Here is a 130,352-nt window from a genome sequence, read left to right on the forward strand (position 1 = left end):
GCTCAGTTCCCCGTAGTTTCTCACAGAGCGTGCGTGCACAACACGAAAAAGCTAGTGCATCGCAACATGTTTTCCTTTTCCTCTGAACCTAACGTGGTGATAGCGTTAACAGGCTTTTACATATTTTGATTCCATTAAGGTATTTTTACATAAATCTTGAATATATTTTTTCCAGACCCTGAAAATGGATACATCAAACACGGAGCCAGGCTCTGGAAGGTCATTGACAACACGCATGCGCCAAGGAATGCAGATCACATGGTTGGAAATTGAGGGGTCCAGATCTAGAAGCCCCGTTGTCCGCCATAATAATCCACCGACGTACGATCGTAGCAGCCACGATAAATAAAAGGTTTTAATAAAATGTTATGAAGATGGTAGAACGGTAAATGAATCAGCTTCAATCGCCAGTATTAAAAACAATAGGGCAAAGTCAATTATTTACCCGTCTAAGAAGAATGGTTGTGTGTTGATAGGGAAAAAAACACGGAGGTAAGAGAAGTAGTAAGTTAAATGCCTCGATATTAAACAAAATTTAGCAAATAATTGAAGAAGATCCGTGCGTAACTTTAAAAGGAATTCGTGACAAGATTTTCAAATCCACCCCTAACCGGTTTGGCTCAGTGGATAGAGCGTCGGCCTGTGGACTCAGGGGTCCCGGGTTCGATTCCGGTCAAGGGCCTGTACCTCGGTTGCGGGCACATCCCCAGTGGGGGGTGTGCAGGAGGCAGCTGATCGATGTTTCTCTCTCATCGATGTTTCTAACTCTCTCCCTCTCCCTTCCTCTCTGTAAAATTCAATAAAAATATATTTAAAAAAAAAGATTTTAAAATCTCAACAACTCTGTGTCTTAAGCAAGCATCCCCGAGAGCCAGGAAGACAGCTAGGCCTCGAGGGAGACGGAGGCGGGGCCTAGAGATGGTGTGGGGCGGGGCTTGAGCGAGCGCGGGAGGCGGAGTCGAAGGTCGGCGCAGGGGCGGGCCTGGGCGCGTGCACGTGAGGGGCGTGGCCTAGGGTGGGGGGGCGTAGACTGAGCGCACGAGCGGGGAAGGCGGGGTCCAGGGACCCAGTCGAGGGGCGGGGCCTGTGGGGCCTCCCCGCGCGAGACAGGAAAAGGGGCGGGGCCTGTGGGACGGAGCGGAGAAAGGAGCCGGTAGGGACCCGCCCACCGCGCGTGGAACGGGTCAGCTTGGCTGGAGTTTCTTTTTTTTCTTCTTTATGATTAAGGTATTACCTATGTGTCCTTATCCCCCCATTGTCCCCCCCTCGTTGGCTGGAGTTTCTTGGGCGAGCTCAGGCCATTGGGGTCGCAGCTCCCGGACCAAGGCGGGACCACCGTGGGCGCCCGCTGGACCGGGTCGGTAGCCGGGTCGGCCGTGGGCTCCACACCCGTCGCGGACCCTGCCCCGCCGTCCGGCCGGCCCTGCGGCAGCCACCAGCGGCCAGTCCCAGACGGCGCGCCTCGGCTTCCCCAGCAGTAACTGCCGCTCCTCCCGATTCAGGCTGCGGAGCCTCTCCCCTCGTACTTCCCACCCTCCCCAGTGGGGTCTCGCCCGAGCACCCTGAGGCCACCGCGCCCGGATCAGCTCCCCAGGACCCGCCCCGCGGATGCAGACCCGGCGAGAACTACATTTCCCAGGATGCTGCGCGGTTCCGGAGTCCACTTCACGGCAGCGCCCGTGCGCCCGGAGAGGACTCCAAGTCCCCGAATGCCACGGGAGCACCCCGGGCCCCGCCCCCACGCCTGGCTCTGGCGCGCGGCTGGACACAGCCAGCGCCGGAAGTAGCCATCTGGCAGCCGGGCAGGTGGCGTGGAGTGGGTGCAGGTGAGACCCCTAGAATACCGATGCGGGGGGGGCGAGGAGACGTCGCGAGCCGGGCCTGGGCCCTGAGCGCTCCCTGACTGACGGGAGCCTGAGGGGTGCTGGGACCCCGGGGGCGTGGATGGGACCCGAGGGCGCTGGCGGGTATCCCGGGCGCGAGAGGGTCCTGGGGACGTGGAGGGGGGCTAGCTGCCAGGTGCCTGGGGAAGGGGCCGGGGAAGGGCCTGGGGGCGTGGGAGGGAACCCGCGGGCTCTAGGGGGCTCTGGGCGTAAGGAGGGATCCGAGGGAGCGGTTTGGGGGGGGGCCTGGACGCGTGGGGCCTCCCCACAGGCCTGCTGCTGGACTGCCTGTGCGGTCGGGAGCAGCGGGTGTCTGGGCAGGGCCCCTCCTGTCGGGGCTGGACAGGGGGCCCTGCAGCGGGGTCAGGCCTTCCGGTAGGGACTCAAGCCGATTTCCAGGCCCCAAGATAGGGTACTCGAGGGTGGTGGTGCCCCGAGGCCTGGGACAGGTGGAACGTGGGACCGGCTGTCTTGGCTGGGAGGGGAGGAGGGATGACTCGAGCCAGCTGGGTCTCTCCCCTCCCTGGGGGCAGCATCCTGGGCCAGCCCTTGGACAGTTGTGGGGTCCAGTGCCAAGGCAGTGCCCCTAAAAGCAGCACCTCAGGAGCCTAGGGCTCTGCTGGATAGAAACACGATGGCCTCACCCTCACACCCTTGGACTGTACAGGTGCAGCGGCCATGGGGGAGCCCCAGGGGTCCACGCGGATCCTAGTGACAGGGGGCTCTGGGCTGGTGGGCAGAGCCATCCAGAAGGTGGTAGCAGACGGGGCCAGGTTGCCAGGAGAGGACTGGGTGTTCGTCTCCTCCAAGGACGCCGATCTCACGTGAGTGGGCCCATCCCTGGAGCACCACCCCCCCAGGCCCTCTCCCGACAGAGCTCTGGGCCAGGCCCAACCCCGAGCCCGGTGGCCTGGAGTCTGCACCCTCCCTGCCAGGTGGCTGGCGTGGCCTGGGTGTGCACAGCTCTGCTCCAGGCAAACATCCTCCCACACCCTCCTAGCAGCAGGGCCTGAACCGGCCACTTGTCTTGGGGCAGCCCATCCCGCTATGGGCCCTGCCCAGCCCGTCTCCAGTTCCGTAACCCCAGGGGCTAGTCCCCTCGGCCTTCCGGGGACGCTGACAGCCGGCTGTCCCCAGGGATGCCGCGCAGACGCGAGCCCTGTTCGAGAAGGTCCGGCCCACGCACGTCATCCATCTTGCTGCCATGGTGGGGGGCCTGTTCCGGAATATTAAATACAACCTGGACTTCTGGGTGAGTGAGGGCCCCAGTGAGCACGGGAGCCGGGAGCCGGCTTCTGGGAACTTCCTGGCTGGCTTCCCACACTCAGTGCTAGGAAGGCCCCATGGTCAGGGCTTGGCACAGCTGTGAGCGGAGGGGCATGCAGGTGGGTCTGGGGGCACTTGGCCTAATAGAACAAGCCGTGGAGCTGCCCAGTAGGCGGGGGAGCTGAAAGACACACAACTGGTTCCTGCCACTTGAGCTTCCAGATGCTGCTGCTCCCGGGACCTCTCTGGTCCAGCTGCACGGAGCCCGGCCCGCCGGGTGCAGCTCTGTGTTCTGGGCTCCGGTCTGTGGCATGTGCTCTCGGGGGGATGGGGGCGTGCTGTAAGGGGCTGGAGGAGAATGGGGCGCTGTCGGCTGCGCCTGAGTGTTGGCCTCACCATCCCTGGGCAGTTGGCCTTGGCGCGGTTCAGCCCTGCACCCGGCACTGGGACGGCAGAAGCTCAGGCCAGATTCTGCCCAGGGGCCCCTGTCGGCCAGGGCCCTCCTTCCAGTCACCTCCTTCTCTGCAGCCTAGCCACCCTCTCTCCCTTCTCCCGAGGCCAGTTCTCATGCCGGGTCACTTCGTGTCCAATTTCCAGAGGGCAGGGGGGGCTCTGGGAGGGTGAGGACGGCGGTTTCCCTGCTCCTGGGCAGGAGAGCGGGGTGAGCGCCTCTGGGACGGGTGAGCTGGGCCACTGAGCTCCTTCTGCCCCTGCCCTGAGCAGCCCCGTAGCTGGGGCCCAGTCCTGAGCTGAGGGGTGGGGTCCCCTCCTCCAGGCCCCAGGAATGCAGGCCTAGCCCCTCCTTCAGCCCTGGGAGTGGGACCGCCAGCTCAGGATGTCACAGACTGAGGGGCAGGGCAGTTAGGACCAGCGGCTCAGGCACTGGGCCTGTTGGAGGAGCCAGGGTGGTCCCCACTTCTGTCCCTGGAAGAGCAGGTAGGGGTTGGGGTCCTGCCTGGAGAGGCCTGAACCTGCCCCCCCACCCCCAGAGGAAAAATGTGCACATCAATGACAACGTCCTGCACTCGGCCTTCGAGGTGGGAGCACGCAAGGTGGTCTCCTGCCTGTCCACCTGCATCTTCCCTGACAAGACCACCTACCCTATCGATGAGACCATGGTGAGACCGCTGGCGGGCCTGGGTGGGGGGGGGGGCGGGGCGGGCCCTGGAAGCAGCTGTCTCCTTAACCCCCCCCCCCGCCCCCCCCAGATCCACAACGGGCCCCCGCACAGCAGCAATTTTGGCTACTCCTACGCCAAGCGGATGATCGACGTGCAGAACAGGTCCTGGCACCGCCCAGCTGGGCCCACCAGGAACCGGGGAGCGGGCCCGCGGGTGGGGGCCCAGTGGGTCACCTGTGGGGCTCCCAGGCCTCTCCTCCTCTGCTGGCCTCTGGTTATTCCATCTCTGGGGGGCCAGGGCGGGGTGGGGGGGGCAGGGGGGGGCGGTGCGGGCGGTGGAGAGCGGGGCCGGAGGGCATGCTGTGCTCTGCAGGGCCTACTTCCAGCAGCACGGCTGCACCTTCACCGCCGTCATCCCCACCAACGTCTTCGGGCCCCACGACAACTTCAACATCGAGGACGGCCACGTGCTGCCCGGCCTGATCCACAAGGTGCACCTGGCTAAGAGTGAGTGCCTGCTGCCCAGCGAGGCCGGCCGCCCTCCCGATGTGCCCCTGGCCCCTGGGGCTCGGCTGGGGGAGGCGTGTGGTGACTGGCACGGCCTCTGACACGCCCCTCCCCGAATTTGCAGGCAGGGGCTCGGCCCTGACGGTGTGGGGCACAGGGAAGCCCCGGAGGCAGTTCATCTACTCACTGGTTCGTGCTGGAGGGCACCCAGCTGTCCCCAGAGCACGGCTCCAGGCCGGCCTCGCTGGCTGCGGGGGGGGGGGGGGGGGGTGGGGGAGCCTGGGGCGGGGGAGGGCCTGGCTGACACCTGGAGGAGCAGCCACTGGTCCTCGCTGAGCCCCATGGGGTTTGCTGGGTGCAGCTCTGAGCTCAGCGGGAGAGAGGACTGGACCCGCTGGGGATGAGCTGGCCAAGGACTGCCCAAAGGGAGGGATCCCGGTCTCAGCAGGGCTGCTTGGAGGAGGTGACTGGGCCCCATGTGGCCATGACTTGTGGCCTTTGACCCTGCCTGGCTGACTAGGACCTGGCCCGGCTCTTCCTCTGGGTCCTGCGGGAGTACAGTGAGGTGGAGCCCATCATCCTGTCAGGTGGGCACCTGCAGCGGCGGCACAGCCTGGGGGCGGGGGGCGGGGGGCGGGGGACCAGGCAGCGGAGGCTGACCTGGCCTGGGCCCGCGCTCCCTGCAGTGGGCGAGGAGGATGAAGTCTCCATCCAGGAGGCTGCCGAGGCCGTGGTGGAGGCCATGGACTTCCACGGGGAGGTCACCGTATCCTTGGCTCCGGGCGCCTCCCTCTCGGGCCGGGGGTGGGGGGTCTGATACTCGGATGGGGCTCAGCCTGGGAGCTGGAGGACAGAGCCTCCCGGAAAGGCGGGGGAGGTTCAAGGGCAAGCTGGGGTGGGGCTGCCCCTTCTGCTATGGCCTTGACCAGGCTCCCAGTTTGATACAACCAAGTCGGACGGGCAGTTTAAGAAGACGGCCAGTAACGGCAAGCTGCGGGCCTACCTGCCCGACTTCCGGTTCACGCCCTTCAAGCAGGGTGAGCCCCTGCCCCTCACGGCCCTCCGCCCCCGTCCCTCAAGACCTCCTGGCCTCTACTTCCTGCCTCTGGGCGGCCACTGCCCTGCCCTAGGCCTCAGCTTCCTACTCCAGCCAGGGGTGGACGCCTGGCAGGTTTGGTCTTCAAACCCTCATCAGGCAGCAGGAAACGGGGCTGACTACCCTCTGAGCCTGGGGACCCAGCGACCCTGCCTCCCTTGGTGGTCCGTGCAGCCCTGCCCTCACCTGCCGCCCCTCGCCTGCCCCTGCAGCTGTGAAGGAGACCTGTGCCTGGTTCAGTGACAACTACGAGCAGGCGCGGAAGTGAGCGTGGTGGTGGGCCGGCGCCACTGCCCCCAGACCCCGTGGCTGCTCAGCTGGCAGAGCCCAGTGGCAACACCCTCACACCCTGCCAGGAGTCAAGGCACTGCCCACATTCCACCCCCTCCGCCAGGGAGGCCCCAGGCAGCTGTCCAGTGGGGTCACCGTTCCCGTCGTTCCTCAGGGAGACCGAGGCCTGGCCAGGCCCCGCACCTTGCTCCTCAGGTCCAGTGCCCAGGTCCTGCGTGTCCACTTCTGATCTTGTCTTCCTGGGAGCCAATAAAGTGCATTTCTCAGGCCCGGCCCCGGCCACTCTGTGCCAGCTGTCCCCCATCCCAGGCACTGCCTGCTCGAGCCCGGCCAGCCCCGGGACCCGCCGCCCCTACTGACTGCCCAGCCCCTGAGAGGTGCTGGGCCACGGCAGCCACCTGCGCCTGGGGCGGCTGAGGAGGTGGAGACGTGGAGAGGCCGGTGTGTGGGCAGGAAGCAGGCAGGCCACGGGGTGAGACAGGCTGGGCGTTCCCTGCTAGACCCCTGGCCGCGAGCAGGCCTGGTGACCTGAGCTCCCAAGGGCTTCGGGACAGAGGCTGGGACTGGATTTGGACAGGCCGAGGGGAGGATGGTGACTGGGTGGCTCAGCCTCCCTCCCCCCTCAGGCGGCAGCGTGGGTGATGGCGCCCCACTTATTCCATGAACAGTAACAGGTGTCACCGAGGGGCCCTGGTGGGCAGGGAGGTGAGTGCATGGGTCTCCCGTTCTCAATAGGAGCTGGGCAAAGTTCAGACAGATCCCCCGGCCAGCCAGTTGGCACTGGGTGTGGGCCCTGGAGCACCCAGCTCCAAAGCTGGTTGCTGGACTGCCTCGCCCAGGACCCAGGCACCTTCCCTGGCCTGGGCCCGCCTCCTCTCAGGGCCCTCTGCCACCTCCACCCAGCTTTCCTCTGGCCCAGGGGTGCTGCTGCGTCCATTCCTTCGTCTATGACGCGGTATTGCCGTCTCAGCGCCAGGCACCAAGCCCGCCTCTCTCCCCAGGCCCCACTGACTTCCCACTGTATTGTCGTCACCCAGACAAGCCCAGGCATGGACCCCACGGGCCTCCCCACGGCTGGCCCTGGAGCCCCTCCAATGTCAGTGCCTCCCCGTGGTCTCAGTTGTGGTGGTCCTTCCCTCCGGGCGCCCACCCTGCCGTGGGGGATGGTCGCGGTTGCGTTCCGTTTGCTTGTCTGGAAACACTGGGAGCTCCAGGACCCTCCAGTGTAACCTCGGCACCAGGCCTTTGGGAAGGAAGGCTCTCTCTCCGTGTGGGGATTCGGGGCGGGGGTGGCGCCTGGGATCCGCCAGGGAACAGTGGGAAGGAGGCCAGCACCAGCAGAGGCCTGGGCACGCCTGGCAGGACGCAGGCAGTTGTGCCCTGAGCGCCCCTGCCTGCCCTGTGTGTGTGTACATAGAGGAGGGTCCTCATCAGGGTCAGCCGCATCCCGACCAGAGCGGGCCACGCTGCAGGGGCAATGCTGAGTGAGTCAGACTGGGTGACAGCAAAACCCACACCAACTGCAATCGCACAGCTTCAGCCTTACTTTTCCACGCCAAACGTGACACGCACTGCCACCACTCCTGGGGCCCCAGCTCTCCTGCCTCCCCGCTGCCCAGCGACCATCCATCAGCGGCTCCGGGCTCCGCAGCGTCCCCACGAGGGACACCACCGGGCACGCTCCAGGGCACCGACCTCGGGACAGGTCGGGGGAGACGCCCCTTTCCGACCCTTCCCCTTTGAATGGGGCTTCTCCAGCCGCCCTTCGGGAAACCAGGACCTGCTCGGCACACACCCGCCGGGTTGGGCCCCGGCTCGCCGCCGCACTCCTGCCGGGACCCGGGCTCCCGCCAGCCGCGCTCCACGCGCGACGACTCCGGGGGCCGAGCTGGCGTCCCGCCCACGCCATGCCCACCGGCTGTCTGACGCCAAACTCCGACCAATGAGCAGGAAGGGGCGGGACCCGCTGCTCCGCGAGCTGTAGAGCGCAGAGCCCGACGGGAGGGGGCGGAGCGTGCGGTCCCGAGAGCCAATGACAAGGAAGGGGCGGGGCGGCGTAGCCATTGGCGGGACGGGGGCGGGGCGGGGCGTGGCCTGGGGCGCCGGGTCAGTGTGATGGCGGCGGTAGCGGCTGCGAAACCGACCTCTCGGCGCGTGGGCTTCGTGGGCGCGGGCCGCATGGCGGAGGCCATCGCGCAGGGCCTCATCCGAGCAGGTGGGAGGCCGCGGGGCGCGCGGGGAAGTCCGACGCCGGGCCGGTGTGGGAGGAACGGGCCTGCCTGGCCGAGCTCACCTGCCCAGGGGGATGAATCCCGCCGAACCTCCGGGCGGAGCCTGGCAGCCAGGGGCCTGCACGCTGGGGTCCCAGGGCGGAGCGGGGGCGGGCGCCTGGGCCGGGGTCCCAGGGCGGGGCGGGGGCGGGCGCCTGGGCCGGGGTCTCAGGGCGGATCCGGTGCGGGCGGCGTGGGCCCAGGCGAAGCACGGACCTGCCCTCGGATCTCGCCTTCCCGCTGAGAACAGCCAGAGTCGCTGTCCGCACAGTAGCCACCAGCCCGTGGCCAGAGACTGTGGCTGGGCCGGACTGAAAAGTGCTGAGTGCAGCGGGTTGGGAAGGTTTGGCCCAAACAAAGGGAAAGGAGCGTGTCTTAGTGAATCCTGTGTTGGAAGGTGCTCTTTGGGGTTAAGTAAGAGACAGTACACTGACTTCACCGCGACCGTCCTCCCGGCGTCACGTGACAACGAGATCACGTGGTTCCACATGTGGAGCGAGTGTCCTCTCCTTGGGCTCAGAGTCTGGGCTCTCCCGCCGGCGCCCTGGCCTCGGTCGGGTTGCTTAGTCTCTCTGAGCCCCGATCCTTTTTCCTGTTTGTGCGCCAGCTTCCCTCCCGTGACCCCTACAGGACCTCTCCACCTCTGCACTAAGGACACTGGGGGCCAGGTATCCCCTGCGGAGAAACTGGTTTGCTGCAAGGGACGAGAAAGCTGTCTTACCCCTGCTTCGCAGTCAGAAGCCTTTTCCCGGGGAGAACGGGCTGGCGTTCTGCCTTTAGCCATAGCCACACACCAAAGGCCAGAGGGGTCCAAACCAGGCGCACAGTTCACTGCGAGTCGCAGGTGTTGTACCTTAAAGACCATCCGTGCCACCTGCCTCCCAGGGCCGCTGCGTTCCGTGCTGAGCACAGTGGACATAACAGCCACGATGCATCAGTTGTGGGCTCAGGTTTGGGGTGCACTCCTGCCGTCCGTTAGACATGACGGAAACCTGGCTTCCCTGGGCCGTGCTCCACAAACAGGTGGTTTCTGTCAAACAAACAGCCTCTGCGTGGAGGTCCCAGCACAGGTGCACCCTCTCCCAGGGTAGCCCAGCCCCCACTGGGCCTCCCTACCATCATGTCCCCCTCCTCTCCACGCTTCCAGTCCCTGGAGGCAGAGGCCCCTGGGATCTGTGTCCTCACAGGATGTGGCCAGCAGGGCCTCTGGACTCGGCAGCGGGAGAGGCCGGGACTGCCACGTAGAATTCAGTGGACCCGCTTGCCTGGTCCTGGCTGCACGGAGCACCTCTGCTGAGCACGTGGGTGCTTGGAGAGTCTCAGGCAGCCAAGGGCCATCTGCAGGAAGGGCAGGCCAGGCCAGGCCGGCTCCTCCCCTCCTTCTCCCCCCCCCCCCCCCCCCCCCCCCAGTAACACCAGCCCTTCGCCTTTCTCTCAGGGAAAGTGGAAGCCCAGCAGGTGCTGGCCAGTGCCCCGACGGACAGGAACCTCTGTCACTTCCGGGTGAGCCGGGCCCAGCTCTTCTGAACTGAGGCTCCCTCCAGGGACCAGGGGGGCTCGTGGCTCCTGCCCCTCTGATTCACTTCTTGAGGCCGGGGAAGCACGGCCGACGCAGCTCAAGTTCGAGGCGGGCTGGGCGGGGGAAGCGGAGGTCAAAGGCCAGAAGGAAAGTCAAGGTTGTGGAGGGCCATGGCAGAGTAAAGGGCTGTAGGTGTGTGCACGTGTGAGTGTGCGTGTGTGTGAGTATGCCCATGAGTGAGTGTGCACGCGTGTGAGTGTGTGCGTGTGCACATGTGTGCGTGCGTGTCTGTGTTGCGGTGGGCAGGGATGGCCGTGGGCACTCACTGGGGCTGGAGAGCTCGCAGAGGTGCTGGCACAGGGTCTGTGAGGCTCAGGGCTGGGTCCTGGGCGGGAGTGGGTGGTCTGGGTGGGTCCGGGCATTGGGAGGGGGTGGTGCAGGCATTTGCGAAGGGAGAGACCCACGGGGAGCCATGGGAAGGCAGGGGGCCTCCAGCCAGAAGGGCCGGGGTCTGGGTAGGTGCCCACTTACCGTCCTGGTCCCTGTGTTCCCGGTACAGGCTCTGGGCTGCCAGACCACCCACTCCAACCAGGAGGTGCTTCAGAGCTGCTCACTCGTCTTCTTCGCCACCAAGCCCCACGTCTTGCCAGCCGTCCTGGCAGAGGTGGCCCCTGTGGTCACCGCTGAGCACATCCTGGTGTCTGTGGCTGCCGGGGTCTCTCTGAGCTCCCTGGAGGAGGTGAGTGGCCCATGGGGAGGAGGGGCGATGAGGCTGTGAGCCCAGACCAGCTCCAGCCTGGGCTCAGCATGGGTGGGGCAGGTGGCAGCCAGCCTGCCGAATGGCCAGGCGGCTCGGGGGACGGTGAGGGTTCCTTCTGGCGCCACACCAGGGAGGTGGAGGGAGCCTGGCTGAGGCGTGCGCCCGGCTCCCTGACCACAGCCTCTCTCTGGCCAGCTGCTTCCTCCGAACACGCGGGTGCTGCGGGTCTCCCCCAACCTGCCTTGCGTGGTCCAGGAGGGGGCCATGGTGCTGGCCCGGGGCCGCCACGTGGGGAGAGGCGAGGTCGAGCTCCTGCAGACGCTGCTGGAGGCCTGCGGGCAGTGCGAGGAGGTGCCTGAGGCCCAGGTGGACATCCACACGGGCCTCAGTGGCAGTGGCGTGGCCTTTGTGAGTGTTACCTGCCCCCCCCCCGTCCCGTTCCCCCCCCCCCCCCCCCCCCCCCCGCCAGGCCAGCCATCGGCCAAGTCCCTATGGCCACTCCTACCCTCAGGATGGGACGGCGTGCTCCCTGCTGCCCATGAGCTCGGCTCCCCCCCGTCACTGCCCTCCTGGGCCTTTGAGCTGGGCCTCGGCAGACCCGGGCGCAGGCCTCAGCTCTGGGCCCTGCGCTGTGGCCGGTGCCCTGGGCCTGTTCCGGAAGGTCCGAGCCTTTCTCCGCTGGGGCGGTGCCCTGGGCCTGTTCCGGAAGGTCCGAGCCTTTCTCCGCTGGGGGCGGTGCCCAGGGGAGCCTTGGCTTTGACCCCGCCGCCCACAGGTGTGCGTGTTCTCTGAGGCCCTGGCTGAGGGCGCCGTCAAGATGGGCATGCCCAGTGGCCTGGCTCACCGCATCGCCGCCCAGACCCTGCTGGTGAGTGACTGTGGTCCCGGGGACGAGGGAAAGGGGGGCCTGGGTGCCTTCCGGAGCAGAGGGGACGGGTGGCAAAGCTGCACAGTGGGGGGAGGAAGAAGGGGTTCCCATGTCCCCCGTCACTGCCCCTGCTCCTCTCCCCAGGGAACAGCCAAGATGCTGCTGCAGAAGGGGCAGCACCCGGCCCTGCTGCGGACGGACGTGTGCACGCCGGGCGGCACCACCATTCACGGGCTTCACGCCCTGGAGCAGGGCGGGCTGCGGGCAGCCACCATGAGCGCCGTGGAGGCCGCCACCTGCCGGGCCCAGGAGCTCAGCAGGAAGTAGGGTCCCCAGAGCAGCCTGCCCCATGCCCTCTCCCAGCCCTTCTGGAGGACGGGCTCTCTGACCCGCTGGAGCCTCGCGGCTGTGCCCTGCTTCCCACACGGGAACGCGAGGGGCAGGACCGGAGGGATCCCTGAGCGTCCAGCACCTGGCACGGCGTCTCCTGGTGCCGGCCACCACCCAGGGGCCGTGGGCTCCGAGGCCTGAGCACTGGTGGTGCTGGTCAGGGGCCGCGGCCTGCCGCTTGGCAGAGGCAGGAGCAGAGCCCCGGGCACGGGAGCAGCTTGGGGGGTGGGGACATAGGCATCTGCAGGAGACCTGCTCCCTCAGTGAAGCCAGTCTGCCCTGTTAGTGGGGTGGCCTAGGGCCTTGAGGGGGACCTTGGGGCGGGCAGCGTCAGGGTTGGAAGGATGGGCCTTGGCCAGTGGGGACCACACACCTGGCTTCAGCTGGCAGGGCCCTCCCCGAGACCCCGGGCTCCGGGCAAGGGGCAGGTGTCGCTGGCTCTGGTGAGCCCTCTCGGTCACGTGCTGAGGATCCCTGGCCTGACTGCAGGGCCTGGCCCTCCCATGTCCCTGAACAGACGATCAGGCTGGGCACGCGGACGAGGCGAGCTGTGGGGCCTTTGGGGGGGTGCTGCCCCCAAGGCTCACTGAGGCCTCTCTGCACGCCAAGGCCCAGAGGGGGGTGCTCCCCTGGCTTCCACCGTTCCCACTGCCACCGACCAGCGAGGCTTCAGGGAAGGCACCCTACGCAGCAGCCCCCGCGCCTACCTGGTCTGCCACCTGCCATCCAGGCAGCCCCAAGGGCAGTCCCTTCTCCCAGGCCTCCTGCCCCCATTCCTGCCTGCCTTTGGTCTGACCCTGGCCTGCCCCTGTCAGAGGGTCTGCCAGAGTCCATCTCACAGAGGCGGCTTCCTCTGCTGTGAAGGGAACAGAGTCGCTGGCCCGCAGCACGGAGTGGCCGGCCCATACTAGCAGGAGGCGGGAAAGCCGAATCCCAGGGCCTGGCAGCGCATGAGTGACTCACGCCGTCACCCCCAGCACCCAGCCACGCATCGCCTCACAGTCCTGGGGCCCAGGGTGGGCTCGCCCCGCAGCCACTCCCTGGAGGAGGCCCTTGGTGAGCCCAGCCCAGCTGGAGGACACATGGATTCAGGGGGCGGGGTCGCAGCCCGGTCCCTGGCCACCAGGTCCCCACTTGTCCCCCAGCGAACATGGCTTTTCCCAGAAACTGGTGCGTTAATGGTTCCTTTCTTCCGTCTGGTCCCGCTTTATCCCCTTCTGCTTTCTCAGCACATGAGGTGTTTTATTTTTTAAAATATATTTTTTATTGGTTTCAGAGAGTAAGGGAGAGAGGTAGAAACATCAATGCTGAGAATCATTGATTGGCTGCCTCCTGCATGCCCCCGGGCATGTGCCCTGACGGACTCAAACCCTAACCTCCTGGTTCATAGGTCAGCACTCATCCACTGAGCCACAGTGGCTGGCCATATGGGGTCTTGGACCCAAGCACTCGGTCAGAGCTACACAAATAAGACTAGAGCAGGGATGTGTGCGACGTTGACCAGTTCAGCCTTTATTATAAAACCCACTGGGCTCACCTGAGGTGAACTCCGCCTTCAGCGAGGCCAGGGGTGAGCGTGCCCCTCAGAGCCGGCTGCCCACAGCACCCTCGGGGACACGGCACCGGAGCCAGGCCTCACCCGGGGGCACCCTTACCCAGGCCCAAGCTGCCTGGGGCCCTGCTCCCACGTGGGCTCTTCACCGGAGCCGGACCTGCACGTGGGCCAACGGGCGGGGGTCCCCGGGTGGTGGGCTCCCAGCTGGAGGCACTCCCCTTCCTCTCCCACTTCACTCGGTGTTTCATCTGCTGCTGACGTCTGCAGGGCCACTTCCCACGCATGGAGCCCCTGGGCAAGCAGTGCCCCCCCCCCGACTGTTGCAGCCTGGTCTCACCCCAAAAAAACCACGTAGGGGGCTCTCACCGTGACCTGGCCCCGGCTCTGTGTCGTGCAGTCGGTGCCTGTCAGGATTGTGGACGACGGGACGCAGGCTGATGGCTGTCCCCAGCGCCTCCAGCTGCAGGGCCCGTGCAGGGAGCGTGTGATCCTCCAGGCACGTTCCCAGCTTCAGGCAGAGGGATTGGAGCAGCTGCGCCCCGCCCCCGCCCTCCCGCTCAGGCCATCACAAACCCGGGGACAAGGTCATGCCCCTGGGCCCAGCAGATAAACCGTGAGGGGCAGGCTGTGGAGTGAGGCCACACCTAGGGTTCATTTCAGCTTTAGCTGCCAACTCGGGGGTCCCCCACAGGCAGCCTCTGGCAGGGGCCCTATGATGTCACACGGAGCTTAGCCCAGGGAGACGTGACTGAGCCAGGGGCACCAGGATGGGCTCAGGGCAGCCAGAACCACAGGGCCAGGCGCCTGCAGCCTCTGTCCCAAGGCACCCCCCCCCCATGCCTCCGTTTTGGAGGGGACACCCTTACAGGCCTCATGGGGGTGTCCCCTGTCCCGCAGAGCCACAGCCTCCAGACCCCCATCTGACTGGCACTCAAGCTAGCTTCTCAGCCCCAGGTCAGTGTGGACCGGCCTCGCTTTACCTAGGGCCCCCAGACAGGCCGAGCCTCCTCCTGGGGGCAGCCCTGGCTCCCATGCAAACCTGCCACGGCCTCGTGGACGCCGCACCCCCTGCACAGCCCACGGAGGCTGGGAGCCTTGGGGCCTCAGGTGCACCCTTGCCTGCTGCCGTCTGGGCAGTCTGCCTCCCCACACCCAGCGGGCTCCTGGCCCTGGGTCCCTGCCAGCAGGAGCGGCGAGGCTGTGACAGGCAGGCTCCTGGGGCGGGACTGACTGCAGAGGCCCCCTAGCTGGGCAGGCTCCACAGCTGGCAGGGGAGGCCCAGGCTCCCTTCCCTTGCTCCCATTCTCCACACCCTCCCTCAGCTTTCAGATTGGAGGTGTGTGTATTGGGGGGGGGGTCGTCATGGTCTTGAACTTGTGTGAAATCTGCTCGTGGGCGCCCTCTAGCGGCCTCTCCAGGGGCCGCCATTCCACAAACACCCCGTCTGCAGCCTCTGGTCACCAGGATGACAGGGGCAGGGGCAGGGCCAGGACAGGCAGCTCCCGGGAGGGACAGGGCAGCAGGCCCTATGAGAGCTGGGCTGAACGCGGGAAGCTTTTCTCCGCTTTACACCGCCGCCCAGAAGCCCAGGTGCCAGCTGCCAGCAAGGGGAGGCGCCTGAGGACTAAGGCACTGCAGGTGGTTCCGATGGCTGTCAGGAGCCTGTTCCGGCAGGTGGCAGGGTGGCCTTGGGCCCTGGGCCTGGACGAAGTGGGCTGTGGCTGCTGGGAGAGTCCAGCGAGCTTGTCCAGTCATTGGGCGTCTCCAGGGCCCCAATCCAGCCGCATGCCAACCCCACGGAACGAGAGCTGCTCGGAGAATGCATCTTCTCAGGAAAGTTAGAAGTCCGAGTGAACAGACACTCCTGCTGCATCCAGAGCGTTAGGAGGCCTGCGTGCTGGGCACTGTCTCCCAGAGCCCGGAGCGAGGCTGGCCCCAGGCTGGGGACTGACCGCCTCCCCGCCCCCCAGTATCTGTAAAAACGGCCTTAATGCGACAAAAACACACCCAAGCGTCGTGCCTCCCCACTGAGAAGCCACAGGAACCCACAGCACCGCGGCTCAGGGTGGGCAGACGGGCCAGCCCGTTCCTTGTCCAGTCAGTCATGGGGGGAGAGCAGGGGGGGGCGGGGGAGGCTGGGTCCTGGCGGCCAAGTGAGCTGTGCTGACCGGTGCCATGTGTGCAGGAGCCGGTGTGCTTGGGAGGGTCCTGGCTGAGCCTCAGACCTCCCAGCTCCGCCGGCGGGGAGCATGAGCAGGGCCTCTTCCAGCTCCTCCAGGAGACGGGGGACCAGTGGAGCAGGACATCCCTTCACCAAGAGCCCCCCAAGCCTGTGGGGGCTGGGGTCCCTGTAACCCCCAGCCACGGGGTGGCCACTCCGGGGAGGGCAGAGGGGAGCCTTGCCCCCTCCTTCCAGGTGCGACAGGACAAAGGCCCTGGGGCCAAGGGGACTGGCTTGTCACACCCCGTCTCCAGGGGCTGCGGGGGAGGGCCCAATGCCCCCCAGCCTCCTGGCTGTGCTGATCAGGGAGCGCAGCTGCAGCAGGTTCAGGGGCCCCACCTCCCGGAGGTCCTGGCTCTCCAGCCACCGGAGAGCTGTCTCCAGACCCCGAACTGCCTCCCCAGCGGTGGGCATGGCGGCCGCCTCCTCCCCGCCCTCCATGGCAGAGGGTAGGCTGCCCAGGGACAGAGGGGCCACCGGGGCCAGTGCAGGGGGCCGGCCAGGGCCTGCCTCCTCCCGGCAGCCCTCAGGCAGCCCCCCATCGTCGTCTAAGTGGAGCCACTCGGCCACCTCCTCAGGTGCCAGGCGCTTGTAGGCCAGGGCTGCCAGGTGGGTGAGGTCGCTGAGCACCCTGCTGTGCTCGGCCGCCTCGGCCTGCCCAGCCCGCTGCCCGGCGCATTCCCCTGGCTGAGGCTCGAAGGCAGCTCGCAAGCCCAGCAGCCAGCACCGCTCGATGCTGCCGGCCTGCACCAGGTCCCAGGAGAGGCCGGCCAGGTAGAGCATGTCCTTGAGCATGAAGCTGCGAGCGAAGTCCAGCGGGGAGCCCCCGGCGCGGGACACGGCCAGGCGGAGCAGCTCCCGCTTGTACAGCTGCTTGAACGCAGCCACCACGCCCTGCTCCAGCGGCGCGGGGATGTGCGTCCGGCCGCTGTCCTTGGACAGGAACAGCACTCGCACGGCCCCGTCGGGGGTCTGCAGCTCCTCCGGGGGGCCCAGAAGCTCAGACCGGAACCTCCTGGGGGTCTCCTCGCTCTCCTCCAGGGCGGGCACCCTGGCGGCCGGGCTCGGGCAGGGCGGGTGGGCGACCAGCAGCACAGCCCTCTGCTGCAGGCAGCTGCGGCGCAGGTAGCGCCTGACGCCGGGCACGAACTCCTCGAAGAACCAGCCCCGCAGCAGCGGGCGGCTGAGCCAGGCGTCGGGGCTGTAGCGGTAGGAAGCCGGGAACTTGTCCTGGTTGTGGTGCCGCAGGCTGGGCGGGTCTGGCAGCTGCCCGATGACTAGCGGCTTCAGCTTGTGGCTGCCAGTCAGGTTGGCGGCCAGCAGCACGGTCACCCGGTCGCCCCGCCATCGCCGGCCGCAGTCCCCCGCGCCCAGGGGTGCAGCTTGCTCCGGAAGCAGCTTCCAGTAGAGGCCGGTGACGTTGGCGTTGTAGATCTGCTCATCGCCGTAGCCGCCCTCGGCCGGGGGCGGCGGGGCCGGGGCGCGGCCGGGCAGGGGGGCGGCTCCCGGGGGCGGCGGGGTCTCTTGCTTGACCGGCGGGCCGAGTGCGGGTCCGGCGGCGGGCGGCTCGGCCTCGCCGTAGATGCGCTGGCTGGAGATGCCGTGGCGCTTCTGCCAGCGCCAGAACCAGCCGTGGCTGGCCTTGAAGGTGCACTCGGGCCCGTAGATCTGGCGCGCGAAGGCCTCGGCCTGCGCCTGGATGAGCGGCCCCGACAGCGGCACGCCGTGCTGGCGCAGCGCCAGGAACCACGCGTACACGGCGCGGTCGATCTCCTCTTCGTTGGCCAGGCGCATCTTCTTGCGCTGCGTGCCCACCTCGCCGCCCAGCTGCTCCAGGAACCAGCGAAGCTTCGGCTCGTCCTTGAGCCAGCCCCGCAGCGTGCCGCCGGGCACGCCGAAGTCGCGGCACACGCTGGCCTGCCGCTCGCCACCCTTGACGCGCTCGATGGCCTGCAGCTTGTCCTTGATGGAGTAGGCCTTTCGGAAGGCCATCTTCACGGCCACGCGGGGCCGCGCGGCGGGGGCCGGGGCCGGGGCGGGGGCGGGAGGCCGCGGCGTCTGCGCAGGGCGCCCGGGCGGGGCGTGGCGGCCGCGCGGCGGGGCCGGGCCAGCCAGAGGGCCGGTGGGGTACATGGAGGCGGCGGTGGGGGCGCCGCAGCCAGAAGCCCGGCCGGCCGGCCGCGCGGGGCGGGGCGGGGCGCTGGGGGCGGGGCTGACTGCGGCCCTCCCTTTTGTCTCCCTGGCTCAGGGGAGTGCGGGGGGCGGTGCAGGCAAGCTTGCCCCGCCCCCAGCGTCCCTAGGACCCGCCCCCGTGCGTCCCCCCGCCCCGCCCCCCGTGCGTCACGCAGCGCGTGCTGGCCGGTCAGTTCCGCCCCATCGCGACGAGTCCATTGAGCCCACAGCGGAGGGGGGCCGGGTGCGCGGAGGTCCGGTTCCCAGCCGTTTGCTCCGGCTCCTCCGGGGAAGGACACGCTGCGTGGGGGTCTCCCTCTGGCTTCCGTCTCTGCAGCCGCGGGGAGGGTCGCGGGGCGGACCCCGGCGGCGGGGCGGGGCGGGCGCACGAACCGCTTCCCCTGCGTCTTCGGCAGCGTCGCGTGGTCGGCCCCGCGGCCTCATTTCCCGTGCGCGGCCCGGCGGCCCTCTCTCCTCAGCCGTCCCGCGCCCCGAGCTCTCGTCTCTGGTCGCCGCGTCCTTGGCTGGCGTGTGAGTACCGAGGCCCGCGCCGAAGCCGCCGCGCCTGCCGGGAGGCCCCAGGGGCAGGGGACAGGCGGCCCGGGCGGCTCCGCGCCGCCAGGGGCCCGGGCGCCAGTGCCGGCCTGGGGGCGGTGGGCCAAGTGCGGCTCCCGGGCCCGGCGCAGAGAGGCGGGGCCCGCGGGCCACGTGGCCGCCCGGAGCGCGGCGGGGTGCGGGGCGCCGCTTGGGCCCAGCCCGGGTGGGTGGCCGGCGTCCGCCCCGCTGTGGCCGGGCCCGTGGACCTTCCGTCCAGCACGTGTCCACTGAGCCCTCGCCGCGCCGGCCCACCCTCCTAGGAACCGAGGCGGCTCCCGAGAGCGGGAAGGAGTGAGGACGTGACCGCCGAGCGACCGACACACACTGGTCCTCCGAGCGTGACCCGGGTCTTGACCTGGATCAGGAGTCCGGCCGGAGGCGCACCTGACGGCAGTCTTGGAAGCGGCGCCTTGGTTACAAGTGGGCGCTTCCCTGAGGAGGAGCGAGAGGCTCCGGCCGGAGCCGTGGGCGGAGTGGGAGGGGACCCACGGCGGCCACACGTTAGGGGTTCCAGAAGGAAGGCCGCCCTGGCGCAGGGGGGTGGTCCCTGCCTGCGGGGGAGCCGTGGAGGTGGACCCGGGCCTGGCCTGGGGCGGGGAAGAGCGGCTTGGCCAGGGGACTGCGGCGGGAGCAGCTGTGCCGGCCTGGGCTCCCGAGCCAGGACAGGGCTGGCTCCGGTGCGAGCCTGTCCTCCCGAGCCTCCTGCGGACAGAGTGTCCCGAGGAAGTGCCTTCTCAGAGCGCCTGGCACACACTCCGGGGAGCGGGCTGGCGGTGCTGCCTTCCTCCTGGGGAGCGGCGGGGGGAGGGCAGCGTTCAGCACTGGCGGGCAAGCTTGCCTGACTGGTGATTTTGCAAATGGTAACTTGAAGGTGATGTTTGAAAAAGATAAAAAAAAAAAAAATACGTCCAGAGTGTCACGTGCTAGTGCCGGCATTTCGGCGGCTGCAGGCTGGAAACGCGGGCCTGAGCTGGTGTTTTGAGATGACGTGTGAGTTGGCAGTGGGTGGCAGCTTGACATTGATGCAAAGTACAGGCATTGGAGACAGATCCCCAACTCCTCACCACCTCGGAGCCTTTCCCTTTCCCACTCCCAGCTCCCAGCTATGTACGAGGCCTGGACACGCACACACATGTGATGTGTACATAGAAGGGTGGAAGCATGTGTGACTCCTAGAGCTGCCCCAGGGAAGGGCCTGGCTGGTCAGCTGAGACCACACCCCCACCAGCTGTGGTGCTGGAGGCGGGGCCTAGGGTGGGGTAGCATGCAGGCACTGTGAGGCCTGGGGGTGCAGGGCCTCAGGACAGGTTGGCATTTTTCCGTGGGGCCGAACTACCCAGGAGTCGGGTCAGAAAGCTTCTGAGTAGGAGTTGGGTCTGTGGAGCGCCCCCAAAGGAGGAAAAGGGCATCCTGTCTGCCTCCTGTCCACGCAGCTGCCCCACCGCTTGGCTGTTCTAAAACATCAAGGCTTCCTGCCACTGCAGACAGCTCCATCGTGCAGCGCTGGTTCCAGCCGCGCCAGCCAGGGCCCCGTGGAAAGCCGAGCTGCCCACAGATCCCAGCCCCACGCACCTCACACCTGCTCATGCCATTCCCACTTCCCGTGGAAGGGGAAGGGAGGCCTTGACCCCTGGGTGTACAGTGTGGAGCGCCCGTGTGACTACAGTGGGGTGATGTGGGAAAGGGCTTCCAGGGGCAGGGGCAGGGGAGGGGCCCCTCCCTGAAACCTTCCTCACTAGCCCAGCACCTGGGCACAGCTCTGAGGCCACGCCCTCAGCTTCCTGTAGGACCCTCCCGAAGCAGCGTCCTGGGCAGGGGGCTGCTGCCGTGTGATGTGTGCAGCCGAGTGTGTGGGCTCCCCGGACGTCAGGCTGAGAATGTCACCAAGGGGGGGGTCACCTCTAACCAGGACCAGCTGCTGTGTGGGCGCCTTTGCCCCTGGGCCTGGTGGCCAGGCAGGGCGTCCCTCGGGCCCCCCAAACCGTGGGCCTGCAGAACTCGGGCAGCTTGGCGGGGCGGTGCCTCCTTTACGGGGAGGTGTCCGTGTGCCTCATGGGGGAGGGGAGGACCACAGTGGGGGAGTCAGCAGCCAGCGCGGCTCAAGGCCATTCTCGCCCTGGCTGTGGCGCTGGCGAGTGCGGCCGCTGCTGCCTGGTGACCCTCAGGCCAGCACTTCCTGCCCGCAGCCCAGCCCCGCTCCTTCCTGGGAGCTGTAGGTGTGCGTGCTTCTCAAAGGGAAGTGTCGCGCCTCCCAAGTGGCTTTTCTGCCCGGAGACACGGGCGTTTGGTGGGGAGGCCGCATGGAACGCAGGCCATCGGGAGCCGGGTGTCCAGGAAGGAGAGGTGGGCCCTGCATCGCTCAGCTGTCCTGGGGGATCAGGCCGCAGAGCAGGGGCCTGGGACGTCCCTGTGGGCGCTCTGCCCCCCCCACTGGGCCAGGCTCTGGGGTGCTGCTCTTGGCAGGAGTGCCCTCTCCCCAGAGCCACCGGCCACCCTCACCTCAGGCTGGGCAATGGGTGTGGCGCCTGCTGAGGCCTGTGCCCTCCGCAGGCCAGCTGCTCCCCTTGGTCCCGTTCTTGTCAGTGGGCCCCACAGGGCGCCTGGTGTGTCCCTGTCTGGCAGGGACCTGGGCGGCAGAGCGTCTTCTGGAGACGGTGGCGGGTTCTTGGGGCTCTAGCACTGCGGGGAGGTCTCGCTGTCTGTGACGAGGGCCGTGCACAGCTGGCTGACCCAGCTCCTGGGGTGCAGCCCCCGGGCTGGCTGTCCCATCTGGGATGCGCTGACAGCCCTGTCCTGGGCTCAGGGCAGGGAGACTGTCCCCGAAACAGCACTCTGGTGACTAAAACCCGCGGCGTGGGCCTCGTCATCTTGTTCTGCATCCCTCAGCGGCGGGGGCGGGGGCGGGGGCGGGGCTGTGCTGGGCTCCCCTCCAAGCTCCAGGTGGACAGTGGGGCTCAGGCCCCCGCAAAGCAGATGGGGGGGTGCTCAGGTGGTGCCTCCCAGGAACTGCCCGCTCCGGTGTGACGGTGCCTGAGCCGGGAGAGCTGGTCTCCTCCTGGGACGTCGGTGGTGGGTCTCTGGTGCTCATCTCTGCTCCTCCAGCAAACTCGCCGCACGCCGCCTCAGCGAGCAGCTCTGGAAGGGCCCTCAGCCTCTGGGCCGCTGTCTGCCTGCTCTAACCTTGCTGCTTTCTCTCCATGCTGCCCTAGGAGGTCAGAGTGAAAGTAAGTACGCCTGCTCCTGCCCGCGCTCCCGGCACCTGAGCGGGAGCCCCTGTAGCGGCCCGGCCCCTTCATCCTGCTCCGCACCCCCCAGGGCCTCCCTGGCAGAGCCCCGCCCACCTCCGGAGCTGCCCTCGCCTCAGGCCTCGTGCCGAGTTGGGGCGTCCAGAGAACTGGCTTCCCCTCCCCTGAGCTGTGGCCACCAGAGCCCTGAGCACAGCCTGGTCTGGTGTCGGGGGCCCAGGAAGTGTGGAGGCCAGGGTCTGGCAGGGCTTGGGCACTAGGGGCCAGGCATCAGAGAGGTCAGAGGGCACATAAGCCCTGCCTGGTCATCCTGCTGCCCCGTCAGGGACAGGGAGTGATGTCACAATGCCCTGCCTCCTGGGCACAGCTCCTGCCTCCCACCACTGCCTCTGCCGCCAGCCTGGCCTTGGTAAGTGCTGCCGCCAGCCTGGGCAGGGAGGTGCCAGGGGACGGCCCCTACACCTCGCTGGGACCTCGTGAGAGGTCTGTGGCATGTGCCGTTAAAGGCCCCCCAATGTACCCCTGCAGGGGATAAAGGGGGACGCTCCCCAGAGTGCTCGGCAGGTGCGGGGTGTGGTCCACATGTCCATGGGGTAGCTGAGTCCGGTTTCACTTCTGCTGGGTGTTAGGAAGGGCCGTGGGTTCCCGGTGAGGAGGGGAAGGGGGCTCCCGGCTGAGAGGTGGCCCTGCCTCTGGAGACCTTGCCTCCGAGTCTGAGGGCCCTGCCTGGCGCTGTGGGCCACTGGGTCGACGGTTGCTTAGGCTCCACCAGTGCCCACAGGCAGGGACAGGAGGGGTGTCCTGAGGGAGGGCTGCTCAGCCCTGGCAAGCTGGCATTGGGTGCTGGTCAGGAGGCCTGCTCTGCTTTGGGGAGCAGGGACCCCCCGCAGGGCTTTCTGGGCCCGAGCTGCTCCCCGCCAGGCGCTGCGGGGCCCAGACCCCTCTGTTCTTGCCTCAGGTTTCTGGTCTGGTCCACAGAGAGCCAGCCACCTTTCCACAGCACCACGTCTGGCAGCAGAGCGGGGGGGGGAGGGAGGTCGTTGCCATGAGGGCAGCAGACAACGAAGGTCACCTCCATGCAGATGGAGGGGCTCAGAGCCCCCATCCACCTCCCACTGCCCCACTGATGGTGCCCCTTACACCACGATGGGCCTCCGAGACCGCCGTGCTTCCTTCAACACCGGTGCCTCAGGAGGTGGCCGGGCGTGGCGCAGGCACAGGCCGTCCAGTTACAGTTTCAGACCAACAGCGAGTAACTGTCCCGTGTAAGCGAGCCTCCGTGTCTCGTGGGACAGGCTTACTGCGAGGGTGTTCACGCGGGGTCAGATGGGGGAGCGCGCTGGTTCGCCGGCATCCTGTCGGGATTCTAAGAAAAGGTTCCCGAGGTTTGGAAGCGTCTCCTCTAGACCCCTTTGGAGAGCGTGGTGCATGCTGGGTTAGAAAAGTTTTGCAGCTAAAAGAACACAAGTCCTCACACACACACCCGTGTGTTATTCACGTCCTGCTCTACTGAGGTCCCTGCGGGGTTGACCTGGGGTCCTGCCTGGTGCCTGGTGGCCCCCCTTGGGAAGCGTCCACAGGCTCCTCCGGTGCCAGCCAGGCTCTGGGGGCGGGGGGGGGGGCACTGGCAGCGGGCGCTGTGCTCACCGCCTTCTTGTGCTTGCTTTTACTGCTGCGCGAAGATGAGGAGCGGGAAGGCCTCCTGTGCCCTGGAGACCGTCTGGGAGGACAAGCAGAAGCATGGGGAGGCTGAGCGGCCCTTCCAGGAGCACCAGGCCATGCGCGCCCCCGCCGCTGCCCAGCCGCTCCCGGCTCCGGTGCCCGCCGTGAACGGGCCGGGGCCGGAGGACACCGGGGAGGCCGAGGCCGCGGCCGGCAGCAGGGGCAGTCCCCGGAGGAGCCATCCCGGGCGGCAGCCCCTGCAGAAGAGGAAGCGCTCCCCGAAGAGCCGGCTGGGCAGGGCGGACCTGGCCCTCGTGGGCCTCTCGGCCGACCACGTCTGGCTGGAGAAGCCGCTTTTCGACCAGGCGGAGAGCTCCTACCGTCAGAGGCTGGCAGACTTGGCTGCCCAGGCAGCCCGGCCACCGGCGCTGGCCCCCAGGGGTCCTTGCACCCATGGAAGCCAGGTGGCCTGCCACCATGTGACCTGGGGCATCTGGGTCAACAAGTCTGCCTTTGACCAGGCCGAGCGGGCGTTTGTGGAATGGTCTCAGGCTCTGCTGCTGGCCACCGAGGGGAGCAGCGGGCAGGGGGCTCCTGACAGGGGCCAGCGGGCACCGGCCTTGGCCCTGGCCCTCACCCACCAGCCTCGCTCACCAGCCAATGGCCAGCCCCCGCTGGGCAGCCTGCAGGCGCTGGTGCGGGAGGTGTGGCTGGACAAGCCCCGCTACGACGCAGCCGAGAGGGGCTTCTACGAGGCCCTGTTCGACGGCCACCCCCCCGGGAAGGTGCGCCTGCAGGAGCGAGCCAGCCAGGCCGAGAATGCCAAGCGGGCCCGCAGAGACCGGAGGGCCCGCAACGCCACGGGAAGCAAGCGGGCTGAGCTGAGGCGGGCCGAGGGGGGCGTCCCTTCGTCTGCCCTGCCCTACTGGTACTTCCTGCACAAGGATGCGGAGCCGCCCTGGCTCAGCAAGCCCACCTACGACAGTGCGGAGTGCCGCCACCACGCTGCCGAGGCCCTGCGCGTGGCCTGGCGCCTCGAATCCACGGCTCTGGTGCACCGACCCAGTGCCCGCTCTGGCCCATCCATGTCCAGCCTGAGACCCAAGTAGGAGAAACGTGCTGGATGGGTGCCTGGGCTGGGGCCGCGTGCACCCCCTCCCTGTCCCTGCCCCGCGAGCTCTTCCCGAGACCCCTGGACCCGCTCAGTGGGGTGCGGGAGTGGGTTAGGCGGTGCAGCCTCCAGGGTCACGAGGCTCAGGGCTGAGTGCCCCGTGCAGGGTGTTCTTGTCGGGAAACTCCTCGGGAGCATCGGAGGCCCCGGCTCCTGGGCCCACCGGGCCCCACTCGTGGCCAGTCGTTGGTCTGAGTCTGAAGGATGCGCCCGGCAAGGCAGACTTCCGGCCTGGTGGCCCGGGGCCTCCTCCAGGACAGCTCCCTCAGTGCAGCCATGGTCTCTGGAGGGCAGGTCAGGGGTCTGGCCAGGTGGTGCTTGGGGAGCATCCAGTGCCTGGCCAGGAAAGGGGTTCCCAGGCAGGTGGGCAAAGACTGGACGCTAGGGGCCCTGTGGGGCGGGGGCGGGGCCCAGGCCGGGCCAGTGGGACGTGCAGAGGCACCAGGGAAGGTCTCCAAGGAAGGGGTGCCCGCCTGGCCCCCGATTCCCGGTGGGAGCCCCTTTGCTCTGCCCCTCTGAAGGGTTGATCTGATGGGTTGACAGGACTGGCCTCGTGAGGGACAGGCCACGGCCCATCGCGGAGGAGGGGGGCATGGGGCCGAAACCGAGTTCATGGAGCTGGCTTTCCATGGGGGAGACCCACTTCCTCTTGTCAGCAAGAGGGCACTTGAAGACTTGGGTTCCTGGGCACAGAGAACGGGTGGGGTGAGGCGCAAGAGGGCTCTGTCTGGGCAGCTGCCCACCTCGTCGGGCTGGGGGAAGGCAGCAGAGGGGCGTCTGCCCAGGCAGTATGGGTACAGGCGACGACGGGCTGGGCGTGGCTCGGGCCCTAGTGGGTCTAGCGCAGTAGTTCTCAGACTCACTGACCTTGGAACCCCAGGGAGCTTTTGTTTTACCTGTGGGTTCCTCCACACGAGCAGAGGTGCTGCTGGGGTGCGCTGGAAACATGGCGAGCTTGTTGCACGCTGATGGGCATTTTCGTGAGAAACCGTTTTCCTGTGAGAAGATCGCTGAGCAGGCGGCCTCGTTCCACACGTGAGATCTGTAGTGTCTGCTCGGTAGGAGGCAGGGGCATCCCCCTGCCTGTGTTCAGATGTGAGTGTTGTCTGACCCACATCCAGCTCTGCACTGAGTGTGCTTGGGAAAGGGGGCCTCGGCATCCCCAGAAGTTCTTGGCCAGCTGAGAGCCGCTGGTCTGGGACCGTGGCCTGTGCACAGAGGGAGCCGCGTGGCAGTGGGAACAGGTGGTGTGGAGGGGGGTTCCCTGCTCTGCCGTGGGGCCTGGAGGCCTGGTCTCCCAGGCACTGGGCGGCGACCCTGCACCCTTGGCATCTGGGCCGCGAGAAGGGGCCTGTGCAGGCCAGGCTGTCAGCCTCCCTTTCCTCCCAGCAGGAAAATGGCCACAAACTTCCTGGTGCACGAGAAGATCTGGTTCGACAAGTTCAAATACGACGATGCAGAAAGGAAGTTCTACGAGCAGATGAACGGGCCTGTGACTGGCTCCTCGCGCCAGGTGAGGGCTGTGCGTGGGGCGCTGGGAGGCTCTGCCCAAGTGCTGGAGGTGGGGTCTGTGGAGGGTCCGGCTGCTCCTGGGGTGCGGGGTCTGCTCCTCTCAGCACGAGGCCGCTGGGAGCACAGCGCACGCAAGCCTGGGGGCCGAGGCCACGGCGGCAGGGCTCCACCTCGCGCATCTCGCTGCCCCGCTGAGCTTCCGTCCTGCACGTCACTTCCTCTATCTCCACAGGAGGGACGTAGGGTTCCTATTTTTTTTTTGAAATTATAAAAATTTTTAATGAAAGAAAAGACTGGTTCTTTCTGCACTGTCTGCAGGAGAACGGCGCAAGCGTGATCCTCCGGGACATTGCGAGAGCCAGAGAGAACATCCAGAAATCCCTGGCCGGAGTGAGTACCGCGGCCGAGCACCCAGGCTGGCGCTGCCGCCGCCCTCGTGCCACAGCGCATGACTTTCCCCAGAGCCGCTGCGGGCTTTGCCCTTGAAGCAAAGCCAGGGCGAGGCTGCTGCCCAGGCGCGGACTGGGCCCAGACCACAGCAACGCTTCCCCTGCCTCCTCGCTGTGCTGCTCGCCTGCTTGCTGGCGCTCAGCTGGGTCTCCCTCCTTCACTCCCTCTCCCTCAGCCCTCCTTCTGCTTGCTCTGTGCTAAGGGAAGCCTCCTGCCCTCCTGGGCCTTGACCTCCCCAGAGGTCACAGGGTTCACAGGGAGTGGAGTTCAAATCACAGAATGAGCACCATCTTGAGTTTGAGGCCCAGGCAGGGGCCCTGCAACCCAGCTCACTTCCTGGTCCCCAGATGGGACCGTGGCCACCTCTGTCCCTGCCTGGCTGGGAGGTGTGTCCCTAGGAGGCGGCGGACCTACTGGTCCACCTTCCTGGCCAGAGGACCCGGGCCTCTTTCTCCCCTGGGACATGGGAGTGTCCTGGCCCTGAAGGCCAAGCGTCCGCACAGCTGTGCTCCTTTGGAGCCTCCAGGGGGCATCATTTCCGCCTTTTTCAGCTTCTAGAAGCTGCCCACTCCTTGGCCTGTGGCTCCTCGCCAGCAGTTCATGACCTGCTCTTGTCACATCTCCTCTCCCTGCCTCTCTCTCCTGTGGACCTGGGGGGTGACGCTGGGCCCACCTGGATAATCCGGGGTCACCTCCCATCTCCCCTACCTCATCACGTCTGCAAAGTCCCTTTTGCCATATGAGTCACCTGCCTGCACAGCTGGTTCGGGTATACTGGCTGCTGGCCACAGGCTGGGCAGCCCCAGGCAGGTGTCCCCTGGGAAGCGGTGCCACTGCCAGCTGCCCAGCTGGCCCTGCATTGGGCGTGGCCCCTACTTGCCTTGCCTTCTACCTTACCCGGGTGAGCCAGGCAGACACAGGCCCTGGTGGCATGAGGTCTTTGCACCCAGGAGGCTCTTCCTCCTCCCACCCTCAGGCCTGGCTGTGGTGGCCAGCTGCTGGGTCCTGGTCTTTGGGGGACAGCTGTGGTGTGCTGCTGGGGCTTGGGTCACAAAGCACCACGGACCACAGCGTAAGCGTCATTTGATTTTCTCACAGTCTGAAGGCTGGAGTCCAAGACAAAGGTGTGGGCAGGGCTGGTTCCTTCCAAGGCGCACTCTTTGGCCTGCAGATGGCTGTTTCTCCCCTTGTCTGCATCCTCTTGCCTCTGTGTGTCCTATGAGGACACCAGCCAGTGGGCTAGGACCACCCTAACGACCTCAGTGTGACGGAGTCGCCCCGTAGAGGCCCTGCTCCAGAGCTTTGGGTGTGAGTTCATGCTGGGGTGGGGCGGACGGAGTCGGCGGGGCGAGGGCATAGTCTTATGGAGAGGACTGGTGACGTGCAGGGCTGGCACCAGTGACCTGCTGTCTTCCCACCTCTTACGTGTCGTGCAGCAGGGCTCGAGGCGCCAGCCTGCTGCCAGGACCCCGTTCACTTGTTCCCAGCACTAACCCCTGGGAGAGGAGCCTACGGAGCTGGGGCCGGATGAGTGTGATCCAGGCCATCGGAGGTCTTAGAGAGAATGGCGTGGGGGCTACGGCTGGCGGTGGCGTCTGAAACTCGGGTGTGGGCGGTCCAACGGGAGCTGTCCTGCCTGGAGACCTTGAGCCTGTCCTTGGTCTGGGGGTGTAGAGCAGTGGCTTGTCCTATGGCTGCTTGGGTGGGCCTCAGGCCAAGGTCTTTATCCTGATTGGACACTGGAGGAGGGACAGTGGCCCAGGGAAAGGGCCAGGTGCACCGTGTCCCCAAAGCCGTTCCACTCGTGCGTGACTCAGGCTTGAGCTGTGGCACCCTGTGGGTGAGCTCCCTGGGCAGCACTGTGTGGGTCTGACAGGCCAGCGCCCTCCAGCACAGACTTAGTGAGCCAGGCGCCGTGCTGGCTGCTGGGGGGCTGCCCTGTGCTCGTGCAGGCTCCTTCCTGGCCCCCGGGCCCCTCGGCTGCTCTCCCCTCCCGTTTCCACCTCAAGGCCATGCTGCCCAGCCCTCCCGAGACCACAGGCCAGGCTGTCAGTCCTGCTCCTTCCCCCACACCGGGCAGTGGCAGCCATGGCTCTGAGCTTCTGCCCTGGGCCCCCTGCTTCCTGCTTGGTCGCAAAGTCACCCTGGCCCCACAGGCTGCTGCCTCCTCTCCTGGTGGGGCCTGGCAGGTGACCACTCCATCCGGTGTCTCAGGCCTCCTGCCCACCTCGGGGCTGTGCTGCTCAGTGGCTGTGGGGGCCTTGGAGCGGGTTGGGCGCCACGCCCTCACCTCCCCCTGCCTTGCAGAGCTCAGGCCCTGGAGCCTCCAGCGGGCCCAGCGGAGACCACAGTGAGCTCGTCACCCGGATCGCCAGCCTGGAAGTGGAGAACCAGAGCCTGCGAGGAGGTGAGGCGCTGGGCTCGGTGGGGGAGGGGTGGGGCCCAGCTGCTGTGGTCTGACCAGCACCCCCCTCACCCCGCAGTGGTGCAGGACCTGCAGCAGGCCATCGCCAAGCTGGAGGCCCGTCTGGGCGTGCTGGAGAAGAGCTCGCCTGCCCACCGGGCCACAGCCCCGCAGACCCAGGTGAGCGCCACCCCCAGGGCAGAGCCCCCACACCTGGCGCTGCTACAGAGGAGCCGAGGCCGGCCCAGGGGCATGAGGGTGAGAGGCCTGCCAGCCAGGGGCCTGCGTCTCAGCCCCCTCCCCTCCGGCAGCACGTGTCTCCCATGCGCCAAGCAGAGCCGCCCGCCAGGAAGGCGGCGGCCGCGGAGGACGACGAGGACGACGACATCGACCTGTTCGGCAGTGACGAGGAGGACGACAAGGAGGCCGTCCGGCTGCGGGAGGAGCGGCTGCGGCAGTACGCGGAGAAGAAGGCCAAGAAGCCGGCGCTGGTGGCCAAGTCCTCCATCCTCCTGGACGTGAAGCCCGTGAGTGCCCACCTGGGCCCTCCCTGCCCGGGGTCAGGAACCGCGGGCTCAGAGAGAAATGTGGCGGGGGCAGGGGTAAACGGCGCTGCTGTGCGGGCCTCCTGGGAGTCTGTGGGCCCCTGACCCAGCCTCCTCCCTTCCTTCCCCAGTGGGATGACGAGACAGACATGGCCCAGCTGGAGGCATGCGTGCGCTCCGTCCAGCTGGACGGGCTGACCTGGGGGGGCTCCAAGCTGGTGCCCGTGGGCTACGGCATCCGCAAGCTGCAGATCCAGTGCGTGGTGGAGGACGACAAGGTGGGCACCGACCTGCTGGAGGAGGAGATCACCAAGTTCGAGGAGCACGTAAGCGGGCAGGCTCTGGGGGGGGGGGGGCGGGGGCAGGTCCAGGGCCCGGCAGGGCGGCCTTTGGGAGACTGGGCCTCACGTGACCACCGCCCTCCTTTCTCCAGGTGCAGAGTGTCGACATTGCGGCTTTCAACAAGATCTGAGCCCGAGCCCTGGCGGCCCTGCCACCATTAAAGACTGCGATTCCCCGTCTGGCTCCTGTCTGGTCTGGGCTGTGGGCGGGCGTTCGGGGAGCAGCGCTGGCAGGCCCTGGCCTCGTGGTGTCCCTCTTAGGGCCCCGTCTGTCCTACATCAGTCACCCCGGGGGCCATGACCATCACCCCCTCTTGGCCTCTGCACAGCCTTCCTGTGGCTGTGGCCTCACCCTGCCTGCCCTCTGCTCCATCTCTGGCCTGTGTTCACTCACCAAGTGCCATGTCCCGTCCAGGCTGTGGTGCCAGGAAGAAGGCCGGCCCTTCACTCCTCCTGGGGCCCAGGAGGCACCCAGCCCTCCACTCTCCCTCTGCCTCCTTGCCGTTCCTGGCTGAGCTGTCCCTGTGGGAGCAAAGGTGCCCACCTGCAGTGGTCCAGGAGAGACGCCCTAGGGGCTGGCCTGGCCCTCATTCAGCCCTCAGAGGGCACCCCTGCCCCGGCACACTGCCTGGCAGCTCCATTGCTGGAGAATGGCCTGGCACAAGTCCCATGACACTGTCCTGTGGAGTCCTGCCTGCTGCCCCCACCCCCAGCCCCGTCTACCAGCGCGGGTGCCACTGGGTTCCGCCCAGGACTGGCCGGTCCTGCTTGTGCGACACCTGCTCTTGGTATTGGAGACAGGTCTGGGCTGCAGCTACCTCTGGTTGGAGCTGCCCCCTTGGCGGGCCCTGAGGCTCCCTGTGTTACAGGGCTCCTGTGGGGCTCGGTGGAAGCTGTGGTGCCGCTGGGGGTGGGCACCAGGCTGGCTGCTTGATGAGCACAGGACGGGCCACACCAGGAGGAGCTGACGGGAGCCTCTCACCTGCCCCTCCCCAGGCCTGGGTGGCTCCTGGGAGGGGCGGGACAGTTCAGCAGGGGGTGGGGTCACCACTGCCTTTTGTGCCCTCCCACCCGATGCGCAGAGCTGGGGGAGGCAGGAGGGGACCATGCTCACGGGGCTGAGGAGCTGGGCGATCCGGGACGGGGACACATTGCCCACTTCAGCCCGCTCCGGCCTAGAGGACTCCTGTCCTGAGACCGGCAGCCCCGCCCCTCCGTTGCCAGGAAAGGCGGTGGCTTCCCGGGCGTCCTCGCCCTCCGGGAGCCGGTCCACAAAGGCCAAAGGCGTCGTGACGAGCAGGCCTGGGCACCAGCTATTGGGGATGCGGGGTCACGTGGGCCGGCGGGGCGGGGAGTCCAGAGTCCGGGACGGGGCGCGATGGCGGCAGAGCAGGACCCCGAGGGGCGCGCGGCGGCGCGGCCGCTGCTCACCGACCTGTACCAGGTCACCATGGCGCTGGGCTACTGGCGCGCGGGCCGGGCGCGCGACCCCGCCGAGTTCGAGCTCTTCTTCCGCCAGTGCCCGTTCGGCGGCGCCTTCGCGCTGGCCGCGGGGCTGCGCGACTGCGTGCGCTTCCTGCGCGCCTTCCACCTGCGCGACGCAGGTACCACGGCCCTCCTCGCCGCCAGGGACTCCCCCAGACAGGGCCCTCCCACCCGGCAAGCTCGCCCCACACGCGACCGGGTGGGGCACCCCGACAAGCCCTTAACTGCGCCCCAATGAGCCCCTCGGTCGAGGAGACGGTTCCGCCCGGTGAGCCCACCTCGGCCGCGCTCTTGCCCCAGCCCACGCGGGCCTTTGTCCCCCCAGACGTGCAGTTCCTGGCCTCGGTGTTGCCCCCAGACACCGACCCCGCGTTCTTCGAGCACCTCCGGGCCCTTGACTGCTCCGGGGTGACGGTGCGGGCCCTGCCCGAGGGCTCCCTCGCCTTCCCCGGCGTGAGTGCGGGCTGAGCGGGGCGGAGGGTGGGCGCGAGGGAGGCGGGGCGGCGGCCAGCTGACACCCTCCCGGCAGGTGCCGCTGCTGCAGGTGTCGGGGCCGCTGCTGGTGGTGCAGCTGCTGGAGACGCCCCTCCTCTGCCTGGTCAGCTACGCCAGGTGGGCGCCCCACCCCCTACCCCCGGCCGGGGTGACCCAGGAGGACCTGGACTTCCGGGAGGCCGGTCCTTTGGGGTGTGGACGTGGCTGCGTGCGCCCGGGTCCGAGCTCCATGGGTGCATCGCTCGGCCTCCAGGAGGGGGCGGGTTGTGGGGCCTTCGTGAGCCTCACCCTGGTCCCCTGCCCACTCGCTCCCCACAGCCTCATTGCTACCAACGCGGCGCGGCTCCGCCTGATCGCAGGGCCTGAGAAACGGCTGCTAGAAATGGGGTTGCGGCGTGCGCAGGGCCCCGACGGGGGTCTCACGGCCTCCACCTACAGCTACCTGGGGGGTGAGGCCGGGGAAGGGAGGGAAGGGGGGCAGAGGAGGACCCCCAGCCTGAGGCCCCCTCTGAAGTCCCCAGCACTGCCCGATGCCCGCCCTAGGCTTTGACGGCAGCAGCAACATGCTGGCAGGACAGCTGCGGGGCGTGCCGGTGGTGGGAACCCTGGCGCATTCCTTCGTCACTTCCTTTTCTGGCACTGAGGTGCCTCCGGACCCGGTCAGTACCCTTCTCTTCCCCCTGAGCTCCAGAGGGCAGACCCCAAGGCCAGGCCTGCCGGGAGGAGGGGGTCCAGACCTCTGCACAAGGGCAGAAGCCACGCCTGGCCCGTGGAGCCGCCTGGGCAGGTAGCCAGTGTGGCCCCGGGAAGGTGCAGGCAGGTGGCATCGCCCCTGCTCAGACCCTCACCCAGGGGTGAGCTCTGAGCCCCCCTACCCTTCGCTGATCCCTCTCCCTAGATGTTGGCTCCGGCTGCTGGTCAGGGCCCCAGGGTGGACCTGGCCACCCGTGTGGAGCAGTGGCTGGAACGCGTGTGCGCCCACCTGGGGCTGGGGGTGCAGGATCCACACCCCGGGGAGCGGGCGGCCTTTGTGGCCTATGCCCTGGCCTTCCCCCGGGCCTTCCAGGGCCTGCTGGACACCTACAGCGTGAGGAGGTGAGGCCAGGCACCCCCACACACGGGGGGCGGGGGGGGGCCTCGGCGGAGAAGCTGCAGTACCCTGATCTCCTTGTCCGGGCCGCAGAAGCGGACTTCCCAACTTCCTGGCGGTGGCCCTGGCTCTGGGGGAGCTGGGCTACCCGGCTGTGGGCGTGCGGCTGGACAGCGGGGACCTGCTGCAGCAGGCCCAGGAGATCCGGGCGCTGTTCCGGACCGCGGCGGCCCAGTGAGTCCTGGGAGCTGTCTGCTGAGAGACCCCCTCAGGGGTGCAGATATAGGGTGGGGCAAGGAGAGGGAGGGACCCTGCCCCCTGCCCCCTGCCCCCTGCCTTTCCCACAGTGAGGAGATCTGGTCTGGGCCTACCTCCATGGAGACCTGGTGGCTCTGCAGGGTCACAGTGGCCCGTGTGGCTGAGGGCAGATTCTCCCGTGGGAGGGGCGTGACCAGGGAGGGAGGGAGCCCTGGTGAATCAGGAACTTCTGAGCCCCCCATCCCAGGTTCCAGGCACCCTGGCTGGAGTCAGTCCCCATCGCTGTCAGCAACAACATTGATGAGAAGGAGCTGGCCCGGCTGACGCAGCAGGTGGGGCGGGGCGGGGCGGGGCCGGCGGAGGGTGGCTAGGAGGGCCTGGGCCTGCAGAGGGGGCTGAGCCCAGAGCCCCTCCTCTCTCTCCCCTTCCAGGGCAGCGAAGTGGACGTCATTGGCATTGGCACCAGCGTGGTCACCTGCCCCCGCCAGCCTTCCCTGGGCTGCGTCTACAAGGCAGAGACGGGGACTGGGGCCCCGGGGGGCGGGCCGTGGGCATCGTGGGCTGGGGAGGAGGGCCCAGCTCTCTCAACACCCTGTCCCTGCAGCTGGTGTCCGTGGGAGGCCAGCCTCGGATGAAGCTGACCGAGGACCCCGAGAAGCAGACCTTGCCCGGGAGCAAGGCCGCCTTCCGGCTCCTGGGCTCCGATGGTGAGGCCCCACACCTCCTCTGGGTCCCCCTCCACGCCCCAGGACCCCCCATCATTCTTGGTGCCCCCCAAAACCCCGTCACAGGGTCTCCGCTGCTGGACCTGCTGCAACTGGCGGAGGAGCCGGCGCCCCAGGCCGGCCAGGAGCTGAGGGTCTGGCCTCGAGGGGCCCAGGAGGCCTGTACCGTGAGGCCGGCCCACGTGGAGCCACTCCTGCGACTCTGGGTCCAGCGGGGGCAGGTGACTACTCCACCCACCGCTTAGTCTGCACCTGCAGCCCACATCCAGCCCTGACCCCTGACCCTGAGCCCCCTTCTCTTCCCTCAGCTGTGCGAGCCCCTCCCATCTCTGGCCGAATCCAGAGCCTTCGCCCAGCGGTCCCTGAGCCGGCTCAGCCCCGCCCACAGGCGGCTGGAGCTGCCCGCCGGGTACCAGGTGGGTGGAGCCCCCAGCCCTGCGGCTCCCCGTGCGCCCTCCGCCCCAGGGCCGCCCAGCGTCGCCTCCTCTCCTCCTGCAGGTGGCGCTGTCGGAGCAGCTGCGGGCCCTGGTGCGGAGGCTGAGCGCCGGAGCCTCCGGGTGAGAGCCCGGGGAGCTGCCAGAAGTTAACACGAGTCACTCACTGCCCCACAACGTGTCACGTGTCTTTTCTTCTCCCAGGGCCTCGGGCGGGTGCGATCAGAGGAGAGAGGTCATGCTCCCAGGAAGGCCTTGCTGAGGCTGGAGCTAGGCCGGGGGAGCTAGGCCGAGGCCCAGCGTCTGAGCTCTGAGAGCTGGGCCCTGGGGGGCAGAACTGGGGCTGGACAGGGCAGGGCTGCAGGGAGCTGGGGGAGTGGCTGGGGGCTCTGGTGCCCTCCCGGGAGTTGGGGGTATTGCTGGGGGCTTTGGTGCCCTCCCGGGAGTTGGGGGTATTGCTGGGGGCTCTGGTGCCCTCCCGGGAGTTAGGGGTATTGCTGGGGGCTCTGGTGCCCTCCCGGGAGTTGGGGGTATTGCTGGGGGCTCTGGTGCCCTCCCGGGAGTTGGGGGTATTGCTGGGGGCTCTGGTGCCCTCCCGGGAGTTGGGGGTATTGCTGGGGGCTCTGGTGCCCAGCCGGGAATTCCTGTGGGAGGCCTCGCCCTGCTGGAGGCTCAGCAGCAGGAGCCAGGGGTTGGGGATGAGCTGCCAGGTTCCCTGCGTCAGAGCGTGGCCTCGGGCTCCCACACCCGTCTAGGGCCCTGCCCCAGGCTCTGGGTCAGCGGGACCCACGCTTCCCAAGCCAAGGAGAAGCCCAGTGCCTCCACCACGGCTGCCGCCAGCCCCCCACAACTCTGCCTGGGCGCCCTTTGCCCTGGGGGCTCTGGCCTCTGCAGGCAAGCCTGTCGGTCCCACTGGCTTGGCAGCTTGGACTCCAAAGAACGGCTCGGGCCCGGCCGGCGAGACGCAGTGGTCGGTCATCATCCTGTGACCCAGGAGGTCGTGGTTCCATTCCCGGTCGGCGCATGTGCCCGGGTTGCAGGCTCGATGCCTAGTGGGGTGTGAAGGAGGCAGCCGGTCAATGATTCTCTCTCATCATGGATGTTTCTCTCTCTCCCTCTCCCTCTGGAATCAATAAAAGTATAAGAAAAACACAGAGGAACTGCTGGGGGAGGGGGGTCTAGGCTGCAGGACACAGGGAGGCCCCAGCCTCGCCTGCCTGGGCAGCAGTAGGGGGCACGGGCGGGCACGGCGGGCACGGGCGTGGGGCGTGCGGCCCGGGGCGCCTCCTGGAGCGCTTCCGCTGCCAGGTATTTGGCCCAACCAGCTCTCCCGGCTCCGGGGTCACCTGGGCAATGCCCGCCCTGTCGCCGGGTTAAGGTGACAGGGAGAGATGAGACACAAACAGCAGAACCAGGTCACCCCTGCTCGGCTGTGCGCCCACTTCCCAGGAACCTGAGGCCCAGCACTGGGGGAGGGGCACCTCACTGTCCAGGGCCCTGAAGTCACCGCGAGGTGCAGCCGCCGCCTCGTTCGCTCTGCCCCGGGGCTGCGCCCAGCTCAGAGGCGGTGGCCGCCGTCCGTCACCCTGTCCCCGGATGCCCAGCTGGGTCAGAACGCAGTGACTCAGCCTGGACCTGACTCAGCCGGGGCTGGGCCTCCGCGGGGCTGTCCACGCCTGCCGGGTCCCCCTGCCCCGCGGGTTTGAGGTCAGGGTCAAGGGTCCTTCTTGCCCTCCCCTCGCAGATGGACCACCTCCTGGGAATCTCGTCCCTCCCTGGGCCCTGGGGGCAGAGCCAGACCCCACCTGCTCGGGCTTTAGGCCACGCACCCCCCGCGGGCCGGGCCACTGGGTCTGTCCAGGGGCGCCACGCCCGGGGACACCTGTGTGGCTCCCCAACCCCCCACATACTTGGAGCAAAGGCTCACACTCCACCACGCCTCCCGGGCCCCGCCCGCCCAGAGCCTGCTTCTAGGTCAGGCTCGAGCATGACTTCCTGGGAGGACCCTTGGCAGGTGCTGTGGCCGGGCCTGCTGAGGGCTGTGTGACAGCCATGGCTGGGGGGGTGTGGGGCCGGGCCCGGGCCCGGGGAGGCCCTGTGGGGGCCCTCACCCTGACAGCTCTGGCTGAAGGGATCCAGGCCAACCAGGGGCAGCCCACCAGACCCCCTCCCAAGGGCCCTCCGCCCCAACCCGAGCTCGAACCTGAGGCGGAGCCTGGAAGTGTAGCCGCAGCCACCCCCACCGCTGCCCGGGAGCCCCACTCCCCTCCCCATGGGCAGGAGCCAGCCCCCTCCGAGGGGCCCCGTCAGGTGAGTGGGAGGGATGGCCTGGGAGGCAGGGATCTGAAAAGAGGGGCAGCTGGGGGCAGGCATGGGGGCTGCCCTGTCTGGGGAACAAGGGGGCAGGGACTTCATGGGGAAGGAGTGGGTGGGGAGGGAAGGGGGCCTGGGAGAGGCGAGGGGACTTCATACACCCCACCCGCCCGCTCCAGGCCCCCCAGAGCTCCTGGGAGCAGGGGGCCCTCTCTGACCTGGTGCTGTACATGGCGGCCTGCCTGGAGGAGGCGGGGCTCTCAGGGACACAGGCCACGGCGCTCACTCTGTCCTCAGCCCTGGAAGCCCGGGGGCAGCGGCTGGAGGACCAGGTGAGCCCCAACCCTTCCTGCCCCCGAGACTCCTGCCTCGTCCCCTCTGAGGGGGGGTGAGCCCCAACCCTTCCTGCCCCCGAGACCCCTGCCTCGCCCCCTCCGAGGGGGGGTGAGCCCCAACCCTTCCTGCCCCCGAGACTCCTGCCTCGTCCCCTCTGAGGGGGGGTGAGCCCCAACCCTTCCTGCCCCCGAGACCCCTGCCTCGCCCCCTCCGAGGGGGGTTGGAGTGGGCAGAGTGGACGTCCGGGGTCACGGAGGCCCGGTCACTGACCCCCGCCTCTCCACGCCAGGTGCAGGCCCTGGTGCTCGGGCTGCTGGCGCAGGTGCCCAGCCTGGCCGAGGGGAGGCCCCGGCGAGCAGCCTTGCGGGTGCTGAGCTCGCTGGCCCTGGAGCACTCTCACGACGTGGTGGGCGCGCTGCTGCCCTGCTCACTGCCCCCGGACCGGTAACCTCCCGCCCCGCCGCTCGCCAGGGCTGCAGCCCCCTGTCCCGTCCCCACGCAGCTTCCTCCCCTTCCCACTCCTCGTCCTAGGTGGAGTCTGGCCCCCCAGTGGGCAGGTTGTGGAGGGGGCAGACCCTCCTACCCACCCCCCACCTCGGACCTGGACACTGGGTTCCTGGCTTGGGGCCTGGATTTTCTCTCCTGGTTGCCCCTGGGCCCAGCCTGGGGGGTCGGGGGGGTGCTGCAAGGCGGGGTCAGCGGGCTGAGTGCCTTCTGTGCCCAATGCCCCTGGCTCTTTGGTTTAATCGGCTCCAGAGTACGTTGGTTTTTTAAAAAATCCTCACCTGAGGGTATGTTTACAGATGAGAGAGAGAGGGGGAGAGAAACATCAATGTGAAAGAGAAGCATTGATCGGTTGCCTTCCATCTGTACCCCAACCGGGTATGAACCCACAACCTAGGTATGGACCCTGACCCGGAATCGAACCCTCAGCCACTTTACTGGTTACTGCACGGGGTGATGCTCTCACGCCTGCGCCCGCCAGGGCTGTGCGTGTTGGTGGCGCAGGCGTGTCTCTCTCGCTGCGGGACAGGCTTCCCGCTGCTCCGGCCCCCTGCTCCGCGGCCCGCACAGATGCCACTTAGCTTGTTTCTCTGGAATTGGGGTGCATGCGGGGGCGGGGGTGGCTCATCAGCTCCTCGCCTGCTGGCGTCTCAGGGGCCACCCCACCCTGACCTGGTACACCAGCAGGGACCCTGTCTCAGGAGCCCGTGCCCCCAGGGCGGCGGCCGAGCTGTGGCGCAGCCTGAGCCGGAACCAGCGTGTGAACGGGCAGGTGCTGGTGCAGCTGCTGTGGGCGCTGAAGGGCGCGGCGGGACCCCAGCAGGAGGCTCTGGCAGTAGGTGACTCCGGCCGGCACCGCCCGGGGTCCGACCCGCACTTGAGGGGTGGGGCCGGCCAGGCCACAGGGGGGTCTGGGCTGAGGGTCACACGCATCTGGAATGAGCCCGAGCGTCCGAGGCCGCGTCCCCTCCTCCGGCCCGCGGTGGGGCCGAGCCTGAGCGGGCGGCTCGTCCCACAGGCCACGCGCGCCCTCGGGGAGATGCTGTCCGTGTCCGGCTGCGTGGGCGCCACGCGGGGCTTCTACTCGCACCTGCTCCTGGCGCTGGTCACACAGCTGCACGAGCTGGCCCGGGGCCCACGCTCCCCCGACGCCCACAAGGTTTGGGCCGCCTCTGACCGCGGCCCCCCGCACAGCCATGCCAGGTGCGGGCGCGCTGGGGAGGGGAGGGCTGGCCCAGCGCCCTCTGCCCACCCGCCCTCACCGCCCTCTCTCCCGCCCCCGCTCCAGCTGCGCCGTGGAGGCCTTGAAGGCCCTGCTCACGGGGGACGGCGGCCGCATGGTGGTCACGTGCATGGAGCAGGCTGGAGGCTGGAGGCGGCTGGCAGGCGCCCACACCCACCTGGAGGGTGTCCTGCTGCTGACCAGGTGCGAGGCAGGGGGCGGGGCGGGGAGGCGGGAGCACGAGGGTGGTCGGTGGAGGCTCCTCCGGAGGAGCGAGGACCAGTAGAGGGAGAGTTCCCATTGCCGCCCACCAGCGCCATGGTGGCCCACGCGGACCACCACCTGCGGGGCCTCTTCGCGGATCTGCTGCCCCGGCTGCGCAGCGCCGATGACACTCAGCGCCTCACGGCCATGGCCTTCTTCACCGGGGTGAGCCGGGTCCGGCGGGTGGGGAGGAACCCTGGCCTTGGTCGCCTGCACCGGCCCGCGAGCCGCTGACCCCGGGCCCCCGCCCAGCTGTTGCAGAGCTGGCCCACCGCGCGGCTCCTGCGGGAGGAGGCCATCCTGGAGCGGCTGCGCGCCTGGCAGAGCGACCCCGAGCCCACCGTGCGCTGGCTGGGCCTGCTGGGCCTCGGCCACCTGGCGCTGAACCGCGGGAAGGTGAGGCGCGGGCCGGGGCGGGGCGGGGCGGGCCTGGCGGGGATGCGAGCTCCGCCCACGACCCCGGCCTCCGCAGGTGCGGCACCGGCGGGCGCTGCTGCCCGTGCTTCTGGGCGCCCTGGGCGAGGGCGACGCGCGACTCGTGGGCGCCGCGCTGGGCGCACTAGGGAGGGTCCTGCAGCAGCCGCGGGCGCCCGTGCGGCGCCTGAGCACCGAGCTGGGGTCCCGCCTCCCACCGCTGCTGGACGACGTGAGCGCCACCCGGACCCCAGGCTTCCTCCCGGGCCCCGCCCTCCCCGGGCCCCGCCCTCCCCGGGCCCCGCCCTCCCCGGGCCCCGCCCTCCCCGGGCCCCGCCCTCCCCGGGCCCCGCCCTCCCCGGGCCCCGCCCTCCCCGGGCCCCGCCCTCCCCGGGCCGCCTCCGCCCAACAAGGCACAGCCCCCCGGCTCCAGGCCCGCAGACCTCGCCCCCAGACAGCTGACTCCTGAGACCCTCTTCCTCCCGCCCCGCCCTGACAGCGCCCTCCCTCGCAGGCCAGGGACTCGGTCCGCGCCTCGGCGGTCGGGCTCCTCGGGACGCTGGTGCGGCGGGGCCGGGGCGGGCTCCGCGTGGGGCTTCGCGGGCCCCTGCGGAAGCTGGTGCTCAGGAGCCTGGTGCCGCTGCTGCTGCGCCTGCATGACCCCAGCCTGGATGCCGCCGAGGTCAGTCGCCCCTGCAGACTGTCCCACGGCTGCCGGCCCCACCCACCCCACCCAGCCCCACCCACTACCTCTCCCAAGGTGGCAGGTCAGGGCTTCCTCACGGACCTCCGGCGCCGGCCTCCCGGGCTCCCCGTTTCCTGGGGCTCCTGCCCTGGACTTCTCCAACCCTGGTACTGGCCACACCCAAGGCACCTCTGCCACCTTTTGGACCCCTCCTCCCCGCCCTCCCCCGTTCCAGAGCTCCGAGTGGACACTGGTGCGCTGTGACCGGGCCCTGCGCTGGGGCCTGCTGGAGGAGATGGTCACTGTGGCCCACTACGACTGCCCCGAGGCCCTGAGCCGCATCTGCCACCGCCTGGTAGGTGGGGGACAGTGACAGTGATGGGGTGTGGCCAGCTTCCCACGTGGCCCACTCACCCCAAAACGGAGTCTCCCCACCCTCCCAGCCAAGTGGTGGCAGGTCTAAGCCCTCGGGGCCCTGACCCCTTGCCTGGGGACTCCCCAGGAGACGCCAACCAGCCCCGGGGTCACCTCTGCCACCTCTCTCCACGCAGAATTGGCTCTCCTGCCATGAACCCGTATGTCCCCAGGTGCAGTGGTACCCGAGCCACGTGCCCAGCTTCCTGAGCCAGACCCAGGGCTACCTGAGGAGCCCACAGGACCCCCTGCGCCGGGCAGCGGCTGTGCTCATAGGTGAGGCATCCGGGTGTCAGACCGTCCCTGCAGGCGGAGGTCCGGGCGCGGGGCCGGCACTGCCCGCTGGGGCGGGGCCGGCACTCACGGGTTTGCCTTCACCAGGCTTCCTTGTCCATCACAGCAGCCCCAGCCGCTTCAGCCAGGACCTGCTGGACTCCCTGTTCCAGGGTGGGTCCCCCTCGCCAGGGTGTGCGTCCTGGAGAAGTGGTGGTGCTTGGGTAGCGGGGGTGGGCGTGCAGGCGCCAGGGGTCCTGGGGCGCGCGTCGGTTCTGAGAGCCCCCCGCCCCGCCTGAACCCTTCTGTCCCCCCTTCCCCCACGCAGACCTGGGGCAGCTGCAGAGCGACCCCGAGCCGGCCGTGGTCGCCGCGGCGCAAGTATCCTCCCAGCAGGTGGCGCTGCTGGCCCGCGCGCAGGGCAGTGGGCAGGGCCTGCGCTTCCCCCGCCTCCGCCTGCGCCTGCGCCGCGCCCGCCCCGTCCGGCCTCCGCCCGTCTACCCCGACAACCCCTTCCAACGCCGCAGCCTCGCGGGCCGGTGGGGCTGCTCCCGACCCGGCTGAGCCTGACCCCAGGCCCGTCGTCCTCCGGAGCGTCTGGGCATCTGAGTCGGGCGCCCCACCGCTCCGTGGGCAGCCTGGGCCTGGGCCTGGGCCTGGAGGCGGGTGTCACCCCCACCCCCAAACCCACCGCAGCCCCTGCAAGGCCTGCTGCACCCAGACTCCTCGGTACGAGCTCCCCACCGTGACGGCCACGTTCCTCAGAGGGAATCGGTGCTCTGTGCGCGCACCATTCGCCCTCAGCCCCTTGCACCTGTGGGCCCACCTGTCCCTCCGAGGGCCTGGTGCTCTCCCAGCCCCTGGAGTTGCTGGCCCCTGGCCCAGACCACACCTGGCCGCCCACACTGGGCTCTGGTGGAGGACACTGTGAAGCCGAAACAGCCCCGTGAGCTGCTGCCCGCTGGGCTGCCTCTTCCTGGGCCTCGCCTGGCCTCCACGCCCTCCCTGCGGGCCCTGCTGGCCACCCAGTTCCTGCTCCTGGTCACAGCGTCAGACCCCACCGAGCCTCCTCCAGAGGGCGCCACCCACCTCTCCACGGACATCCCAGGCCTGTGGGTTCCGGTGGGGCGCTGGCCTCTGCGCGCCCACCAGACGGAGCCTGCTGGCTGGCACCCAGCGCCCTGCCAGGGTTGAATGAGGGAAGCATGGCGATGGGCAGGGAGGAAGCCACTCTGGCTCTGGGCTGGGCAGGTCCCTCCACCCAGAGTGACCCCCCCCCAAGCCCCTGCCTCAGTGGGGCTGCGACTCTCACAGCCTGGTGGAGGGCTGGGGGCAGTCCCTCCAGGCAGGGACCCCTCAGGAAGGCCTGGGGTCCGCCCGCCCGGACGGAAAGTAAACACACGTGATCAGAGGGGCCCCGTCCGTCTGTCTGAGGCCGGGGTCTGGGCCGTGCGGAGATGGGGCTCAGGAGGGGGGTGTAGATAAGGCCGCGTGTGGGCAGGAGTACGGGCGGGGGGCTTGGGGGCTGCCCAGGGCCGTCTTTTCCCCGGGGCTCAGGCAGCGTCTCGGGCCCAGAAACGCGTCTGCAGCGCTTATTCACTGCTTTCCGAGACCTTGGGCTCCGACGACCCCCTCGCCTGGCTTTGGCCTCTCAAATTGCCCCTCGAGGGTTCCCGGAGGAGGCCCCTGGTCCTGGAGGGACAAATGGGCCGGAGAGGCCTCGAGTCTCTTCTCGGTGTTGTTGTGGGGGTCGAACCCTGGAATCAAAAATAAGACCACCGGAGGCTGCTGATTGATTAAAAAAAGCAGGCAAGGATTTATTGAACCGGCCAGGACGGCCGCGAGGGCACCACACGCAGGTGGAGTCCACACGACCGCGCTGTCCCAGGTGCAGGCAGTCCTTTTAAAGGTCCAAACCACAAAAATTTTCCTTTGTTCTAAATTCTAAATTCTAAAGTCTGGGAACAGCCTGCAGGGGGGTTCCCAGCCCCTGCTGGACATTGGAATGTGGCCCTATCTTGGGAAAGCAGGTTTTTACAGAACAGACCCAAGCGGAGTCAGTAATCTCTAAAGGTTATCTGCAGTTTCTACTCCTGGAGCCACTGAGTCAGTGGGAATCCATCTCCTGTCGTCCTGGTCCACAGGCACAGGAAAATTCCCTCTGTGTCTCCAGGTCTCAGTCTGGAAGCTGAGGTAACCACCCCATTGTCCAAGCAAGCAAGTGCGTACAGAAGCCAGAATAGCAGGGTTAAAGTTCAAACAGCAGTTTTTACCTAAGCATGGTTGCTACCATACTTCAGGTGTGGGGTCGATTTCTAGGGGTTCCTGTCCCTGGGCCTGGCATGTTGGGGGCACTGCCTTCTGTCTTCATGTTAATACCCCTCTTGGGCTTGGAGCCTGGGATTGTGTGGGGTTAATGTCCCAGCCGAACCCAGGGCCCCCTCTTTGGTGAATCCTGAAGCCGCATGACGCCCAGTGCACGCCGGCGAGGGGCCCCTCCCACTGAGGGGAGAAGGGCAGAGGGTGCGCCCCGCTGATGGCAAACTCCCGGCTGACCGGCTACCATCTGTCCTCACGCGGCCACTCCTCCACGCGCTGGCCCGCAGCGCTCTGGGTCCTGTGACCTCAGCAGACGGACCTGGAGGAGGCGCGGTCGGAGGCCAGCGGCTCTGGCTCCGGTCCCTGCCTCCCCAGGGGCCTCAGGCAGCCCCAGGAGTGTAGGGCCTGTGCACTGCTCACCTCATGCGCCCCAGCCCCCTTTGGGGCCCCTCAGGCTGAGGATGGGCCCCCTGCCCGCAGTGGTGTGTCCTCAAGTCCCTGAGGCAGGGGGAGAACTGCTGGTGGAATTGCCCCCCACCCCCACCCCCATCTTCTCGGCCAGCACGCTGGGGAGGGGCCAGGGCTCCAGCCCTGTGTGTGGTCCCTCCCAAGGGGCCAGGTCAGCACGGGGCAGGCTCTCCTCAGCCCAACGGCCCAACGGCGACCGGAGTGAGGCCCCGGGAGATGCCTGCTCTTGGCCCACATCCCTCCCGCTCCTGTGTGAGCAGGTCCCCACCCCGCCCCTCTCCCAGGTCTGAGCCCCTCAGAAACGCGACGACCATCTTCCCTTTGTGTATCACATTTATTGACTCTCTCCAGCCCCCCAGTCCCGTGGGGAGCGGCCTCGGCTGGGCTGGGCTCCATCTCCCAGGCTGGAGCTCTCCCTGCCCAGAGCTGCCTGGGGCAGGCCAGCGGCTAGCAGAGCTGGCTCAGCCTCCGCAGCAGGGCCAGGCAGGCGTAGAGCGCACACGTGGGGCCCTGGGCCTCGGGCCTCCAGCACGCCTGGGGGGCGTCCGCCTGCAGCTCCAGGCCGCATTCCTCCAGCAGGGTCCAGATGGGCTCCTCTGGGCCCCAGCGGCTCCCCAGGAGCCCAGGTGGCAGGGACAGGTCCCTGGGCTCCTGCCACGGGGAGGTCTGCTCCAAAAGGCTCTCCACCTGCCAGGACAGGGTGGGAGGTTGTCCCTGGAGGCCCCAGGCATCACCCCCTCCCAGAGGTACCCAGGCCCCACCCACAGCCTGGCCTCTCCCCCAGCATCTGGGCCTCTCACCAGCCGGAAGGGCTCTGACAGGGCCTTGGCCTCCAGCGCCTCGGCCAGCAGCACGTGCTGGGGTTCGCTCAGCGCTGCGGAGAGACTGGGATAAGAGGGGCTCCGGGAGGCCCTGCAGAGAAGCCCACACCCCTGCCCATCTGCCCCGGCCCCGGGCCCTCACCAGCCAGGGCTCCCAGCAGGTAGGCGATGGGGCCGGCCAGGTCCTCCACCAGCGTCCGGCAGGGGCGCACCAGGCACTCGAGGATGTCGCCCGCGGGACCCTGCAGGGGCTCCGCCCGCCCGCGGCTCAGGCCCTGCTCCAGCTGCGGGCACAGGGGGGCAGGTGAGCCCGCCGGCCAGGGCAGACCCCGCCCCCTGAACCCCCACCCCAGGGGCTGCTCACCGACTCCTCCAGGGTTTCCAGGGCCGGCTTGTCCCGCAGCACCTGCCTCAGGCCCCTCAGCAGCTGCTCGCACAGCGGCCTGGACAGGCCCTCCAGGCCCCGGGCCCAGGCACTCACCTCCGCCTGCAGGCCCGGGAAGTCCTCCGCGGGCGCCTGCCCGTCCTCCTCCAGCCCATCTGTGGGGACAGGGCTGGCACTGCCTGGGCGTCCACAGGGCCGAGAGCCCTGCTCCGGACGGGGAGACCCCCAGGAGGAAGGAGGGGAGCCCACCAGGTGCCCCAGGGCTGGTCAGGAAGGTACTGACCTGACAAGAGCTTGAGGCGCTCGGCTAAGGACCTTATGGAGAAGCGGGGGGACTGTTGCTGGGGCTTGCTGCTTGCTCCACCGCGAAGCAGGTGGCCTGGCCGGGGGGAGCTGGTCAGCACAGGGAGCGGCCCAGGGCAGGGGCGCCGTGTGTGTGTGTGTGTGTGTGTGTGTGTGTGTGTGTGTGTGACATGCCCCCTCAGCAGGCTCCCGGCTGCCCCATGTGGTGCAGGAGGTACCTCAGCAGCCGGGAGCCTGTCCCATGCCCAGGCCGGGCTGGGGGGTCCCGGGGCCTCACCTGTTGGGGGCGGCTCGAAGGTCCTCTTCTTCCTGTCAGGGCTGAAGACGATGTCTGGCGGCCGGGTGGGAGCAGAGGTGGGGGGCAGGTTGGCCGAGGCTCCGGCCTTCCCCTCACCCACTGCGGCTCCCCTCGCAGTCCCTCAGGTGCGCCCCAACCTCCCACACACCCCGGCCCAGAGAGCTGCCCAGCCAGATGCCTGCACCCCCGCAGCCGGCGTGGCTCTTCCCCGGCCTCCCTGCGTCTTCCCCACGGCGTCTGGGCCCAGAAGTCACCCCAAGCCCAGCTCACCCCAGTCCGACCCGGTGATAACCAGCTGGGCCACCTGGAACGCGAGGACGCTGCCCGCGGGGATGGTGACGGTCCTCTTCCGGCTCAGGTGGCCCTGGCCCTGGCCCTGCGGGCAGAGCTGGGCTCAGAGCGGCTGGGTCCTGGGCCGGGAGTGGCCGGGGCCGGATCCGCCCGGCACCAGGGCCCCGCCCTCCCCTGCTCTCCCCCGCCCTCCCCGCCCTCGGCACGTCCCGCGCCCACACCTGGAAGCACGTGGCTCCGGGCAGCGCAAACTGGCCCGAGCCCTCCTGCCTGCGGGTCCGGGTGACCTCCACCTCCTTCTGCGTCTGCAGCACCTCCGTCACCACGAACACGTCGTCCCCGCGACTGCGCAGCTGCTGCAGGACCTTGTGCTCAGGCTGCCGCAGGTGCCTGCGCCGAGGGGGGTGGGCAGGAGGTTAGGGTGCACCTGCTCTGCGCCCCGCCCAGGGACCCGCCTTCCTCCCCACCCGCAGCCTCGGTGCCCACAGGCAGGGATGACGGGCTGGCGGCTGCGGGACCGGGACTTCCGGGGAGGCCCCAGGTCTGGGGGCTCACCTCTCCTGGAGCATGGCCGCCCAGGTGTTGGGGTCCACTCGCAGCGTGCACACGTTCATGGAGGCGCTGGAGCTGCCGGACACGGCGGCCCCGCCCGAGAACCCGCCCTGCCCTGGGCCCGCCGTCAGCTCGACGCGGCCCTGCAGCTGCCCGTCCACCGCGTCTTGGAATTGGAAGGGACCGACGCGCTGGACGTCTGGAACGAGACCGAGCTGAGGCCCTCCGCCCGCCATGCCCACCTGCCCCCTCCGCCCCCGGGCACCGGGACCTTCGTAAAGGAGCGCCTTCTGGGACGCAGAGCCCGAGGCCCAGGCAGGCGGCACGGGGGGGGTGGGGGGGGGGGGGGGGGGGCCTCCGCCCGTCGGTACCTGGCTCGGGGTCATCGGGCTCCAGGATGTCCCTGAGGGACAGGTTGATGCCCCTGTAGCGGGCCCTCCAGAACCAGGAGCTGGGGGGCCTGCGGCCCAGCAGGCAGTAGGGCTGGAAGCTGGTGGAGCTCCGCAGGCTGCCCACGGGGACCAGCTCCCTGCTCTGGTCCAGCTCCTGGACCACGCTCTTCACCACCTGCTCGAAGGCAGACGCCATGCTCCCCGGAGGCGGAGGCCGGCGTGGCCACAGGGCTGGGCGAGAGGAGAGGGGACAGTCGGCGCTCGGGTGCCTCCAAGGACCGGGCGCGGTTTCCTTCCGAAGCCACTTGCACGGTCAGTCCTGGGCGCGCTGACTGGCCGGACCCAGCACAGAGAGGGACCGGGCCCTCCCTGCCGTCCCCTCCATCCCTCTGAGGAGCCAGAGCCCCTCCGGGGACCACCCCCACCCCCCTCAGTGGGACGCCCAGGAAAGCCCTGGACAGCCCTGATGGGGGCAGTCAGCTTCGGGTCACGCAGCCAGGCCGCCATCACTTAGTCCGCCCAACGTGGCTCAGGGCCACCCCGGAGGGAGGGCAGGACAAGGCAGGAGCCTTGGGGTGACCCCAGGCCGATGCTCTGTCTGCTGTAGCCACTGCCTCCCTGGCTGAGGTGTTCAAAGGGTGGGGGGTGGGGGGTGGGGGAGGGGGAGAGGGAGAAACTGAGTCACCTTCTCCAAGATGCGGCTCAGGGGCCAGAACGCCGGCTCCTCTGTGTCCAGAGCCTCATGAGCCCCTTGTCTAAGGCGGAGGCTTCAGGGCTCAGAGACCAAGGCAGACCTGGGCCCAGGCAAGGGCCCCTCCAGGCCCCCTCCCTACCCCCGAAGTCTGGCTGGTGAGGGGCCACTTCCCAGGGGCCCTGGGCTTCCCCAGGTGGGCCTGGGATTGGGGGGAGCCCTTAGAGGGGGCTGGGACCAGGGCATCGCCCCAAGGGCGGGCACCCCCGACCCAGTGTGAGCGAGCAGGGCCACCCGGGTGCCAGGGGGCGCAGCTCACCGTGACCTTGACCTTGGCGCCCAGGTTCCGGGCGCAGGAAGCGAAGTCGCCGGGGCTGGGGTTGGGCGGGCTGTGCTCTGGGGCCGACAAAGCAGCGCTCAGCCGGCCGCGGGCTCAGGACCCAAAAGCGAAACCTGCAGGCGCGGCTGGGACCGCCCGGCGCTGCCGGAAATGACCAGGGGCCTCGCCCCGCCAGCGGAGCTGCCCGGCGGCGGGCTCTTTCCAAATCCCTGGGGCGCGTGGGGGCGCCGAGCAGACATTCCTCCCAAGTACTGTACCCGCGGCCCACAAGCACGTCAGGCCCGGCGAGGGGCGCGCACAGCGCCGGGGCGGAGGTGCGGGTGGGGGTCGGAGCTGGGGAGGGAGCAGGAACCGGTGGCGCGGACGTGCCTCTGGCGGTTCCGCAGCAAGTGAGACAGCGCGCCCGCCCCAGCCAGCCCCTCGGGGTGTGTAGCCCGGAGAGGAACCCGTCACCGCCGCCTGCACACGTGGGTTGATAGCAGCCGGGACGCAGACACCCCGCCCGTCGGCCAGCGCACCCTGGACAGCACGGAGAACTCAAAACACCATCCTCACCCCGGCCGGTGTGGCTCAGTGGGTAGAGCGTCGGCCTGCGGACCGGAGGGTCCCAGGTTCGATTCCGGTCAGGGGCACAGGCCTGGGTTGCGGGCGCCATCCCCAGTGTGGGGCGTGCAGGAGGCAGCCAATCGATTCTCTCTCAACATTGATGTTTCTATCTCTCTCCCTCTCCCTTCCTCTCTGAAATCAATAAAAATATATTAAAACAAAACAAATCCCAAAACCACAACACCGTCCTCAGTGTATGACACAGCGAGTACTGGGGGTGCCCGGGGCCGGGGAGGGGGAGGGGTGCCAGCTGGCAGGGGCGCGGCTTCTTTGGGGCGATGCAATGTTCCAGCCGATTGTGGTGAGGGTTGCACAACCCTGAGGATGCCAACACCAACGCGTGCACGACGGGCACTGGAGTTCTCCTAACGAGGCTGTGGCTGATACAGCGCAGCCAGGTGGCACTCTCCGGCCGGCACAGGCTCCGCGCGCCCTCGCTGCCCCGGGTCGTGGGTCACGTGGAGTCCTGTCCGGTGCCAGGCAGCGGCCCGCAGCCCTCCGCCTGCTCCACACTCGCCTCTCGCCGTCTCACCCACCCTGTAAGGGGCTGGTGACCGGCCAGACGCGCTGGGAATGGGGCCTGGCGGGCAGTGACCTGGGAGGGCAGGGCAGGGCGTTCAGATCCCGGAGACAACCCGAGAGTGCGCTGCAGGGAGCGCGGGGCCGCGCCGCGGGGGAGGGAGAATGGGCTCCGGGAGGGGAGTCGGCCTCCGAGCCCAGCCTGGACGGGACGCGGAGGCCGGACGGCTGAGACCTGGCGGGGGGCAGCGGGCGCCCGGAACCCCCTACGCTTCAAAGGAGCGCCCGGCGGGCCCGCCCTAGACCTGGACTCGGAGGCTAGCGAGGCCGGGAGGTCCCGTTCCGCGGGGACTCGGGGCGGGCGGAGCTGCGGGCCGCGGATTCCAGCGCGGCCTCGCGAGCCTTGGGGAGCCGCCAGGGGCCGCCCCGCCCCGGGAATCCACGCCCCGCAGCCCCTCCCTCCGGAATTCCCTGTGCCCGCCTCCCCCACCCCCGCCCCGCTCCCCTCCGCTTGCGCCCTGGTCGTCCTGCCCGGCTCCCCGGCCGGCGGTGGGGCACGCGGAACCCAGCCCACCCGCTGGGCCTGGGCAGGGGAGGCAGCCCTTGTCCGGCTTCAGGTGGGGGCCTCCGGCTCTGCCCGGCGGCGGAAGTGCTGCTGGCACCCCGGCAGGGGCGCCCACGCTTCGCCCAGAGGAGGGCTTGGGGCAGACGGTCCGGTGCGACTCCCACCACCCTCCGTCGTGGTCCTGAGAGCCTCGTGGGAATGCCCTGCTGAAGGGAACAGCTGGCTGATAACATTTTCTTTTTTTTAAAAAATGTTTTTATAGATTTCAGCATGGATGGGAAAGGGAGACCGAGAGAGAAACATCAGTGATGAGAGGATCCTGGATTGGCTGCCTCCTGCACGCCCCCTGGGGGGTCCACATGAACCCTGACCTCCCGGTTCATAGGTCGGCGCTCGCAGCCACGCCGGCCGGCCGGGCAGTGACCGCATTTCCTTCCGGGAGGATCTCTCCGGGGCTGAGTTACACTTGGCAGCGAGGGCCGATGCGGGATGAGATGCTGGGGTGAAGGACCTACGGGGGCCTCGAGGGCAGTTCTCTCCCAACCACTTGCCCCCCGCTCCGTGCGGGCTACAGGCGAGGGGGGCATCCGTGAGGAGTGGTCCCAGCCTGCCCACCACCTGCCCCCCTGAGAGCCTGGCGGGAGGCGCAGGCTGGGCTGGTAAAGGCGGAAGTACAGAGATGGGGGCAGGCGGAGGCTGGGAAGGGCTGCGCTGCGACTCGCCCCAGTCCCGCGGGGAACGAGAGCCCCTTCACCGGTGACCCCCACGGCCGTCTCCCCCCGCCTCCCGCGCCCCGCAGTGCCGGCTCCCTATCCTTTGCTCTGCGCATGCGTGGCCTGCAGGCGTTGCCAGGGCGACGGTGCGTCCCTGGCGTCCCGGAGGAGGCCGGGCCTGGCTGCAGTGCGCAGTCTCCGAGCCTCTCGCGCTCCGCCCGCCCCGCCCACAGGGAAACGGTCGCGCGGCGATGACGTCGCGGGAGCCTGGCTGGGCGTCGCGGACTCGGGAGATGGAGGAAAAGGAGCTGTTACGGCAGCAGATCCGCCTCCTGCAGGGTGAGTCGGGCCGGGCTGGGGTCGCGCGTCCCTCTCTTCCCCTCACCTCAGGGGGACGTTCTCCGCCCGCCCGCGGTCTCCACAGCCGGGTCGTGCCGGGCCGGGCGGGGCGGGAGGTGGGGACCCGAGGGGCTCCGGGCCTGCGGGGTCAGCCCCCTGCCCGGGGTTCGTCCGACGGATAACGCGAGCCTCTCCGGCGCTGTGGCGGGGGCGGCGGGGCGGTCGCTTAGTAACCGGCGGGAGGCGGCCCCCCATCCCCGCGGGTGGGCGCGTCCTTCGGGTGAGCGCGTCCCCCGCGCTCCCGGCCCCTGACAGTGGGCGGAGGTGCCGGTGGCAAAGCTCGCGAGGGCGAGGGCGGGGCCCGGTTTCCACGCGCCTTCCCTCCGTACTTCACTCACTCCAGACGCAGACGGCCCAGGCCTCAGTTCCCAAACTTTTCAGATTTTAGACCCAGGTCGAGCTTTTTATCCTTAACTCCCCCCCCCCCCCCCCGCCACCTTTAAGGCTGTTTCCACAAAGAAGACTGAAGGACTCGGGACGTGTGTATGGGAGAGTCTGGGTGTGCTGGCCTTTTGTGGGTCACCTCTTGGGCTTCCATCATGCCTGCCCCCAGGCGTCACAGGTCTGGACACGGCTCTTTCTGGGTCTGGGAGAGGGTCGTGCCTGGGGGCTGGGGAGCCGCTGCTCGCTGGGCTGTAACCTCCCCAGCCCTGGGTTGCCTCCTGCACCGGACAGTTGTCCAGGGGCCTCCTTGGAAAGCCGCGTGGTGGTCAGCCCACTGCCCTGGGTTCTCCCCGCTGGTCAGGCCTCGCGTCCCGAGGGGAGGACGGTGTGACATTCTTGTCAAGTGTTGAGTGCCCAGCGCTGTCAGTCACCTCACACCCATTGTCCTGTGTAGCAGGCAGGGAGCTTGTTAAGGGTCTTGCCCCAAACCCCTCTCCACCAGCGGGCAGCCAGAGGGCCTCTGTGGCTGGCGGCCCCTTCTTGCCCAGGCATTGCAGTATAGGCCTTGCTGGTCTTTTCGTACTGAGTGACACTGCTCTTTTTTTTTTTTTGAAAAAAAATATTTTTATTGATTTCAGAGAGGAAGGGAGAGGGAGAGAGAGATTGAGACATCAGTGATGAGAGAGAATCATTGATTGGCCACCTCCTGCACGCCCCCTACTGGGGATCGAGCCCACAACCCAGGCATGTGCCCCTGACCGGAATCGAACCCGGGACCCTTCAGTCCGCAGGCTGACGCTCTATCCACTGAGCCAAACCAGCCAGGGCTTCGAAGGATTGTGGACCCAGAATAATATTCCCAGCAAATAGGGAAGGTGATGCCACAGGGGCGCGTGGTCAGTGTGGGCAACCAGAAGCGGGACTGAAGCAGATCTGAGGGGAAAAGGCTCATGGGAAAGACAGGCCCAAGTGGTTCAGGCTGAAGTGTCAGTGGGTCTCCGCCAAGGAGGGGCTCAGGAGAGAGATGGGGGTCTATGGGGTGTCTCGTCAGCTGATGCCCCTCCCGGGGACTGTTGCTGATGTTGCTCTGAGCCTCCGGGTCAGCCTGCGATTCTGTCTCCTAGGTCTGATTGATGACTACAAGAACCTCCATGGCAATGCCCCTGCCCCAGGCCCCTCCGCCGCTTCCCGCTGGCAGCCGCCCGTCTACAACAGCAGCAGGGCCTTTGGGGCGCGCTACCCTCGTCCGAGCCGGAGGGGCTTCTCCACGAGCCATGGGCCTGCGTGGCGCAAGAAATACTCCCTCGTGAACCGGCCCCCGGGACCCTTGGACCCACCTGGCGACTCCTTGGACCCACCCAGTGACTCCTTAGACCCACCCGGGGACTGTGCGGCGCAGCCCACCCTCGGGGCTGGAGGCAGCCAGGACCCCACCCCCCAGCAGTATGTCCTGGAGCGGCAGGTCCAGCTCAGTGCTGACCAGAGCATGGTCATCAAGATCAAACCTCCGTCCCAGCCCAGCGTGGCTGGTGCTGCGGGTGCCCCCCGGGGTTCCTCGAAGGAATATGAGGACCCTCCTTGGAGCGACCGCAGGCCTCGGGGAGGGGAGGGCGAGCCCTCCGGCGGGCAGCGTCCGCCCTCGAAGCCGGGAAGGGCCACGGGGGCCTACGGCACAGAGGACTGCCGGCTGGTCTGCCAGAAGGAGGCCGGCAAGCCCCGGGTGGTGAGGTCTGTGAGCAGCCTGAGCGACAGCCCCTCGGAGTCCCGGCGCACGGTCAGTGAGAGCGCCATTGCCATCAAGGCCCGCCTCCTGCCTCCCCACGTGCCCCAGCGCAGTGGCGTGGCCCTGGCTGTGAAGGTGAGCTCTCACCCTGTGGCCAGCTGTGCCGCACAGCTCCTTGGAGACAGGAGAGCCGATGCCGGCCACCCGGATCAGCCAACTCACTCTGGCTCCACGGCAGGCCCCACCAGACCAGCGTCCGGACCCAGGCAGGCCCCGGAGGCCTCGCTGCTTGTGTCCTGTCGAACCAACAAGTTCCGGAAAAACAACTACAAGTGGGTGGCTGCTTCGACGAAGAGCCCCCGGGCCCCTCGCAGGGCCCTCAGCCCCAGAGCAGCTGCGGAGAACGTGTGTGCAGCGGAGCGAGCCGAGAAGCTGCAGCCCAGAGCCGACCCGGAGGCCAAAGCCAGGCGGCCGGCCGTGTGCGCCGCGGGGGCTCTCCGCAGCAAGTACAAGTGGAAGGCCTCCAGCCCCTCGGCCTCCTCCTGCTCCTCCTTCCGCTGGCAGGCAGAGGCTGGCAGCAAGGACCATGCCCTCCAGCTCTCTCCAGTCCCTTCTCGGTCCCCCCCTGGGGACAAGCCAGCAGGGGGACCCAGTGGCTTGAAGCCCCTCTTCAGTGAGACCCCAGGGCTCTCGGCTTACAAAGTGAAGAGCCGCACCAAGATCATCAAGAGGCGGGGGAGTGCCACGTACGTGTCCCAGCCGCCACGGGTGCTGTGTGGGCCGTGGGCCGGGCCTGGCACCTCCCTCCGGTGACTCAGCGCCGGTGGGAGGGCCCGCCTGCAGTGATGGGGGCGGGGAGGGGAAGCATCACTTGCCCCTCCTGGTCTCTGCCTGGTTGAGCCTGAGTGAGAGCGGAGCTTTGTTCGTAGGGATGAGGCCGGGCTACTGCTGAGTGCGGGGGTTCAGCAGGGGCAGGGCTTGCCTCAGGCCCCCAGCCAGGCAGGGCAGGTGGAGGCTGGTGCCCGCCCTTCTCCTGTTAGGAGAGGCTGCTGGGCAGCTTCCATTCTGGGCACGGGTCTGTGGGCAGGAGGCTCTGAGCCTGGCCCGGTGCTGGCTAGACACATGCAGGGTTGTAGTGTGTCTGCAGGAGGAGCTGTCCCCACTGGGCGGAAGGCTGCCCCACGGTGGCCACGTGTCCCCTCCCAGCCTCCACAAACCCTTGTGGATTGTGAGGAGGCTCAAAGATGGCACGTGGCCTGGGGTCAGGTGGCTACTGCTGGCCAAGCAGAGGGCCTCCCTCTGCCATCAGACATGGCGCATGCCCCATCCTCCTGTGAGCGCCCCTCTGCAGGTCCTTCCCACCGTCTGACCTTGGCCTTTGCCCTGCCGCCCCTTCTGGATGACCCCATCTTTCCTGGGTGGTGGCGGCCTCTGTGTCAGGATGGACAGGAGGGAGCTGTGGGAATAGCCCCTTCTGTGGAGAGGGCTGGGGATGCTGTGGCAGCTCCTCTGGACACCCCGTCTCCTCTGCCCCGACCCCAGCTCTGCTGGGGGCTCTTGGCCTGCAGAGGGGAGGAGGCAGACTGGGTGGGGGTCAGGGCCACTCTGCTCTGCTCCCCACCTGCCCAGGCTCAGGGATCGATCCTGGGATCCTCCTGCTGTGGCTGGGAGCTGCAGGCCTGGTGCTGCTGAGGTGGGAACACGGAGCTGGCCGGGCGGGAACTCATGGGGCTCCATTGGCTGCCTCCTGGGGCTGATTCCATGGTGCTTCCACGGGGTTGTATCTGAGTGGGCTGGGGGGGTCGTCCTCCGTGGGGGGGGCTGTTGAGAGCTGCCGGCTTTGTCTCCGCAGCCTTCCTGGGGACAAGAGGAGCAGCCCCCCGCCAGCTGCCACCGCCAAGAGCCAGTTCAACCTGCGGAGGAGGCAGGTCCTGCGGGGGAGAAGCGGCCCTGTCCCGAAGAAGACCCCCCCCAAGGGCCTGATGCAGGCCCCCCGGCACCGGCTGTGCTGCCTGCCCCCCGGCCGCGCCCACCTCCCCGGCAGGGAAGGTAGGAGGGCAGGAGGGGCCCTGGGAGGGGCTCTGGGAAGCCTGAGCGGGCCCCACGCTGGCCCAGCTGCATTCCTGTTGGTGGAAGGAGTGGGAAGTGGATGAGAGGGTGGCCGCCCAGCCATCCTGAAGGAGGAGGCGGGGGCTCCCCAGGGCCCCCGTCTGTCTGTTGGCCTGGGAGGGTCGGCTTTGCCCTGTGAGTCACTGGTGGTTAGTGGCCAGCGTGAGGGAGGTCGTGGGACGTGGCCCGGCTGTGAGGTGCTGGCAGCACATGGGGGGACTGCTGGCACGGGCGGGGGCTCGTGGTGGAGGTCTGGGGCCGTGGGGAGTGGGCAAGGGGGAGGCAGGGGTCACTGGATGCCGTCCTGGAGAGCCAGCTCCCTGGGCGCACCTGGTCCTGTGGGTCCCCTTTCCCTCCCCTTGGAGCAGCGGGGAGTGTGTGGTGGGACTTGCCAGGGCCTGGTGGTCAGCAAACTGCGGCTCACAAGCCACATGCGGCTCTTTGGCCTCTTGAGTGTGGCTCTTCCACAAAACACCACGGCCTGGGCGAGTCTATTTTGAAGAAGTGGCGTTAGAAAAGTTTAAGTTTAAAAAATTCGGCTCTCAAGAGAAATTTCAATTGTTGTCCTGTTGATACTTGGCTCTGTTGACTAATGAGTTTGCCGACCGCTGTAGCCAGGCTGACGCCTGTGAAATACGGAGGCAACAGGGTTTGGGGCCGAGCAGGCGTGGCCCCAGACAGTTCGACTTGGGACCTTCGCCCACTGAGCGGTGGAGGCTACCCTCTCCTCAGGGCTGTGTTGTGCCAGGGCCCAGCTGAGGGCTTGGAGAGGCTGGCGGGACCGTGTCTCAGAGCTGAGGGCCTGTGGGGAGCTGCCACTAGGGGGCGGCGTGGGCCCCAGAGGGACGTGAGGTCAGGCTGCAGGGCTGGTTGCCCGCCTGCCCTTGTTCGGCTGCCACGCCCGCCCGTGTGCCATGGCGAGTGTGGACTTGGCCGCAGGGTGAACGAGCAAAGGGAGCCATGGGGGCAGGTGGGGAAGCCCAGCCCCAGCCCCACGGCCTGCCGTGCGGCCAGGTGCCCAGCAGAGGGCGCACTTGCCCCTCTTATCCCTGGGTCCGTCTTTTTTCTGGTAATTGATTGCCTAATTTCCTATTTATGTGAAAGAAAGCAGATATCAAGTAATTTGCAGCAATAACCTGCTAATGCGGGGCCAGTATCGAAACTCCCCTGTTCATTTCAAGTGGCAGATAAAACACGAATACATAATTATCCTCGCAAATTGGATTGTTTTAAATAACCGAAAGGCTGCGGCCGGAGAAGTCCGTCCCATCTCCCTGGAGCTGCTGTTGCGGTGTAATTGCCGCGTTCAATCAATTCCCTGGCATTAGAGATTCCATCACAATCAACATTAAGCTTTATTCATCGTGATGGCTAAGAGCCGCGCCATTTCTCCTCTTTTTCTTAACTGGCAAAATTAATCAGGGAAAAGATTTTAAACATTTACCCGTGCGAAAGAGGTCAGCTCTGCCACTATATTGCTCAGCAGATAAGGGGCTAATAAAAAGAAAATTGAATTACTAATGATCGCCAGGAACAGAGTGTATAAAACCTGGCAATCGCCGGTTCAGGGGAGGGAGAATCATTTTCCTGGGACAAGGTGTGCTCGTTTTTTACTTTGGCGCCTGTTGTCAGCAGTTTAATTTGAGAGCCATGAACAGGAGGAAACAGTTAGGGAATAATGAGCCCGGAGGTGGAGCGTGCTGCAGGATATATGCTGTACACAATTTATTTGGCACAACAGATAATCACTTTAATTGAATTCAAAACTGCATTGTTCAGCAGGCTGGGCGCAGGCGGCTGGGGCCGGGGTGGTGAAGGTTCCCTCCCCTCCTCGCTCCCCTCCTCGCTCCCCGCCCTCCCTGGGGCCTGGCTCTGGGCTCAGAGGGCTCAGTCAGACTTTGCCTGGGTGGGGGGGCCATGGGCCACCACGTGCTAAGGGAGCTGAGGGCCTCGGTCTCCTCTGCGGTCAGCCGGCCTCTTGCCTTCCTCTCTCCCTTTCTCCTGGGCTGTCCCCTGGCAGCTGGGGGACGGGAGCGGGTGCCTGAGGAAGGGCGGAGCGCGCTGCTGACGGCTGCACAGGGCCCGTGTGGGCAGGCGCTGGAGGAGGAAGGAGAGGAGAGCCTTTCGTAGACCTCAACAGCGGTTTCCAATTGAGCACCCGTGTAATTGCGGCAATTAGTACCCAGCCAGGGGTGCTCTCGGCCTCCCAGCCCACTCGTGGGGGCCGACTCTCTCAGCGCAGCGCCCAGGGGTTCAGGGCCAGCTCCCAGGCGCCTCCTCCTCTGGTCTCGCTGGGCCCAGCGCTGTCCCTCGGGCACCCTGATGGCACAGGCTGCACCTGTGCCCTGAGCTTGGCTCCCGAAGGCAGAGCGGGTGCTGCCCAGCTGCCTGCTCTCAGGACGGCCGGAGAGCGGTGTTCCTGCCGCTCCGTGGGGCTGGCAGCCCACCGGCCCCTGGGCCCCGGCTCGGGGCTTCATGGTGACAGAGGCCAAGCGCTCACTGGGGAGGCAGCCCAGGACCTGCTGCCTGGCACTGGGCAGCCCTGTGTGGCCTGCGCAGCCTCAGGGCCTCAGGAGGGTCAGGGGCGGAGCGAGCCGTGCCCTGGGTGCCCACAGAAAGGGCGGTGCTTTCCCAGGGTGCTGTGGGGCGGCCAGGCTGCTGGGTGGGCCAGGGGCTTGGGGCTACTGGCTCTGCACGGTGGGAGCAGAGGAGCCTGGGGGGGAGGCCCAGCAGGGCCAGGGCTGGGCTCCGGGGTGTCCTGTCATCTCCCCGTCCTGCACGCCTCCGGGGGTTTCTCCAGGTGCCTGGGCAGGAGCCCGCAGGCTGGTGCTGGCACTGCCCAGCCCCTCCCATGGCTGTGGCTGCCAGGGCTGGCCCCGGGCTGCTGTGTGCCTGGGCATCTGCAGCCTCACGCTCGCCTGCCCTCCGTTTCCTGCGGCAGCACCGGGAGGGCCGAGAGCCGTGAAGTCGTCCGAGTTAGGGGCTCGGGAGGCAGCGCAGTCCGAGTTTTGCATAAATCACCAGCCCGTTGGAGGCTCCAGTTTTACGTTTCCCGGGGCTGCGCTAAGTATCATTCCCGGAGCTGGGCAAGAATCACGTGTGCGTCCGGAGCGTGTGTGCCCAGAGTCCAGCGATGCCCCGCAGGCTCAGAGCCTCAGGTGGCCGCGACCTCCGCGGAGCTGGGGGCGCCCAAATCCAGAGCCTGGGAAGCAGGGGTGGGTTCTCAGCATGCCTGGAGCTTGCACCAGGGGCCTGGGGCACCCTCCTGGGGGGCAGGGTCCCAGGTAGGGATGGCTCGCTCGGCCTGTTCCTTGTGTCTAATGATGGAGGTGGCGTGCCCAGGGCATCACACCTTGTGTTCTGGCCGAGTCAGGGCTTCTCCCTGCAGCCCCCTCCTCTGGTCTGTCCCACCTGCCCCCAGGGCAGGGCTGGGTGTGGCCAGACCTCCACGTGGATGTGGGTCTTGGTCCCCTGGGGACGGGCCAGTGCCCCTTGGTGTCCCCTGCCCAGCGCAGGGCTGGCGGGCAGGGCTGTGGGAGGAGGCAGCTCGCCGCCCGCAGGACACCCTCTCTTTCTGCCACTTGCCCCTCTGTGCCATCCCTGCCCTGGTAAGCTGGCTGTCAGTGGATGTCACCTGCCCCGGCACTGTGCTGGGCACGTGGGCAATGGGCCAGCCTGGTGAGGCCCCGCCAGCCTGGGGACAGAAGGGCGACGGCAGCACAGAGGTGACGGGTGGCAGAGAGAAGACGGGCCGGCCAGCTGGCCGAGGCAGGGAGGAGGTGCAGGCTGGCAGGGCTTCCCGAGGCCCAGAGGGGCGGACCCTGGGTGCGGGCAGAGGCTCCTGAGCAGGCGCACAGCGAGTTCGAGGTCGGGGCAGGTGTCCACGGAGCGTGACTGAGCTGGGCGGGAGGGCCCCAGATCATCTGGCGCTAACTTCCTGCCCCGCCTCCCACAGGCTGCCAGGCCTCCCAGGACCCCACCTCAGCCCGCTGCGCTCTCTGTAACCTCCCTCTAACGGCCTGGGAGGTGCCCACGTGGACCCAGCCCTGTCGCACCATGAGTGCTGCTGCTGGGCTCTGGGCTCTCGGGAGACGGGGGACGGGGTGGGGGGGGGGGGCGGGGGACAGAGAGCCACGCTGCTGGTTGAGTGACAGCTGTGACGGCTGTGCCAGACCCTGTGCCCAGGCCACCCTCTTCCTGAGGCGGAGATGAGGCTGCGGGCCCCGGGCCTCCCTGTGTGGGCAGCAGCCTGCACCTACGTGTGGGCCTGTGCGCCCTTGGTGGCTTGCTGGGCGCGCCTCTGGGGCTGTGCCGGGCCCCAGGCTCCCTGCCAGTGCGGGCTGGACACAGGGCATTGGCACTAACGGGCCAGTGGGACGGCGGCGGGGTGCTTCTCTGTGTCCCGCGGATCCCTGGTGAGGCAGCAGCCAGGAGGGTGCGGGCGGCCGTCTTCAGCAGGGATCGGGTGCAACGGGTGAGGAGGGGGCAGGGCTGGCCAGCACCTGGGAAAACCCCAGGAGGAGTGCAGGGCGGGCTGCTTCCCAGCAGCCGCGGACGAGCACGGGACACCCCGGGAGCCCGGCCTGGGCCCGCGTCCTCCCGCCTGCGCCCCTCCTCAGCCTCGGGGCGGGAGCTGGGCCGCCTGGGGCTGTGGCAGAGCTGCTGTGTCCCACTGGCCACGAGCAAGTCCTGGGCTCCCTGAGGAAGCGGCCTGGCCTGCTCCGTGTTGGCTGCCGTGTTCGGGGTCTGTCAGGGCTGTGCCTCAGTGTGTCAGCGTGGGATGACCGCTCCTGGGCCAGCCCTGTGCCCGGGGCGCTGCCCAGCGCGCCGCCCGTTGTCACTCTGCAGGCTCTGCCTCCCTGTGAACTCCCGAGCTGCTCTGGGCTCCTGCAGCTCCTCTCATTGTCCTTTCTGAGTCGAGGGATTAGGTGGCGACGGGCTTGGGGGAGCCCCGCCGGCTGTGGAGGCTGGGGCAGGGCCATGGGCGCACGGTGCCCCCCACAGCCCCTGTGAGCGCAGCCAGCAGCCCTGACCCCGAAGCACGGACGGGGCGCTGCGTGAGGCAGGAGCCTGCTGGCCCCGAGCCTGGAGTGAGAAGGGCTGCGGGGTGCCTCCAGAGGCGCGTCGGAGGCGGACGTGAGTGACAGTCCCGGGGGCCCAGCTGCAGGACACCAGCACCGGGACACCTGCCGTCTTAGCTGCTCAGCCCTGGGGTCCCGGGGCCAACAGAGCGTGGGCAAGCTGCCTGCATCCGCTGGGGGGGACCGGCCGTGTGTGCAGACCCTGCTCACTGCCTGTGACGGAGGCTCCGGGGCGCGAGCTGCCTGCGTGGCACTGGGCCCTGCCTCTGGGAGCGGGAGCGCGTGGCGGGGGCGCGCCGCCTCTTGCTGCAGCGTGTCTGCCTGGATCCCCCTCGCTTCCCGCCAGGCTGTCACCTCTGTCTTTGGGGTACGCCTCCTGAGCCTGGGGTGTGCGGGGGCTTCCTGCTCCCACAGAGTGATGGGGAAGAGGAGGGGAACCCACCCCCACAACCTACAGCGACTGTCAGGGAGCAGACCACCCGGTCCATACAGACGGTGAGATCCGGGGGTCGGGGATGGGCGCGGTCCGCGGCTCCTGCTCGGCGATCGCAGGACGAGGCTCGTGCCGCTCGGTGGGTGTGAGAGCAGGGTCTCCATCTCCCGCTAACAGGGCCTGACAGGCCGCGGCGGCGCCTGCGTCCAGGCTGACAGCGTTGTCATCAGACACCAGGTAGTGTGGGACGGCGGCTGACACGTTGTTTGTCATCGCGAGCTGCCTGCCGCCTCAGCCTGCAGTGCTGGCGGGCTCAGGTGACGCGTGGCCTGTCGCTGCCGCTGTGACTTGATCATCGGTAAGTGTTTGTCAGGCTGATGCCGGTCGCATCGGACGACTCGGCTGCAAGAAGGCGGTGCTGAGTGCCTTCCGACTTCTGGGCGGCGGGTGGGCTGGGGAAGCCGCGCAGGCGAGAGGCCCCGGGGCCAAGCAGGCGCCGCCTCATCCTCCCCAGGAGGCGCTGAGGGTCCTGCAGGGCTCTGGGTCCACCCACCCCTCTGGCGGAGCCGTGTGCCCCCTCGCCCGTGGAGCCATGTGCCCCCTCGCCTCTGGGAGCCGTGTGCCCCCTCGCCCGTGGAGCCGTGTGCCCCCTCGCCTCTGGAGCCATGTGCCCCCTCGCCCGTGGAGCCGTGTGCCCCCTCGCCTCTGGAGCCGTGTGCCCCCTCGCCCGTGGAGCCGTGTGCCCCCTCGCCCGTGGAGCCGTGTACCCCCTCACCTCTGGAGCCGTGTGCCCCCTCGCCCGCGGGAGCCGTGTGCCCCCTCGCCGGGGCAGCCCCCAGGCACAGGCCCGAGGCTCTGATTGCAGCAGCGCTTTTCCGCGTTTGAAGTGCCGGGAGCCGTCGGCAAGCTCGGGAAAAGCGGAGTGATTTATTAGACTCATAAAAATTCATGCCTGGATCCCAGTCATCCCGTCTGAAGCTTGTTAGAGCACGGTCCCTGGCAGCTCCCGCCGTGTTAGCGCGGGGGGTGGGGCGCCCACGCCTCCTGCCTTGGCTGCCATGGCGGCCTTGGAGGCTCGTTGAGGAATGGAGGGCCCTGCACGCACAGGAGTGTCTGTCGTGGGCGGGCAGGGCTTTGCTGTCAGCCGGGCTCCGCTCTGGCAGGAGGGAGCGGAGGGCCAAGCCCTGTGGCCTGCATGCTCCGCCCCCGCGGCCGGGCTGGGCCAGGAGCAGGGCACTGTGGGCTGGCGGAGGCAGCAGGACCCCTCTCTGCAGGGGCAGGCGAGGTCTGCGGTGTGTGCCCGGCAGTCTACAGGCGTGGCGTGGCCTCCTTGCTTGCCAGGCTGGGTCCATGGGAGTGGAGCCCCCCGCCCTTCCTGCGACCCGGAGCCTGTCTTCTGGGCCTGGCGGGCAATCCCTCTCCTTCCCTGGGCTCCGTCTCCCCGCTGTGCCCCTGGGAGCGCGTGCCCTGCCCGCTGTCCGTGCGGCGGGCACTGTCGTCTGTGCGGAGGAGACGGAGGGACAGAGGCTCCCACTTCTCCCAGCGAGGATGCTCGGCCAGAGCCGGCCTCCTGTGTCCTCCCCTTCCCCCCGGCCAGAGCCGGCCTCCTGTGCCCTCCCCTTCCCACCGGCCAGAGCCGGCCTGCCCCTGAGCGTCCGCGCCAGCCAGGCTCCCACAACCCTGGCTCCCTGCCTGGCACTGGCAGCAGCTGGCGGGGAGAGCAGCTGCCCCTGTGAGCACCCTGCCCACCCACCAGCCCTTTGCTGAAGCTTTCCCACAAGGTGGGGCTGGGGGGCAGGCAGAGGGACGGTGCAGGCCGAGGGAGAGAGGTGGCCAGGTTGCCCCTCAGCCCCCTGGCAGGACCCTGCTGCCCACCCTAAGCCGAGAGGGCAGGTGCAGGGCCGCATAGCTCCTCACCAGCTCAGTAGAAGCTGGGCCGTTGGTGCCCTCCGCCAGGTCCTGGACCAGATCCCCTTCCAGGTGATTACTCCCAGCAATACGGGTGGGGTGGCATCTGGGTCCCAGCCCTGCATCTGGACACGTCCAGCCTGGCTGAGCCCAGAACTGGAGGGCCTGGGGTGCAGCTGGTGTGAGCCCTAAGGCCCGGGGGCTGACAGCCAGGTCCTAGGGGAATGACCACACGTGTGTGTGCACGCATGCGTGTCTGCACATGTGCCTTGGAGGAGCAGCCAGCACGGCTGCAGAGACAGTGCAGGGTCTTTGGGGTGGCCCGGGGTCAGCAGTGAGGGCACTGGGGTGCGGGGGCCTGAAGCGGCGGGGGCCAAACATGGCGGGGATCTCCCTTTTCCGTGTCCAGCACGGAAAGAGAGATGAACGAACCGGTTCTAAGTGGAGGTGGCCAGGGATTGAGAAATAATAGAAATAAAGAAAACAAGACGCAAAAATAGATTCATGAAGCTGGGAGCTGGGTGGGACGCCATCTTTTCTCTCTGATGGAGAGGCAGCATGACGACGACCCTGAACCACCCAGCAGGTTTATTTTATATCCCCCAAATCCAGGAAGTAACACCAAAACTTAGGATCAAAGGAACTTATTTGCATTCTTAACTAGGCCCTAGCATTACTGGATTTACATATCTAGACCCGCCCCTGCTTACACCTGGGCTGCTATGAAGTCAGAACTGATTAACATGTCCAGCCTCATTGGGGAAGCATGTTCCCAGGGCGTGACTCGGCCTAAGCCAAGTTCAGCTGATGAATAAGGAAATGCCCAGGTGCCTCCCAGGCGGCCCTCTACATCTCACCCTTTCTTTTGTTTTTAAGCTACTTATAATAAAAGTAAAATTTAAACATTAAGAATAAAGCTCTAATATCAACACAATTGCAAACAATGCCAATGCAAAACTAAACTACATGTTATCATTTTCAAAACTTGAATGTCAAGAGCAAATCTCTGGCTATTAAATAATAACAAAACAACAATAAGAGAAATCAGAACTATGGACATGTTAACTAACATTTTTTGCTACTAAATGAAAGAAAGTCTCTCTTGCTGCTGGTATATATTTACTCAGAGTCCTTGGACTTGGCTGCGCAAGACTTTGCATTAGACTGGCAGCTAACAGATGCTAGCATGAGCAGGAACATGGTTGAAGAAGTAGCTTCAACTTCTTGCTTTTCCACAATCTGCTGTGCTTCAGTCATTTTCTTCAGATGACTCCATGTTGGCACCTCAGTCCCTTGTGTAGCTTTCAGTTTTCTTCTTCCTCTGCTTTGCTGTCATCAGGGCAGCTTTCAGTCCTTTTGAGTGAAGGGACACAGGAGCTTCTCTGGGTCCATTGTGGTGACAGACGTAATGCTCTGGCACCCAAATTGGCTGCATTGCTCCTTCTGAAAAGATATAAAACACAACCTCTTCCCCACATTATTACTGAATCTGATAAAACTCTTGTCTGGTTTATGCTTCCTTTCACCTAGCTGACTCAGTGGAGGCTATTGTACAGGAGGCCTGATGCCTTTCACCTGCTTTACAATCCTTTGCATTACAATTAAAAAATTTTTAAAGTATAAAAGGCTTGACTGAGCCTCTTTAGAGGTGACACATAACACCTATCTCCCCCTTTTTGTTTTAATAAATGATTTTAAGAGTACGATTGGCTCTTTCCACAATTGAGTAACATCTATTTTGTCAATTTGATTAGGTTTAAGTCCTCGGGGATTTACCCCCTAAAGTTGGCACAGAGAGGTGGATAACACACTGAGGACATTGCTTCCAATAAAACATGGAAATTGTCCTTCTCTAATAACATTTAAAAGGCTGAAAATTAAATGAAAAGTTTCCTCTGAATTAGTGTGCCCTATAGTAGCTGTTACAATAATTTTTGGTCATACTTACCACATAAGCACTATTACTATAGGTTGATGGGCTCTGTAGCAAAATCTGTTAAGGCACAAATAAGAGCTTGTATTTCTACTGAAATATAAAAAGTTTGAAGGATCTTTGCTCTCCTGCTGCAGTAGATCCAGCCTTTCCAGAACTGGATCCATCTGTAAAAATGGTTAATGCCTGAGGTATAATATTTCTTTTAATGTGGCAGTTAATACCATTCCCTGTGTTAGAAATAAGGGAAGACCCCAAGTCAGGGGTCCTGGTAAAAACACAAAACATCAAACATTGACTTCTATGCAGAAGGGTGTGCACACATGGTCTGTAAGCATGCACACCGACCTTCCTTGTCCTTGGTCAACCTGCAGCAATGCACAGGTGCTGACTGCTAGCATGGCAAGGCATCTTCACTATTTTTATTTCTGGACTATTTCTCCTCTGTTCTTGGGGGCCACTGCTTATTCTGTGGCTGCAGTAGTCCTATCAGGTCTTCTCTGGGATCTGTTGTTGCAGGAATCCATATGGGCTTTGGAGTTTTCTGGAAATATAAACATATTCTCGACCAAAGGTTAATAAAGAATTCTTTTCTATAAATTAGACTTTGATTTTTGCCCAAACAATTTTCCTTTGGTTTATTTGGACACCATGTGAGTTTTTCATGGGTGTCTTGCTGTTTGCATTACAAATAAAAATTAATCTTCAAAGTAAAAAATTTCTAGATGTAATTTACTATCAGGATATTTTTCCTTACAGAATATTACTCCACTATCCCCCCTTATTTTTATTTAATTATTAGGAGGCTTTGGAAGATTTTTATAATGCAGTCTTGATAACTTTAAATTTTAATTTTTTGCACAAAATATGACTGCTTTAGGTTCATTGCATGTTAAGTAATTTTACCATGAAATGAACTATCAATAGAAATTTTGGTTAATACTTTAGGAACAGCTTTTGTACAATTACATTTTCTTGAATATTTACTTATTTTCAATTAGCCAATTTAAATTAATCTGAAAACTTGACTATTTTACTGTCAAATTTAATACTCTAACAACAATCTTAGTTTACTCTGTAAATATTAATGGAAAGGATTATTTTGCATCCTTGAGAAAGCCCTGATCATTCCTGGTGCTAGGATAGATTTAGACATAGGGCAGCTGCTATTGGCCAACTCTCTGTTGCCTGGGTCTCAATCTAAGCTGGGCCAAGTCTCTTGTTATCTGGGTCTCTTCCCGATCTGAGCTGGGCATGGGAAGCGTGAAGCAGCCATGGGGCAGGAGACCTCCCTCAGAAGGGGTGAGTGTTCAAGCCCCTGCAATGTTGGGGGGGTGAGGTTCTGTGCCCCACCTCTCTTGACCCCCAAGTTCTCTCCTGATGGCCCCTCTGCGACTGTGCCTGTCTTAGGTTGTTCCTCCCTTGAGGAATCTTACCCGTCTTTGACTAACCAGCCATCCTCCAGGGCCAAGCAGGGTGATGTGAGGTTCAGTTTTGTCTCCTTGGTAGCCTATGCCCCTATGGCCTCCATGCCCAGCACCTGCCTTGGGATCCCCTCGCCTGCTGGCGGGGCCCCAGCATTGATCACAGATCTTGGGGTACCCAGCTCATGCCATTGTGCAAGAGACAGATCAATGGTACCAGCCACCATGAGGCTTCAACCTCAGTATGAACTGAAAACTCAGGCAACAGCTGTGGGCAATTGGATTGTGAGAAGAGGGTCCTCTTGGCAAAAGGAGCAAGAAGGGCCAATATAGAATGCTCAAATGCTTTCCTAGGGGGCCTTCCACACAGTGGAAGGGATTAAATCCTTTCATGTCCTTATAAATTGCTGCCAAACATTCAAAGAATTACAAGTTTGGGATAATTGTACAATATGCTGTTGTAAAATAACAAAAATTATAATGAAATTGTAAAATATCATGTAAGAATATTCTTTGTTCTGGGCTATGGCAATTCAATCTCAAACTGGCTATCAATTTCTTTTTGTATAGAAAAGGTTTTAACCAGTTAAAGTCTCCTAATAATTTCTAAAAGTCATTTAATCTTTTCTTATCTACACCTTCTGAGGCCTAATGCATTTGTTATCAAATACAATCTCTATAATATTTGAAGGAAACCTCTTTATTTCCTTCCAAAATAATTTTCAGGTTACAGAGAGTTTCATTTAAGAATCTTTGTCTTTCTTTTTATAACAAGCAAGCAGTATGATTACAACTTGAAAGGCAAGCCTCAAGCGACTAGCTAGCTATATTACAAGTACTCTTACAGTAAGGTTGACTACTAATTTACTTTCAGATTTAACATTTTAACAATAATCTTAGTTTACACTGTAAATACTAGTGGAAGAGAATTTAAAATTTTAAATTTCTCCTTTTTATTAAATTCATAATTATATTTTTAAAGTATCCTCTTAGGCTTATTTGCATATACAGAGAGATCATGGGAAGGCTTCAGTAACTTTCTTAGAAGATTTATTTAAATTTCTTACAAAGACATTGGCTTATTTAAAAGAAAGGGGTTGGCCTTTGTTATTTCAAGATGGCAGGCAGTAACCGCGTGGCCAGAGGGGCAGGCACTGGGGACTCTGGGCCAGCTTCCCCTTGGAGAGGGCGGGACACCAAGAGTGCTCTGGGGACCCCATCTGCAGCACAGAGCACCCCTGTGCCTTCCTCCCGCTGCTTCCTGCAAATGGCGGCCCCTGGGGTCCCAGGGTCCTTGTTACCCCCAAATGCAGCACTGGTTTCACCGTCTCCAGGACCATAGGGATCACTGAGCAGACAGCTTAGACGGGACTGACTTTTCAGGAATGCCCTGTTGGACGGGCAGCCCCGAGAGGGCAGCTGGAGCCGAGCAGGGTTTGGGGGCCAAATTCCAGCCCTGCACCTGGGTCAGGCCTTCCAGGAGGCACTGAGGCCCTGACCCCTGGGCTCCTGGGTCCTGGGCTCTGGGGTCCTGTGCTCTGGGCTCTGGGTCCTGGCTCCTGGGCTCTGGCTCCTGGGCTCAGGCTCCTGGGCTCTGGGTCCTGGGTCCTGGCTCCTGGGCTCTGGCTCCTGGGCTCTGGGTCCTGGGTCCTGGGTCTTGGGTCCTGGGCTCTGGCTCCTGGGTCCTGGGCTCTGAGTCCTGGCTCCTGGATCCTGGATCCTGGGTCTTGGGCTCTGGGTCCTGGGTCCTGGGCTCTGAGTCCTGGCTCCTGGATCCTGGATCCTGGATCCTGGATCCTGGGTCTTGGGTCCTGGCTCCTGGCTCCTGGCTCCTGGCTCCTGGGTCCTGTGCTCTGGGTCCTGGGTCCTGGGCTCCGGCCCTGGGAGCAGCACTTGGCCTGCACGGCCGTCCCTGGAGACAGGGTCCTGCTGGCGTGGCTTTTGCTTCGGCTCCAGCCGTGGGCCTGAGGCCCGCCAGTCCGGGCTCTGCACACGGCTTGGATGTGTGTGCATGCTGCTGTTCCTGTTTCTGCACCTTTTTCCAAGACTGCAGCTTAGCCGTTGGGGAGGGCTCTGACCCAGGGCCAGGTGGGCCCCTGCTCCCTGGGCTGCCCTGTGTCCTCGGGGCCGACGACAGCTCACCTCCGCCCACCGGCACCTGAGTGACGGGAGGGAGCGTGGTTTATGGGGCAGAGTTCAGTGTGGCTTCAGACAGGCCGAGCCAGGACGCAGCCTTAGAGCTGCCTGTGGCGGGTGAGGGGGGCAGTGGGAAGACACGGAACCCGGGTCAGGGTGGCTGTTGATAGAAAGCGGATTGGCAGTAACTGGAGAAAGTGGAATCGTACTGGATGGAGGCCACACCGCATGGTCCCCTCCCCTTGGGGACCGGCTTGGCACCCCTCTAGGCGCGGCTTGTCTTCTAGGGCGTCCGACAGGCTCTCCATGCCCGGCTCCCATTGGCATGTGGGGAGCGACCGATGGATGCGGGGAGACTCACTTGTGGCGCTGCCCCACCCCTGACCCCCGCTCAGCGGGTTTGGGAGCAGCCTCCTCTCTTCTGAGCAGTGGCCACGGGCAGCTCTCTGCACGGACGGCAGCTCTCTGCCCGGACGGCAGCTCTCTGCACGGACGGCAGCTCTCTGCACGGACGGCAGCTCTCTGCACGGACGGCAGCTCTCTGCCCGGACGGCAGCTCTCTGCACAGACGGCAGCTCTCTGCACGGACGGCAGCTCTCTGCACAGACGGCAGCTCTGGGTTCCTCTTCTTGCTCGTTGAAGAATTGTGGGATCAGTCATTCCTTTTCTCCCGTTATTTCCCTTGAAGTTCCATAAAAACCTGAACTCCCTCTCAACTCCCGCTCCTCAGGGAGACAGTGAGAGCGGTGACCTCCCTCTGATGGGCTCTGCCGAAGGGGGCGGGGCTGCTTCTCTGTTTCTGCCCAGCGTGCTGGGGGCCCGGGGACCCTGCCACCCCGCTTTGCCACCCCAGGGCTGGTGAGAGGGCAGTGAATGCTGCGGGGCCAAGCCAGACCGCCTGGGCTCTGCCGCCTGCCAGCCTGCCTGACGGTCCCAGCGGCTGCACCGTGCTGGGAGGGCTTCTGGGTGCCCTGCAGGCTCCCCACCGCGCCCACGGCCAGAGCGTGGGAACCAGAGGCCTGCGGCTGGAGCTGTGCAGGAGCGGCCCTGCTGATGGATGGGCTCATACTCCATCCCGATATGATGCCAGCAGTTTTTGTGGTTTGTCTTCCATTGCGGTAGTAAAGTTTTTAATTAGGAAAGCTAATGAGATCGATTAGTCATTAGAAGTGACCTCTGCGCGGCGGGGCGGAGGGCTGTGTGTGCGGGCCTGATAACGCGCGCCCGGCCTCGTCGGCAATAAAGGCGCGAAGGGTTTGATTTGAGTGAAACGTGCCACGGGGATACATCATGCGGAGAAAAAAATTACAGCCCTGGGAGTCTGTAATGAAGGGAATTAAACCAACATCCTATCTAAATAACATGATTATCTACACAGGCCCTCAGCCGGCCGCGGGCGGGAGAGCGCTGCCTGTGGGCTGCGGGGCGGGAGGGGAGGCCTGGGGCCCGCCTGCTTCCGGAGTGGCCAGGCAGGTCCCTGTGTGCCTTCTGGGAGGCCTCGCCTGGCACAGATGCCCCTGGCCTCTGCCCACCAATGGGCTGCCCGGCCGAGCTGCCCGGTGTGGGCGTCTCTGTGGGTAGAGCCCCTCGGAGCCCCTTGGAGCCGAGCCCGAGGCGCTGTGCGGGCCGTGGGGGCAGGGGAGCCAGCCTTCAGGACCGCTGGGCATTAGCTTAGTGACCTGGGCAGTGCAGCGGCAGATGAGACCGTCGGGCACCCAGACGTGCTCCTCGAAGCTGTGGGGACATCGCCAGCATCAAGTGGAAGGGACGCGGGCAAAGCAGGGCCCTGCAGTTGCGTGAGCCTCAGCAGGAAGGAAGCGGGTGTACGGCACCCTGCATGAACACAGACGTGGCCAAGTACACAAACCTGCGTGGGCACCTGGTGCGGTGCCACCTGCACCCCCAGCCTCCCGGACCCGCCTGAGGGACCCTGGGTGCAGCCCGGGCTTGGGGACACGGGCGGTGCTGCCGAGGGCACCAGTCTGTTCCCCACCTCCCTCCCGCAGCATCCTGGGGGCTGTCTCAAGGCCGAGGCCTGTGCCCAGCTCTCCTGGAGCCCAGGCTGCTGGGCTTGTGGGGACACGCACAGCCTCGGGGATCGGGCTGCAATGTCCCTGCCGGCCTCCGCTGACCGCCTGTCTGGGTTTTCTCTGCAGCCTCCAACCTGAACGCCCTGCCGGCCCCGGCCACCAGCAAAGTGATCAAGACTCGATACCGCATCGTTAAGAAGACCCCGGTGTCGCCTTTCAACGCAGCCCCCTTCCCCCTGTCCCTGCCTTCCTGGCGGACTCGGCGGCTCTCCCTGTCCAGGTAGGAGGCCCTGCCTGGGCTCCTGGGCTTGGGGCCGGGCTCAGGGGGCTCAGGGCTGCAGGTGGGCCTGGGGCCGAGGGCACCGAGCTCGCCACTGGTCTCCAGTCTGCGGCTGGGATTGAGCTCATCTTTCTGTTCAGCAGTTTCTGCCCCAGATGCATGGCCCCTGTGTGCCCAGTGCCCGCGACACGCTCGCACACGTGCTCATGCCTCCCGCACTGGCGAGCCATCAGCTGGCCCTGGAGGCTGCGGTGCCCCTCAGGAGGCGCCGGTGGTGAGAGCTGGGCCCTGAGCAGCCCTTTGGGGCCTGTGGCATCTTGTCGACTGGACACTGACTGCTGAGGGCGGGAGGGAGGCCGCAGCCCGCCCCACGCCACCCGCCTCGGCTGAGTGTGGTGTCGGCCCCCTCTGAGACTGCCTGGCTCGGGCTGTGGGCAGAGGGTGCTCCTGCGGCCTCCGCAGATGGGGGCACGCAGCCTGCCCTGGGCCACGGTGCCCACGGCCCTGCGCCCGCACCGCCAGGCCACAGGGAACTTGGCCCTGCGCTGCTGCTCTGGAGGCCAGAGCTGGAAGTGTATTTTAAGTTAATTTTACTGCACTTTTTGTAATATTTTTGTTTTAAATAGATTTATAAGCATCTTGGGGGCTATTTCTACAAATTTATGAAGATAATTTTCACTCTCTCGATAAGGTTAAATTTACACCTGCTATTTCCATATTAATTCACAGTGCTAAGTGGGTCTAATTTTCTTCCGTTCTTCTGTCTGGTGAGCGTGGCCTTTTCCTAATGCAATTTCCCCCTCACTAAATCACTGTGATCGGGAGTCAGGATCGAGCTGAATTAACTTAAATTAATTTACTTAACAAGAGATCATCGTGAATGAGGTTCAGATTTATTGGTTCTTACTCCTGCCTCTCCTCCCGCCATAGGTATTCCGGCCCCACCTGCTGGCCAGGCCCTGCCTCTTTGGGGTGGCCCCGGGGCCTCTCCTCCCAGCCTCTGAGCACCAGGAAGGGTTAGGCTTTGGTCCAGCTGGGGCCTGATGGGGGTGTCACTGAGTAAGTGGCCAGGCCAGTGGGTGAAGGTTACTGGGGGAGGGCGGTGGCCTCGGGCACCCCGCAGTGCTGCCCTGCTCCTCGGCGGAGCTCCAAGCCCAGCGGGTGGAGAGCAGCCTGGCCCCGAGGAGCCCGTGTGCCGTGCCGGCAGGTGTGGGCGCACCGGGTCAGGTGGATGGGGTGGGCCCCGACCGAGGCCAGCTGCTTCCCCCCAGGCTCCCGCCTCAGTCGCCTTGCTGTCTGGATGCCCTGGCTCCGGCAGCCCTGGCGTGGCTCTCAGGCCTCAGTCCCGTCCCTGTGGGAGGAGGCACGGGGAACCCCCCGGAGGGCCGGGTGTTACCTAAGGGCGCGCGTGGGGCTGTGCTCAGTGGGCCTCCCTCCGCCCTGACTGCCTCCCCAGGCCTGTCTGCCCGTCAGCAGGGACCCAGGACACAGCTGAGCGCAGAGCCCCAGGCCTGCAGGGTGGGTGGTGCGGGGTGCTAAGGGCTGAGTGCTGCCAGTGGCTGGGCTTCCTTCGCCAAGGTCACCTGTGTCCTGGCCGGGGCTGCCTGCTCAGCACGGTGGCTGCTCGCCAGCTGCCCAGCCTCTGTCAGGGGCGCGCGCCGGGCTCGGCTCGTTGAGGCAGCAGAAAGGGCCTTCTCCAGGGCCGGTGGCCAGTCTGATGCCCACCTCCCCGCTGCCTCAGCTTCACCGGGGGAGGTCTGCAGCCGACTGGCCGTGGCCGAGTCCTTGACCCCTACCCTTGCCCGCTGCCCTGTGCAGCTGCAGGCTCGAGCTCTCCAGGCAGCCTACGTCCTGGATCCGGGCCCCAAGGACCCCAGACCACTGCTGCTCACAACTGGCCCTGGTGCTTGGGGTCTGCCAGGCCTGGGGCTTGGGGGGTCAGCAGAGGGCACCCCAGGACTGAGGCTCATGAGCGAGGGTTGCATGCTTTCGCTGTAAGATTTGTGAGTTTGCCCGCGTCCTCGCTGGCTCCCAGCAGGTTCATTAATCTGCACGGAGGCTGAAGTGTGACTTATATCCCTAAACCGCCTGTCGCTTTTTTTCTTCCCAAATTCATTTGATGTGAAAGTGCGAAATAAACACGCCTCGCAGAAGCCGCTGCGTCTGAGCTGCTCCTCGGGCTACAAATGGCGCTGTCACGGCACTGCCGTCGCCGGGCGCCGCGCTTTATCTTGTTTCACTTTTGTGTCTGTGCGTGAATCTCGGGACTCTGGGCGGCTTGACGGGTTTGGGCTGCGATTTTGAAGGCTCTGAAATGCTTCTCCAAAGTGACGTCTCATTAAGGAGGAACTCAGCCCAGGGATGGGCAGGTCCCCCCAGGAGCCATGTTCCCGCCCCCGCCCTGCCCCTCCCCGGCATGCACACCGCCTCCTTTGGCAGCCAGCGAGGCCGTGCGCTGCTCCCCCCACGTGGGGTTCGGTGGTTCGGAGCGTGTGGGGCACTCTGGTGCCATCACAAGCCCAGACCAGTGGCTTCCTGACCTGGTGTGTCCGCCTCTCAGGGCACCCCGGTCAGTCCTCTCCCGGCTGCACACGGCCGCCTCCTCGCTGAGCCCCTCCCGTGAGGACCCTAATCCTTCACGGGCCCACTCTCACCCCCTCATCCAACCCTAGTCACCTCCAAGGACCCACCTCCGGATTCCATCACACCCAAACAGGAGTTTGGGGGACACCAATCTGTCCACAGCGGGGGGTGTCCTGCTCGTGCCCAGACCTGTCGTGGTCAGGCCGTGGAGCTGGCTCCCACCGCCCGCTGCCTGCCCTGGAGGCGGTGTGCACGGAGGCCCAGCAGGCTCTCCGGGTCCGTGGAAGTACCAGGCACAGAGGGCGCCCCGACAGAGGAGGCACGTGGCTGGAGGAGCCCAGAAGCTGCAGAAGGCAGAGCAGGGTCAAGTGCAGGGGCCGGCCCAGCCCTGGAGCCTGCTGGAAGCCACACATGGCAGTGCCGGCCACCTCATGGGGACCCTGGCCCAACGCCTGCTCTGGGGCACCCGGCTGCCCAGGGCCCTGCCGAGGCAGACCTCTGTGGCTGGTGGCCGCAGTGGACCCAAGGCTGCCCCTCCCCGCTGTGTAGTGCGTTGTGGGCAGTGCCTGCTGCTGCGGATCGCCCCGTGGCCCCAGGAAGAGCTTCCCAGACCGAGGGCTGCCCTGCGGGGGGCACGAGGCAGAGTCAGGGCTGCGGGGGAGGGGAGGGAGGAGGGCGGTCTGCGCCCTGGGACTCCGGCTCAGGCCTGTCCCTCTCCTGACAGTTTGTGCATTTAACTTTTTGTGGTCACTGTTGTTTTTTTGTTGTTTTTTTAATATATTTTTATTGATTTCAGAGAGGAAGGGAGAGGGAGAGAGAGATAGAAACATCAACGATGAGAGAGAATCATTGATTGGCTGCCTCCTGCACACCCCACACTGGGGATTGAGCCCGTAACCCAGGCATGTGCCCTTGGCCGGAATCGAATCCAGGACCCTTCAGTCCACAGGCTGATGCTCTACTCACTGAGCCAAACCGGCTAGGGCTGGGGTCACTGTTTTGATACACATTTGCATTTCACCGGAGTCACAGACCGGGTACACCTGGTCCCCGCTGCTCCTCACACCCTCTCTCTGTTCGTGCCCGATTTCCGGGGAGAGTGGAGACTTGGTGCCCCTTGACCAGCACTGAGTGTGGTCCCGATCAGGGAGTGCTGCCCCACGGCTCGGGGTCACGGTCACGGTCACGGTCATGCCTCTCCAGCCTCAGCCCTCCTCTGTCTTTCGTGACCTGCTGCTGTGGGGAGCAGAGGCCCAGTGTTTTGTGCAGTGTCTCTGGGCTGTGGATGTGCGGGTGGCCCCTGTGCAGCCGTGTGAGCCTGTGTGAGCCTGACCGCGTGGCCACCTGGCCGCAGGTGTCGCTGCCGGGTGTTTGTGGGCGGTGCATCGGCCCAGCCCCTGCCCCTCCCCAGGCGTCACTGGCCAGTCCGCGTTGTGTCGGTGTCTGTTCACGATGCTGTGACCCCAGGGCCTGGTGTACCCTGCAGGGGGCACGGCGTTCTCCGAGCCCCCGCCTGCCCTCCCCGCTGCACCAGCCACCTCCACAGAGCCTGGCCCCCAGCCGGGTGCTCGTGTCTGCCCCATACACGTCAGTCCTCCGCGTGGACGCTGAAGTTGCTTCCGCGTCGAGTGAGGATGGACGAGGCCGCCGCTGTGTGCACACGGCTTCTCTGCAGTTGCCTGGGACCGAGTGCAGGCCTGCGGGCCGCGAGTGTGGCTTCACGTGGAGCTGCCGCCTCCACGGCCTCGGTGCCTTCTGTCCCGTGGCCGCCGGGTGCTGCTGGCTCTTCAGTGTCGCCTCCTCCACGTGCCGTGGCGGCTCGTCGGGTTTAGTTTGTGTCCCCCGATGACCTGTGCTGTTGCACGTGGCCGCTCTTCTCCTGTGACAGACCTCGGGCCTCTGCCCAGCTTCAAAGTGGCGGTTGGTTTTGTTTCTGGCAGGAGCGAGCTTAACGCGGGAGGCCAGTGCCTCCATCTCCCTGCCGAGGCGGCCTCCTGCTTGGACGAGGCCTTGTTTCCTGGCCAGGAGTCCGCGGGTGGTTGCGCCGGGCTCAGCACCATCAGGGACCTCCCCCAGGTTCTCACTGCCTGGTCTCTGCCACGGTGTCCCCGCACGCTGCACGCCGTGTCCTGGGGACCTGGAGCCCAGAGGGGAGCCTGCCCCAGCCCAGGGCACATTGGTCCCTCACCAGCCCCGCGCCCGGCCTGGTCAGAGCATAGCTTTCTTCCGCCCACGGGGAGTCGGCCAAGAGCACCTGTCCGGGGTCCCCGCCTGTCCCCTCGTGTGGGCGGAACGTGAGGAAACAGGAGGGGAACTTGGAGCAGGAGTTGACCTGAGGGGACAGGGCGGGGTGGCAGCTGGGTCTGAGCTTTGGGGAGTGGCGGGGGCGGGGGGGGGGGTGACCCCAGCGGTGCTGAGGCAGGTCTCCGGGCCGGGTTTTGAGAACCTGTTTTATGGGACCGGCGGGTATGGCTCCCCAAGTGCCGTAAAAGCTAATGTGATGGCCTCGTGCCGTGCTCATTTTTATAATTTTTTATTTTATGGAACAGGACAGGGAACTTAGTGACTTATTACTATTCATTTCGTTTCAATGCAGTAAATATTGATTCAGTTGGGGGTTTTCAATTTAAGCTGCTCGGCGATTATATAAAATATTACTGCCTGTGAGATTATGCTTACCGATCCCTTCGGCTGCTCATTAGGGAAGGCGTGCGCGGCAGCCTCTGCCTCCATCACCCTAATGGATGGGCCTTGCCGCCGTCCTGCACGGGAGGAGCGGCTGCCTGCGGGGGCCTGACAGCCGGGAGGCAGCTCTTCATTTGCAGCCGGTTCAAAGCGCCGGGTGTTTGTTTATTTCTCTGTCTGAGGCGGGCAGGCCTCTCCTGTCACCTGCCCGTGCTCCTCGCAGGGCGTGAGCGGGGGCCGGGGCTCCATGGGGATGTGGGGCCTCAACCCTGCACCCCCTCTGTGGTCTGCGAGGGGAGCCAGCCCTGGGGGCCGGCAGGTGGGCCGGGGGTGTTTCCTGACGGACGAGAAGGTCGTCCCTGTGGTTGGCCCGGAGCAGCTGGTTCTGACCACAGGAGCCTCGGAGGTCCCTTTAGGTTGTCCCCGCCGGACACGCGGGGGTGGCCCTCGGCTGAACCCGGCCCCTGGCCACGCCGTGCCAGCACCGAGGGCCTCGTGTGGCCACGAGGGTGCCCCAGTGTCCCTGGGAATGACGAGCAGATGACGCTGAGAATGCTGCCCCGCCAGGCAGAGATTCAACGTCCTTGTCACCCCGTCGTCCGGTCGCCTCACACAGCCGAGCACCACCTTAAACTCCTCTCCTGGTCTAGAGGCGGGAGGGCAGCGTCCCGGGGCCGTGTCGTGGTGGACGTCCATGTCAACCTCCAGCCTGATCTGCCCCAACTCCTTTCCCCTCTCAGGACGGCCGGGGCCTCTGGAAGGGGGGTGGGCATTGCCCAGGGGCCTGGGACCACGGGCAGAGGGCTCCAACAGCGGGGGCTCTCCCCGGCCCTGGCAGCCTCAGGCGGCCTGGCCACCGCCTCGTCCCAGTGTCACTCAAGGGTGCTCTGGCCCGGAGGCCCCAGGAGGCGTGGCGGCCCCCAAGGAGGCACTGGGCCTGGGCGGTGTCTGTCCCCTGCGTGGCTCTAGTGCCTCCCCTTCCCCTCCCCGCCACTCCCCCTTCCTTCTGTGCCTGCCCCCCTCACCCTGCCGTGTGGCTGTGTCCTCCGAGAGGGGACTCTGGGTCCCCTCTGCAGCTGCAGATACCCCGTGTGGGCCAGGCCAGGCGACCCTGCCTGCCCTTCCTCCGGCCACCCTCAGCTGGTGGGCGGCCCTCCGCCAGTGGGACCGGCCGGCAGAGGGGGGGGGGAGCCGAGCCAGCGGCAGGTGCAGGGTTTATGTTCCTGACTTTCCCGCAGTCAGCAAGGTCCCCGCTGCCGCCCACGCCCCGAGCGCCCCGCCGTGTAATTTGCGGCGAGATGTCTGCAGGGCCGCGTCCACTTCCCCAGTCAGCACTTAATTGGCAAGGCGCTTGATTTAACAGCGTGGGAGCCTCCGCCGGAAAGATGCGTGAATAAATCACAGCCTGACGCCAGAAAATAGATATAATCTCAGCGTTAACTGCATTAATAGTAGCAGGAGCCGAATTAAAAAGGCCATAAAGCACCGGCCGGGGCATAAATGATGGCCAGCCTCGCCCCCTCTGCGCTGCTCATTTGGGGGCGGGGCGCTCTTTTAGCCCCTCCCACCCTCCCGCCAGAGGCCACGCCCACCCCGGCCCCACCAGAGCGGGGGTGTGGGCGGGTGGGGCGGGGTCGCAGGCGGGCGCGGGGCAGCCTGCTCCGCCCTGCTTGGCCCTGGAGGGCTCCCTGAAGAATTGGACACCTTGCACCGCTAGCTTGCACCCGCTCTGTGCCTGCTTGGGGTGGGCCCTGCCCGCAGGTGCCCGCCGGCCGCGTGCCAGCCACAGCAGTGCCGCCTCCCCCTCCCCGTCTGCAGCCTGGGAGACTTCTTGGAGGAGGAGCGTTTGGCTGTCTGTTAGGTAGGCACCACTTGACCACCATGTAGGTCCCATCAGGCTGTTGAAATCACTCGTCATCATTTTTGGGGTTTCCTCCGGCGGGACCCCCCTTCAGGACAGGCGGGGGGGGGGGGGGTGGGGTGGCCCGGCAGCGCCTCCTGCAGGCCGTTGGCATGGTCTCTGGCCCCTCCGTGTGGCCCCCAGCCAGGAGCTTCTGGGCAGCTCCCGTGCTCCCCGGGTCCATCTGTGCGGTGCCGTCTGTCGGGCCAGCGTTTCTGTGCTTCCTGGTCACTGGCCTCCAGCACGGTCCTTGCATGTTTGCATGGGTCACCCTTTATCAGACTTCTTTTTCTTCAGCTTCCGTTTTGCCTTTCAGTTTTGCTTGAGAATTTTTAACAGGATTTTTACTTTTCTGTGGACTTAAGTCTGTCATTCTTTTAAGACAGTATATTGATCTGCTTAGAACAGACGCCCCTCCTCAAGATGATTGAGTTCAGTTGTATTTCTTCCAGTGCTGTGGCTTCAAGTTTCACATTTAAAACTTCCACCTGCTGGGAATGTGCTTGGGGACACGTGTAAGATGAAGCTCCCGCCCTGGCCCGGCTGCCCTCCGTGCTCCTCAGCTGGGCTGCATCCCGACACTCAGGGGTGACTGTCCTAGGGGTCACGGGGAAGGCGGGGGGCACTCCAGGCGGAGGGGCAGGGGCAGAGCAGATGGTGGCCGTGGCTGGGGGCTGGAACCTGGCCAGGGGGCCGAGGGTGAGGGGCACGGCCCAGAGGGAGCTGGAGAAATGGGGTGCAGGCAGCGGGCCCTTTACCTGGAGCCCAGCAAGGGAGGGGCTTGTCCCGGTGGGTCAGGCCAGGTGGCACCTCAGCTGACCCAGAGGTGAGGACAGAGGCCCAGCGACGGCCCCAGCGGGGGAGGGGAGCCTGTCGAAGCAGCTCGAGGCGCCTGCCGCAGACAGCACAATGCCTGGCTTCTCAGGGCCGTGGCCGCCAGGGTTCACGTCTGTGGGCCGGGTCCCCGCATCCTGGGAGTGAGGCTCAGAGCCCGCATGAGGCATCGGGATGGAGGGCGAGGGGGCTGCTGCGTGGACGGGGGTGCAGGCCGCGGGGTGGCAGGTGTCCCCGGGTTTCGGGCTGGGCCCTGGAGGGGAGGGTATGGTACAGGCAGGGCGGGCCTGTGGCACGGACTCCCATGGGGACTGTCTCCCAGGAGCGGTGAGCAGGTGGGGCCTGGGCCTCCAGGTCTTCCCAGGGAACCTTCCCTCCATGGCTTGTCCCCACGCGGAGCCCTGCCAGGGTGCTCCCAGGTGGCGGCTGCCTCAGGAGCTCACATCAGGGCAGGGGACGGTCAGTGCAGGCCAGATGGGGTGGGGACAGAGACAGAGAGTGGAGAGGGAGAGGAGGGGTGATGGAGAGAGTTGGGGGCGAGGGAGCAGAGGAAGGGCCGCAGGCTGAGGGGGTGACACCTGGGCACCGGGTTGAGGACCTGCCCCAGCCCCTCTGCCCCTCGAGCTGAACTCTGCACCCCCTCGTGGGGCCATTAAGGCCCAATGACACCTGGTTTCTGCAGCTAACGTACAAAACACCAATAGATGCGGCTGGAATGGATGTTTAAAGTGTCATTTTATGGAGAATTTTGCTTTCCGTCTTGTTGTTTATGAGGCTCTTACAGGGAGAGCTTGTAATGCCTCCATCGATCGGAACACCAATCGAGTGGCTGGGAGCACACGCAGCAGCCCAGCCCTCGGGACGGAGCGCGCGTGTGATGGACGCAGCGCAGTCCGTGTCGCCACAGCGTGTGGCTGGCAGGGCGCCCGGAGTCACCTCTGCTCCTTACCTGGGAGAGGTAGGGCCTCCCTCAGGAAGGAGCGGCACCTGGGGGGGCCTCCAGGTGACCTGCGGGGCCAGCCCCCAAGGTCACACAGCCCCATGTTGCCCCGGCCTCTGTCCCAAGGTGGCCGGAAAGGGCGGGAGGCGGCCCAGAGAGCCAGGCGGCTGCAGGGGGGCGGCCCCCTCACCTCCAGCGCGGCAGAACCTTCTGTCAGCACCGCCCTGCAGACCACCCGCATGTGGGGGCTCCTGAGGGGAGGCCTGAGCTGCGCTGGCCTGGAGGGGTGTCTAGGAGGGGTGCGGGCTCCCTCTGAGCTCCAGCCACCTCTCTGCCAGGCAGGTGGGCACAAGCTGCACGGGCCCTGAGCTGGGCCTCGGAGCGGGAGGGCGGGGGCCGTCAGCGTTTCTGTGGGAAGCTCGCTAAGCTGCAGCCGTCACGGTGGCGCTGCCTGACCTACTTGGGATTTGCTGTGCGGAGCCGCCTCCGCTTCTGCTGACGGCGCACTCCCCGCGCCTCGCAGAACGCGCTCCATTTCCTGAAACTGCTTCCCCGCTTGTTTTCTCTGCTCCCCCGCCAGCCTGCCCGCCCCTGCCTGGTCACCACCGCCTGGGCCGCCTGGCCACTCACTGCCCCTGCCCCAGCCAAGGGGGGTCGGAGGTCAAATTCCACCCGGGAGCCAGGCTGAGCCCCTGCCAGCAACCGCCCCTGCAGTCCTGGGTCTCCCTGTGTGCGGCCCGGGCCTCAGCCCACCCGCCACCACACTCGTCCCAGGGGCTCCCTGCGGCGAAGCAGCACCTCTGGTCCTGAGGAGGGTGCCAGGCTGCTGGTGGGGTGGTGCGCTGAGCTGCGAGAGGCCTCGGGGACCTCGGGGTTGAAGGAGCAGAGCCTGGTGTCCAGGGCGGGCCTGGCAGAGCGGCCCTCCCGGCGTCTGCCCGAGGTGAGCCCCGCGCACCTGCCCTGGTCCCTGGCTTCTCAGCGCAGCCTCCTGTCTTCCCGGGCCCTGGTGCCTCCTCTGGTCTCTGCCCTGGCATCTCCCACTCCGCTCCCCGGCACGGCCTGGCCCATCCCTGTGCTCACGTGGGCGAGCCCTGGGCCAGCGGGACGCCTCGGCCGGGAACTTCCCCGCTGCTCCCCACGCGGAGGGCACGTGGGCAGCTCTTCTTTTTAAACCTGCTTTTGTGGTGTGTCTTGCTCCCCATTACTGCCCGTTTTCACTTAAAATGTTATCTCCCCCCGCCCGTCCTTCCTGCCCCCGCCCCGGGTGAGGGGAGCCCAGCCCTCACCGGGTGTAGTCAAGGTTATGGTGATAAATCCTGGGCATTGTCACTTCACTCGGAGTAAATTGGCTGGCCGCTTTCGGGCTGAGGGAGAGATAATTTGCTGTAGTATTTCAAATGGATTAGAAATGGATTTGAAGGGGAAGTTCATGCCTCCTATTACAAAGGCGAGAAAGAGGACCCTCTTAAGGCACAGCTCCCTCCCTGGCCTTCATTATCCACGCTTAATACCTTTCCTATTTCCCAGCGTTAATGAAATTTCCTGGCGGCGTGGGCCCACCGGCCGGAGGGAGAAGCCTTTAGATCTGAGGCTGCTGTTGTAGAAAAGGAATTACCAGGCCCTGGGCGAGGGCAGGGGCGTTCGCCGGGTCCTTGGCCCTGCTATTATCTCATTAATTTCACCCTCTCCGCAGCACAGCTCCTTCCCAAAGGCTGTCCTCGCCATCAGGTAACCATTACTGAGGCTGTGACACCCCGGCAGCGAGAGGCCCGCCCCCGCCATCCCAGCCCTAGAGTCAGGGACCCGCGGTGGGGGGGGGAGGGGGAAGGACACAGGTGGTCAGGGCACGGGAGGTGGGCTTTCCCCGAGGCCCTGGCCGGCTCTCGGCAAGTTCTGGGGTGCACCCGCTCCTCGGGGCAGCCTCGTGACACCTGCAGGGACGCCGTTTCCCCAGATCCCGCGGCCTGGGGCTCAGGCGGTGCTGCCCTGAGAAGGTCAGAGCCCCCTGGGGCCCCCAGCGTTGGCGGGTCTGCGGGGAGGGGCTGGCACGGGAGAAGACCCTCCCCTACCAGCCCTGCCCGCTCCCCTCACCCTTTGGCCTGGCCCGAGGTCTCAGGAGAGCCTGGAGGGCTGGCTGCCTCCCCCAGAGGGTGCCCACGCGCCCACCCTCCCTCGCCATCCTCGCCTTTGTGGGGCAGCTGGAGCGCACGGGCGGGCGGCCTGGGCCGTCTCTCGGGCCCCTGGGTGGGGCTGGTCCCTGCATGGCCGGTGCTCGGGACTGGGTTTTAATTAAGGGAAACTGGGTTAAGTGCTCCAGGCGGGCAGCCGCCCGTGCCTCCGCCGGAGCGCGTACTTACTCCGGTGCCCGCCTCTCCCTCCCGAGGGCCTTTGGGGCGAGAATCCCCCCAGCTTGCAGATGGAGAGGGGCGCAGGCTGCATGGCGGGGGTGGCGGCCACGCCCAAGAGCAGGGCTACTGACCCAGCACCTCAGTTCTGGGTGTGTCTACGTGGGTGCCTGGGTGCTCGGACGCCCCCAGGCCTGCCTGCCCCCCCACACTCATCACATCCTCGTTTAGGGGCGCCCTCCCTGGCTCCGGCGGCTAGGAAAGGGCTTCCTGCGGCCCCACGTGGGGTTGGGGTCCATGTGTGAGTTGTGGGGCCTCAGCAGGGCTTGAGCCACACCCTCACCCTCCACCTCCCTGGCTCCCCGCTGGGCCGTGTGGGGCCTCTAGGGGAGAGGCGGCGTGTCCATGACGACAGGCATGCTCCTTTGCCAGGTGGCAGCGGGCGCGGTGGTCATAGCTGATATGGAATTAAGCTCCATTTGCATAAATAAGTTACTGTTGGGATTTGTCCTGAGGGGTGAGCCCCATGCCCTCTGGAGTCAGGAGGCTGGCTGGTCCCACCCTGGACGCCCCGTCCCCTCATCCTGATGGCAGCTGCTCAGGGGACAGCTGGGGGCAGGTCAGCCAGGACGCTGCAGGGCCACCGAGCTGGGAGCCTGTGCCCGATCCCACTGCGGGGGCCATGGTGTCTGCAGGGCGTCTCTGGTGAGGGTGTCAGGCCTCCTCCCAGGGCCCAGGCGGTCCTGACTCGGGGTGTGCATGCTGGAGGGGAGGCTGTCCCCTCCCTGTGACCCCGCAGGGGCTCACATAGCCTGGTTGGTGGGTGGGGACACCACCTCCTGTGCTGTGGGGGGCAGGGCAACAGAGGCCTCCCGCCTGGCGTCTTGATGCTCACTGACTGGCATCTCCCTGTGTCTGCAGGTCCCTGGTGCTCAATCGCCTGCGCCCTGCCCGCGGGGGTGGGAGAGTCCAGCTCGGCTCCCCGCGCTGGCGGGACAGAGGCTACCGCTGTATCGGAGGGGTGCTCTACAGGGTGACGGCCAACAAGCTCGCCAAGACCCCCGGCCGGCCCCGTGCTGAGGGGGCCTGCAGGCCCCTCCTGCGTGCAGGTGAGGCTCCCTGAGGCCCAGCCCGGCCCTCCTCCCACGGTGCTCCTGGGCCCCTTCTGAGTGGGTGCTCCCCCTTCCGAGTGGGTGCTCCCCAGATCCCAGCAGCATTCACCACTCCTCAGTGCCCACAGCGCCTCCTCGCTGCCTGGCGTTGGGCGAGGGGGGAGCAGGCCGGCACTGTCGGGAGGCCCTGCAGCCTCTGTGTCCCCAGGGAAGGCCCTCGGGCAGGCGAGGGCTCTCGCTTGGCTGAGCGTCCCTGATGCCCCGTGTTTGCTCCTGGACAAAGGCATGAGCCAGGTGTGGTGAACAGGGCTGGCGAGGGAGCACCGGGGCCGTGGCCCTGGAATCACATTGGCACCGCCTCCCCCAGAAACAGGCCGAGCAGGAGGGGATGCTTTGGATTTGCTTACTGTACAAATTAACTCGGAAAATGTTTTAGTTTTGGCCCACTTTTACCTTCTGTCAGAAGAAAGGGCAGGATTGCAGGCGGGTGGGGTTGCAGCACCCAGCGGCCCGACCTCAGCACCCAAGGAGAGGGGGGAGATGCCCGAGCCCCAGCCCCTTCCCCGCCCGCCGGTTGCCCAGGGCCTCTGTCTGTGGGGCTTAGGGCGCCCGCGGCCCTCTTCCAGGCAGGCCCCCTGGGCTCCCCAGGGAGACACTCAGGGCCTGGGAGCCTGTCTGTCCGTGGGCCTCAGCGTCACCGTCCCTTTGCTGGGGACAAGCAGGTGCAGGGCGCTGGCCAGGCCTCCCTACGGGCCTCCTCTGAGGCTCAGCCCCGAGGGTGCTGTGCTGGTCAGGATGGCCCCTCCACCAGCAGGTCGGTCGCCTCTAACCCCAGAGCTCAAAGGCCGGTGGCATCCGTAGTCATGGCCCCGGGCTCCACACACAGCGGTGGTATGGTGGAGGGCAAGGTCTCATCCACTGCCTTCCCTCCACGGCCTTCCCCAGAAGCAGAGCCTCCCCGCCTGCCGCTCCGCTCCCCTGCGGCGGGCTCGTCCTGGGTGACGGAGCCACGGCGGGTGGGCTCGTCCTGGGTGACGGAGCCACGGAGGGCGGGCTCGTCCTGGGTGATGGAGCCACGGAGGGCGGGCTCGTCCTGGGTGACGGAGCCACGGAGGGCAGGCCCAGGGCCCCGTTGCAGAGGATGTCTGGTTGGCCCCTGTGGTTGAACCCGCTGGCCCAGCTCCCCGGGGGCCTCCATGGCACTGGCTACTGTCCCCTGACCCCCATGCTGGCCTGGCTGCCAGGACCTGGCTCTGCTCCTGCGTCCTCACCTCACGGGCTGGACGAGCTTACTGGCCTGCAGACAGGATGCCCTTCAGTGGGCATCTCATGGGGCCACATGCCCACCCCCGTCAGCCCCAGGGGTCTGGTGCCACTTACTCAAACCGGGCCTCAGGGACTGCTCCCTGGCCAGACGAGCGCGCCCTGGTCCGGGAATCGGACTCGAGACCTTGGGTGCGTGGGCCAGCGCTCTACCCCGGAGCCACACCGGGCAGGCCCCGCTTGCCTTTCCTTACCCCGTCTCCGCGGTCAGCACGCCTCCTCACAGAGCTGCCGCTGGGCCCTGCGTCCAGCCCTAGGGAGGCCCCAGGTGCCACCTGGGGAGGCAGGCAGAGCCCGTGGGAGGGGCCGGCGCCAGGGCCCGATGGGGGTGCTCCCTTCCCCCCAGTCAGGCCACCTGCCGGGGATAGAGCTGTCACTCTTCTCACAGCGAGCGGCCACACTGCGCTTGCTCCCCAGAATCGGCCCTCCCACCCTCTCCCTACCCCCAGCCTCAGGGGCCTGGGCCACCGTTCCAGGAGGCCCCTCCCCATAGACCTGCCCTGCAGGCTGCGCTGCCACCTGCTGACCAGCCTCGGTGGCCCCTGAGGGGCAGGGCGGGCGGGCTCGGGGCTCCTCACTGGGAGGGGCGAAGGCTCCAGCTGGCGCTGTGCGCTGACCCGCGCCCACTTGGCGGAATAACTTCTCCTTGTGTGCGAGGAGCTTTGGCCTCAGCAGGAAGCAGCAGCCTCCTGCCCTCCCTCGGCCTCTCCTGCCACCGTGCCCTTCTGGGGGTGCAGAGCTCAGAGCCTGTCTTCCTGGGGCAGACCCGCCCCAACCCTGGGACCAGGCACTTCCTTCCTGGGCCCAAGGCGTGCCCTCCACAGGGCCCAGCCCCAGGACCCAGCCCTAGGACCCCTCCCACATGCCCCGGCCTGAGACCTGGGTGCACCGGGTGTGGCTCTGACGGGCCCTTGGCTGGGCCTTGTGCAGTCACGGCCCCAGAGCTGTGGGTCCCTGTGGTGGGGCAGAAGCTCCGTCCCCTGCCAGGGCCACCGTCTCGGCCGGGGCTGCCGGCTGGCCCCAGCCCCGGAGCAGGGCAGCGTGGGCAGGCTCCTCCTGGGCAGGCCTCAGTCTGCATGCCTCTCACCTGTGACCGGTGACCTGTGACCTGTGACATGTGACATGTCGGCTGCACGACAGCTGCTTTGAGGTCACAGAGAGCCTGACTGCGGCCCGAACCCACCCCCTGCCTCCCTCCCTCCCAGACGCCACTCCCTGGGGATCCCCTGTCACCAGAGCCAGGCCAGGGTGTCTGTCAGTCTTCTCCCCAGGGCGCCCTCTGACCCAGAGCCCGGCCCCGGCAGCGGGGGTGGGGCTGTGGTTGCCGCGTCTATTTTGGGAAGATCCTGGGAAGCGCGAGTTCTCTCGAAGGCTCAGCACCTCCTGCTCCCAGGTCGCGGTTTCAGCTGAACTTTTCAGCACCTCTCAGCGCCCCCGGCCCCTCACCAGCTCCTTGATGTGCATTTTTAACACCCAGAGCTTTTGACAGGTGCCTCCTGTGCCTGGCAAAGCGCCCGAGCCCCACACTGGGTCTCTGAGAGCAGAACGGGGAGGGGAGGGAGCCTGCCCCTCCAGAGCCAGCCTGGGCCCCCCTGGGCGTGGCCACGTGACGACAGCACCCCTGGCAGGAGCAGGCTGTGCCACGGCGTCAACCAGCCTGGTGGCACCCGGGCCGCCAGCACCGCACCGGCTACCAGACCGCACTGTCCCCGCCGCTGGCAGGTGCACACACCACGTGCCACGTGGGCCGGCCCCGCAGCCCTCAGGGCGGTGTCCCAGCCCGGAACCGGGCTCCACTGGGGCCTGGGCTGCCCTAAGCCCCTCTGCCCCCCTCCCCCTGCCCCCGCCTCCTGCACCGCCACCAGCCTGGCTGCTGTGCAGAGCACTTCCTCCTGTTGGCGTCCTGCTGTTCAGCCTTGGAGACACCCCTTTACTTTTTTTATTTGTAAACGTTTTTATTGATTTTAGAGAGGAAGGGAGAGAGAGGGACATGGGTGTGAGACAAGGACCCGCTGCTGCCTCCCACATGCCCCCACCGGGATCGGGGCCGTGGGCCCTGACTGGGACTCAAACCGGCAACCTCCAGGTTGAGCCACAGTGGCCAGGGCTCAGACTCCCTTTTAGATGGGAGGAGACTGATGCACAGGGGGTGGGGTGGGGGCGGGGCAGGCAATGGCAGGGTGTCACTCCAGCAGGCGGTGAGGGCCAGGCCTGCAGAGGGCGCCCGAGTGCCCAGGTGGGGCAGGGCAGCGTGTCCTGCAGGCGGGGTGGGGTGGGGGGGGTTGCACAGGCTGAGTGGCAGTCAAAGCTTGCGTAGTGGTCAGAGCTCGGGAGCTGCAGAGGCGGGGCCGTGGAAGGTCACCCGGGAGGGCACCTGCCAGGCCTCCTTCGGGCTCCACGGCAGCCAAGCCAGGAAGCGCAGGGACAACCCTTTGCAGCAGGCGCTTGGTCATCCCTCAGGCCCGCGACTTCCTGTGGTGTCCCTCGCCCCCTGCCCGTCCGTGTCAGCAGCTGCCCGGGAACGGGATCTGGTCTGGGAGGGGTGTGTGTGGAACGGGACGTGGTGGCCTAGGAGGCTCCCGCCCTGCCCTGCCACCTGGGAGGGGACCTTGTGTTCCGGCAGGCGGGGCTCAGTGTTCACAGGACCCCCTGCAGGGCGAGCCCAACCCCCCGCCCCCCCTCACCATGTTCACTTTGTGAGCAGCTGCCCTTTGGGCTGCTGAGGCCTGGGAGCCAGGCCTGCTTGTCGGGGCCCCTCACGGGTGGGCCCCGCTCCCCAGAGCCACGGCCACGTCCCTCTCTGTCTGTATTTCACTCCCTTTAAATACACAAGACCACTGGCTCATGGGAAGCCAGGGGCATGTCCAGAGCCACCTGGTCACATGCCCTGGGCTCTACCCCAGGCAGAGGGGCAGAGGGGCCAGCGACCAGGATGGCCCTGGGGGAGCCGTGTCCCTGTGCCACATGTAGGGGACGGGGGTGGGTGGGGGAGGGAAGGGCAGGGCCTGGGCTGGGGGTGGAGAGCCCGGGGCCTGTGCCCAGCTGTGGAGTGGGCGGAGCCCAGGGTGGGTGTGGCCTGACCTGCCTCTCCCACAGGCCGGCTGGACCCTCCTGGCAGCTGCAGCCGCTCCCTGGCCAGGTACGTCCCGGGGTTGGGGGTGGGGGTGGGGGTGGGGGTGGGGGTGCTGTGCACCTGTCGGTCTCACCCCACGCCCCTGTCCGCAGCCGGGCCGTGCAGCGCAGCCTGGCCATCGTGCGGCAGGCCCGGCAGAGGCGGCGCCGGGCGGGGCAGGAGTACTGCATGTACTACAACCGCTTCGGCAGGTGCAACCGCGGCGAGCACTGCCCCTACATCCACGACCCTGAGAAGGTGGCCGTGTGCACCAGGTGAGCCGGCCTCCGGGCGGCGGGGCGGGTCTGCGAGTCCCTCCGTCTCCCCCGCCCTCAACCCTCTTCCCCGCTCTCCACAGGTTTCTCCGGGGCACGTGCAAGAAGACAGACGGCACCTGCCCCTTCTCCCACCAGGTCTCCAAGGAGAAGGTACGCGCAGCTCAGGCGGGGCGGGGCACCCGGCACGTTCCCGCAGGTCCCCTGGCATCTGCCAGGAGCTGGGCTGTGACCCGAAGGCTCTGCCCTCCATCCCCCAGGCCCCCCCCCCCCCCGGCTCTGCTCAGCTGGCTCTCACCCAGCCCACCTGCGGGTCCTGTGCCAAGCTTCCTGCCAGTGCCCACAGGGGCCCTCGCTGTGAGGGCAGGCCTGCACTGGGCGAGGGGCAGCCGTGGGGCACAGGGTGCTGAGAGGCCAGAGGCTTCCCAGTCACGGGGAACGGGGGGGGGGGGCGGGCAGAGGGGCAGAGGCCCCTGGTCCCAGGCCCCCACCCCATGGGTCGAGGTGAGCGGTCCCCCTCTGCAGGCTCCCCGAGGGGGCAGAGCCAGGGCGGTGTGTGGTCCCAGCGGGTGCGGGAGCTCAGGCTGGGGCAGTGCTGGCCGGGGAGCCCAGGAAGGGGCCGAGAGGGGAGGAGGAAGGGGGGCGGCCAGCGCTGCTGCGGCAACAGCTTTTCCCCTTGAGGAGCTTGGGGAGAATCAGCGTTTTTCCCTAATGGAGCTCCCAGGCTCTGGTGAGCGATTTGGAGACTCACGTCGAGTTTCGGGTTCATTAGCTCCGGCTCCAAAGCCGTGCGCCCCCGGCTGTCTGACGTGGCCACGCAGCGTCTGAGTTAACGTTTCCGTTATTTGTGTGGACGCCGTGGGTGCGAACAAGGTTAATTGAAACGAGAAGGCAGTTTCCTCTGGATAACGGCCTGCTGACAGCGAGGCGGAGCCCGCTCGGCGTGGAGCTGGCTTCATTATCCTTTTTATTAGAGCTAATTTGGGCTCTAGATCAAAAGCCACATTAAGGGGATTGTCTGCAGCCCCCCCTCCGCCGGCCCCTCTCCCCTCTGCGCTGCAGTTAAAAGACAATTAGAAACAGATTCGCACGCACGGAAACGCCTTTGTTTCTCTGCTCTCCCTCCTCAGCCCCCCTCCCGCCTTCCCCAGAAAAGTGGGGAGCCAGTGGGACTGACTGGGGGTGCTGCCCTGCAGGGGGAGACCCTCAGGGCCCTGGGGCTCCCGCAGGACAGCAGGGCGGCTGGGGTCCCAGAGAGGAGTCGCTGGAAAAGTGGCAGCTGCAAAGGTCAGGGTGGGGTCAGAGCCTCCCGCTGGCTCTCAGGCCTCAGTTTCCCCAGTGGGAAGGAGGGGGCTGTGTATCTTCCTGTCCCAGCTGGGCCACCTGCCACGGGCCAGGGTGCTGCCCGGGCCCCTGCCAGGCCTCCACAGGCCGGGCTGCTCCAGGCGGCTCCCTGCCCGCTGAGCCCGCCGTCCACCCTTGCCCAGGAGGGGCCAGGTCTCCAGCCCAGGACACCGAGGCGTCCCTCCCCGTGCAGCACACAGCCTGGGACTGGCAGGTGCTGGCTGGGGCGGCTCCGGAGGCCTCATCTCGGTCCTGAGCCCCTTGCAGGGCCTGCCCGCCTCCTGCCCTGCTGTGGGCCCGCACTGTGTCCCCTCCTCCTGGGCCAGGACCTTGTGGGGCCTCCAGCCACAGTCTGTGCGGCTCATTCCTGGCTGTGGAGCACATGGCAGGACCCTAGAATCAGGGTGTTGACCTGAGAAGTGGGGTGCAGGAGCTGCAGGCCTAGGCCCTCACTGCCGCCCTTCCCTCCCCACAGATGCCCGTGTGCTCCTACTTCCTGAAGGGGATTTGCAGCAACAGTGACTGTCCCTACAGCCATGTCTACGTGTCTCGGAAGGCGGAGGTCTGCACCGACTTCCTCAAAGGCTACTGCCCGCTGGGCGCCAAGGTGAGCCTTCAGGAGCTGGCAGCCCTGTCGTCTCCGTCAGTGAGGCAGTGCCCCTCCCCCTTCCTGTCCCCACGTGAGCCTGAGGGTGGGGGGCTGCTGAACAATGGCCCTGGGCTGGGGCCTGGACGGGTCTCCTCAGTCCCTGGCGCCCGCCTCGGGGGCCTGCAGTCTGGCTGGGCTCTGAGGAAGCGGAGGCACCGGGCAGGGCTGGGCGTTGGCCAGGGAGCACGGTCAGTGCAGGGCTGACCCTTCCTGCCACCAGGCCGAGATGGGGTCCTGACCGGAGTGGACAGGTCACCTTGAGGGACGCCCGGTGCGGGGTTGGGCGGTGGATGATGCTTGTAAAATATCCTGGTTTCTAAGGAAGATGAAGCGTGTTTAAGTCCTGCTGCTCCTAGAGAAGTGCTTACGGAGCCCCTTTCGGCGGCGCTGCGGGGCCCACATGATGGATAGTGGCTCGTAATTATAGATGGGAAAGCGCTGAGCAGGCCGCGGCGGGCGAGCCGGGCCCGGGAGGGTTAACTCGATTCTCTAAATAATATGAGGAGTGCTGAGTGGGCACCTCCCGCCTGGAGTGCCAGCCCCGAATGGGCCCCAGAGAGTTTGTACTATTCCGCTGGACCGAGGGGAATGTTAACCTTGCTTCCTGGAGCCGCGGCTGGTTAAAGAGGCGCGTCCCTTTTCTTGTGAACGATTCAGGCTGCACTGGCCTCGCTGGGCTGGGGCACCGGCCACGGGGCCTGCTGACCTGCACTCAATGGGGGTGCCCTCTCCCCCGGTCACTCAGTGTGATCTCAGCCTCCTGCTTCCTGCGTGTGCGTGTGCGTGTGCGTGTGCGTGTGCGTGTGGCGGGGGAGACTCCGGAAGCCACTCCACCCACTAGTTTCACAGCTGCTGTGTTTGCCCTCTGCGGGCGAAGCCGTCGTCCCGTCCGTGGTTTCTGGTGGCGCTCGCTCAGGGAGAGCTCGGTTGGGTTTGCATCCGTGTGGACTCTGCAGGTTACAACCATCACTGTCCCTGTGTCAGGTTACAACCATCACTGTCCCTGTGTCAGGTTACAACCATCACTGCACCCTGCACCCTCCCGCCTACAGCCTGCACTTTAGGGGCATATGGCCCCGCCTTGCGTTTGGGGCACTGCAGGTGCTTCGGGCTCACCTGGCTCTCCCACTGCAGCCCTGCATCCTCCAACCTGCATCCTCCAACCTGCACCCTCCAGCCCTGCCTTCCAGCCCTGCACCCTCCATCCTGTACCCCCCAGCCTCCACCCTCCAGCCCTGCACCCTGCAGCCCTGCCCCCTCCAGCCCTCCACCCCCAGCCTCCACCCTCCAGCCCTGCATCCTGCAGCCCTGCCCCCTCCAGCCCTGCACCCCCCAGCCCTGCACCCCCCAGCCTCCACCCTCCAGCCCTGCACCCTCCAGCCCTGCACCCCCCAGCCTCCACCCTCCAGCCCTGCACCCTGCAGCCCTGCCCCCTCCAGCCCTGCACTCCCCAGCCTGCACCCTGTAGCCCTGCCCCCTCCAGCCTGCACCCTCCAGCCTGCACCCTGCAGCCCTGCCCCCTCCAACCTGCACCCTCCACCCTCCAGCCCTGCACCCTGCAGCCCTGCCCCCTGCATCCTCCAGCCCTGCTCCCTCCAACCTACACCCTGCACCCTCCAGTCCTGTACCCTCCAACCCTGCACCCTTCAACCTGCACCCTGCCCCCTCCAAACCTGCACCCTCCAACCTGCACATTCCAACCCTGCACCCTCCACCCTCCAGCCCTGCACCCTGCAGCCCTGCCCCCTCCAACCCTGCACCCTGCACCCTCCAGTCCTGCACCCTCCAGCCCTGCTCCCTCCAGCCCTGCACCCTCCAGCCCTGCTCCCTCCAACCTGCACCCTGCACCCTCCAGTCCTGCACCCTCCAACCTGCACCCTCCAACCCTGCACCCTCCAACTTGCACCCTGCACCCTCCAACCTGCACCCTGCACCCTCCAGCCTGTACCCTGCACCCTCCAGCCTGTACCCTGCACCCTCCAACCTGCACCCTGCACCCTCCAGCCTGCACCCTGCACCCTCCAGCTCTGCGCTGGCCGCTCCTCCTGGGCCCTGGCTCCTTTCCTTGTGTTTAAAGCCCTCGGTCTGGGCGCCAGTGTCCCTGCTTCCCAGTGCAGAGTGGGACATACCGTGTACCACGTGTGAGTGACCCCATGGCCCGCAGCACAGAACCTCGAGGTCGCACTGCACTGCCGCCGGCCTCCCCGCTCCGGCCCTCCCTGGACTTCCTTATTTCTCACGCTGCCTGGGGGCTCCCAGCAGTGAGGCCGCCCCTCCTGCCTCACAGACGCTGTCCTCTGGCGGCGTTTGTTCTCTCCCTTCCGATCTCAGGCAGCGTCCCCGTCGGTCACCACCTGGCAGCTTTGCCCTTCGATTGAGATCTTCCTGGTTTCAGGGGCACAGCTCTTCCGTTTTCACCCGGTGGGTCTCTGTTCTAGGATCTGTCCCACCCAGGGCCTCGGCCCCTCATCTTCTGCAGCTGGCGCTCCAGCCCGTGGAGGCAGGCCTGCCCCAGTCTGACCCCACCCCTGCACTCGGGGCCTGTTTTCTTTTCTGTAAAATCGGCTGTGGCAGAGCCCACCACGTGGCGGGGGGGAGCCTCTGCGCAGGCGTGCGGGGAGGGAAGGCCGTGTCCTGTCCGCTGCTCGCTGTCCACCAGCTGGGGCAGGTGTTCTCACACAGTGGGCCCTTCCCCTCTGACCCGGGCTCCCGTGGTCACAAAGCTGCTGCTCTGTGCAGAGGGCGGTTTGCGTACCTTCCAGCTCACCCAGGACGGGAAGGCGCACGCCCGAGTCTAGTCCACGGGCATGGTTGTGCAGCCATCGCCGCATCCGCCACTCCGTCCCGCCGCCTGCCCGCCTCCGTCTCTCCGATGGTCTGTTCCCGGCAGCTCATGGGTTGGACCCTACAACACGCAGTCTGGAGTCGGGCTTCTCTGGTGTAGCGTGTTTGGGGTCATCCTGTTGGTCTCGGGACTGCATTCCTTTTACGGCTGAGCGGTGCTCCTGGCCTCCTGGCCGGGCTGGCCGCGGGCCGTTCCGAGCATCCTCTGTGCACGTTGGTGCCGAGCCTCTGGGTGGACGTGGGGGCAGACGCCTCGCAGTGAAACCGACCGGCCGGAGGTGACTCTTCTCTCAGCTTTTGAGGACCCGCCGCGGCTTTCCTGCGTGACCGCTGCGGACAGCGGACAGCGGGCGGGCCGCTCGCGCTCCCTCGCCAGGCCGTGCCTCCTTTTACAGCCACGAGTGAGGTGGCGATTTGCATCTCCCTGGCGGCCAGCGGTGTGGCATTTCCGCAGGTGCTTACTGGTCACTGGGCGTCCTTGGTGGGGAATGTGGACTCGAGTCCTTGGCCCGTTTTTGAATTGGAAATGAACATGTTCTGGAATCAGTCCCTCATCAGAGACTCGATCTGCGAATCCTTTCTCCCGCTCACTGAGTCCTCTTGTCCTTCCCTGTGGCTCCTCCCCCCCCCCCCCCCCCCCCCGGCCCCGGGGTGTCCTTAGATGCAGTTTGTCTGTTGTTGCTTGTGTTTTGGTGCCAAATCTGAGAAGTTTTTGTCAAATTCAGCCTCATGCAGCTCCCGTCCTGCCGTGTGAGGGTTTGGTCGTTTTCGCCCTGAAGTGTAGGTCTTCGGCCCGTTTCGAGTTGGTTTTTGTCTGTGGTATTAGGGGGCCACCTCGTTTCTTTGCATGTGGGTGTCCAGTTGTCCCAGCACCGTTTGCGAAGACGGTTCTTTCCCGCTGACGGTGGCGCCCTTGTCGGGAGTCCGTTGGCCGTTCGTGTGAGGGCTTATTTAATAAGTTTAGAAATCAGAAACGTCAGTCCTTCAAATATTGTTCTTTTTCCCAAGATTGCTTTGCCTCTTCAGGGATCCTTGAGGTTCCCTCTGGATGTTTTTGGATGAGTTTTCCTATTTCTAAAAAAGCAAAAATAAAAGAAGGCCTTGGGGTTTTGCTGGAGTTGTACTGAGTGCAGGTTCGCCTGGGGGCATCTTCCCGTGGCAGGTCTTCTAGTTCCTCGTGAGGCGTGTTGTCCCTCATCTCTCTCAGCGCTGCTTTGTAGTTTTCAGTGTGCAAGTTTTTTGCCGCCTTGCTCAAGTTTATTTCTAAGTATTATAAACTAGTGGCCTGGTGCACAACATTCGTGCACGGGGCGGGGGAGGGGGGGTGTCCCTCAGCCCTGCACCCTCTCCAATCTGGGACATCCCTCTTACAATCCGGGACCGTGGCTCCTAACCGCTCACCTGCCTGCTTGCCTGATCGCCCCCAAATGCCCCTCCCCGCCGTCCTGCTCGCCCCCAAATGCCCCTCCCCGCCGTCCTGCTCGCCCCCAACTGACCCCCCCTGCCGGCCTGATCGCCCCCAACTGCCACCCCCCCACCGTCCTGCTTGCCCCCAACTCCCCGCCCTGCTGGCCTGTTTGCCCTCATGGTTTTGTCTGGAAGGTCTCCTGGTCTAATTAGTATATTATCCTTTTATTAGTATAGATGAGAGTTTTGAAATTTCCTTTTTACATTGTTTATTGCAAGTGTATAACAACGTAATTATGTGTTGATTTTATATCCTGGAACATGGCTGAATTTATTTACTGATCTAACAATTATTCTGAGGATTCTTCTCTGCCAACAGAGATAATTTCTTTCCTTTTTATTTGGATGCCTGTTATTTTTTTAATCTATTTTTGCCTCATTGCTCTGCCAGAACTTGCAGTACTACGTTGAATAAAAGGGGCAGAAGGGGGCGCCCTTGTCCGCTTCCTCGCCAGAGGGAAGGCTCCCAGCCTGCACCCTGAGTGGGCGAGTGCAGGCTGTTGGAAGGCCTTTGTCGTGTGCAGGTGCTCCCTCTCCAGATTCTAGTTTGTTTGGCGTTTTTATCCTAAAAAGGTGTTGAATCTTGTCCAGTTGTTTGGCCTTAACTGAGATGAGCCTGGAGCCCTCCTTCCCGTTACCAAGGGGACCTCAGTGTTACTGAGTCACAGTGACATCGATTGCTTCCGGACCTTGAGCCTTCCTTGCATTCTGGGAATAACTCCGACTTGGTCGCGCTGAATCCCCCCTGGCATATGGCGGAGGACGTCTGCGTCTGCACACACGGAATGTTAACCGCCGTTTCCTTTTCCTGCGGCATCTTGGTCTCCGTTGGTATCGAGGGAATCAGTCGGGCTTCGCAGATTGCTTGGGCCGTTCAGGGTCGGCAAGCGTTCCTCAGACTCTTCAGAGTTTCGGAGGAATTGGGAGGATGGGTGTTTAATCTTTACACGTTCCGTGGGGCCTTCCTTTGCTCAGAGGTTTTCATGCTGACCCGGCCTCCTCTGTCCACCGGTCTGGTCAGCCTGCTTCTTCTGGAGTCAGGGCTGTGGCTGTGCGCAGCGGGTCCATTTCAGTGGTAAGTTGTCAGGTGCCGTGTGTAGGAGAGTGGAAGTATCCCCTAGTCGCCCCTAGTTACCCCGTGTCTGCAGGGACTGCTGTCCAATGTTCACGCCTGTATTGGAGACGTATGGCTTTTCTCTTTTGTGTCTGTTGTGCTAGAGGTTTGTCCATGCAGGGCCTGCTGGCTCTCGCCCCAGTGTGACGGCTTCTGGTCCCTGGTGGCAGTGAGGCCAGGTGGGGGACAAGAGTGGGCCAGTGCACAGATCTTCTCAGAGTGCAGGAGGGAGGTTCTGCTGGAGAGCGGCGTCCCAGGCCACGGCCACGCATTCTCGGCGTCCCAGGCCACGGCCACGCATGCTCCGGCGCTGGCTGGTCTAAACTCGGTTCTGGGTGGGCTCAGCGGTCTCCGCAGTGGTTCTCCTCCAGGTCCATCTCTGGCGAGTCCCGGCTGCCTGCCACCATGTGAGGGGCAGTTGGGGTGCCCAGGCTCGTAGCATCTGACCTGCCCTGCCCACAGAGCCAGCTGCAGGGAGAGGGGGAGAAAGGGCCCCCTCGGCTGGAGGAGGGCCACGGCAGGGGCCGAAGCTGCGCCCCGAGCACCTGCTCCTCGAGGGTATAATTAGCCGCCCTGACAGGCGTGGTGGATCGGGTGTGCAGCGGCCTGGGCTGACCGGCCACACCCCTCCAGGGAGCGGCTCCCAGGCCTCAAGCCCAGGTCCCACTCATCCCATTCCTCACCCCACCCTGTCTTCCTCCAGGACGGGCAGCTGTGGTCAGGAGGAGGGGTTCACACTCCGGGAACCCCCACCCACCCTGGCAGGACCCCCAGGGCCTCGGTTCCAGCAGGGCGGTGCCCTCGCCCTACGGGTGCTCAGGGCACATGCTAGAGAGGTTGCAGCTGGCGCCCGGCCAGCGCACAGGGAGCCTGGGCCCTGGGCTCCAGCCGAGCAGGAAGGCTGCCCACCCCCGGCGAGGCCTCACCAGCTGTGCCCGTCTTCCCCCAGTGCAAGAAGAAGCACACCCTGCTGTGCCCCGACTTCTCCCGCAGGGGCTCCTGCCCCCGGGGCGCCCAGTGCCAGCTGCTCCACCGCAACCAGAAGCGCCCCGGCCGCCGGGCAGCTGCGCCCCCAGCCCCGGAGCCCAGCAGCGCGCCTCCCAGGAGCAGGGCCTCCGCTGGCCATGGGCCCAGGTGAGGTGGAGGGGGTGCTGTGTGGAAGCTCTGGGGACATTCGGGACCCCTGGGGAGCCCCTACATCCCGCCCAGCTCTTTTGGCTTCAGATCCTAAAAGAAACCTCAGTCTTAAGTGGCCTCCAAGCTGGACAGAGCCAAGGGCATCCCTGGCCCAGATCAGCTAGTGTGGTGCTGCCAGCCCCTGCCCGAGCCCCAGGGAGGAAGGTGGGGGTCCTCAGCCATGACTCCCCCTCCCCAGGGGAGGGCAGGCCCCGTGGTGGGCCTGCTGAGGGTGGGGCCTGTGGCTCACCTGCCCGAGGGTGGGAGCCTTGTGAAGAAGAGGGCAGGCTCAGGCTGGCCTGGAGCCTGGAGGGGGTACCTAGTGGCTGGGGGCTGGGGGCCTGGGGGCGGCGCTGGGAGCCTTCCGCTGGGAGGGGATCTCCAGGTGGTTGGCTGGGGCCTCCAGACCCGCCCTGTGGAGCGGCGCCCTTCACGCTGGTGCTCTCCCTTCTCTCCGCAGGAAGCCCGAGGCCTCCCAGCGCCCTGCGGGGCAGACCCCCAGCTCCCCCGCCTCGGAGGCTGCTGGCCCGGCCTCCCCTCTCCCCTCTGCACAGGGGTCCACTGCAGCTTCAGCCTGCCCCCCGCCATCGAAGGCCCCCTCCTCCCCCTCCCCCTCTTCCCGCTCCCCCTCCTCAGACCGGGAGGAGCCGGAGGAGGCTGCCGCTGCGGGGAAGGGTTCCGGGGGCCTCTCCAAGCTGCCTTCCTTCATCGCCCTGCAGTCCTCGCCCAGCCCAGCCAGCCAGCCCAGGGCCCCGACCACCAGGAGCCGCCCCCCCAAGGACTCAGGTAGGCAGCCTGCCCCAGCCCGGCCGGCACGGCCAGGGGTCTTTCAGTGCCCGGCTCCGACCCACCCATCCGTGTCCAGGTGGCCCACGGCTCTCGGCTCTGAGAGCGCAGCGTGCGCACCTGCCGCCAAGGGGCGGGGCCGAGGTGTGAGCGCAGCGGCCAGGGCTGATTTAATTAGAAAGCACCCATTTCTGTTAATTTGTTCTGGAAGCTCGGCGCACGCTCCTGGAGAGAACAGATGCTCCCTCTCCCCGATGAGCACTTGGGGCTTGGTAAATGGCTCCACTCAGCCTTGTTGAGGAGAGAAAAGAGGATTTTATGGCTGCAAACGACCCTTTCTGTAAACATTTTACAGCTCTCCGCGCGTTTGAGTGACGATAAACCCCACGCAGCTCGGCGGGCTGCAAATTTGCGACCATACGGCCATCATTTTATTGTCATATTTCACGGTCGTAACGTTAATGGAAGATGCTTGCCGCAGCCTCCTCTAGCAGCTCCGCTGAGCACGCTCAAACGCGGACGCGGAGGGGCCCGGCCGCCCGGCTCATCTCAGCCCCCACTTGGGCGAGGAGTGGCCTGGCTCTCCACTGGTGTGGCTCACTGGGGTGCGGAGGGGCCGCTGGGAGCTCTGCCACTTTTATTTTGTAAATCAGGAACCCGGCAGCCAACCCAGAGCCAGAGGAGGCAGGTAGGGGCGCCCCACCAGCCTGCCTTCCCTGCTCCGGGAGGTGGGCGGGGAGGGCCCAGGGCAGGAGGCCGGGCTGCCCGCCCAAGCTGCCACCAGCCAGTGAGGCCAGAGGCCTGCGCCCCGCGGCTGGGCCGACTCTGGGCTTGCGCTCAGCTGAGCAGGTGGCTGGGCCTCAGCCCTGAGGGGGCACACGGGGAGGCCTGCCTGTGGGTGGCTGCGTGGAGGTGTCTGTCCTCGGGCACAGCCTGAGAGGGGCTTCATGGGAAGGGAGAGGCGTGGGCACCCGAGTGTGGACCTCAGCGGGCCCCGTGGACACGACTCTCCACCCTCTGTTGCCTGCTCCTGACCACAGGCTGCCCGTCCCTGCACAGGGACCTCGGCGCCCTGCCCCACCCAGCCAGCTGCTTGTCCACTCCTGGCTTGTCCCGCGAAGGTGCAGCGTGGCCAGGCGTGCCCGGCAGCCTGTCTGGGTGTGCCCCTGGTGTTCCAGCTCCGCCTGCAGACCGCCCGCCGGGGCCAGGCCTGCGCCCCGCTGGACAGCTGGATCCCAGGGTGGCCTGTCCGAAGCCACTGCCCCCGTTTCCAGTGCCCCTGCTGTGCGTGCCCTCTCCGGGGCTCCTGGCGCCTGACCTCTGCCCTTCTCGGAACAGGGAAACCTCTGCACATCAAACCCCGGCTGTGAGAGCCCAGGGTGCCAGCCCACGCCTACCTCCACCCTCGGCGCTGGACAAGAAGGGGGCTACTCCGCCACTGCCCCAGGAGGGCTGCCGCCACGAGACGCCCTGGGGGCCGCAGGGCCATCGCTCCGCCCACCCGGCTCCCAGCCTCCCCCCTCCGCTGGGCCCTGCCTGGCCGGCCCCTCTGCACCCCGCACCTCCCACCTTGGGTCCTCAGTCTCCCACCCAGCTCCCGCCCTCTGTGGTGGGGCAGTGGTGGTCACTGCACCCCAGCCTCACCCAGGACTCCCGCCTGGGCACGGGGCCACCAGCCAGGCTCCCTGGCGGGCATTCACGTTCAGCAATAAAGGTTGTCCCATGTCTGCTTGGCTGCCTGTCTGTCGCCATGCCACAGCTCACGGATGGCCGCTGCCCCCCGGTGCCCTGGGAGCCCCTGGTGGACCTGGAGGCCTGTGATTGAGTCCCCTAGGAGAAGGGGGCGCTGGCTGCAGACTCTGGAGGTACAGAGTCCTCCCCTGTGACCACTGCTCTGTCCTCCCACCTGCCCACCAGGCTCTGGACCTGAACAGGGCCAGGCATGGTAAAGGAGCCTCCTGCCTGTCCCTCATGGCCGCCACCGTGACTCGTGGGGGAAGGCCCAAGGGAGCCAGGGCCATGGCTGCAGCAGGCTGGGCTGGGTCCCGTCGTCGAGGCCCCGGGCAGCTCGAGAGTGGCTGGGCCGGGCCGGGCCAGGGCCTGGCAGGTCGGGCAGCCTGAGGCGGAGGCAGCTGGTGCGGCTCGCACACCTCCCACGCTGCAGGTGTCTCCACAGGGACCGTGGAGCCGGGCTGAGGGTTGGGGCCTCAGCTTGGGGGCCCGGGACGGGGTCTGGTGAGACAGCCGAGGCCGAGGTCCGGGGGGCACCGGCCTTGAGGGTGTTTCCTCGTTCCCTGCAGAGGAGGGGGGCTCCACCCGGTCTGGGAGCCAGCAGCCCCCTTGGTGCCCGCACCACTGCCCCGATGCTCCCTGGCCTGCAGCTCCGCCCGCTGCCTGGAGTTGGGGTTGCTCTGCCTGCCCTCTGGGCCCAGGTAGAAGGGGCAGCCCTGTCCAGAGCTGGGAACGCAGGCCCCTTGGCCCAGCCCATGCTGGGGGGGGGGGGGCGGACCCAGGAGGACCCGGAGCCCCGCCTCCCCCAGGCCCTCTGCGAGGTGGGGTCTCCGCACCAGCCCCGAAGGTGATGGGAACCAAGCGGATGGCGGCTGATCCAGCAGCGCACAGCTGGTCGTTGGTCACTGTCCCTGGTCACGGCCCGGGACCCGCCTCATCCCCTTCCTTCTCCCCACGCCCTGGGACGCCCTTGAGTGTCCTCGAAGGGCGGAGCCTTGACAGTGGGAGGGGCCCGGTAACTTCGGACGGAATGACAGACGGCTGTTGGTTTGGCCTGAGGGAGCCGAGGCCACTCGGACCATCTCTGCCCCCTCCTCAGTAAGGGCAGGGGGTGTGTGCTGCTCCCAGGTGCCAGGTGTGTCCACTGGGCAGCTGACCTGCCTGCTGGACGCCTGCCCCCCCCCACACATGGCCCTGTGACCCATTAGGGGACCTGCTCATCTGGCTCCCGCATGGAAGCCGAGGGGGGATGCCGAGGGTGCCCTGGTTACTCTGGGCTCCTCTTGCCAAGAGGCAGGGCGACGAAGACCCTCGGGGTGAAGGTGCAGGTCACCTCAGCCCAGACTAAAGGGGTGGCGCAGGCCTTTGCCAGGAGCAGGCTTCTCGCCTGGGAAGGGCTGCGCCCCCTGGCTCCCGCCATCCTCCCTGGGCTGTGCCCTCTGGGCTGTCCCTGCGCAACCTCCCCTGAGGGGACAGCCAGGAGCCGGTGCCCCCGCCCCCGCAGGCAGGGCAGGCCTGCAGCAGAGTGGACCACGGGGCTGGGGGCCTGCAGCGGGCAGAGGGGCCCTTGCTGGAGGCGAGGGCCTTGGTGTGGGGAGACCTGGAGCGTGGTTCCTGTCTCGGCTCCAAGCTGGTGTGTCCTTGGGCAGCTGGAGAGGCACGGTGCCCGGGGGGCCATGGGCAGGCAGAGGCGCTGGGCCCGGAGGACAGATGACTCCAGGTGTGGGTCTGGAGGAGGCGTGACTGGGGAGGGGCACTCCCTGCCTCCCCCACCGTGGCTGCTGAGTGCTCACCCCCAGAATGGCGGCGGGCGTACAGCGGGCTCCCAGATGGGCGGGCGCTGGCCCTGTGGCCACTGCCCAGGAGGCAATGCCTGGGGAGGAAGTGCGGTGAGGAGAGGCGTGCAGCTTCCTGTCACAACGTCCACGCAGGTGGCCGCAGGCGACCCCTTGCCCCAGCTCAGGAGCTGCCTCCCAGGGACCCACATGCCCTCCCCCCACCCAGGCCGCTGCGCAGCACAGCCCTTCCTGGCGGAGCTCCTTGCACATCACGTTTCGGGGCGGACCGTGGGGGCCGCTGTCTTGGTGGTAGCTGAGCACGGGCCTCAAGGACCTCGGGGGGCTCTGGTGGGGGCTCAGCTGGTCCCCAAGCCTGCCCTGGCCGCAGCTGCCAGCGTGACCTCTCAGGACAAGGGGAGGCACTTGGGCAGACTTGTGGGGGGGGCACAGAGCCCATCGTGAGGGGGGGGTGGTCCGTGCCCTCAGCTGGAGACCAGGAGCTGAGAGGGGACCCAGGAGGGCCCTGGGGTTGGGCTCCTCCACCCCAGCATCCTCCTGGGCTTGGACCCACCCCTGCCTGGCCCAGCAGCCCGGCGCCAAGGGAGCCCAGTGCCAGCCTCTCCCTGGCGGCCAACAGGCAGGGGAGCTTTAAGGGGCGCCCCAAACCTGGAGTCTAAACACCTGGCCTGGGGGCTCCATCCTGCTCCCCCCCTTCGCTGGGCCATCCCTGGGGGGTCCCCGCCCCCCCTGCTGGGTGTGGGGTGAGTAGGGAAGGCACAGAGGCCCACTAACACGGGGCTGGGCCACCCGTGGTGTATTAGGCGTGGGTTTCAGCCCCAATTGTGGGACATTTTTGTTATAAATTACAGACGTTCGAACCGGAACAAGGAACAAGCCCTGGTAGCTGAATGCCCAGGCACACGGTTGGTCTGCCCGCGTCCTTCCACACTTTTCTTCTTACGCATAAATGCTTGGAGTTAGCATTGCCTTTTTACACAGTCACACGACAGCAGGATAGAGAATGGGGAGGGGTCACTCTGGGTCAGGCCCCATTGACCTGGGGGGCAGGGGCTAGGGCACCCCTGGCTCCACTGCCCTTTCCGCTGTCCCGAGCCCTGGGCCACCGACTGCACCTTCAAACCTCGGTCCCCGTGCCGCCAGGCCCCGCCCCGCGCCCTGCTCCAGACCCCGCCTGGTGGGCAGCCGGGGCCGGGGGTTCCCAATTCCCGAGCCCAGCCCCTCAGCCGCGGGCCCCGCCCTGTCCCTGGAGCACCGGCCCCTCTGTGCCCGCACCCTCTCCCCGAGCACCCCCTCGGCGGTCCCCTCCCCACCTGTCCGCACCCCTGGGTCCCGCCGCCTGGGTAAAACTTGGTTGACTGAGCTCCTGAACCCGCCTGAACCGCGCGCTAAAAATAACCGCGCGCCCCGCGCAGAGCCCTCCGGACCGGGTGTCACGGCGTCGAGAGGCCGGGCGGTCCCCGCACGGCCACGCCAGCCGCGGGACGCAGCCTCCCGCCAGCCGGGCAGTGCCGGGAAGGGGCAGCTGGGTCATGGCCAGCGGGGTGGTGGGGGGACCGAGGCAACAAGGGGCACCTTCTGCTCCCCGAGACTCCCCGGCCGCCCCGTCGCAGAGGCCGCAAACCGGTGCCCACACCCGGCGGCCCTCTGCCTCGCGCCCCCGCGCCCCCTCCCCGCCGGTGCAGTGCCCCGCGGTGGCCACCAGAGGGCCCTACTCCTCCTCCAGCCCGCGGCCCGTCACCACCCTTTCCCACAGCTGTTCCCCGCAGGAGATTGACAGCTGGGATCCGGGTTGCCATGGGGATAGGCAAATGAGGGCGGCGGGTCTGGGACTCCTATTGGCCCGAGGGCGCGCGCCCCTCCCAGGGAGGCGGGCCCGGGCGCCGGGCTCTATAAAAGGGGAGTGCTCGGTGCGGCGCTCGGCCTTGGAGGCGGGGCCGGCCGAGCGCGGGCGGAGCGCGGGGGTGTTCCAGCGGCCCCAGGCGGCGGCCGCCCCGCCAGCCGCCCGGCCACCTGCCCGGGCGCCCGAGTGGGGACGGGAGCGCGGCTGGCCTGCGCCCGCGGTGACCTGGGCGCGCTCGCGGCCCGAGCCGCCCAAGGACCCAGCCGGCGTGTCCCCAGCCGCCGAGGCTGAGTTGACTGCGCGCGAAACTTTTACACACGCGCCTAAGCGCGGCAGCCGGGAGCTGACCGTCCCTGCCGCCCCGCCGGGACCCAGCGCCCGTGGGGATCCGAGGCGGGGAGAGGCCCACGGCCCCCCCCACGCCCTCCTTTGGGGCACGGCCGGGCGGGGCCGGGCCCCGGGCGATGGCCGCGGAGCTGGCGATGGGCGCCGAGCTGCCCAGTAGCCCGCTGGCCATCGAGTACGTCAACGACTTCGACCTGATGAAGTTCGAGGTGAAGAAGGAACCGCCCGAGGCCGAGCGTTTCTGCCACCGCCTGCCTCCCGGCTCCTTGTCCTCGACGCCGCTCAGCACGCCCTGCTCCTCCGTGCCCTCCTCGCCCAGCTTCTGCGCACCCAGCCCGGGCGCCGGGGGCGGCGGCGGCGCAGCGGGCAGCGGCAACGCAGCGCAGGCCGGGGGCGCCCCGGGCGCGGCGAGCGCGGGTCCCGGCGCCGTCGGGGGCGCCTCGGGGAAGCCGGCGCTGGAGGATCTGTACTGGATGAGCGGCTACCAGCACCACCTGAACCCCGAGGCGCTCAGCCTGACGCCCGAGGACGCGGTGGAGGCGCTCATCGGCAGCGGCCAGCACGCCGGGCACCACGGCGCGCACCACCCGGCAGCCGCGGCGGCCTACGAGGCCTTCCGGGGCCAGGGCTTCGCGAGCGGCGGCGGCGGCGGCGCGGGGGACGTGGGCGCCGGCCACCCCCACGGCGCGCACCACGGCGCCCACCACCACGCGGCCCACCACCACCACCACCACCACCACCACCACCACCACGGCGGCGCGGGCCACCACGTGCGCCTGGAGGAGCGCTTCTCCGACGACCAGCTGGTGTCCATGTCGGTGCGCGAGCTGAACCGGCAGCTGCGCGGCGTCAGCAAGGAGGAGGTGATCCGGCTGAAGCAGAAGCGGCGCACCCTCAAGAACCGCGGCTACGCGCAGTCGTGCCGCTTCAAGCGCGTGCAGCAGCGGCACATCCTGGAGAGCGAGAAGTGCCAGCTGCAGGGCCAGGTGGAGCAGCTGCAGCTGGAGGTGGGGCGCCTGGCCAAGGAGCGGGACCTGTACAAGGAGAAGTACGAGAAGCTGGCGGGCCGCGGCGGCTCCGGGGGCGCGGGCGGGCCCGGCTTCCCGCGGGCGTCCTCGCCGCCGCAGGCCGGGCCCGGCGGGGCCAAGGGCGCGCCCGACTTCTTCCTGTGACTCGGGCCGGAGCCCGCGCCGCCGCCGCCGGGAGAGGCTCAGACCCCGCGGGCCGGGACTAGGACGCGAGGCCGCCCGGAGTCAGCGCCGCCGCTGCGGGCCAGTCCCGGGCACCCGTCCAGGTCCGAGGGCGGCAGACCCGGGGCCCTCCCCGCGGCGGCCCCCTCGCCCCGCGCACCGGCCCGGCCGCGGCCCCGCGGGGGCTGCGCAGTGATTTCCAGGAACGGGGCTCGGGGTCGGACTTCCCTGGGGGCCGCACGTGCACGCAGGGCGCGGTCTCCGCCCCGACGCCGCCGTCCGCCGAGGGCCGCGGTCCGGACCGGGGAATCCGCCCTCCTCCGTGTCTCCTTCGCCTCCTGTCCTCGCCCTTTTTTACTCCGTTTGAAGCGGTCTTGTTTTCGACGTATTTATATTTATTCGCTTGGTGATTAGAAAAGGCCCCGAAGAGGCTCGCTCCTGCCCGCCGGGGTCTCCCTTGGACGTCCGCGTTCCCAGCATGTGCCGCCCGCCCGCCCGCCCGCCTGTCCCCCGCCCCGCCCCGCCCCGCCCCGCCCCTGGGAGATGGAGGCCCAGGAGCCCTGGGCTGCACCCAGTCCTGCTGCCCTGGGGAGGGGGGAGGGGGGCTCGGACCCGCGCTGCGCGTTCTCTATGCACCAGGGGAAATGCATCTTATTTAACCTTCAAGAGAAATGAAAGAGAAAAAAGAATGACAGCGTTTCTGGCAGGAAAACCATTTTAAGAGGAGGTTTTGGCCTGAACCTCCTGGCAGGGGGGTGGGTGAAAAGAAGTGTTTAAGTTGTTTCGTTTCGTTTGTGGGGTATTTTTTTAAGCCTGACCTTTTTCGGACGAGCGGGAGGGTGGGGAGGCCCGCGGTCCTGGCTCCAAGTTTGGTTGGGCTGTTGGGTCCCTTCATTCGCTAGGAAACCGCGGAAAGAGGGGAAGCGAACAATAAACCCGCTGAGATCCAGAACGAGTCGCTGGAGCCGCTGGTTTCCTTTCTGTCGTGTCTCCCCGTCAGAAGAAGGGGACCCTGGCCTGCGCCCCGCCTCCGCTCTGGCGAGGAGATGGGGAGCGGCCGCTGGGGCGCCCTTGGCGGTGACCCCACTGCAGTGCCTGGTGTCCTGGTGGCCAGCGCTGTCCCCAGGTCCCCGGGCCCGGCCTCCCTCCATCCCCCACGGGCCCGGCCTCCATCCCCACGGGCCCGGCCTCCATCCCCACGGGCCCGGCCTCCATCCCCACGGGCCAAGGCCCGGCAGCCGGCACGGAGACGGGGTGGCGGCAGCGGGTGACTGACCTCCCTTCACAGCGGAGGGAGCCGGTGACCGCGGCGGGCACCGTGGGGAGAAGGGCTCCGGGCGCTCCCCAGGCCTCCGCGAGCGTCGCCAAAGTTTGTTTTATGGTCTCGGTCGGAGCCGGAGCCGAGGCGGGGCTGCGCTTGGGGATAAACCCAGGTCCCAGGCGGCGCCTCCGCGCGGGCAGGTCCGCCCTGAGCCGCCTGCGGGGAGCCGTGTGCTGGGGGGGGGACCCCGCCGGTCCCAGCACCGCAGGCGGCCGCCGGCTCAGCCCTGGACGCCGCGGCGGGGCACGGGCGCAGCAGGCCCTCCGGCCCCGGTTTGCGTCCTTAGTTTCCACCGTCGCCGCCGCCGGGGTCGGGGGTCGGGGGTCGGAGGTCGGGGCCTTCCTCCTGCAGAGAACGCGGAGTGGGTTTGGGGAGGGAGCTGCAGCGCCTGGGCCCCGCCTGGCTGCGGCTTCACATCCTCCTCGTCCAGTTTATCCTCACGTCCCGCCGCCCCCTTTTCCTCTGCCCCTCCCCCCAGTTCCCCCAGGAGAGACCTGGGGAGGCGGGGAGGCCTCCTCTGGGCGTTGGGGGAACCACGGACTCGTGGCCGGACAGCCAACTGGGACGGCTGGGCCCGCCCAGAGTGCAGAGCGAGCCCGTCTGCTCCCCTGCTGCCAGGTGCCCGCTGAGCCTCCACCGCCTCCCAGGCAGCCCCGGGCCTCCCTCCCCTCCGCCGGCGGCTGGGGCTGGGCTGGGCCGGGGCAGGGGCTTCGTGAGAACTGGAGGCCTGAGAACTCGTGGGACAGGGGACAGGGGCCTCAGGAGTGTGGACAGAGGCGGCACCAAGATGCCCAGCCAGGAGCCCCCTGGGCCCATGGGTCTGGGAGGGAGCTGGCAGGGCAGCGGGGGGAGGGGAGCCTGGGGTAAGCCAGTGGGGCCTGGGGCAGTGGGGGGGCCTGGGGCAGGGCAGCCTGCTCAGCACTAAGGCCCCATCCCGCCCCATCAGTCCTGGCAGGGCTGCCCCTGGCCCTGTGCACTCCCAGGTCCGTCCTGTGAGGGGCTCCAGGGACCTGTGCTGACAGAATCCACACCCACACCCCCGGCACCCCTCCCCCCGCCTCTGGAGGGAATTCCTCTGCGCCCCTGGTCACTATATTCAGGTTGAGGCCCTTCTCTTTTCCTGACCAGCGGAGGGAGGGCCCAGCCTGGACCAGGGAGGCAGACAGTAACCATGCAGGGAGCCGGCATCTGGGCGTGAGGAGGGCTGGGGTTTCACATGGCGGGGAGGGGGGCTGAGACAGAGTAGATGGGGCGCCCTGAGGGCAGCCTGAGGACCTCAAGTTCCCAGGAGCCGCCCCTCTGCAGGTCAGGCCCAGGTGGGTGGGCGGAGAGGGCTCAGGGGTCACATGACCTGGGAGGCGACAGGGCCACATGCACGCACTTGACGCTAGACAGGCATGCACACGCCAGGCTCCCACACACGTGTCCGCAGCACAGCCGCCCACCACCGCCCCAGCCAGGACGGAGGTCGCTCCCACGCCCCCCCACAGCTGTACTCTGTTCCTGGATTCCCAGGGTGGGGGCCAGGCCACCCCACACCAGCCGCCCGCTCCCAGCCCCCAGGCCCGGCACCCTGAGCCCAGGGGCCCCCCTCCCCCAGGCACACAGCACAGTTGGGGGGACTCTGGCCCCGGGTCCTCAGTGCCCCAGCAAAGGCCGATGCCCTTCAGGTCGGAGGGTCCCCTCGTCCCCCAGCCGTCCCCCCAGCCACGCCTCAGTGGGGACCATCAGCCAGCGCTGGGCTGGGGCCCCGTCGGTGCCAGGGCCGCCTGAGCTGGGCCTGTCGGGCTGGGCTGGGCCGAAGGGCACAGGGATCGGGACAGGTTCTGCCCCTCGTTCGGTCCGGCCCCTGAGAACAGGCCCGTGACCTCCACCCGACAGGTCAGGAGTTGGGGGACCCCTTCTCCTGGGCCCCAAGGAAGGTCAAACCACCAGCCTTGGCGTGGCCGTGGGACTCTGGCCGGGCCTGGGGACGGACACAGGGTGGGCGTGGGAGGAAACGGGCTCGAGGGGCCCAGCTGCCTGGCCAGCGGTTCCGGAGGCCCTGCCAGGGTGCGGGGAGGGGGGCCTGGGCCCAGCCCTCAAAGGAGCCCCCGCCCCCGCCCCAGGGTCCAGGAGGGTCCTCCTTCATTCACGGGAACCTACCGTGTGCCAAGGGCCTAGGAGGGGGCACACTGGCCACGCCAGGGACAGAGCTCCCCACGGGGGGCGGGGGGGGTCCCCGAGGTGTGGGAGCTAAGGGGAGGGAGGGGGCCTGGGAGGGGGCTCTGGGGAGGGGCAGGCACAGCGAGAGGGAGGTGGGCAGGGCTGGGCGGGGCCACTGTGGTGCCCTCGGGTGGGGGGTGGGCAGCACCCCTAGGCCCACCCATGAGAGGGTGCAGGCCTGCGCCCCAGAGCACAGGACACTGCCAGCCGACCGCCAGAGGGCTAGGGAGCCTGGGCCGAACCAGGTGATTGCAGGGTGACCTGACCCCACGGCCTGGGCCCCTCCTGACCCCACGGCCTGGGCCCCTCCTGACCCCTGACCCCACAGCCTGGGCCCTTCCTGACCCCGCGGCCTGGTCCCCTCCTGACCCCACGGCCTGGGCGGGCAGTGGGTGGGGTCACCTAGATCACTTTAGGGGGAGTTTTGCTAAAAGAAGAGCAGGTAGCCAGGCCAGCGTGGCTCAGTGGATAGAGTGTCGGTCTGCGGACTGAAGGGTCCGGGGTTCAATCCCCGTCAAGGGCAGATGCCCGGGTTGCAGGCTCCATCCCCAGTGGGGGGCGTAGGAGGCTCTCATCACTGCTGTTTCTCTCTCTTCCTCTGAAATCAATAAAATGTATTTAAAAAAATGAAAATAAAAGCAGAGCAGGTAGAGGGGCCTGGGGGGGGGCGGGATAGCGGGAGGAGCGGACCTGAGGGAGGCTGGACCTGGGGATGCGGGAGAGAAGCCGGGAGGGGGGTCCCTCAGCGGGGTGGGGGGAGGGTGTGCATGAGGTGGGAAGGCAGGAGGGGCAGGGAGAGTGGAGGTGCGGCAGGAGGTGGGAGAGGGTGAGGCCGGGACCACTCCCTCCAGCACACGTGGGCCGGCCCCGCAGCACGCAGCCTGCCACACGCATCACAGGCTCCCGGGTCCCGCGGAGCCGCGATGGCAGGGCTGGGGGCGCAGAGAAGTGGGGGGCAGCCGGTGGCATCCGACCTGACAGGTGGTGAGGTGGGGGGAGGGGCAGGGCCAGCCGGGTGCGCGGGGGGGGGGGGGGGGGGGGGTGGGCCTTGGGGCGCTCCACTCCCCGCCCTATCCTCCCCCTCCCCCACCTCCTCCTCTTCTTCCCCTCCCCCACTTCCTCCCCTCCTCCCCCGCCCCCCACCTCCTGCTCCAGGTGGGGGTCCGCCCTGTGGGAGGAGCAGCGTCTGGGCAGTGATCCCGCCCCAAAGGGCTCCCTGAGCTCCGCTAAGATCCCGCCTGTCCTCCGAGGGCCGGAAGCTGCGGGGGCAGAGGCCACAAGCAGGGTTTTCGGCGGGGGGTGGGGGGGGGGTCGCAGGAGCCCCTCCCCTGCCCCCAGCGGGGCTCACGCCTCGCTCCACCCCACCCCCTGGGGCCGCCCATCATTGGGGAGGTGGGGGGTGGGGACCAACCCCCCTCCCTGAGCCCTGCCCTGGGCACCGCCCCTCCCCGCAGGGCGGCCGCCACCCCAGTCGGCCAGCTCGGGCCCTGGCACTCAGCCGCCAACAGCCCCCTTTGCCCGTCCTCTGCCCCGTGCCCGCTGCGGTGCCCCTGGGCCAGAGCCGCCGGGCCGGGCAGGCCCACTGACCGCTGCGTGCTGGGTCCCCCGTGCCCCCCAGTCTCACACCCCCTCCCGGGGCTGAGGCCGCTCCCGCTCCCACGCTTTCCCTGGGGACCAGCGGCTGGGCCAGCGGGGAGGGGCGTCAGGCCGATACACGGGGTGCCGCTGCCCCCCCTTCGTGTCCCCGTGACGGCGTGGCGGCGGGTAAGCACTTTTCCCTCCTCATTGCCCCGCTGTCCGCTAATTTCGGTTGATGATCATTTCTCTCTGATGGCTGTCTGCGGTGATTAGGCCGCGGAGTGAGGAATTGTGTCCGACTCCAGTGCCCACGGAGGGGGGCACAGGGCCCCGGCCTCTCAGCCCAGGTCGCTCTGCCCGCGGCCTGGCACCCGCCCCAGCCCAGCAGCCGGCAGGGTCCCCCTGGGCTTGTGTCGGGGCGCAGGCCATGGGGTCCCCCCAGCGCCCGGATGGGGCTCACACCCTGGGACGGAGCACCCCACCCCTCCCTCCGGCGGCTCCCGTCTGGGTCTGGCTGGGCCTCTGGTTCCCCAAAGGGCCTGTCCTTGGGGCCCGTCGGCTGCCCTGCCCCGGGCCCAGCGCCGTGGGAACCTCGGCCGCGCGGGTCCGCAGCCCCTCAGACCCGGCAGCGACCACCGGCTCCTGCCGCCCCGCCCGCCCAGCGTGGCCGCTCTTCCCTCTCCCCAGCTTGTCACCCCAGGTCCCGGCAACACCAGCCAGACCCAGCTGGGCAGAGGGCCCGGCGGCCTCCAGCAGTGCCGGCCCGACGGTGCGCCTGAGTGCCAGGCTGAGGAGAGGTCAGAGGTCAGGCCGGGTCTCAGGAGACAAGGAACCCAGAGTCCCTGGGCTCTCTCTGAGGACCCCCGTTCCCTGGGCCTACACCCCGCCCTCCCCAGACACGAGGGCTTCCTTCAGACACACTGGGCACATGTGATTCAAGTCTGTCACCCCCACCATCACCACCATCACCATCACCACCATCACCATCACCTCCACCACCATCACCACCAACACCATCATCACCACCACCAACACCATCACCATCACCATCACCTCCATCACCACCACCACCACCATCACCATCACCATCACCTCCATCACCATCACCTCCATCACCATCACCACCACCACCACCATCACCACCATCACCATCACCTCCATCACCACCACCACCACCATCACCATCACCACCATCAACATCACCACCATCACTACCAACACCATCACCATCACCACCATCACCACCAACACCATCACCATCATCACCACCACCACCATCACCACCATCACCACCACCACCATCACCACCACCAACACCATCACCATCATCACCATCACCTCCATCACCACCATCACCATCATCTCCATCACCATCACCTCCATCACCATCACCACCACCACCACCATCACCACCATCACCATCACCACCATCACCATCAACACCATCACCACCACCACCCCCACCACCATCACCACCACCACCATCACCACCACTACCATCACCACCATCACCACCAACACCATCACCATCATCACCTCCACCACCACCACCACCATCACCACCACCATCATCATCACCACCAACACCATCACCATCATCACCATCACCTCCATCACCACCAACACCATCACCACCACCACCACCACCACCATCACCACCACCACCATCACCACCTCCACCATCACCATCATCAACCTCGTGAATTTCTGAGAAACACAAGTGCCAAATTGGCTAAGTTTGCCCCTGAAGCAGTGAACAGGGAGGTGTCTGGGCTGGGTTTTCCGAGAGGCCTGTGCCCGGCCGCTGGGTGGGGGTCAGGAAGAGCAGGTAGTGAGGTGAACAGCATGACCAGACAGGTGGGGGGGCAGGGGCGTCCCGCACTCCAGGCCCCGTGGGCCTGAGACAGAGGCTGCAGGGAGGAGCCTAGTCCCACACACACAGGCTCCCAGAGAGGAGGGCCGGACAGGGGTGTGGCCTCCAGGGAGGGGTCCAGGCCACCGCCCACCCTGCCTGGAAACCAGCTCAGCCTCCGGGAAGGTGGCCCAGGGGCCTGGCGAGGCGGGCGGAGGGTGAGGGCGCGCCCCAGGACGGAGGGTCTCCTGCTGGCCTCCCTCTCTGTTCATCCCGCACCCCACCAGGGTCTCTTCACATGTCTTTTCTGGTCAATAAACCTCGCCTCCGGGGGGCCTGGGGAGCAGGCTGAGCGCGCTGCCCCACCCCCGCAGACACTCGGCTATAATTAAGCGCGTGCAGCCTAATTAATTGAGTGGTCAGGATGCTAATTAGCGGCTTGATGGAGACTGGAGGAGGGTGAAGGGCAACCTTGGCAGTGAGCACGGCTCTCCTGGGGGCCTGCTCCCTCCGCTCCGGCCCTGCCCTCCCCACTGGGCTGCGGGCTCACCCAGCACCCGCCCCCTCTGGCCTCTGCATCCCCTCCGTCTGTCTCTGCGGCTCCTCCCCTGCACCCCCAGCCCCGGGCCCAGGCCCCGCTGTCCTCTCTGACCGCCTCAGACACGTGGGCTCTGGCCGCTCCGCGCCCCCTTGGCATCGCGGCCCGAAGGCCGCCGTGGGCCGTGGGCCGTGGGCCGTGGGCCGTGGGCCGGTCTGGGGCAGAGCCCACTCCTTCCTGGGGACTCCTGTCCTGAGCCTCCGGCCGGCCCTGGCGTCCTGGCCTTGGCCGAGCGCTCATGCCCCGTTCAGGGTCCTGGCCCACCTGTCACCCCGGGCCCCCCTTCCCCCTCCTCCACCCCACACAGCCACAGGCTGATGGGCACCTGGACACGCGGCCTGCCGGGCCGGAGCCCACGGGTCACGGTGACAGCCCGTTAGGGTGGGACGGCGGTGAGGAGGGAGGAAGGCTGGGGTGGGTCCGTCCCGCCCACAATCCCTGAGCTGCACCCCAGCCAGGCCCCCACCCAGGAGGCAGGCTCTGAGGACCACCTCTTGTTCCCGGAAGGAACCACTGGGCAGGAGAGGAGAGGCCCTCCCGGCCTCAGTTTCCTCATCTGTAAAGTGGGCGCTGATGACCGGGCCGGGAGTCGCCGGATCGGGATCCGGATCTACCTGGGACGCAGGCAGGCGGGCTGGTGCGTGAACTGGACCCAAGAGCCGGCCCAGAGCTCTAGGGCGGCTTTGGGCCCCACGCGGAGGCCAGTGCACCCAGCCCCCCTCCACTGCCTCCCCAGCCACCCGCCCATCCCCCGGGGAGGACGAGATGAGACGCAGGGGGGGGGCTCAGGGATGGGGCCTGGGCGGGGGCGGAGGGACAGGGAGGGGGTGTCAGATGGCGTGGCCCTGGGGGCCCCCCGCCGCCGAGAAAGCAGCTGGAGGGGCCCCGTGTCGTCTGCGCTGGGAGGCAGGCAGGACTCCAGTGCGCCTGCTCCCTTTCTGGTGGGGACGGCGCTGCCTCCCACACGGGTCAGGGGCGCTGGCCCTCGGGTCCCCTGGGGCTGCTCCAGGCCGGCGGGGGGGATGGAGGGTGAGGGTGAGGGTGTGGGTGAGGGTGTGGGTGTGGGTGTGGGTGAGGGTGTGGGTGTGGGTGTGGGTGTGGGTGAGGGTGAGGGTGAGGGTGAGGGTGAGGGTGAGGGTGTGGGTGAGGGTGTGGGTGAGTGTGAGGGTGAGGGTGAGGGTGTGGGTGAGGGTGAGGGTGAGGGTGAGGGTGAGGGTGAGGGTGAGGGTGTGGGTGAGGGTGAGGGTGAGGGTGAGGGTGAGGGTGAGGGTGTGGGTGAGGGTGAGGGTGTGGGTGAGGGTGAGGGTGTGGGTGAGGGTGTGGGTGAGGGTGAGGGTGTGGGTGTGGGTGTGGGTGTGGGTGAGGGTGTGGGTGAGGGTGAGGGTGTGGGTGAGGGTGTGGGTGAGGGTGAGGGTGAGGGTGTGGGTGTGGGTGTGGGTGAGGGTGTGGGTGAGGGTGAGGGTGAGGGTGAGGGTGTGGGTGAGGGTGTGGGTGTGGGTGAGGGTGTGGGTGAGGGTGTGGGTGAGGGTGTGGGTGAGGGTGTGGGTGTGGGTGTGGGTGAGGGTGTGGGTGAGGGTGAGGGTGAAGGTGTGGGTGTGGGTGAGGGTGTGGGTGAGGGTGTGGGTGTGGGTGAGGGTGTGGGTGAGGGTGTGGGTGAGGGTGAGGGTGAGGGTGTGGGTGTGGGTGTGGGTGAGGGTGAGGGTGAGGGTGTGGGTGAGGGTGAGGGTGAGGGTGAGGGTGAGGGTGAGGGTGTGGGTGAGGGTGAGGGTGTGGGTGAGGGTGAGGGTGAGGGTGTGGGTGTGGGTGAGGGTGAGGGTGTGGGTGTGGGTGTGGGTGTGGGTGAGGGTGAGGGTGAGGGTGTGGGTGAGGGTGTGGGTGAGGGTGGGCCCCTGTGGGAGGCTCTAGGGCTGCAGGGGCGGCAGCACCCAACTCTCAGAGGCAGCGGAACGCATGGGTGCTGTGAGCCCTGTGGGGCCCCATGGGCGGGGTGCTGTAGGCCATGGGGGAGGGGGGCCAGGTGCACAGTGGAGACCCAGGCCCCTCCCCCACACCCCTCCCCCCGGGCAGCTGGCGGCCCTGGCTGGGTGCTGTGGGCAAGGGGGAGGGTGGCCCCCTGGCCCTGGAGGAGGGGGGCAGCGTCCCTGGGGGACACCCTTGGGTGGGGCGAGAGCTGAGGGGAGAGGCGGGGTGCTGCTGCTGAGGGTCAGGATTCTCTTCCGAGGGGCGCCCCTCTGCCCGCGGCTGTGATGGGGACACAGCCCGGCCGGGATTGCCCGTCATCTGAGGGGACCCTTGGTACCGCCCTGCAGCCAGGGGTGGGGCTGAGAGGGGCTCTGGGTATGGCCGTCTTTCACTTATTTTTTATTTTTTTTATACATTTTTATTGATTTCAGGGGGGAAGGGGGGGGAGAGAGAGGCATCAATGATGAGAATCATCCACTGGATCAGCCTGCAACCTGGGCATGTGCCCTTGACCAGGAATTGACCCCTGACCTCCTGGTTCTTAGGTCGTCGCTCAACCCGCCAGCCCAGCGTGGCCTCATTTTGAAACCTTGGAGGCCACTGCTCTTTCCTGGAAACAAATTCAGTTCCAGCTGCATCTCCTGTCTCAACGCCCAGCCCATCGAGACCCACAAGAGCCAGTGGGAACGCTGGCCGGGGAGGGGCAGGGGGAGGGGGAGGGGAGAGGAGGGGAGGGGAGAGGAGGGGAAGGGAGGGGGAGGGGGAGGGACCGGGGCTGCAGCCAGGGCCTCTCCCAGCTCCCTGGCCTCCCAGAGGCTCTGGTTGTGTGGGGCCCCCAGTGCCCGCCCGCACCTGGGGGAGTCGAGGGGACCCTCCTGCTGCCCTCGCCCCACCCCGTCCCAGGCCCCAGCAGGTGAAGGTCACACACACCCAGGATCCGCCTGGGGCGGCGGGAGGGGGAAGGGGCGTTGGTCTTGCCAGGGGAGGCGTCCAAGGACAGACGGACAAGGGGACGGAAGGACGGACGCCTGGGGGGTCCGGACCCGGGGGCGCCAGGCAGGTGCTGGGACGGCGGGAGGCCGGGGACCTGCCCAGGGGAGGGACTCGGGCCCGTGGGGGGCGCCGGGGCCTCGGGAGCGGGAGGGGCCGTGGCCCCGGTGACCTCACCCCTCACCTGCCAGGCCCTCGAGGGCACAGGCTCTCCCCGCCCCCACGGCCCTGCACGGAACAGGAGCCCCGGGGTTGGGTTTCAGGCCTCTGGCTCTGCCATGAATAATGCAGCTGCTGAGATTGGAAGGTGACCTCAGCCCGGCAGGGGCTCCCCCAGAGCCCGCCTGCCCATCGGGCACAGGGTTCCCTGCTGCTGTCCCCGCCCGGCCTCTGCTGTGGCGGCAGGGGGGGCGGGGGGCTGGGGGCGGGGGGCGGGGGGCGGGGGGGGGACGGGCAGGGTGTGGGGGGGCAGCCGGGTGGGGGGCAGCCGGGCGGGGGGCAGCCGGGCGGGGGGGTCGGGGGGGGCAGCCGGGTGGGGGGCAGCCGGGCGGGGGGCGCACCTGTGAGAGGCGGCAGCTTCCCTTGCCCAGGTCCCCGGTTGTCCCCGACCACCCAGAGGGGCACTGGCCACCGGGCTCTGCTGACAGGACGGGTCCCCCTTCCGGGCTGTGGTGAAGGGGGGTGCACACCGGCCCGACTTCCCACGCTGAGGACAGAGAGGGTCCCCAAAGCTGGGGCCGGGCCGGTCGCATGGAAAGGAATGGGAGAGACCAGAGCGCCCCGTCCCGCCCGCCCTCCAGGGCTGCGGAATAAGGACATTTTTAAAAATATATATTTTTATTGATTCCAGAGAGGAAGGGAGAGGGAGAGAGAGAAACACCAGTGATGAGAGAGGATCACGGGTCGGCTGCCTCCTGCTCACCCCACACTGGGGACCGAGCCCGCACCCCGGGCCTGTGACCCCCTGAGCCGGGCTGGGGCGAGGCATCTGAGGCGTGTGGAGTCCCCAGGGGGCTGCCTCCGCGTGTCCTCTGAGGAGGTGACCAGCGGCAAAGGGGGACGTGGGTCCAGGACAAGGGGCTCCCCGCAGGCAGGCGGCAGCGGGGACAGACCAGGTGAGGACCCAGAGGAGTGAGTGTGCCCGGGAGAGGGAGGGAGAGGGAGGGAGAGGGAGGGGGCGCCGGCCTGCCCTGGCTGTGGGTGCTCAGCCCCCGCCTGGTGGCCTCCCCACTCCCCGAACCTGCATCAGTCCGTCTGCACTGACCCTCAGCCTCCTCCTCGCTCAGGGGACACGGTGTCGGCACCGGCCACCCTCCAGGAGGCGAGAGGTGAGCAGCCTCGGCTCAGGCCTCTGCACCCCCCGTCCCCCCCCACTCCTGCCCAGGGGGTGGGGCCAGCTCCGTGGGCCCGGAGGCCCTCCCCACCCCCCTCCTCCTGCAGCACTAACCACCTTTGTAACTCACCACAGTGATTCCTGGGGCCCCTGTCACTGCCCCCCACCACCCGGGAGGAGCCGGGGAGCCTGTGGGCTGATATCCCCCCACGACCCTGACCGGGCCTTGCCCAAGGCAGACCCCAGCCTGTGGGCAGTGCCACCCTGCAGTGAGGGAGGGTGCAGCCCGCAAAGGGCCATGGGTGGTGGGTGCAGCGGAGACCCCGCCCCCAGCAGAGGCGGCAGCAAGGTCAGCAGCTGCCGTGGGGGCGCTCGGCTCGGTACAGCCCATCTTGTGAGACAATAAATTTGGCCATTGATCCAGCAAGCAGACGTCGATAAATGATCGGTTAATATAAACATTGTCCTTCCCAAATTAATCCCGGCAGCGGGCCGGCCCAGGGCAAGTGGGAGGTTGAAATATGGGAAGGAGGTGGGCAGGGGCGGGGAGGGGCGGGGAGGGACGGGGAGGGGCGGGGAGGGGAGGGCAGGGGCAGGGAGGGAGGGGAGGGGCGGGGAGGGGCGGGCAGGGACAGGCAGGGAGGGGAGGGGCGGGCAGGGGTGCGGAGGGGCGGGCTGGGGTGCTGGCCCTTCTCTCCCAGGAAGGTGCTCAGAGGCCCGCGCACAGTCAGACTGCAGATCGGCCACCGGATGCCACTTACTCATTTCTCTGTTCCTCCCCCTCCGCCCCCTCCAGGAGATCTCCCATCGGCCTTTAGGGAGGGGAAGGGACGGGCAGAGACAGAGAAACGTCGATGGGAGAGACACAGGGATTGGTTGCCTCCTGCACGAGCCCCAACGGGGCCTGGGATGGAGCCTGCAACCGAGGTGCGTGCCCTGGACCAGAGTCGAACCCGGGACCCTCCCGTCCGCGAGACGATGCTCTGTCCACGGAGCCGCACGTCCCGGGCTCAACACCAAGATCTCCGTGTGTGTGGCCCACGCCAACCGGGAGCTCACCCTGAACTCCAGCCGCGGCCGCACCATCTGACCCGGAGGCTCCGAGGAGGGTCTGTGACCAGGAGCCGCGGGGCCTCCCCACCCCCCAGAGCGACGACCTGAGGCCCAGGAGCCGGGAGTGGCAGGGCCTGGGGTGGTGGGCAGTCCCCCCTGGGTGGCCCCACCTGCCTCCCCACGGCGGGGGGGGGGGGGTGGACACTGCCACCTTTGCAGGAGGCCCCTCCCTCCACGGCCCGGAGCACCCCCTCCTGGCCGGCACCCCACGCTCAGGCCAGGGAGGCCAGGGGCTGCACCCCGTCCCAGCCCCGGGGCCACGCTGGCTGCAATGGACCCCCGGCCCAGCGCCCGCCGGGTCCGCCTCAGGCCCCCTCGCGGGCGGGCTGTGGGGGCATCGCTGACCAGCCCGGCCTGGCTCCCAGGAACATGCTCTGGCTTGGGGAGCTGCTCCCCATCTCCCACAGCGTCCTTCCTGGACACACAGTTCTCTGGGGGGCAAGGGGCCCACGGCGTGGGCTGCCCTCAGAGGCCCCCAACCCAGCCCAGGGGGAGGGGGCTGCAGACGCCAGGGTCCTTGATGGACAGGGACGTGGGCTGTGGCCCCGCCCCCAGCGGGCAGACAGGGAAGCAGCTGTCACCGTCTAATGGGCCGGTGACAAATGGGGGGGGTGCCAGGAGCTTCCGATCTGCCCCCCACCCCCAGCAGGGCCGGGGGCAGGGCAGTTCCGGCAGCAGAACGGGGTCAGCACGGGGTCTGGGACCCACAGGACAGCGCGGTGCCCCCCCCCCCCCGCCCCAGGTCTATGGAGGTTCCGGGGCCTGTGGGGGCGGGGGAGGGGGAGAGGCCTGAGGTGGGCCTGGCTGGCCGCACGAGATGCTGAGCTCAGCGCCTCTGACCAGGGCCTCAGGGACCATTAAACCCTCCCGGCCGCCGCCCGAGACATCCATTTGCTGCCGGACGGTAGTTACCGCTCCGCTCCCTCCCCGCCCCTCCATCAACGGCACCCCTGGGCCCCGGGCCCCTGCCCCCCTGGGCGAGGCCGTCCTCCCAACCACTGCACGCCGCTGGGACCAGCCTGGAGGGACCTCTGACCCGGGGGGCCAGCTCGGCTGTGGTTTGGGGTGGGGGCGATGGGGGTGCAAGGAGGGGTGGCCGAGCTGCTGACCGTCCTGGCCGAGCTGCTGACCAGCCGCAGAAGCACGAGCCCGTGGGTCCCCCTGAGCAGAAGCTCGTGGCCGGAAGGAAGGGGTGCCTGGGCGGGCAGACACCGTGGGAAGCGTGATGGGGTGGCTTCCTTTGGGAAGGGGCGGCTCACCCCACCGCACGGACACGGAGATGGGCCTGCATGTCCCCCGATTTCACCACGAACTCTGCCTGTCCGAGTCCACACAGGCCCACGGCCCACCCCACCCCACCCCACCCCAATCCACGGAGCCTGGACTGAGGGCGCCCCACACAGGCTTCCTACCCCTGTCCCAGGAGGACAGACACGGGGGGGGGGTGCAGGGACAGAGGGGCCGGGGGACAGGAGGGGGGCTCCAGGCCTCACTGAAACTGCCTTCTGATAGCAGGTACCCAACCCCCAGAGCAGGATCAGGGTTAGGGTTAGGGTTAGGGTTAGGGTTAGGGTTAGGGCTGGGGTTAGGGTTAGGGCTGGGGTTAGGGTTAGGGTTAGGGCTGGGGTTAGGGTTAGGGCTGGGATTTGGGTTAGGGTTAGGTCTAGGGTTAGGTCTAGGGTTAGGGCTAGGGCAGTGGTCGGCAAACTCATTCGTCAACAGAGCCAAACATCAACAGCACGATTGAAATTTCTTTTGAGAGCCAAATTTTTTAAACTTAAATTTCTAACGCCACTTCTTCAAAATAGACTCACCCAGGCCGTGGTATTTTGTGGAAGAGCCACACTCAAGGGGCCAAAGAGCCGCATGTGGCTCGCGAGCCGCAGTTTGCCAACCACAGGGCTAGGGTTCGGGCAGGGTTAGGGTTAGGATTTGTGTGTATAACCATAGCAGGGTTAGGGTTTAGGTTAGGGTTAGAGTTAGGATTTCGGTTAGGGTTAGGGTTAGGGTTAGGGTTAGGGTTAGGGTTAGGGATAGGGTTATGGATAGGGTTAGGGTTAGGGTTAGGATTTGTGTGTAGAACCATCGCAGGGACGGAAAGAAGCCGTGTAGGGTGTCCTCGGAGGATCCTGGGAAGCCCCACTTTCTTGCTGGAAAGTTTGGAATTGGCGCCATGATGATAAAGATCAGGGTGTGGTGGATGATTGGCGTTTCTGACTCGGCCGTGGCTTTTCACTCTCCAGCTGGTTCCGACTGTGTCCACTGACCTGGCCATGGGGAGTGGAGACTCTCATTCTGTCCCGTTCCGTCAGGCCTCGGCCAGCGCTCGGGTCGGGGCTGCTGACCTGCAGTATGGACGGTGCCGGCAGATGGACGGGATTTCCTGGAGCCGCCGAGGACTGAGAGGCAGCTCAGTGGCCATCGACCCGCGGCCGCCTCCGCGGTGTGTCCCCGCAGAGAAATGGCCGCAGTCCGGGGTCATTGATCGGTTTTCCTCTTTAAGGATATTCCTGAGCACCCGCTCCAAGAACAGGTAAATCTGTCGCCAGCAGCTCAGTCTTGGGGGGTGGCTGGATGCACCCCCACACCCTCCCTCCTGGGCCGAGCACAGGGCACTGCACATGTGTGTGTGGGGGGGGCCCGCACAGGGAATGTGGGGGTGAAGCCTGGGGGCTCCCAGTCAAACCCCAACAAAGGGCCCTGAGGGAGCGTCCCGCCCACCAGCCCTGCCCAGATGCTGTGTGACCCTGGGCCGGTCTGGGAACCTCTCTGTGCTCTCAAAGAGACGGCCCAGCCCACCCCTCCCAGCGGCACCCCCGCCCACACCCCACGGTGCCCCTCGGAGCGGCCCTGGCCCTGCCGACCCCTCTTCTCAGCCTTTGTCCCCCTCCCCCCCCCTACCCCTCCCCCTCCCCCTCCGCACCAGGCTTTTCCAAGCTTCTTTTTTAAAAAAAAAATATATATATTTTTATTGATTTCAGAGAGGAAGGGAAAGGGAGAGATAGAAACATCCATGATGAGAGAGAATCCTGGATCGGCTGCCTCCTGCACACCCCACACTGGTGATTAGCCCTCAACCTGGGCCTGTGCCCTGACCTGGAATCAAACCGTGACCTCCTGGTTCATAGGTCAACGCTCAGCCACTGAGCCCCGTGGCCAGGCTGTTGGAAGCGTCTTCGGTCGCTTGGAGAACTCCTAGTCATCCCTCAAAACCCTTCCTAGTGCCCCTCCCCAAGCAGAACTGTGCCTCCCTGCAGGGCCAGCGATGGGCGCATGTGCTCAGAGCTCAGAGGCCGTGGGGGTCCCTGAGCACCACCCGCTCTGCCCCTGCCCAGCCCATTGGGTGGGGCATTTACGGAATAGACACCCGAGGTCTGGGCTCCCCTCGAGCAGGGACCAAGCTGGGGGAGGGGCGGTCGGTAAACCAGCCCCAGAGTGTTGACCTGCGGGCTTTGCACCCGGTGAGCAGAACTAAATACACGCAGGCTGTTGCCGGCAGGACTGAAGGGCCGCGTGGTCAGGCCTTGGGGCCAGACTTGGTGCATGAGATGCCCCCTGGGAGTCCCGTCAGGCAGGAGGAGGGACCCCTCCCCTGCTCCTCCCCCCACCCCCGTGAGCCTGGCCTGAAAACTGGGAGGAGTGGAGTGAGAGCCCTGAGCAGAGGGGAGGGCGCAGGGCCCTGTGGCTGGTGCTGACCGAGGCTGCCCACCCCATGGCCCCTGCCCCCTGACCCGGCCATGACCCTCCTCACTGGCCCCTAGTGGGAGGCCGCTGGGCTCTAAGCGCTGGCCACAGCCCCACCGGCCAGGCAGGCTTGGGGTCAGGCTGGACCCCCTGCTAATTCCAGGGACACAGACAGGAAGCGGGGGAGGGGAGAGGCCTCCATCCCCTCCTCTTGGGGACGGTGGCAGCCTCTGACCAGGCAGGGCCCGGCCTCAGTGGTCATCCCTGTGGTGGGAGCTCACCCCCTGCCCCCCTCGCTCCCCCACCAGCAGCGGGACGGCCTTGCCCGTGAGAGCCCCTCCCGGGCCTGGCCCTGTCCCCCAGCCATGCAGGGCCCGGGGAGGCCGCCCGCCGGGCCACGGAAGCCACTGGGGCTGGGCGGGGGGGGAGGCGGAGAGCTCAGCTGACCCCCGCCTGCTGGGGGGGCCGCACCCCAGTGACAGCAGGGCTGGGCCGGTCCGCGCGCTCCCCGGGGCTGAGGACGCACTGCCCAGGCTCCGAGGCTCCGCTATTGACCAGGAGGCACAGGAGGGCGGGTGCCTGGGTCAGCAGATCGGCCCGGGGCTCAGGACGCGCCCGGCATTGATCGGACAGACACCGGCCTGGCCGGGCCCTGGGGGGGGCGGGGGGGTGCCCGCCCAGCACGCAGGCTGAGTGAGCTCCCAGCATGCTCTGCTCCGCCCACCCTGAGGGCCTGGGTCCCTGACGCTGCCCTGGCACAGCCCCCCCCCCAGCCTGGCAGGAGCCCAGGACGCCCCTGCACCCTGCTCCTACCGGGCAGGGACCCTCCCCTCGGGCAAGGGCTGTGACCTCTGCACCCTGATGGGCACGCTGCCAGTTCCATTCTGAGGGCGTGGGGGGTGCAGACACGGGGAAGAGCCAGGTGCTCCCAGAGGGACCAGGTCAGGGAGGAGGGCGCCCACCCTGAGACCGGGCTGGGGGAGGAGCGGCCTCCTGGGACCCGGGCCGGAGGGGGAGCGGGAAGCGGGGCCCGAGGCCCCAGGAGAGGAGGGCCCCACCCGCCTGGGCACCCTCAGCCCTCAGAGGCAGGTCCCCGTGCTGCCCACTCGCTGCCTGCCTGCGTGATTGGCATGTCCCACACCCGATCGATGACTGGAGACAGCTGGCTCAGTGGCTCTGGGTGCCTCTGGAGCCGGGCGGCCAGGCCACCCCGAGAACCGCAGACGGCCTGGGCCCCCGCCCACCCGACCCCTGCCCCGGCCGGCCGCTAATGAAATGGGATTTGATCTGCGAGGCCACAGCCTGCAGGGCGACTGCCTGGCTCCCGAGGGCTGGGTGGGGGTGGGCAGCTGGAGCCAGGCCCCGAGCCCCTGAGGGGCCGTCCTGCTGGGCCCGGACCCAGGGCCGGGGAGCGAATGCCACCCCCCTCCCCCCCTGCTCATGGGCCAGGGGAAGTCGCCCCTCTGGGCTGTGGCTCCCTCCCAGGGTCAGGGCTCCCCACGCTGCCTCCTGCAGCAAGCCCCAGGGTGGTTGAGCTCTGCCTGCCCCCCAGGGACCTGGGACTCCAAGCATCTACATCCCTGGCACCCCAGGCCCCCACGGCACCTGCCCCCAGCCCAGCCTCCTGCCCCAGGCCTGGGCTCACCTGTCGGCCCCCAGCAGCCCACGCACTCCTGGGGGCCAGGGGGACTGAGCCCTGTCCCTCTGGGCAGCCAGCCAGGCTCCAGGAGAGGCTCTGAAGTGCGATGAATGAATGAACGAACGAATGAATGAACGAAGGAATGGGGTGAAAAGACACCCAAGAGAACGCAGGGGGGCGGCTGCTTCGGAAGGACCCACTTGTAAGGGCTGTAGGGTGGGGCGGGGCACAGGGCGCAGGGGGTGGGGGCAGGGAACAGGCAGGGGGAGGCATGGACCCAGGAGAGGGGCCGAGTCCAGGCCAGAGGATGGCCCTGGGGAGCCGGCGCGGAGGGGACAGGAGGGCTGCCGGCCCAGGCCCCTGGACGGAGCCTCGCCCACGTGGTAAGAAACCGACAGCGTCCCCCGTGGAGCAGACCAGCTCAGCCAGCCACTCCCAGGCCCGGCCTCGCCTCTTAGGGGGAGGGAGTCCCCGGCCTCCTGCCTGTCCCTCTGGCTCGCCCGCCCGCCCGTGCGGCCTGGGCAGGGGGACAGCCAAGGGCCTCCACTCGACAACCCAGGCCCTGCCGCCCAGGAGCTGCCCCTCGGGCGGGAGGGAGGGGCGGGCACGCCACAGCTGTCACCACGGTGACCTGTGACCACAGCCTCCCTCGTCACCCACGGGGTCCTCCTGCCTCCACGCTGCCATCCCTGTCACCACCCGGCCCCTCTGCCCGAGCGGCCGGACGCACCACCAGCAGCCCCGCCTCTGCCCAGCTTCACCCCCTCACCGTCTACCGGCCTGGCCTGTGGGTGGGGGATCCTCAGGGCTGGGGCCTCCGGGTCTGGGGTGGGGAGGCTGGGGGTGGGGGGTGGGGGGGTGCGGCAGGTGTCAGTCTCAGATGTAAACACCGCGGGTAATGAATGGCCGAGGGGGCGGGTGCTGACGGGCTATGGAGCCGCCGCTCGCCTGCAGCCGGCGCATTATGAAGGCTAATGGATTTTTGAAGCCAGATTGATTTTTCATTAATTTGGTAAAAATCTTTTTCCTCTCCCCTATAATTCTGTCTTAAAACGCTCCCCCTGACAGCTCGATAAGTCACTCGGCCTTAATGCACGTCTGGCTCGCCCACGGGGGCGGGGGGGGGGGGGGGCCCTCTTCAGGTAGAGCCGCCTTCGGCCAGGCCTCGCCGGGGGGCCTCCGCCAGGCCCCTGGGAACACAGCCCAGCCTCCAGGGCCCAGGCAGCTGGAGAGCAGGGAGAAGCTGAGGCTGGGGGACCCCACTGCCAGTGCCAGCTGCCCAGGCCTCCGGGCCAGCCTCCTCCCCCAGCTCCGGCCCCGGCCCGGCCCGGCAGGGTTTCCCCGCACCCAGACCAGCAGGGCCCCATGCCCACCTCCACCCTCCAGAGGCCTCAGGCCCAGAGCCCTCACCTCTCAGAAGGGATGGCTCTGGGGGGGCGGGGGGACACTGACCCCTTTCTCTGCCTCCTCCCCTCCCCCCTCCTCTCTTCTCCCCTCTGCCCCCCGCAGCTCGGCCTCTGCTCCCTGGACAGGGCTCAGCCGTCTGTCCTGTTCCAGGCATTTCTCCTTGGGAGTCCCCTCCCAGACTTTTCTTGGGGTCTCCAGACTGCCCCCCGCCAGCAGCTCCCTGGACAATGCCCCCGGAGGCTCTGGGAGGGGGGAGGGGCAGGAGGGTCAGCCTCCGGCCAGACAACCCCAAAGTCCAGGTGCTCAGGCCGTTGTGGCTCCGGGAGGCCCAGCCACGTGCTCGGCATCCAGGGGTGGGCAGCCTGCCCAGTGGGTGCTGCTCTCGGCCGCCGGGCTGAGCCCAGCCCTCCTCCAGCCCTGAGGTCCCGTCCGGCTACGTCCATCCTCCAGAGGGGACACTGAGGCCAGCCGCACGCCGTGGGGGAGGCCGTAGTTTCCCGCAGCTGTTCCAGCCGATGGCCTCACCGGCTCCGGGCAGGCCTGCTTGCCTCCCGGCCTCGGCCCGGCCCCCCCTCCCGGCCCCCATCCCCAGCCCCGGCCCCCCCAGGGTGCTTGGCTCCACCCCACCTGGCCTTCCCAAGGCCCTTCCCGTCCTGTTTCCCACCTCGATGGGTGTAGGTGGGTTCAGGGCAGCGGGTAATCCGGGAGGACCTCACCCGGTTAATTACAGTGTAAAACCCTTTTTCTTTCTTTTCTTACGAAATATATTTTTATTGGTTTTTTACAGAGAGGAAGGGAGAGGGGAGGAGAGAGAGAAACAGCAATGAGAATCACTGACTGGCTGCCTCCTGCAGGCCCCCCACTGGGGATCGAGCCCAAACCCGGGCCTCAAACCCTGACCTCCTGGTTCATAGGTCGATGCTCAGCCCCTGAGCCCCGCCGACCGGACTCAGACCTTTTATCTAAACAGGACACAGTCACAGGTTCCCGGTGGCCGAATCTCTGGGGGCCCATTGAACCCCCACTCTCCGACCTCACCCTGGCTCCACCTCGGGCTGGCACCCCAGCAGGGCCTCCCACTCCCTCCTAGGCGCCCCATCAGCGGGTGAGGGGGGTGGACCCCGGAGGAGAGTGAACTGGGAGGCGGCGGGGGAAGCTGGGAAGGGACCCTCCAGGTGCGCCCGGCCCTCTGGCTCCCGGGCCTCCTCCCGCCTCAGCCTCCCCGCCCGGCCGGCTGCTGACCCAGCGAAACGGAGCTCCCTTCCCTCCGCGGCTCCTGTTGGCGAACAGAGCGGCTCCGGCCGGAGGGGGGCCGCTGTGCAGTGAGCCGGCCTGTGAGGGCCACGCCTCCGGGGACCCGCCTGCGCCCCGCACCGCCCGCTCCGCACCGGCCCGGGAGCCGGGCGGGGTCCTGCTGCCGCCTCCGCGCAAGGCTCCCGCGTGGCGCTGGTGGGTGAGCCGATGTGGCCCTGCCCGCGGCCCACAGCCCGGCCGTGACGCGGGGACACACGGGGACGTGGCGGGGCCAGGGCAGGCGGCTGAGCCCCGACAGGAGGCGGCCGTGCCCGGGGAGGGAACCAAGGGGCGCACAGAGCGAGCGGGCAGGAGCCAGGCTGAGCTGGGGGGGCGGGCAGAGTCCCTAACGCAGCGGAGCGCAGGGCGGCCCCGGGGTGCACCCCCCGACACACACACACACGCCCCCCACGCGTGCACACCCCGAGCCGGCCCGGGCTGGACGGCCCCCCCCCCCACCCGGAACCCCTGGCAGGGAGCACCCAGCGGGCCAGCGCAAGGCTGCCGCCCTCTCCGCCCAGTCCTGGTCCGGGGGGTGGGGGGAGGGGGATGGGGGGCGCAGCATTGCTCCCCGGGTGGGAGGGGGGGTGCAGGCCATGACTGACGCTGGGGTGAAGCTGTGGGTCCCGCCAGGCCCAGAGCCGGGCCTGGACCTCATCCCTAGACCTTATGGAGCGAGGCCGGTGTGCGGGGCAGGGGGGCCTGAGGGAGCCTGGGAGGGGAGCGGGGGGCCACCTTGGGGGGGCTCCCTGACCGCCTGGTGCAAAGCAAGAGGCAGGCGGGGCTCCGGACCCCTCTCCCCGGCGGAGCGCTCTGGGCGGAGGGGTCACCGGCTCCGCGGGGACCGCAGCCCGGCGTCCCGATCAGCAGGCACCGGCCTCCGGGACGCAGCTCATTAACCGAACTGATTCCTGCGGAGGTGACCTGGGCCGAGAGGCAGGCGGGTCGCCCAGAAACACACCTGCACCCCGGCCGCGCCCCCCCCCACCGGGACCCTGACAACAGCTCCGAAGCGGGAGGCGGTGGGCGCGCCGGGCTGCACCGGCTGCTCCCGTTAGGAAACCCCACAGCAAGGACGGAGGAGGGAGGAGGGAGGAGGGAGGAGGGAGGAGGGAGGAGGGAGGAGGGAGGAGGGAGGAGGGAGGAGGGAGGAGGGAGGAGGGAGGAGGGAGAGGCGGCCCCGGCCTGCAGGGGGTCCTCCTCCGCCCGCCCCCCCCGCCCCTGCAGGAGAGCCCGCACCCGCGCCGCAGGAGCGGGCGGCGGCTGCCCCCTGGTGGCCACAGCGATCCCTGACCAGCCGGCCCCCAACCCCAATCTGCCCGGGTATCTGGGGCCAGCCACCCTCCTCCTCCCACACAGCCCTCTCCCCCTCTCCCCCCTTTTAAATCCTCACCCAGGATATGTGTGTTTTAGAATGGACTTTAGAGAGAGGAAGAGAAAGGGAAACTGAGAAACATGGATTGGTTGTTCGGTGCCCCAACCAGGAATCAAACCCACGGCCCCCAGCTATGTGCCCTGGGTTCAAACTGGCAACCTTTGCTGCACTGAGGGCACCCCAACCAGCTGAGCCCCCTCCATCCTCAGCCAGCCACCCCACTGCCACCTCCCCCGGACAGAGGCCCTGAGGTCCCTGCCGCCCTAACCACTGAGCCCCTCGCCTCTAAAATGCAATGGGAGCCCGGCCAGCGTGGCTCAGTGGCTGAGCATCAGCCAATGAACCAGGAGGTCCCGGTCTGACTGTCAGGGCACATGCCCGGGGCAGGTGCCTGCTGAGGGCCTCGGGGCCGTCTCCCCTGTGTGCACAGCTTGGGGACACTGAGGACTCGGTCTGAGAGGCCCAGCCAGTGCCACAGGGGAGGGGTGAGCACGGAGCCGAGGGGCCGGGCAGGCGGGGGCACCCCTCGGTGCTGGGCCCGAGCCTGAGGGTGAGGCGGCCTCAGGGCAGGTTCCAAGTGGGCCAGGAGCCAAGGCAGGGCTTCAGCATGGGGCCAGGACGAGGGGCGCAGGGCGGCGGGGAGGGGAGTGGGGGACACTGGGCAGCAGTGAGGGGCTGTGAGATCCAGGCCCTGGCACAAAAGGGGAGTGTGTCAGGATGAGGGGCCGAGAAGAGCAGGGGGGGTCCCTGTTCTGTGCACACAGAGGGAACACAGCAGGTGTTGCCAGGGCGTCGTGACTGGGACCCCGCCCAGGGGGAAGGCGTGCTGAGGCCACCCGGCTGCTGTGTGGAGGGCGGGACAGGGCAAGATGGAGGCCAGGGAGGGGCTGAGCCTGGCCTTGGCTGGGGGTGCCTGGCAGGTGTCCTGGGGGCCAGGCAAAGCTTGGCTCAGGGTGGACCCAGCCCTGAGGGAGGGTGTGGACAGGGCAGGGCGTGGTGGGGGCAGGAGGGAGACAGGCCAGCTGAGGGGTCCTGGGAGGCCACCACGGGGGAGTGAGAGACCCAGCTGCAGGGACCCACTGCTGACGCCCCCCTCCCCCCCTCGGGGGTGGCCTTCACCTCAAAGGCAGCGGCGAGACCCCACCCCCCTGGGAGCAGCCCTCCTGGGGCCAGGCCCTGGGTGAGTGACATTTCCCCTGTGACTGGGGGTGCAGGGCCCGGTCCCGCACGGGCTGACACGCCTCATCTGACACTGTCTTTAATGGGCAGTGTGGGCACGGGGCGGGCAGCAAACGGGCTCGAAGGTCCTCCCCGGCTGGGGGAGGGCACGACGGGGTCCCTGCTCCCAGCCAGCTGGAGGCCAGGCTGGACCCAGCTGTGGGGAGCCCACTCCTCGCGCCTCCTTGGGCAACCAGGGGAGAGGCGGAGCAGCTCAGGGCTGGGGGGCTGGGGACAGCCGCCCCCCAGGCTTGCCCCTCCTGGCCTTGCGGCTCCAGCCGAGCAGGGGCCTGGGGCTGGCTCTCGCGGGGGCAGGCTCCCAGCCGCGCTCCTGGCTCCTCAGAAGCCCCCGCAGGGCTGGCCGGCGGTCCCCCTGCGTCGGGAGAATGCACAGCGGTCAGCAGCCGGGCGTGGCCACCGGCGGAGGAGGGGGGAGTGTGGGGCATGTTGGGGGGCCCCCCCAGGGTGGGCTGGGCCTCGTGCAGGGCTGGCTGCTGAGGGTGGAGGCCCCCAGCGAGGGCGGGGCTCACCGTGCCCGGCGGCTCAGCGCTGGGCAGCAGGGAGGCCACCTGCAGGTTCACGCCCTCCTCGCCCACGCCCTTCAGCCGGGCCACCACCTCCGCGTGCTTCCACCACCGGCACGGCTGCCCGTCCACGGCCACGATGTAGTCGCCCTCCTGGAGGCCGGCTGCCTGTGGGGGAGACGTTCGGTCCGTCCCAGCAAACAGCCGCCCCAGCCGCGGCCCCGGCGTCCTCCTCCCCGGCCCCGGCCTCCTCCTCCCCGGCCCCGGCCTCCTCCTCCCCGGCCTTACCGCGGCGCGGCCCCCGGGGATCACGGCGGCGATGAGCACGGGAGCGTCTCCCCGCAGCGTGAAGCCGAAGCCGCCCTCCCCTCGGGTCACGTGCACGGGGCCCACCAGCCGCCAGCGGTTCTTGGCTGAGAACACGGACAGGGGCCCCTGGGGGCACCCCCGGGTCAGAGGCCTGGCCTGCAGCACCACCCAAGCTGTACATGGTGGGGCAGAAGCCAGGGGGTGCGGCAGGGCTGGGCCCCTCGGGGCCTCGCGGGGCAGCGAAGGCGGGAAGGCGCTCACCAGCCGGTGGAAAATGTCAGCCACCTCCACCTGCGAGAAGCTGGGAGCCCTGACCTCCGGCCTCTGGTACGTCTTGGCTGAAAGGGCAAAGGTTAAGGGGGGGCAGGGCTAAGCCACACACAGAGGGCGACACGTCCCTCTCCGACATCCGGGGCCTGGCTGCACCCCCACTGGTGGGAGGAGCCGGCACGGGCCTGGGGGGTCTGTCTCCCGGGGGCAGTTCCCCAGCAGAGTCAGGTGCGGGAGGGGACAGAGAGGGGGGGCAGCGTGGGTGCCCTCCAGCGCCCTGCTTCTCGGCTCGGCTGTGGGCGTGGGAGGTGACGCCTGCACCCCAGCAGCTGCAGGGCGCTGCCCCGCCCCCACGCCCAGGACACGCCCACCCACGCGGCTGCTCACGCTGGATGTCGGGGGCCTCGGGGGCCTCGAAGAAGTCGTCCTCCAGGTCCAGCTCCGAGTACTTGGCCAGCGAGCGCCGCAGCGCCTGGGCCAGCACCGCCTGCAGCGGGTCCACGCGGCGCAGGGCGCGGCCCACGGCGTGCAGCCTCAGCGCCGCCTCCTGCCCCAGGATGGCGCGCCGCAGGTGGGCCTTGCCTGCATGGACGGGACAGCGCACATGGCACAGCCCCCTGCGCCCCAGCCCCCCGCCCGGATGGGACAGGGAGCTGCCGGGGTGAACGCTGGGCCCGGAAAAGCCGCCCACGTGTCCCCCCCGCAGCCGCCTCACCCAGCTTCCTGCGCTCCTCGGGCTCCCGCGGCAGTGCCGGTGCGGGGCGCTGGGGCTCAGGGCGGTCCGGGGGCACCAGGAGCTCCGCCTCGGCCGCTGGGGTCAGAGAGGGCCATGAGCCCCTGCTGTGAGGCCTCCCCGGCAGGCACGGCACACACCCCCCACCCCCGCACGCAGCGCTGGGTGGGGCACTCACGGGGGCCGCCGCAGAGGGCCATGGCCGCGTGGAAGTGCGCCAGGGCGCGGAAGTGCTCGGCCTTGACCATCACCAGCGCGGTCCAGGCGAAGGGCACGTAGTCTCGGACGGGCGGCTGGGCCATGGCCCGGCGCACCTGCTCATACTCGGCCGCCACCTGCCAGGGCCCAGGGCAGGACGGTCCGGGCCCAGCCCAGCCAGGGCCCCCCGCAGCCTCAGCCCCGCCTCCCCACCTGGGGGCCAGCCTCCACCGGCCCTGGCCCACGCGGGTCCCAGCAGTACCTCCCACCCCCCGCCCACGCAAGTCCCAGCTTGGGGTCTGTGCCCCCAGTTCCTGTTCTGGTTAGTGCCGTCCCAGAGCCGGACTCAGGACCTTGGTCCCGACCAGCCCCCCAGGGACCAGGGACCAAGAGGAGACGCAGCCACTGCACACCGCCCAGGCCCTCATTCCAGGCCCCCTGCCCACCAGCTGGCGGGGGGGGGGGGGGGGGGGGGCAGGCAACGTGCTTGTTCGGGTCTCGCTTGGGACAGGGGTGCCCGTCCTCACCTGGGCGGCCTCCTGCGCCAGGCGCAGCTGGGCCAGGCAGTCGTGGGGGGCGGCGGGGGCGGGGAGCGAGAGACCCTCGAAGACGCACTCCTGGGCCTGGGCGGTCATGAGCTGCTCCAGCACGCAGAGCGAGGCGGGGCTCATGTCGGGGCTCGGCGCGTGGGAGAACTTCTCCCGCAGGAGGCTGAAGGCGCCTGCAGAGGCGGGGCTCACAGCGCAGGGCAGGGCTCCCCGCACAGGGGTACAGGCTTAGCCCCTCTCGCTGGGGGTCCATCCCACCCCCAGCTCCTCCCACCCCCAGCTCTGGCCCCCAGAACGGCCGGCACCTGCCCTCACCTGCGGCCCTCTGAAAGGCCTCGGCTGCGCAGCTGGCGCCCCCGGGGCAGGTGCGGTCCTGGCGCGCCCCGATCTGGGTGTGCAGCGCCCCGATGTTGAAGAGCACGCTGCCCTTCTCGAACGCCAGCGACCGCTGCTGGGCCGGGACCCCCGTGAGCGAGTCGTACCTGCAGGGTCGGGTCAGGCTGGGTGGAGTTCCGAGGCAACAACCGGAAGACAGAAATGGGGTGCGGGCAGGGGAGGCCCTACCAGCGGAAGAGCAGCCCCAGGCCCCCGGCGGGGCCGACGAAGCGGGCGTCCAGCAGGCAGAGCTGGTTGTAGTAGGACATGAGCAGCTCCAGGCCGGCCTCGCTCCGGCCGGGCGTCCGCACGGCCTGCGGGAGGGAGCAGCTGACCCCCCTCCGGCCCATCCCCGCGCGCCCCACCCTGAGGGCCTCCTCGGCCATCACAGCCCAGGGGAGCAGCCGGTCTGGAGCGGACGGGGTCACACTGGGCTGTCGTGGGCCTCACATTCGCCCCAGGAGCCTGAAGGGCCCGGGAGGGGACAGGCAGGGCCCCTGGGGAGGGGACAGGCCGGGCAGCCCCTCCTGAGGCACACTGTCCCTGGGGCTGCCCCTGGGGTAGGTCCACAAT

At 67.0% G+C, this 130,352-nt stretch overlaps 10 protein-coding genes across 19 annotated transcripts in view; 7 read left to right on the forward strand and 3 right to left on the reverse strand.

Annotated features, from left to right (window-relative positions):
* The first annotated feature begins 1,628 nt into the window (after positions 1–1,628).
* Positions 1,629–6,436, forward strand: GFUS (GDP-L-fucose synthase). Its single transcript, XM_054708601.1, has 11 exons — positions 1,629–1,826; positions 2,551–2,707; positions 3,021–3,135; positions 4,139–4,267; positions 4,358–4,431; positions 4,643–4,776; positions 4,901–4,965; positions 5,297–5,363; positions 5,463–5,542; positions 5,714–5,813; positions 6,085–6,436. Exons 2-11 carry the CDS (start codon positions 2,562–2,564, stop codon positions 6,138–6,140), a joined length of 966 nt encoding a protein of 321 aa, XP_054564576.1. The 5' UTR covers positions 1,629–1,826; positions 2,551–2,561; the 3' UTR covers positions 6,141–6,436.
* Positions 6,437–8,262: 1,826 nt separating this feature from the next.
* Positions 8,263–13,131, forward strand: PYCR3 (pyrroline-5-carboxylate reductase 3). The gene is made up of 6 exons (XM_008159757.3): positions 8,263–8,378; positions 9,872–9,936; positions 10,512–10,691; positions 10,908–11,120; positions 11,488–11,580; positions 11,725–13,131. Exons 1-6 carry the CDS (start codon positions 8,279–8,281, stop codon positions 11,905–11,907), a joined length of 834 nt encoding a protein of 277 aa, XP_008157979.1. The 5' UTR covers positions 8,263–8,278; the 3' UTR covers positions 11,908–13,131.
* Positions 13,132–13,462: 331 nt separating this feature from the next.
* On the reverse strand, positions 13,463–17,879 carry TIGD5 (tigger transposable element derived 5). Its single transcript, XM_008159707.3, has one exon. The coding sequence runs from the start codon at positions 17,877–17,879 to the stop codon at positions 15,984–15,986; it is 1,896 nt and encodes a 631-aa protein (XP_008157929.3). The 3' UTR covers positions 13,463–15,983.
* Positions 17,880–18,314: 435 nt separating this feature from the next.
* Positions 18,315–30,021, forward strand: EEF1D (eukaryotic translation elongation factor 1 delta). Of its 7 annotated transcripts, none has more exons than XM_054708589.1 (9): positions 18,398–18,449; positions 18,776–18,935; positions 25,983–26,106; positions 26,424–26,495; positions 28,863–28,962; positions 29,039–29,139; positions 29,271–29,486; positions 29,636–29,830; positions 29,938–30,021. In XM_054708589.1, the coding sequence occupies exons 3-9, from the start codon at positions 25,990–25,992 to the stop codon at positions 29,974–29,976; spliced, it is 840 nt and encodes a 279-aa protein (XP_054564564.1). In that variant the 5' UTR covers positions 18,398–18,449; positions 18,776–18,935; positions 25,983–25,989; the 3' UTR covers positions 29,977–30,021. The 7 variants fall into 7 exon arrangements, with proteins under 7 accessions (XP_054564565.1, XP_054564566.1, XP_054564564.1 ...); XM_054708588.1 differs by having other exon boundaries at positions 25,986–26,106; XM_054708590.1 differs by lacking the exon at positions 18,776–18,935 and having other exon boundaries at positions 18,315–18,449.
* Positions 30,022–31,121: 1,100 nt separating this feature from the next.
* Positions 31,122–34,524, forward strand: NAPRT (nicotinate phosphoribosyltransferase). 2 transcript variants are annotated; one of them, XM_054708594.1, is made up of 13 exons: positions 31,122–31,449; positions 31,656–31,783; positions 31,875–31,942; positions 32,144–32,274; positions 32,369–32,484; positions 32,724–32,920; positions 33,009–33,149; positions 33,421–33,505; positions 33,605–33,685; positions 33,778–33,880; positions 33,965–34,119; positions 34,207–34,314; positions 34,397–34,524. In XM_054708594.1, exons 1-13 carry the CDS (start codon positions 31,224–31,226, stop codon positions 34,457–34,459), a joined length of 1,602 nt encoding a protein of 533 aa, XP_054564569.1. In that variant the 5' UTR covers positions 31,122–31,223; the 3' UTR covers positions 34,460–34,524. The 2 variants fall into 2 exon arrangements, with proteins under 2 accessions (XP_054564569.1, XP_008157980.2); XM_008159758.3 differs by having other exon boundaries at positions 31,126–31,449; positions 31,860–31,942.
* A 1,860-nt stretch (positions 34,525–36,384) lies between these two features.
* On the forward strand, positions 36,385–41,514 carry MROH6 (maestro heat like repeat family member 6). Its single transcript, XM_054708593.1, has 14 exons — positions 36,385–36,642; positions 36,825–36,977; positions 37,271–37,425; positions 38,203–38,320; positions 38,504–38,688; positions 38,774–38,911; positions 39,022–39,136; positions 39,224–39,367; positions 39,444–39,617; positions 39,900–40,067; positions 40,306–40,425; positions 40,658–40,760; positions 40,866–40,931; positions 41,086–41,514. The coding sequence occupies exons 1-14, from the start codon at positions 36,385–36,387 to the stop codon at positions 41,319–41,321; spliced, it is 2,133 nt and encodes a 710-aa protein (XP_054564568.1). The 3' UTR covers positions 41,322–41,514.
* Positions 41,515–43,859: 2,345 nt separating this feature from the next.
* On the reverse strand, positions 43,860–48,367 carry GSDMD (gasdermin D). 3 transcript variants are annotated; one of them, XM_008159760.3, is made up of 11 exons: positions 47,597–48,367; positions 46,566–46,817; positions 46,198–46,393; positions 45,864–46,032; positions 45,622–45,727; positions 45,331–45,384; positions 45,034–45,129; positions 44,730–44,905; positions 44,508–44,649; positions 44,345–44,418; positions 43,860–44,231 (listed from the first exon to the last, which is right to left on the reverse strand). In XM_008159760.3, exons 1-11 carry the CDS (start codon positions 48,270–48,272, stop codon positions 43,992–43,994), a joined length of 2,181 nt encoding a protein of 726 aa, XP_008157982.2. In that variant the 5' UTR covers positions 48,273–48,367; the 3' UTR covers positions 43,860–43,991. The 3 variants fall into 3 exon arrangements, with proteins under 3 accessions (XP_008157982.2, XP_054564561.1, XP_054564562.1); XM_054708586.1 differs by having other exon boundaries at positions 45,034–45,110; positions 45,330–45,384; XM_054708587.1 differs by lacking the exon at positions 45,034–45,129.
* A 1,902-nt stretch (positions 48,368–50,269) lies between these two features.
* ZC3H3 (zinc finger CCCH-type containing 3) lies at positions 50,270–98,081 on the forward strand. Its single transcript, XM_008159711.3, has 12 exons — positions 50,270–50,359; positions 51,928–53,272; positions 54,379–54,575; positions 69,707–69,860; positions 82,069–82,256; positions 86,679–86,721; positions 86,808–86,969; positions 87,053–87,122; positions 88,789–88,920; positions 95,337–95,521; positions 96,024–96,349; positions 97,688–98,081. The coding sequence occupies exons 1-12, from the start codon at positions 50,272–50,274 to the stop codon at positions 97,717–97,719; spliced, it is 2,922 nt and encodes a 973-aa protein (XP_008157933.3). The 5' UTR covers positions 50,270–50,271; the 3' UTR covers positions 97,720–98,081.
* A 3,736-nt stretch (positions 98,082–101,817) lies between these two features.
* MAFA (MAF bZIP transcription factor A) lies at positions 101,818–103,413 on the forward strand. Its single transcript, XM_054708600.1, has one exon. It carries the CDS (start codon positions 102,184–102,186, stop codon positions 103,234–103,236), a length of 1,053 nt encoding a protein of 350 aa, XP_054564575.1. The 5' UTR covers positions 101,818–102,183; the 3' UTR covers positions 103,237–103,413.
* Positions 103,414–126,848: 23,435 nt separating this feature from the next.
* The window catches only part of RHPN1 (rhophilin Rho GTPase binding protein 1), a 9,324-nt gene continuing 5,820 nt past the window's right edge, over positions 126,849–130,352 (reverse strand). Inside the window, exons 6-15 of the mRNA XM_028136658.2 lie at positions 129,969–130,093; positions 129,720–129,886; positions 129,384–129,577; positions 128,837–128,993; positions 128,641–128,736; positions 128,313–128,507; positions 127,917–127,993; positions 127,635–127,781; positions 127,353–127,514; positions 126,849–127,195 (exon numbers count right to left, since the gene is read on the reverse strand). Coding sequence (XP_027992459.2) covers positions 127,037–127,195; positions 127,353–127,514; positions 127,635–127,781; positions 127,917–127,993; positions 128,313–128,507; positions 128,641–128,736; positions 128,837–128,993; positions 129,384–129,577; positions 129,720–129,886; positions 129,969–130,093 — 1,479 coding nt within the window. The 3' untranslated portion in view covers positions 126,849–127,036. The remainder of the gene's footprint in view (positions 127,196–127,352; positions 127,515–127,634; positions 127,782–127,916; positions 127,994–128,312; positions 128,508–128,640; positions 128,737–128,836; positions 128,994–129,383; positions 129,578–129,719; positions 129,887–129,968; positions 130,094–130,352) is intronic.

This window comes from Eptesicus fuscus, chromosome 19 (genome assembly GCF_027574615.1).
Source record: "Eptesicus fuscus isolate TK198812 chromosome 19, DD_ASM_mEF_20220401, whole genome shotgun sequence".
Lineage (NCBI taxonomy): Eukaryota > Metazoa > Chordata > Mammalia > Chiroptera > Vespertilionidae > Eptesicus > Eptesicus fuscus.

Bases quoted from the DNA above. Each gene is read 5' to 3' on its own strand.
- GFUS (XM_054708601.1), top strand. From the start codon at position 2,562: ATGGGGGAGCCCCAGGGGTCCACGCGGATCCTAGTGACAGGGGGCTCT. The intron at 3,136-4,138 runs GTGAGTGAGGGC...CCCCACCCCCAG, and splicing joins AATACAACCTGGACTTCTGG to AGGAAAAATGTGCACATCAA. The intron at 4,966-5,296 runs GTTCGTGCTGGA...CTGGCTGACTAG, and splicing joins GGCAGTTCATCTACTCACTG to GACCTGGCCCGGCTCTTCCT.
- PYCR3 (XM_008159757.3), top strand. From the start codon at position 8,279: ATGGCGGCGGTAGCGGCTGCGAAACCGACCTCTCGGCGCGTGGGCTTC. The intron at 10,692-10,907 runs GTGAGTGGCCCA...CTCTCTGGCCAG, and splicing joins CTCTGAGCTCCCTGGAGGAG to CTGCTTCCTCCGAACACGCG. The intron at 11,581-11,724 runs GTGAGTGACTGT...TCCTCTCCCCAG, and splicing joins TCGCCGCCCAGACCCTGCTG to GGAACAGCCAAGATGCTGCT.
- TIGD5 (XM_008159707.3), bottom strand. From the start codon at position 17,879: ATGTACCCCACCGGCCCTCTGGCTGGCCCGGCCCCGCCGCGCGGCCGC.
- EEF1D (XM_008159708.3), top strand. From the start codon at position 23,443: ATGAGGAGCGGGAAGGCCTCCTGTGCCCTGGAGACCGTCTGGGAGGAC. The intron at 28,963-29,038 runs GTGAGGCGCTGG...CTCACCCCGCAG, and splicing joins GAACCAGAGCCTGCGAGGAG to TGGTGCAGGACCTGCAGCAG. The intron at 29,140-29,270 runs GTGAGCGCCACC...CCCCTCCGGCAG, and splicing joins CCACAGCCCCGCAGACCCAG to CACGTGTCTCCCATGCGCCA.
- NAPRT (XM_008159758.3), top strand. From the start codon at position 31,224: ATGGCGGCAGAGCAGGACCCCGAGGGGCGCGCGGCGGCGCGGCCGCTG. The intron at 32,275-32,368 runs GTGAGGCCGGGG...TGCCCGCCCTAG, and splicing joins CACCTACAGCTACCTGGGGG to GCTTTGACGGCAGCAGCAAC. The intron at 33,506-33,604 runs GTGGGGCGGGGC...CTCCCCTTCCAG, and splicing joins TGGCCCGGCTGACGCAGCAG to GGCAGCGAAGTGGACGTCAT.
- MROH6 (XM_054708593.1), top strand. From the start codon at position 36,385: ATGGCTGGGGGGGTGTGGGGCCGGGCCCGGGCCCGGGGAGGCCCTGTG. The intron at 40,068-40,305 runs GTCAGTCGCCCC...CCCCCGTTCCAG, and splicing joins CCAGCCTGGATGCCGCCGAG to AGCTCCGAGTGGACACTGGT. The intron at 40,426-40,657 runs GTAGGTGGGGGA...GTATGTCCCCAG, and splicing joins GCCGCATCTGCCACCGCCTG to GTGCAGTGGTACCCGAGCCA.
- GSDMD (XM_008159760.3), bottom strand. From the start codon at position 48,272: ATGGCGCCCGCAACCCAGGCCTGTGCCCCTGACCGGAATCGAACCTGG. The intron at 45,385-45,621 runs GTGAGCTGGGCT...CCCGGCCGCCAG, and splicing joins TATCACCGGGTCGGACTGGG to ACATCGTCTTCAGCCCTGAC. The intron at 45,130-45,330 runs GTGAGGCCCCGG...CCCCCCGGCCAG, and splicing joins CTTCGAGCCGCCCCCAACAG to GCCACCTGCTTCGCGGTGGA.
- ZC3H3 (XM_008159711.3), top strand. From the start codon at position 50,272: ATGACGTCGCGGGAGCCTGGCTGGGCGTCGCGGACTCGGGAGATGGAG. The intron at 50,360-51,927 runs GTGAGTCGGGCC...TCTGTCTCCTAG, and splicing joins GCAGATCCGCCTCCTGCAGG to GTCTGATTGATGACTACAAG. The intron at 87,123-88,788 runs GTACGCGCAGCT...CCCTCCCCACAG, and splicing joins ACCAGGTCTCCAAGGAGAAG to ATGCCCGTGTGCTCCTACTT.
- MAFA (XM_054708600.1), top strand. From the start codon at position 102,184: ATGGCCGCGGAGCTGGCGATGGGCGCCGAGCTGCCCAGTAGCCCGCTG.